Source organism: Pararge aegeria, chromosome 1 (assembly GCF_905163445.1).
Source record: "Pararge aegeria chromosome 1, ilParAegt1.1, whole genome shotgun sequence".
NCBI lineage: Eukaryota > Metazoa > Arthropoda > Insecta > Lepidoptera > Nymphalidae > Pararge > Pararge aegeria.
The window spans coordinates 11,186,827-11,312,674 of record NC_053180.1 but is presented as its reverse complement, the minus strand read 5'-3'; the positions used below and the strand labels follow the sequence as shown (position 1 = coordinate 11,312,674).

Sequence of the window (125,848 nt, the reverse complement as noted above, 5' to 3'; positions counted from 1 at the left end):
TTGAACGCGCTTAGGCACACGCGGCTAGGTTCATAACTCTTTCGGGTTATCGAAAATCAATCAGTAATTTAAAAAAAAACATTTAATAAGTTGCTTCTGCAAAGGAAGACACATGGTTCTATTTAAATGGAATGGGCCTCTCCTTAACAATAAACAGCAATTTACTCATAAGTAGAGTTACTATGTAAAAATCGGGTTTTATTATGTCTAATATGGAATTACAGTACCATGGGCCAGTGCAAAGAATTAAAAATTTAATATAAAATGGACTAGCTTAGTTTTATTTTCTATGTGTTATTATGGTCTACTGGTATTAGGTACTTTTTCCAAAAGGAAAATCCAATATAACTTTTTAAAATTTAATATTTTACTAAACTTTAAAAAAAACAACTTGCCTTTATTTATTATTAACAAATGTATACCGTAACTATACATATTTACAATTCTATGTGATGTTTACCACTAGTTGTATTTTAATTTAATGTGTTGACCGTGTATTTTATGTAATATTTGTATGATTATACTTAATTTAATATGGAGATCTATTAGACGTCGTATTGTATATAGGTTTTATGTAAATAATTTGTATAAACTTAAACATAATAACATTTACCTGCAAATTAATCATTAAGCATATTTTAGATAGTACTCGTATAAGTCTTATTGCTAATGCACAAAAACCAAAACTCTTGTGAAAATATTTCAATTAAATAGGAAATGTTACGTCCTATGTAAGCGAAGCGAAGAAGGGAGATTCATTGAATAATTTACATCGACTTATATTTACAGTCCATTTTATCTATTTTATGCAAAGTAACTCATAACAATAGAGAACAATAATTACCGAATGTAAATACCAAAAAAGAACTTAAATACGCGCTCGCGTCAAGGACAAGATAAGAGAGCGTCACGCTGTTTGTCGTGACGGCATAATGGCCGTTTTTACTAAAACGTAATCCAAGTACATGTTCCACACCGAAATTCAAACTATAATTAAATTTTGAAACAGCTTGATCTTATTATTACCCGAGCGATTTAAAATGATCCTGTAATAGGTATCATCCGCTAGAATGAATTGTATTCTTATTATTACCCGAGCGATTTAAAATGATCCTGTAATAGGTATCATCCGCTAGAATGAATTGTATTCTTATTATTACCCGAGCGATTTAAAATGATCCTGTAATAGGTATCATCCGCTAGAATGAATTGTATTCTTATTATTACCCGAGCGATTTAAAATGATCCTGTAATAGGTATCATCCGCTAGAATGAATTGTATAATTACTTTACCTAATGAAAAGATTTTATGTCGCGTCGCGGCGATTGTAGGTTATTTTTTAATAATCGAATTTATGTTTATTTTCTTTGGTATTTATAATTAAATTCTATAGATTTTGGGTGCATTAACTGGCTCCCTATTTTACGACGAAATGAAGTCACTGGTCATAAAGTGAAATAGGAAGATAAGTATTAGGTATTTGTAGTCTACATCTGTTGTAAGTTCTCGTAATATTTTCAATACAGCTAACATACTACGTAAACTTTTCCTATCTTACTTAATTGTTTCATAAAGAAAAAAGTTGTTCTACATTATTTACTCGCCTACAGGACGTAACAAATAGAATTAAAAGTTTTAAGATTTATACCTACTTAAACAGTACAATAGTTCTTGTGAGATTGTCAAAACGCCTTAATAATAAATGAAGAATGAAGGCAACCGAGTGTCTAAGTTTATGTGTCTTTGTTTCACTTATTGTGTAACTTAAGTACCTATTATATTTCGTTTCCACGTTAATTTATAAAATTACCAGAATATCGATAGATACAACAACCGTCGTGAATTTTTTTTTTTTGTTAAAATAAACAAATCATTTCGATAGAGATTACCAGATGTTTAATTTATTCAGTAGTTAAAACTATACACTACTTAGATTGTGAGAATAATATTATTAATAAAACATTGAGTACCTAATTGTGATTTTACTACCCATCTACCTAAGTACAATTAATTACCTAGTCCTTAAAATATTTATAGCTTGACTGTTAATAATAATTCTTAGCAATAATGACGATATAGGTTTTTAATAACGCCCAGCGAATTATTTTTATTAGCACACGTAAAAGTTCATGCTAATAATTTTAGTAAAAAAAGCTAATTCTAAAATAAAGACCCATTCCAAAGTTAGTCTAATCGATAAATAAAAATCCATCGAATAAAAAAAGCTTAAAATATTCTTTGGCCAAGCGCATTTGATTCCATATGGGACCAATAGTTTTAAACTACAACGAATGTAGGTACCACCCTCTGGCGTCCCGTTGGCCACGCGTCAAACACTTTATGGTACGTGAAAGAAAGCTCACATTTTAATGCTAAGATTTGAGTGGTGTTGAGTCAACAAAGTTTTGTAAGGATACGATGAAATTAATGAAGGATACGATGAAAATAATGAGTTGGTTATTGCTATTAATTTTTAAAAGGCTGTTGGAGAAAACTATCTTTTGCTTTTGTAATTGCTATCTAAATTATAGTAGGCGATGCTAAAGTTTAAAGTTTTCGGAGTGTACCTATATATTTTTCGTTTTTGTTAATGGCATTTAAATGATATTTTATAAAAACGAACAATTTATAAGCTAGATAACAAATTGCGTCCTTTGATATTAAACTATTTTTATAAGCTAAATGGGAGGGGTTGAAATCTTAACTGCATCATTTTTTGGGCGAAGGATCAGCCAAAACGTATCAAAAATTACACGATTTGTCCAGAAAAGCTGTAAGTTTATTACGTTATATGTATGAAAAATAAGTAAAACTGAAACTATTTATAATTCAATTTTGAAATTGGTTTTTTTTTTGTGACGTGCATTGTATCGATGTGGATTTTATTTAGCTTGCAACGATAAACAGTTGTACAGATTTGTCAAAGTTGATATCTACCGATGACAATCAATATCGATACGATAAGATATTTTATTTAGGAGATACTAATGAACAATTGTATTTTTCTTGGGACCCATCTAACACCAAATTATTGGTAAAATTTAAATCTTAATGCAAAAAAGTTATTATTACGAAACCAGATTGCAATTATTTTGAGTTGTTATCGGTTTCTACATATTGTTTCAGTAAAAATCGTATACGCCGCCACGCCGTACGGAGTAGTTATCAACATACATAGATCACAAACTTAAAATTTTATGACCATTTAATTTTCGTCTATCTGCTCACGTTTTGTTCTTAGTGCCTATCGGAGGAGATAATTTAATATTTCACATTCTTAATGCCCTTTGATTATAAGCTTTTATTGCTTATATTAAGAAATAATCATCATAATATTTCCCAACGTATATAATACTTTATATGGAATTTCCATGACATAAAAACACTGCAAATATTTATTAAGTCGTACCTCCGGCACTCTTCGGAAGAGTGTGACATGACTGGATTTGATTTCAGAACGGTGCATATTAAACTATTTTATACACTTTTAAGTTGTTCAAGTAAAATAAGTAAACGTATAATCAGTAAGCCGTACATATCTATATATTATTTCTATTTGAACCCAACGTGTCTGCCCTTTTTTTTTACATGCTTTTTTTATTAGCTTCACCTGAATGTCTGTTTGTGGGTCTGTAACTTTGGACTTTATTTTGATCATAACACAGACCGTGTTAGGATCAAAATAAAGTCCAAAGTTAACTTTGACTTCGTTCAAACTTTGTACCTATATATGTACATCGAGGCCCGCTGACAATACAGTAATTTAATAAGATTATTCCATTATTCAATTTGCAAAATAAGATTTTTGTTAATTTATATAATTTTAATTTATAGTCGATAGGTCAAGAATGATGTAAATTTTAATTTCAAACCATTATCTTCAGCCGATTTCTTTAATATTAACAAATTCGATGGTGAATGGTTTACCAATTAATTTTGCTCCAATAAAATAATAGTTTACGGAAAATCAAAAAACAGGATTTTATAAATAAACTAAACTAAAACATAGAAATTATTTGGCTTTTTATACCAAGCGTGTTTTTTTGAACTATTAATTTCTTTACGGGTTGAAATCTCAACATACCCGACTTCTTCGGGAAGAAAACAGATTATGTGGGATTCCTACTCACCATTATACCTCAGCACATAATATTAGGAGATTCGGAGATCTAATACGTCTGCCCTATCAATTTTCATGGTTCTGCGATGGACACGGCTTGCCTACTTCCACAACCTGCTAATCGTTTGGGCTATGCATAGGCTATTTTGGTACTATATGGATTTCAGAACACTGTTATATATCTTAATATAGAGCCATATGTATTGTGGTTGTGGTACCCCTACTGTCTGCAGATTTTTATGACCATTCAAACTGTCAGTTTAGATGCAGACAGTTTGGATGGTAATAAAAAATCTGCAGGTAGTAGGGGTACCATCAGTTTAGATGCAGACCCTTTGGAAAAAGAAAGGTGTGATGTTGATTTTTGAATGTTAATAATGTAAGGTCATCCCCGATAAGCATAACTATTATCACACCTACATAATTAACAATCGATAAACCCACAATAAAAATATTTTTGATATTTTTTCCATAAATCATTCAGTCTTTGTGTACCCAGTTGATAAGACTTTAATGCCCACAATTAAAAAATTAATAGATGACTGATCTGGTGTTGATTATAATAATTCTATAATAATATGCGATATAATTTTCTTATTATCACACGTCCATCATAAATCATAGACTTATACATACTAGCGCTATCACGCGACTCCAGTTTTGGTATGAGTACCTATCTACTACTAATTGACCTGAAATTCAAAGTGGATTTTACTGATTTCATTGTGTTCATTTCTTAAATCGGTGCAGTAAGTGTGTTGCCAAGTGTGGTGTAGGCTCTATTTTAAATTATTGAGTTAATTGGTAAGTTTTATTCGTCTTACTCTTCGTCTGATTTCGTTTTTGATCTACACAAAGTTTGGGCAAAATTAAAGACATCTTATAACCTCTATACTTAGTACAAAAATAATTAATATAAATCGGTTATAATTTGTCGGAGTTATGGTGTAAAATCGTCAAAAACTTTCATCCCCTCTCCCAAAGGAACCGAGCTTAATGTCGGGATAAAAGTATCCTATATTACTTCTAACACTTCCAAGAATATGTGTACAAAGTTTCATGAGGATCGGTTAAGTAGTTTTTGCGTGAAAGCGTAACAAACAAACTTACATTGACATTTATAATATTAATAGGGAAGAGGGATAGGGATAATAAATAATTATAATAACAACAATCTTTATTTACAGGCATAACATCCATTTATAAATAGATAATATAGAATTAAAAATTAAAATAATTTTAAATTAAATTACTTAAAAAATACCTATAAGCTTATGTCAGTATACTATTTAGCATACCTTCTATTAAACACATGCGTAACCTTCCAGTGAATAGGTTCAGAATAGGTACCGTTGGAGCTTCCGCACATTCTGCTCATCACTGATGCTTCTCTTTTTCTGATAATACCAAAGAAATCATTGGTTCTAGCTTCATTTAACATCACTACAGAAACGCGGCAACCCTATTAACACTTTTAATCTTATTATACTGAACGCTCAGGTTGTTGTAGGCCCTTCGCGTAAACGTCACTTCATGGATACCTATATTATGCTTAAGGTGCTTAAGGTTACAACTAAGGCTTTACGTTGACAGACATAAGGCTCAGTTACAAAACGAGAGTCTCTCGAATGCGAGCGGCAGCCTCTAACTCTCTCCTTATCGCCTAGTGTGAGCAAGTGGTGGGAGTCTGTTCTCATTTCTTGTGTGAACATTGCTTAAACAAACCAACAAATAAATGTTTTCTATGACCTACGAGTGCTTGCCTGAAGTGACATCACTTTGAGTGTCTCGCCTTCGACAGCATTGTTTGAATAGCCGCGGGTGAGGATTCTCTGGAGTGTTGTCGGATATTCTAGGAACTCTCCTTATGTGATATACATAATGAAATAAAAAAACTATAAATGAATATCCTTCTTCCTTCATTCGTAAGAAAACGTAAAATATTTTTTCCGATACAGCAGGACATGCAAATATATTTTTTTCTAGTATAAAATTAGTTATGCTGATAATTAACTAAATAATTATTATTTATATCGGTAGATAACTTTGTATCTCAAGCCTTATGACGTACATTGCATTAGGGTAGCTTTAGTTTTTAATTAGAGGTGCGAAGATCGCAAGCTCACTACCCTCGGCAGCCATCACGGTTGCTGTAGTCCAAGAACTGTAGTTTTGTGGTTAATTATGACAGAAGAAGATAGCACGCCAAAATCGGCTACGAGGACGAGAGTGCGTTATTCTCACATATGTTTAGTGATTTATAAAGTTGTTTTAAAGAACGTCTTCAATGAAACAGGATTTGTGGCAAAGCGTTGCAATCAATTTTTTTGTTTTCAATTTTTGGTTAAAATATTATAAAACATGAAAAACTGTTAAATATTGATTTATATTAATTTTATTTTTTAATATTGTAATGTCTAGTCTGACATATTTTAAGAAACAAAGTCTTTTTTAACTATTATAATACAAATATTTATGGTTTTTGGGCATTAATTCCCTTTCTTATTTTTCGGAAGGGTTCTGTGAATGTATCTGTGGAATGGCGGATCTTGCCCTTTATTTTATTAATTGCAAACAACACAGTATTTCAAAGACTACTATTTCCTACTAGTTTGGCAAAAGCAATACTATTATGTTGTTGCCATGGAATAAAAAATAGTTCAGCGTTATTTCCCTATTTTTATCTAGTTTATTTCGTAAATTTTCCATCCTTTTTAAAGGCTTCTTTAAATATTTTTAGCAAAACTACGTAAAGATATTAACAAATAAAGACGCCAATGTAGTAATGTTATAACGTTACACCCCTTTTCTTCTGCTATCAAATTGCTGATAACTATCGTGTCTGTTTATTATATTCGTTTGTCTTGATAATTTCATTGATATGTAATAAGGACAATTAATGAAATCAGCTGCCGCTTTTGAATGGTATTTTATCTGACTAGCTCGAAACTATGCTGAGATAATGTAGGTTTTTTTATAGCTTCTTCAAATTATTGTGCAAAATTTTATTTCTCCGAATTTTTTAAATATTTTTTTTATATTTCAGGTGCCTAGCCTTTTCTTAATACCTTTATTGGGATTTTTTTTACTTTTTGCTTATTTTACGATATTGATTGAAGATGAGCTACCAACTCCTATCAAAGAAAGGGATATTCCAAGCAGTGTAAGTTTTTTCCACTTTATATCGGTTTATATGAATTATTTGTTGTTAGATATCATAGCTGTTAAGAACACGTTTTTTTACCTGGCTATCTTTGTATCTGTATTCTTGTCATGCTTACGTAATTAATCTAAAGAGCAGCAATGAACTTAAAGATATTTTGTTTCCGTGTCTATTTCAGGATTCGAGAACTGTTAGCGAGGAATCTGCAAAAAAATACCTAGATGAAATACTCGGAGATGGGCCGAGGGTAGCCGGCGCAAAATACCACTACACCAAAACCAAGGATCTTAAAAAGCTTGTGGACAATATAGCAAGCACTTCCAATCTGCCTATACACACAGACTGGCAGTTAGTCGATGGTGAGTTTATGCTCTTTGAGAATAATTAATTTTTGGCAAAGTATGGTCCAACCATCCAAATCTATGATGCTTAAGTTATCATCTCCACATATCCTACCAAGATTGATACAATTTACTTTTAAATTGTTACTAGTTAGTATTTTTGTATTATTTAGGATAATTTCTCCACAAGATTTAAGTTTTTAATTATTGACAGTGGACAAACCATTTGAATGATTAACAATAAAATAATTATTAAAACATCAATCGTTTTAAAGAAGTGATTAAAATAGAAATGAAAGATGATTCAGATATTATTCTACGTTCCTTGATTCCAAAGGAATAAATTCTAGGATAAAACCAATATTTTGAATTGGACTTTGCTTTTTGTGGGCTGGAAATATACAATATTCTTTCCAGGAAACTTTTGGATCGCCTTCGGTACACCCATTGTGCAAGTTTACCAAAACTTGTCCAACATAGTGGCAGTTTTGGAGGGTGAGAGTGGCTTTAACGCTGACGGGACCGCTGGCACATCAATTCTTGTCAATGCTCATTATGATTCTGTGCCTTTTTCTATTGGTAAGTTTTGATTTGATGTTTTTATAGTTCGTTCGTAGAATAAACTGTTACAAAGCTTAGAAGAGAAAAATTACTTGCTATTAGCAAAAGCTAGTATGCAGGGTCGGCACAGCATTATTTTTCTTATTTGAAGACAGACGTATAGTTTTTATTTAGCATATTATCGGACTAGTGGGGCGCTAGTGGAGCAAGCCTATAGTTCTGGAAAATTTTCCAAAACTATTCTCTTTAAATTAAGTATAGGAATCGTGTTCAAAGAATCTATCAAAAGTCATTTGTCAGACTATTAAGCATAAACAAGTCATTGAAAAAAAACATCTTACAGGTGCCTCGGACGATGGTTTGTTTTGTGGTGCTATGGTCGAAACTTTGGAGAAGTTGTCACGTAGAAAAAGGAAGCTGAAACATAATATAATATTCCTCATAAATGGTGCAGAAGAAAATGCGTTACAGGTGACTAAAGATTATATTATACACACTATTTTAAAAAGCCTTAAGGGCCGTATTGACCAGTGGTGTAATTTTTTACTATACAATAGTATTATGGAATCCGTTACACATTAATAATGGCATGGATTGAGAATTGTTTTTTTTCTTTCATTTGGTATAAGCTTGATTTTATATTTACAGGCAAGTCACGGATTTTTAAGCCACCCCTGGGCAAAGAATGTTATTGGAGTTATCAACTTAGATGCAGCAGGTATGAACGGGAGACCTAGTGTTTTCCAGGTAAGCAAATATTAATGTACTAATTTGATTTGATTTATATTTTTAGGTTCATAAAACACGACAATATCAAATATATAATTATTTATGGCGTTGAACTCTTTAAAATATAAGTGAGAAAAGGGAACGTAAGATAAACATACAAAAAATATTGTTTTAGGTAACAGATCCCAGAGTGCTAGACGTTTACAAGAAAACAACTTTAAGACCCATAGCACAAGGTTTGGGAGAGTTCTTATTTACTTACGGCATTATACCATCCGATACTGACTTCAGGATATGGAGAGATTATGGGAAAATCAATGGTAAGATTATAAATTCGTACGATTTATATGAAATATTGAATCTACAAAAGTAATTGCTTACATATTATATGGATTTTCAATGAAAGTTAACCTTGCAAAAATCAGGCAAATCTGCACGGTGCGATTTAGAATTTCTTAAACCATTATACAGCACACTACATAGATATTAAAGAATTCCGGTCAGCGCCGTGAATTTTCCATGAAATTTTCTTTACACTTTGATTGCTATAATCAGCGAAAACCAGGCAAATCTGCACTGTGCCATTTGTAATTTCTTCAATCTTCAAAATTGAAGATATTGACTTTACAATCACTTCTGGAGATGCTCCGGTGTCGAAGCTAAACGTGTGTACAGGTATCCACCTGGAAATTTCATGGAAAATTCACAAAACATATACTTAAGCAATTACTTTTGTAAATTCAACGGTTCATTGAAATACCGGGAAGTAACGCCCATGTATATCCAATGGCAAAATTTTAAACAAAATTCCTATTATAGGTTTAGACATAGCATTTGTAAAGTGGGGTAATACTTACCATACCCGTAACGATAGACCAGACTTAATAAAAGAAGGTGTAATGCAGAATGCTGCGGATTTACTCATAGGTCTTACCAGAGCGTTGGGTGACGATGAGGATCTAGCAATCGAGGTATTTTGTACAAAACTATTTCCATTTCATAAGTATTTTGTTACATTACTCCTGCTTACATTCTATAAAAAAAAATATTGAGAGCGTTTTTATTATTTGTTTTCTTAATAGCCATAAAACTAGAATCTTTAACATTCTACTGACTCTTATTTCTTTTTTAGCAACCAGCATCAACCGTGGTATATTTCGACGTTTTGGGCTTATACATTATCTCGTACACCAGAGACGTTGCGGTAACTGTGGATATAGTAGTGGGATCAATGGGTTTATTGAGCGTAGTTTACTTCCTGTGGCTCTTTGGCTTCAGTAAGTTAAAAATTATTGTTGACTACAACATTTTTTAAATTTATGTGTTTATCAGCTAATGCTTTAAATTATTATTTGAATCTAAACCAAAATCCTTAATTAGTTTTAAGGTTAATTACACATTCGTGCAATCTTTTTGACTGTTACTATACTGTTTCATCTGAAGATTTCAAATTAGATAGAATATTGATTTCGGTCATGAGATGGTATGAGTATTTCAACTGAGAGTACTCTACAATAAAGTACAGTACTCTCAGGTAAGATATTCTCCTTCAATTCCTCAAAATTGTTTTTTAACATGTTATTTTTTCCACAGAACGAGAAACTGTTATTGAGTTGATATGGTCTGCAGTGAGTCATTTGCTATGCATAGTATCTGGACTCTTGGTTGTTGTCGCATTTACCCTTATCATGCTTAACTTCACGAAGCAAATGAGGTCAGTATCTTTTATAGACGGATCCTCATGAGCAACATAATAGAAAAAAATGATTACCTCCATACCTTAATTCATATTTTAAGTATATTTTTATATGTTTTTTCCATTCTAGATATATGTCTGCACACTGGCTCGTAGTTCCGTTTTACTGGCTGCCTTATTTAGTCACATCTGTTGGAGTTTCCCATGCTTTTGACTCTTGGAGATCTTCAAAGGTACTTATTGAATTTTATTCTTAGACTTTTTAAGACTAGATTAGATGACTTTTCAATAAATTGCAAAGTAAAGTGGTGACAGCCTAGTGGTTGTAGCTTTAGATTCGCTTTCGATGGAACCGAGTTATAGCGGCAAGCAACTCAGGACAGCTTTTCGAAGCTATGAGCGTTAATTTGATCAATTAAAATATTACCTTTATTAGCTTTAACTTGAATATATTACAGAATATTAACAGAAATATTCTTATATTTATTTTCAGATAGATTACGATCGCCCAATCAGGACAGCTCAAGCTATGACCACTACTCGACTTCTGATGGCAATCATACTGTTATGGACGTGTTGTGCCGCGGAGACCGCAAATATAAGATATTTACTCGCGATTCCTCTTTTGGGGATGTCGATTGGAAGTGTTATAACCACTTCGTTGGCGAGATGCCGATGCCTTAGCGGTTAGTATACCATTGCCCTTTGTTTTAGTAAGTACAGTCACTAAAGTTACATACCAAAATTAGCACACCAACGTAGTATAATTTCCAAGTACGTATCAGAAGCAGCCTCATAAGATCAAAGAGTCCGAAATGAAATCTATCTTAAGTAAGGCTCTCTTTTATTTATAGTAATAATTGGCAGACCAAGCAGATGGCCCACATGATAATATGTGAAAAACCATCGCCTATGAACAGAGCAACAATATGCAAGGCATGCAAGGAATACGTCGTATATCGTGGCGCCCTCAGTCCATCAACCCGAGGCTTAAGTGTAAAGCCTCGCTATTTTGGAACACATTGAAACAATGCTGCTTTTCGTCAGAAATAATCAAGCTTCTTCCTCGGACTAGCTGTCATAAAAAGCTCTGTGACTATCAAACAACACTCACCGTCAGTGGCGTGCACAGAGGGTATGCACAGGGTATGCAGATGATATAAAATGAAGAGAATCTCCAGTACGAGGTATAAAAAACTTAAGGGTAGGCATTGTAAAAGTTATAAAAAGCCTACCTTTAAGTATTTAAACTCGTACTGGAGGTTTTCATCATTTTATACCATCTGCATACCCCGTGCATACCCTCTAAAAATAAAAATATATTAATATTAGTAAAATATATTTGAAAAGCGCAGTTTTTATTATGCATACAAAAATGTTGGCCGTCCTTTTTATGCCAATAAAAAAATTATTGAGCCAATGAAGGTAAGGTATAAGCATTTTTTTCCTTCCACAGATTAATAAACAATGTGAGGTGTGTGATGTCAAGTTAATGTTAGCTTATCCGAGGAACCATCGTGGATTTGAAAAAATGTTTCAATTCTTGATAATTTTTCAGCATGGCAAGTACTCGTGCTAGAAGTGATCCTACATCTGCCTGCCACGATGTTCGCCTTCTCACTGGCTACCAGGCTTAACTGCCTGGCTATACCCATAATGGGACGTTCGGCTTCTGACTCTCCGGATCTCATAATCGCAGCTTTTAACGCCTTTCTGGTTATTTACGTTGCTTCAACAGTTGTAAGTTTTACTTTCAGTACAATAGTATTTGTGTTACTGTCATGTCATGTATAGGTACATACAAGGCGTATGTACCTTTCTACATTTTTACATGTTTTTATAGTCCGCTCTTTTTAAAACAGATAATATAATAAAAAATACCTTACACATATTTTTAGTAACATATAAAGCTCAGCTTTATAAGATATGCGTTTGTTATACTTATTCTCTTTATATATTGCTGAATCTTACCGCTTGACCCTAGCGGTAATATTCAGCAACTATTATTACATATTGGATAGAAGCAGGCGTTACTTTGGGGAAATCCATAATATATTATGAAAATTAAGCTTAATTTGCTATACTCCGCGAACAGCAGGAGAATCTGTATGGTGTAATTTATAATTACTTCGAGGAGCAATGACTTAATCGGAGATGTTGACTTTACAATGAATAATTGTTAAGAACTAAACAATTATTCATTGTAAAGTCAACATCTCCTGAGGATGCTCCGGTTTCGGAGCGAAACGTGCGTAAATGGTACATTGCCGAGGATTACACTGTTTGGTGTGTAGTATACGGATTGAAGTAATTATAAATTACACCATACAGATCATCTCATCTCCTGCTGTCCGCGGAGTATAGCAAATTAAGCTTAATTTTCATAATAAACTATTATTACTGTTTTATAAAATTTTACAATAACATACCTTTTTTTTCAGTCTGGAATTGAGCTTCTATTCTCACGCAAAGGTCTCACGGGGGTGTTGGCTGGTGTATTGATAGTGTCTGTCGGTATCATATTCTTCCCCTTCCATCCTTACCGCGGTGACGTCACGCAGAGGCATTACTTTACTGTAAGTATCATAGCATCATCATCATCAACCAATTACCGGGCACGGGTCTCCTCTCAGAATGAGAAGGATTTAGGCCGTAGTCTACCTCACTGGCCAAGTGCGGATTGGCAGACTTTAAACGCCGTTGGGAACAGTATGGAAAACTATCAGGCGTGCAGGTTTTCTCACAATGTTTTCCTTCACCGTCATAGCAAGTGATATTTATTTTTTTATTTATTTATACTCTTTATTTGCACACAAATAAAAATACAGAAGAAGAAATAAAAAAAAACACAGACAAAAGAAGTATACAAAAGGCGGCCTTATCGCTTTGTAGCGATCTTTTCCAGGCAACCTTAGGATAAGGAAAACAAAAGCATAACATACTGCAGGTTGTGCATATTAAAAAAAATACACACTAATAAGTACATACTAAAACTTGACCTAGATTACACAAATAAAATAATACATAATATAATAAATATAAAAATAAAAAAAAATAACTAACATATGCTTTAACATATCATAAATATCTACATTAATAACAGTTAATAGTATTACAAGTCGTCTTAAATGCAAACTATAGTGGTTTTTGACAGCTTTCTTAAAAATACAAAGTGACTAAGACTGCTTTATGTCGATTGGGAGCGCATTCCACAGCGCTATGGCTTGCACTGTAAACGAGTGCTCATAGAACTTAGTTCTATAAAAGGCATACTCAGGGTCAGCGCGCCACACGATCATTTAGTAATATAAGTACTTCATAATATTCTCAAAGGCGTTAGAAGTCTACCAATACACACTCTGCCAGCATGGAAGACTTTAGGCCTTTTTTTCATTTTTAGTGCCTTGTGTATAATAAACTATTTACTTTCCTTTCAGCACTCACAAGTAACAACTTACAACGCAAGTCGTGCGCCAATAGAAAGATTTACGGGAACCTTAATAGCTAAAACGGATGCTCTAAATGTAGATTCAGCTTTGACAGCAATCCGAAGCAGCCCCCTGTTCGTACATGACAGAAGTCATTCAAGAGAGATGAATAGTTTGAGCCACAAAGGACTGCAGATCAGATCGAGTGACATAAAGATAATAGATGAGGAATGCGATGATTACCTATACTGCAACTTACCTTTGTACCGACCAGGGTTTAGCAGATTGAAGTAAGTACAACTTAAGTGCGTTCCAAGATATCTGATATCCTTTATCGATATTTCAAACGCGCTTTTAGTGCTGCTGTTTGTTTTTGTTTTATTGGTAGTAAACGATCACGTAGTAAGTACTGATACAAATAATAACCTTAAAAAATAGATTAATATTTTGTAAGGTTATTATTTGTTTGCAATGCAAGCGCACAAAATATGTTTGTTTATTGGTTTATCTCTACCCTAATATTCATGTTTACTTTATAAAAACCTTATATATTTAATTATTAATTAATTATTTATGTATACTCTTTATTTGTACATCACTGAGAAAAACAAAAAAAATAACAAACTCTTTAAGAATGTAGCGGGATACAAAAGGCGGCCTTAGCGCTAAGTAGCGATCTCTGCCAGGCAACCTTAGGATAAGAAAACTAAAAAGAAAAACGAATAGGTGAGGTCCACTATTTATAACATACATACGAATAACTACATACTAATACATAAACCAGACTAACAAACACAAATACAACAACACTATTGATAAATATAAAAAAAATAGTAATAAATATTTAAGCATACCATAAATACTTAAATATGAGTTAGAGTAGATAAATAAATAATAATAGTCGTCTTTATTGAGCGAGATAATGAGCCTTAACAGCATTATTAAATATGCCCAGTGACTTCGACTGGCTTATATCCAATGGGAGTGCATTCCACAATTCAGAAGCTTTGACATTTCTCTAGAAACAGTTTATTTATTGCTGAACACTGCAATAAAATCAATTGCGTAGTTTAAAAAATCCAAACCTATAAACAGCGAATTAGTGTGAGTGTTTTATAATAAGTAAAGAAGTATCGATAGCAAACTAAAATGATATTCAAAAAGACTTCACTTTCAGTCGGAATGGAATGTACGTGAGGAATACAAACAATTGTTATTGTACACATGTGAAATAGTGCGTATAGGTCTACTGATACTTATGGCTAATATTTATTTTCTGTTCTGGTACGATGCCGCGTAGAAACCTAAGTTTCACCGTAATGCGCTTCGAGACAGACATACGTATAAAGCATTAAATTGAAATCTTTCCTGGACTAAACTTTGAAAATGTACGGATTCAAAGATGATTTGCGCTAGACCGTTGTGTACGAGAATTTATTTCAGGCGCTGGGTACGGCCGAGTCTCGTTTGAAGCCCGGACTCCCACGGTGTAGCATAAACTGCTTTATATAAAATGATCGGAATGTTTAGGATTCGTCTCTCATCCGTATCTCGTACGGGGCAGGGCTCGTTCCAGCTTCGGCCTAGCCTAAACCATCCTTTAATGCTTGTCCAGTTACAGTTTTATTATAAGTAAATCGGTATGGATTTTATTACCTTCATCTTTTCAGCTAATTATTTATAATATTATTTCTGCTTAATGTTACAGTCGGGGCGGTATCTTCATCAACATGAAACCGCCGGCGCAATTTCCTCACTCATTGTCACTCGACAGACGCTCCTGTGTTGGCAATTTATGCACTCTCCAATTCACAATGCGTGGTAAGTTTCATCATCATCATCATCCTCAGTATATATACGACCCACTGCAAGGCAACGGGCCTCGTCTCTTATAGGAGAGAAAGAGAGAGAGAGAGGTTCTAGAGAACCCTTCCCACTGTTCCCATGCTGGTTTATGGGCTAAGTAATAGCAGGGACCGACAGTTGAACCTGCTTGCCAATTTTCTACTCCGGGCTGGTACTGGAAATTCAAAATTAACTTTACTTAAAATAAATTAATTTAACGATCTCTTCTCGATTCCCTTGTATGTGTGCGAACGTATACCATAATTTCTGTAATTATTATGATAGTTCAAGTAAGTAGGAAAATATATAGTGATTTTACCAACGTAAATCTATCCTTTTTTATAGTAGTTCTTTTATTATTCGTAAATGTTAATATTAACTTGTGTTTATTTTTCACGGCTGACGGTAATCCCGTGAACATTACGGAATCTTTGCATAATTCCATAAATAAGTATGTCTTGAATATTTGCAGGTAACGCCCACAACCTGATTTCCATATGGCCAGTACAGGGTGTTGAGCTAACAGATTGGTCCTTTAGCGACCCAGTCAAGGATTCGGGAGTAGTACGAAACAGACCCGTGTATACCGTCGTCCACTCAGCGGCCACATACTCCGAAACCTTCGCGCCATTTGTATTCTCTGTGACCTTGAAAGTAAGTATCAAGACAGGAAAGCGTATAGCGTAAGCACATTTCCGGAATATATGAGATACTCATACTATCTGTAAAAGAGTCAATATGGCTCGTGAGTTCCGAATGGATAAAGGCAGTCAGGACTCTCGTTGACTTCAAATTTATACGATTATTAACTAAAAATAATATGGGTTTAGAATATAGTAACTATTTACTTATTTTACCACTGAGATGAGTTTTGCGTTATTTCCCGATGCCAGCTTACCTTCCGTGCTCAATATAGGCAATATCAATATCGCAGGATAAAGGATGGATCCGATTCCGAGCCGAGCGTCGCTTCTCTGGTTTAAACTCCTTAAATTAAGGTCGCACATAATTCAGAAAAGTTGAAGACTCAGAAGTTGCGTGCTTGGGGTCGAGCTCGGTAACCCCGGATGGGAGGCCGAAGCTCTAACCGATTTTACCCGTGCGAGAAACCGGGGTTTAGTGGGCCGGTGGATGATGATCCATTAGAAGCTAACAATATATCCGTTGGTCTAACAGTCTAGGTATCGTAGCATATTAATACTTTTAATAATTCTAAGTCTTTAATGAACATTTCGTTTCAGGTACCACCACCACTTCAGTCTGGTCTCCTAGTAGACGTATCTCACCATTCGCACAAGGCTTTCCATCCGGAAGACTTCACTGAGGAATACAAGCAACTTCTTGCTGTTATGCCCGATTATATGAATATTGCCACTTTCCTGAGTTTTAGAAATAATTACGTATTTTAGGCCTTTTTTTTTTGTAAGGTTTTGAATGAGGCTTAAAAGTTAACCATACAATTTATATACCTACTACTACGAATAGGTTTGAAATCAAATACACATACAGTTGATTTGAAGTAGGCTTCCTTTACATGCTGTTTTGCAAGTTTGTGAGAGTGTACGTGAATTTTAATATCACTGTAAAGCATATTTCACACAGAAGGAACGTACGAAGGAAATTCACGTTTGGAAATAGGAGACATAAAAAGTTTGTTAATATTATTATGTACTTAAATACCTATCTATCTATCTATTTACTTCTATTTTAATTTATATGTTTTATAATAATATCCGGATTTTAAACCTATGTATAAAAAATAAATTCACATTTGAAATTGAAAATAGTTTTTCTACATTTCAAACTATTCGTACGTTATGACCTGCGACTAAAAGGTAGCCCGCCAACCTGCATTGGAGAATCGTGGAGCGTTCGAGCTCTAAATACTTGGCTCCTATGAGACGTGGAGAATCTACGTAAACTCATTCTTTGGAACGTGAATTTTGATCGCATCCAGAATTATTCAAACGGTCTTTAGCATAAACGCAGATTTTTTATAACTTCGAACAGAATAACATATATTCTAAAATATACTAACATAAATTAAACCGATCTTTTCATGTTATTTAAATATTAACATGAAAAGATCGGTTTCTTGCCATATCTATGAACCCTTAATTAACGCATTATCAGAAATTGTGACAACGAATGCTCAACGTAAATATTATCTATAGTTATCTTAAATACATTCTTCAAGTCCTAATACTCGATCAGATTCCTTGATAATAAATAATTCAGTAGATACTTATATTGTTATCTTTGCCATCTGATTCTTTAAATATATACATTTGTTATAAGACAAAACAATAAGTGATTTCAATCTACTAATAGGTATCTACGCTGAAACATATCTTAATCTACACCGACACATACCTGCAAGCCGTCTGACGCTCGTTTACAATCGTTCGTATAGTAAATTGGCGACAAACTTTGCCAACTTGTTTAAAAGACGCGATACAGTCGCCAAACCCGCCGACATCAAGTCACTGAGCTGTGTCGGCGCGTCAAGAGCTGTAGTTCTGTGGACTCCTCTATGCTGAGGGACTTCTATTTGACTATAAGCATTTTTGACACCTTAATAGATAATTTCTATGTATCGATCTGAAAGGGTCGGTCGTTACTACAGCCACATGACTTGACACCTACGCCTATAGTAGGATGTGTTTCTTGGTCATATAGCTATGTGAGGCTCTATTTCCTCTTAATACTATGGAGTGTGACCCATCTGGTTGATCCGTAAATTATTCATCATCATCACCCATATCCACCAATGAACGTCCACTGCTGCACATAGATCTTTTGTAAGGAGTTCCGAATACCACGGTCTTGAGCCGCCAACTATTATCTATTAAACAATTTTGTTCTTTTATTAAATAATAATAGGATAATTAGTTTCACAGATTATAAATCTAATCTATAATCCATGCTATTAAGCGTGGATTATTTACTAATTAAATATTTTTATCAAATCCTTTAATTTTAATACCTAGATATATTAATTTGTTTCATTTTGTGCATGCTTGTAACTAAGCATTTGAAAATGTCTTTAATGTTTTCATATTAAAAGATTTCCACCAAAAGCAAATCTATAAAAAGGCTTGCACACTAAACGAACGTTTTACTACTTTGTCTTGTGGAAAGGCATACTCGGCGTCAGGGCAGGACAGGATTGCCCTCCAAGAAAAACTTCTCTTTCAAGTACGAAGGAGTTTTTAAAAGTAACATTCGTTAATTACACCAATATTGAAAAATTAAGAAGACAACTTTGTATAAGTAGCCTGCGAAGATATTATATTAATGTGTTCTTAGTTAAACAGGCGTAGTTAGTCGATATTTCGGTATATTAAATTTAATGATTTATACTTAATTTGCTTATTTCATAAATTGCAGATTAAAAATAATTTAATAATTAAAATACTCAGTAGGTTATGTCTACATTATATATCGCATGTTTCAGTTTATCCCAAAATTTTAATAAATAACTAAGCAAAACGCACTATCGTTAGAAGTATCTTTGTAATTTTTTTTTATCGAGAAAAGGGTACTGTATAGTTTATAGCCGTGAACCATTGCGTCAGAAATATGGCCAAGAGTAGGTATCACATCTATTTTTCGCTCTGGAGAACTTCATAGATATAGTTTAAATTTAAATAGTTTAAATTCTTTCAACCTCATTTAGCACACCTCATTATGTGATAAAAACTAAGACAACAAGAGGTTCGGGAGTGGACAAACGGGTTGGTACCAAACTTCCTAATCGGGAATAGAATCCAAGACTTCTTGGTGCGTATTCAAACATGCTAACCACTAGACTAACTTGGCTATTCTTTATTATTTTTTAATACTAGCGGACCCTCAGAGACTATGTCCGCGAAAGTCAACTTCAAAAAATTATCGTATGTTGTCGCGACTGTTTTTTAGAAGTTTAAAGAAACAATTCCGATATACATGTCCGTCGTTTGGCGTAACGTTTACCGTTCACGAATCACACGCATCGGAATCTCTCAAATAGGATATTTTTTTTAGTTTATCTAACATTTCTCATTAATGATAGTAGCCATTGGTCGTATCGTGATGATATATAGCCTGAATTGATACTTATAATCCAAAGAAAAAAGTCGAAATCGAAACAGCACTTTCTGAGATTAGCGTGTTCAACCAAACAAACTCAAAAGCTTTAAAATAAAACAAATTTGCCTATCCAAAAAACCAAGTCAATCTAAAACACCGTTGCGTGGATTTTGAAGGACTAATGCAGAAAAAATTGCAATGCTATCCTGTAGGAGCTGTTTGCTTTTCCGGGATAAAAAGAAGCCTCTGAGCTATTCCAGACTATATTATATGTATGTGTCACATTTCTGCCGTCGAGGTTCATTCGTTATGGCTTTAAAGCGTAACAAACATTCATCCATCCATACATACATACATCCATCCAAGCATACATCCATCCTCACAAACTTTCGCATTTATAATATTAGTAGGATAGTACGCATGCATTCGATCGTCGTACCATATGCCTTGCGACTTGCTGTTATCTGTGAAGAGTTATGTCCTTCATCTCCGACAATATTTATCAAATCTTCATGCAAATTAAACAATCCATGCTTGATATTATACACTTTCAAATAGAAAAGAATTATTAAAATCGGTTCAAATTTAACGGAGCTATGAAGAAAAATTGTAAAAAAAAATCCCGTAAGAAACTTATTATTTATCAAGATAATAAGTATCCTGTATGTTGACTCGAAATAGTAGCTACCATTCTATTAAATTTTATTTAAATCCGTTCAGTAGTTTTCACGTGATGCCCGGACCGACAGACAACAGACAAATATTTAATTAAAATCTGTGTTGTCAGTATCGATTACAAAGCATCACCCGGACAAAATAAAAAAAAAAAAAATTAGAACAAGCGATAAATAATAACAACGCTCTAATGCCGAAACCATCAGTTAGTTCATTTAGTAGGTACATAAATAACATAAACTTTAATTCACACGGACATATGGCAATGAACATAATAATATATGATAACATTTTGATAAGAAACAAACGGACAATAAGACGTTATAGTATTGATAATAAATATAAAATATACGGTCGCTCACTTGTTATCATTTCTTCAAATCACACAGTCGAAGAAAGTACTCAATTTTCCGTTGCCCGTGATGAAACAAAAAACTGAAGATGATCCGTCGAGGCGAAATGTGCGTTCTTTCTCTTTATGTATATTTATGTTTGAAGTGCATATTATTAGTTCAGTGTAATATTATCTGCTATAAAAATGAATCCTTATTTTCCTTGGTCACACCATAACTTGGAGAACAACGATAGATTGCATCTTTATTTATTCTGCTTCTCGTCTGTTAGTCACCTAACTCATCATAAACTGCTAGACTGATTTGGATAGTGTTTATTTTAATAGGTTCTTGGATGGTTAGAAAATGCAATTAGACCTGTTAGGTGGCGCTGATTTAACGGCAGGATATGGTCCTGTAAGCCATAATTAACATATTAGTTGTTTTTAAACCCCGACACAAAAAAGATTGGTTGTTATAGGTTTGACGTGACTGTGTGTTCGTGCGTGTGTGCGTGCGTGTGTATGTGTGTGTATATGTCTGTGGCATCGTAGCTCCAGAAGGGATGAACCAATTTTGTTTTTTTTTGAAAGATGAATCGGTCGGAAGTGTTCTTATTCTATATAGCTTTTAATTAACGGTGTTGATTTTGGATAAGAAATATTATTTGTGGTTAATGTGACAATACGTTGCCATTGCGCATTGCAAACGATAGAATCAGAAATTTCGACTACAAATTCGAATATACGTAGTCGGATAATTGATTTTTGCTCATTAATTCATCGTCAAAGAGTGCAGAACCTAACGTCATTATTTGTGTAATTTTTCGATGACATAAAGCTAACATTACGAGCTCACTACCTATAAAAATAATATTATCTTGAAACGTGGGATTATTACATTTATTTGGCATAATCATTGATAATATTTATAAATACTTACCGCCTTTGAATAGATTAAAATTAATCTTTTAAATGCTAGACAACGAAAAAATGTACTTAAAAATAAGTATCTACAAACTAAAATATAGCTTCCATAGTTTTGAAATGCGATAACATGAACCAAGGACGTTTTTGGCTCGCAAAAAAATCTAAGAGATTTCTATATACAACTACTGTTTCAAATAGATTAGGCCTAAAGTGATAAGGAAATCTTATTAAGGATATTTTACTATCTATAGAATTTTAATAACTAATATTTGTGCCCTCAATGCCACAAAAGATTTCCTTTACACTTTTTATGTTTTAATTTCATTTTACTACATTACCATATATTTGCAAATGTTATAACAAAATCACGCGCGTACACTTTACGTACGTAGGTAGGTACATAAAAGACTTCCGTATTTAAAATAAAAAGGTCTTGATATTAGGTCAGTGGCTCTGTGACAATACTGAGACTGTTAAAGTATAATAAGTTCAATAAATTAATAAAAGGATAAAACAATTTAAATAGTTCTTCAGTAGTTAAGTAACCTGAAGTGGCTTCCTATTAGGCATCGGCGTAAACTGCATGTCCACACCAAACCACCACTCTACCATAAACAACGCTTTAATTTCCTTGGCCCGTGTCTGTCTTAAGGATCTCAGCGATCTGCTAGGTAGAACATTCTCAGAATGATGAAATGTAAGTCTCAAAGTTACTTGGAATCCTTCACAATAAAAGCTGTAATGCTGTAGAATGCACTCCCTAACGATATTTGTCGCTTTAAAGCGCCCTAGCTATTTTCAAAAGCCGTGTAAGGCATCACTATTTGTCATTATAATTATGTTGTTCGTATATGTGCATTTATATATCTATAGTAAATATATGTAAATATTTATAATTGTATGTAGGTATATCTTATTTTATTTCTCTCTTTTAGTAATTTATAATATTAGTTGTTAGTAGTATTTACCCCAGTGTGTAAATTTATGTATTGTTATTGCGATTTCCCGTCTCTCATGAATATTCCTATCGTTAAGGTTACCCGATATGATAAGATCGCCTTTTGCTTCTAATTTTTTTTAAAGTATATTTTTAATTTGTCCTTTACTTCGCAATAAAGAGGTTTAAGTAAATAAATAAGTACCCAAAATAATTGGAAGTAAGAATAAATAATCAATATAAATAACGCATTAATTTAAAACGTTTTCTTCAGATACCAAGTCCATTCTTAGTACTTTTGCTGGGATTTTTCATGCTGGTAGCGTTTGTGACTACAGCTATCGAAGATGAACTGCCTAGACCTATCAAAGAACAAGAGATTGGAATCAATGTAAGTTTTTGCTATGTCTTTTCGCTTTTAAACATGATTGACTTTCCCTTCGAAAGTCAACATAGACACAATTTTCTAATTTTGTGTATCATCATCATTATTAAATCATAGCGGGCCGGTAATGATCACTATAGGCCACGGGACTCATCTCAGAAAAAGGGTTTAGGGCGCAACTACCACGGTGGCGAAGTGCGGATTTTTAGACTTCACATGCCTTTGAGAACGTTAAGAAAACTTTTAAGCATGCAGGCTTTCTTCGCCGATAAAGCGAGTGATAACTGAATTGATTAAACTAAAACGCACATAACTACGAAAAGTTATATGTCGAGTGCCGGGGATCAATCTCGGTCCACCCGAAAGGGAGTCCGATAGTAAGGACCTACCAGGCTATCAGCGCTGTATAACATTTTTGTTCATCTAAAAGCAACTGAGTTGCAATACTCAAGAAGTACGAGATATTGAGAGAACAATCTATGCGATTAAAACAATTTAATGTTCCCATTTTCAGGACTCAAACACATTCAGTGAAGAGTCTGCAAATAAATATCTACAGATAATACTAGGAGACCACCCAAGAGTGTTTGGTCTGGAATATCATTATATCAAGACACGGGACCTAAAAGAACTCTTCGATAGTATTGCTCAGAAATCAATCCTGCCTATTCACACAGATTGGCAATTTGTTGATGGTAAGTACGATACAAATGCGGATGGTTTATTATTTGTAGTTTGCGGCTGTAACATCACAAACTATCTAAAATATTAATCTATATGGTAATATTTATTAAATTTTGGTCTTCCTCTTTAACTCAAGAGCGAACTTAGCTCTTGTCGGTGTAACATCTTTCAACCTTCTCAATCAGTCTTTCGCCTCTCTAGAAGTCCCCGCCGTAACCTTTTGTTTTATTTATCCCACAAAATCCAGTCTCGGTCGTTCTCTTTCTCTCTACTTTCCTTCAATTATAATTGTTATAAATTTATCATGTCTTAGAAGGCCAATCATTTTCCCTCTTATGTTTTTTATAGTTCTAAACGATAATAATATCTCTCTATTCACTGAATATTGTTAGCAAAAAAGTATAAATTTGGTGCGTTGTTAAAAATATATTTTTGTATTCCAGGTTATTTCATGTTCGGCTCACCCAGCGTTTACAGAAATCTTTCCAATGTGGTAGCGGTATTGGAAGGTGAAAGCGGATTTTATTCCAACGGCACCATTGGAACTTCAATCCTAGTAAATTGTCACCACGACTCTGTTCCATTTGCAATAGGTAATACTACTTTACGAACCCAAAATTCATCTGTAATGGAACTCAAAGCTTGGGGTACCTACAGATAATCTACATTGCAGTAAGGCTATATTTTATTTTGAAGATACTTATAGTTTAGCTTTTGGTGATAGAGCTCGTCCGGGGAAGTACACCACCATGCTTATTTCTGTCGCCAAGCAGCATTGCTGTATTCCGGTGCCAAGGGCGTGGTTACTGGTGTAATTAAAGTCACGTGAAACTTAACACCTACGTCTCAGATTTATGGTCACAGGGCGGCATACACTGCTAAGTGTTGCTTTGTTTATAGGCGATGGGTTTCCAATTACCCTTATCCTCGGGGAAATGATATAAATGTATCTTCTCCCACAGCTTTATCAATTCTCAGAGCATTGGCTCACAAGTGGAAATAATATCCATATGATATATGTGTAATTATGAACGGGGATAAATTTCTCCTATTCCATATTCCCGTACTTTAGCAGGTGGACACGTTAATTAATTATATCCCTTTCTAAGCGATACAATCGGGTGATATTATTTTTGTCTCCTCCCCGTGCTAGCCCTGCAGGTGGGCCATCTGCTGCAAAAGAACAGAAACCCTTTTAAATAAACGCACAAAATTTCATCCAAATTGGTAATTTAGGAGTTAGGTGATAAACACACGTACAGTACGATTATATATATCAAGATTTTTCCTTTTCATGAATCAGGTGCATCAGATGATGGTTTGTTCTGTGCTGCCATGGTTGAAACATTAGAGAAGTTATCAAGAAGAACTACAAAACTAAAGCATAATATAATTTTCCTTAGTAATGGTGCTGAGGAAATGGGATTGCAGGTATGCGGGAAAACAGATAAAAGTCTGAAAATATCTTCACGTATTTACTTTAAAACTAATTCATTTTTGTAATTTTAAAAGGGAAGCCATGGATTTTTGAGCCACCCATGGTCGAAAGGCGCTATTGCAGTTGTTAATTTAGACGCAGCTGGGATGAACGGGCGGCCGAATCTGTTTCAGGCAAGTACTTCATACCTACTTCATGTATAAGTAAAAATATTACATTTAAAAGAATACTGCCCCGGTGGTCTTGTGGTGAGCTTGTTCGACTGCAGATTACAACTGGATTAGAGCCCCGGGTCGAGCCATTACAGTATTGGGTTTTTCTATAAAAAAATTCTTAGTACCAGTCTGGAGCTATATATCTGGAGCTATAAGTATGGGAATAGAGAGGTAGTGGTGATTCATCCCCGCTGATCTCTTTCCAGCCGTGTTGGATCTGCAGTATAATTGGGCTTTGAGAATCAGAAAATAGTGCGCCTGTGTTTGAGCACACACCTATGTACTATGTCTCCCGTGTAGTAAGAAAATTTCTCTGGAGAATGATCATCGTAGCCGAAATTGATCAGGGAAACTGTATTATATAAAAATGTATTCAGTATCATTTCATCATATTATTATTTATAATTTTGTCATAGGTAACAGACTCTAGAGTACTAGAAGCATTTAGAAGAACTACTTCAAGACCAATGGCACAAAGTCTAGGTGAATTCTTATTTTCTAACCGAATCATACCATCGGATACAGATTTTAGAATATGGAGAGACTTTGGTGATATCATGGGTAAGATTTATCTTACTACTATAAAAGTATATATTCTTCTAAACATGTGTAAAAATATTATTATATTTTCTTATAGGTGTAGATATTGCGTTTGTTCAATGGGGTCACATATACCATACAAGAAACGACAGACCAGAATTAATAAACGACGGTGTCATGCAGAATGCAGGAAACATGCTTCTTCCGCTCGTGAGAGACTTAGCTGATTACGAGGGTTTAGTAAACAGGGTAAGATTAAAGATAATAATAATAAAATTGAGTAACTAAGCTTAATTTTGTGGAAATACCTTCGATTATTTTATTTTCTCTATATTTATTTATTCTTTACTACAATCAGAACCGTGTTTGCCTCCAGGATGCGTGATAGCTTCATGCAATTCTTTGTCAAAATCAGTTCATAGGCTTAAACATATATAATTTTTTTGAATGATCTTTCGGGAGTTTTAAGCTTAAGAAAGTTTTCTATGCCAATCTCTGAAATATTCATTAATAATAAGTAAATTCTGTTAAAATGACACTAAGAAACTTTCAATGTTTTAGGTGCCACGTTCGACAGCAGTGTATTTCGATTATATGGGATGGTTTCTTATAACATTCACAAGATCTGCAGCGCTGGCAGTTGATATAATAGTAGTATTACTAGGTTTTACGACCGTCGCCTATCCCATATGGCTGTTTGGATTGAGTAAGTTAAAGATAATACACAGGTCGCCTAAAGGACAGAGGAAACTATTTCTCTAACGGTTTTATTACGAACAAAATGTCACTCGTAATAAGATTGCGAGACAGATTAAGTTTATTATATTAAAGTACTAGCTTTGCTGTTGTAACTCGAAGCTTTCAATAATTATATATTTAATTTTGTGATTAAATTTAGCTTAAAAAAAGATATCGTATGTAACATGTCTATTCAGAGTAAGTCGTCAGATTTCGCTGAGACGGCTTAACTTATTGGTTACGAGGCATAAAGCGCGGTGCTTAAAAAGCATCATATATTGAGTGACAGCGGCACGTTGCGATGGCGGTATCAATAAAATCAATTGCGTTCGTTTAACGCAGCAGAAACAGATTCAAATGGGTACTTAATTTAATCAGCTGCTTTGCAGTTTATATATGCAGAAATTAATGTTTTTATCATTTTTTTTTTTATTGCTTAGAGTTTCTGTACATTAAATTAAAGGAGCTGTCAATATTCAACGCTAAAAATCGTGTGTTTTGTTGTCATGTGTGTGCGTCTAGTAAAATAAAAATTTAATAAGGCTGTTACTTTTTTTTCAGCATATTCATATTTACGTGAATTAATGTGGTCTCTTGTGGGTCGTTTATTATGTATAGCGAGTGGAGCTGCTGTTATCGCCATTTTTTCTTCGATTATGATCGCTACCACCATACAAATGAGGTGAGGTTATGAGAAATAGATTTGAGCACGATTTTGTCCTATGTGATTTAATATTAATTTTAGCATCAGCAAGTAGATGGGTTGGTGATCGCAGGAGATGGTAGTAGTAGCATAGAGGATGCTGCAACTCGTTCTCCGTTACATATTACCTTAGTCGCCTCGTACGATGCCTGCGGGCAGGCGAATGGGTGACTGTATTCTGGACCTGCCACACACAATGTAAAGCACAGAATTCTTCTATGATGTAAAGATATAGACAGAACCATAATTTTAGAAACTGATCGCTTATTCGAAGATTATTGTCATTCTAAACAATTTGTTGTTTTTGATTTAAATTCAATGTTGTCTAAGGATTTGAAAAGTTTAGTTTCTGTTAAATTTAGTTGTACCTGGTAGGTTTGTGTGACAGAGCTCGTCCGGGGTTGAACTAGCAAGCTTATTTCTACTGTCAATTATGCATTGTGTCTGTTTGAATGGCCTGGGTTCCGGTGTAACTACAGGCACATACGCCTCAGGTTGTTGTATAAGGCGCAGTACTTTGTAGGTTTTCCTAGCATGCATTTCCAGTGCTCTGTTTAAGGGCGACGGTTTCCTACTTTACATCAGATCGGCCATCTGCTTGTTCCGTCAATTATTGCTATATAAAAAAATGGATAATGCTTTTATATAATACTTCTTGTTCATTTATAACCAAGTATATTTTTAGATATTTGTCTGCATATTGGCTTATAGCGCCATTGTATTGGTTGCCATATGTGATTGCATCCGTGACAGCTGCTCATTTGTTTGATTTTTGGAGGAGCAAAAAGGTAACTTAATAATATATACGCCATTACTTCATACAATTGGATTCGCAGGGCGTAAATTTAAAATAACTAAATCATGTTAAGACACGCAAAACGAGGGTTTTTGTTTTATTCCACTAGAAGTTAGCCCTTGGATGCAATCTGACCTGGGGGTACGTTATAATGCAATCGAAGATGCTATGGGACTCAGCTAGGGGTTTGGCAGTTTTATTAAACCCTAATCGCTTAGCGACACGTTTTTGTCGCTGGGGTGGTAACTAGCTACGTCTCAAGTCAACAGACTAGACCAGAGAAAATTTAGAAATTAAAAATTACCCTTGAACCCGGGAACACCCACTTGTACAACACTACAGCTCTCACCGCTGCGCCAGGAAGGTCGTCAAAAATAAGTTTTTCTAAAGTCAATGCTTATTTTTATATCTATACATTTAAAACATTTTGGTTCATTGTTTTATAGACTAATTCCATATACCTACCTACTAGAAGGTATTTTTAATTTTCAGACGGATCTAGACTCTTCAATGCGGACTATTCAAGCAATGGCAGCCACGCGTTTTATATTATCTGTATTGCTGTTTGTATTATGCTGCTTCCCAATTTTCTTCAACGTTAGATATTTAATAGGAACTCCCCTCTTCTTGATGTCAGTCGGAAGTATAGTATCTATGTCAGTGGTACGATACTCGAAAGTAAATGGTAAGTAGGCACCTAATAATACGTAAATTACTGTTATAAAAAGAACCGCACGGCAAGCAAGGGCAAAAGGGATTTTCCCCTCGGGGAAAGGACAAAATGCATATCCACTCTTTGATCATGGGCGGGAAATAATATCCCCATAATATGCGTGTTATGTCAAACGAGGCTCAAAATTTTATTTCCCAATTAACAAATTTCAAAATTGCATCTCTTCCCAGTGGATATAAATTTTTTGTAGCCATGCAGAAAGTATTTAAATAAAGGATTTTTTTTATACTATTTAATAAAGACCTTGAACATTTTTTTAAGTTTTTAGAACCTTAAGGGTTATTTATTAGTCAAAGAAAGATACAGAAGTTATAGACAAATAGTGGATGAAAGACTGGAAAGAGAAAATCAAAAGTGGGAGGTCAAATAGGTCAGGAAGTATAAAAAACGTAGGCGAATATTTCTCGCTTGAGACACCGCTTTATCCACTGATTTTATGCATATATTGTATTATAAAAAATAGTAAATACATATAGGCCAAAAGTAGGAAAGTTTAGAATTGGTATTATTATGAACTCATTATAGAGAACCCGTTTGTACTAAAAACCTCTAAATCTTTTAGCATGGCAACACCTCTTATTGGAAGTAATCGTGCACATACCTGCTACTCTTTTCACCTTGTCGCTGGGAACAAGACTTCTAGCCCTTATGATACCGATAACTGGCCGGTCCGCTTCCGACTCTCCCGATGTTCTTGTCACGATCGCTTCTGTTGCGGTTACAGTGTACGTTGTTTTCACTGTGGTAAGTTTGGTTTTACATCTTATTTAAGGCACCTCATAACATTCACAGCTTATTAAGTTATTAATTTACAACTGCTGGTTAGATGCTCTTCATAGAAAAAGCTTTCCATCATCAGCGTAGTGGGCTATTATTTGTAACCTGTTGGTCAGGAAAATTGGAAACAGCTAGGATCTTTTATTTTCATTGCTTAATAGAAGAAAGGCATATAACAGAAAATATACTACAGCATGGTCAATATACTTAAATTAAAGTATATTGAGAAGTTTTTAAAGAAATGAGTATACCTACCTACTATTCATTATAGTTACAATGTATTTATAATAATTTATTATTTGCAAGACAAAGGCATTAGTTTAGTTACTTTGCAAACAAATTAATATATACAATCGACATTTCTAGTAAAGAAATGGATATAGGTTAGTGATAACATGCATTAAAGTTAGTTGGGACCCACGGTGTATGCCCTCTATGCACGCCACTGCAGCAGCTTCCTGCAACTCACATGACAATCAAATACCTAAAGCCTATTTTTTTTTCAGTCTGGAATTGAATTGCTATTCTCACGCAAATGGATGTGGATAGTGTTAAGTGGCATATCAGTAGTGTGCATCATTATAATGTTCATCCCCATGAACCCGTATCGTGACGTAAACACCACTCAGAGGCATACTTGGTTTGTGAGTATCTCTTACTTTGTGTTTGTTGGGTTGAGTTTTGTGGGCATATGTTTGCTCTGCGGTTTTAGAAGTTGCTGAATCCGTGACGTCGACAAAGTTTTCCAGTTTGTGATGCGATGAGAAGTCACCGGGCTATGTAGGCAGTTTTGTGTAGAAAATTTTAATCGACCTTTGTGCCTCATAAGTGAGCGTTCAATCCCTGGCATTTTCACTGTTCTGTTCTGATGGGAGGCTATGGCCATAGTTAGTAAAAGTGAAAAATGAGAGAAATACAATACTATAACGCTACATACACAAAAAAATATTATAAAAAGAGACAAGGATTTTGCCTGACGTGTGTCACCAGGTAGGAAATTCCAGAGTCTGACACAATTAACTGTAAAAGAAAAACTTTTATATTTCGTGCGACTGTACGGAACCTGTTGTTTGCTGTCGGTGCAGGAATGTGATTACATGACAACCTGATTTATAATAGGGGCAGTTTATTATTGAGCTAAATATAAAGATAGGTAGTGGACAGCGGTAGGACGTGATTGCTCTAACCAATTCCTTTTTCAGCACTCTCAAGTTACTACCTACGATCAGAATTTCACGGTTCTAAACAGCTCTTCTGGAGTAATTTTAGCTAAAACAGATGCTAATAATATACATGATGCATTGAAAGCGATCCGTAACAGTGATATCTACATACGAGACGATGAATCTCACGAGTCCGACAACCCACTTAACAAATTGCAAATAAGGGAAACCGACTTAAGGATACTTCAGGAGGAGTGCCAGGATTATCTTTACTGTAACCTGCCGATATTTGGTCCGCGATCATAGTGAGTATCTTATCCTCATTGAACAGCGCGCTCTTTTTGTTTCACACATTTTTTATGAACAATATAAACTTAGTTAGAAATAACTGTACTAATTGTGAAGCGAAAGAAGCTATATGCGGGTAATGGACGTTGTATCTTGGGTTTATAAGGTGCTGGAGTGGCACCCTGCCCTTCGAAGCCCAGTTTTGGCAGATCCTACACTAAACGTACCTACAGGTGACGTGTGAATCTACTTTATTTAAGTACATAAAACTGAATATTTAGTTATTATACCTGCATACTCTAGTACAAGCCATATAATGAAGTACGTCAACTTTAAATCGCTACAGTTCTCTATAAAATCAAATATCCGTAGAACCGTAGAGCTCATGCTAGTAAAAATTGCCTGTTGCTGTATGATTGTAAAATTTTAAAAAGGCAATGATTTTCGTCTATATTTTTTCCATGTGGAGGAGCGTGTGAATAGCTCCTCCAGGGGGTTTGTTTGTGGAAGACAAATTTGAATATGGCGGAGTGGTGACGAACGCAATAAATGAAGTATTTGTCAATTATAAAATGTTAATTACACACGATAAGTAAAATTGACAGCCGCTTACGACTTATTTTATTTACTCGTTTTCTGTGGTGGTCCTGTTCAGGGCGAATCAGTCTTTTAACACTAACGCCTTCAGCAGAGGGCAGGAACATCATCTTGCTCAGAGCGGCGTTCAAAAGACAACTGAATTGAACCGCCTAAAAAGGCGATTCGAAGATGCATAGATCACGGGCATAGGGATGACCCGTAATTAGCGAAAATGAGTCTTATAAAGTAAGCCATAAGTACTTATCAAAATTACAAAGCGTTTACGTGTAATTCTATAAAAACAAAATACTATAAATTGCGTGTCTTTTTGAATTATTCAACTCAGTAAGTAATTTAAGTGATGAGGGGGAAATGTTGTATTTTCATATTATGATTAGTGCCTGTTTAACTTTTTTTTTTTAAATAAACAACTTACTATGCCGTATATAATATGAGAAGTCTAGACCGTAGCCCACTACGCTGGCCCAGTACGAATTTACACTATAAAGTTTAGCGTTTTTGTCTCCATGGTGTTTTAAAAAGCTTATACGTATGTTTTCAGTACGAACAGCCTTTTCGTATCAATGGGACCGCCGGCTCACTTCGACCATTCGATACAATTATTGAATCGTTCCTGCACTGCAGATGTTTGCAAACTTAGCTTTGAAATACATGGTAAGCTCTAAATTAATGCAAGCTATTTATACAGATTTACTAGTAAACAACATACTTGATAATTTTAGCAAGTTTTTGGATTTAGAAGTGTCTCAGTCTCCCAAGTTAGAGTTTCCGGCAATTTTGTTATCTATATTTCTATCGTGATCACTTTATTACGTAGTATTACCGACCATTTCATTAAATGTCTGTAGATTATATAGATATTTATTTTGTCTTGCTTTGACCGTGACCGCTAGATTCCACCCTACCGACAAAGACAAGCCACGATTTAACCTTCCGGTACAATGTAATGTAGAAACCGATAAGAGGCATGGCTTCAATATAACTGCCAAACTCCCTAACAGGTTAGCCCAATACTATCTTAGACTGCATCATCTCTTATCTTATTACTTCCTTTCATAACTTGTAGTGGAATAAATTCACGATTAGGTAATTTGCTGACGTAGATATTTCTCCATCTGACATCAGGTACTGCACATAACACGATTACGATATGGCCGCGAGAAAATATCACCCTAATTGATTGGCCCTTCAAGAACTCGATACGATCTACATTCAGAATGCAAGGAAGACCTGTGTATAATATAAGACAAAATACAAACACCTACAGCGCAGTCTTTCCCCCATATGAATTGACCTTGGACTTTAGGGTAAGTTTTCAACGTTATGTTTTTCATAAATTAAATAATACATCATCATCATCATCAACCCATTAAAGGCCCACTACAGGGCCCTAGTCTCAGTATGAGAAAGATTCAGGCCGTAGTCCACCACATAAGCCAAGTGAGGATAAGACTTTAGACGCCCTTGAGAATATGAACTCTCGGAAATGCAGTTTTCCTCACCGTGTGAGCAAGCTATATTTAAATGCTTAAATTAAAAACGTACATTAAAAAATCCGCGAAATTAGATAAATAGAACCCCACTAGGCTATCACCGCTATTTAGAAACTATCTATTAATTGTAACATTTCGTAACTCCAAAAGAATACGATTTATATTTTCATTGCCCATATGGAGCTTCTTCTGATAAATAATTAGGCTAACTATATTAATGTACGTAGTTATTTTGTACAAAAGGCTTGTGGATATTGGGGGGAATAAAACATTGGGAATATTTTATCCTTATTCATTAGCATCCTACGTAGCAAAAGAAGAAGACGAAGCATCCTAATACTATTCCAGGCCATTTCACTAAAGTTATTCCGGATACCATTTAGATCCAAGGCCGAATATTTAACATTATTTCGAAGCACGGGGCCATACGACGTCAATTTACTAACTTCAGGTTTATACTGAGAAATTCCTGATAAAAAAAAACCCTACCTGTTACTCTCTGGTTAGATAAATGAATCGAACCCTGGCTGTGTATTGATCAGGTGGTAGAGTCACTACAAACAGGCAGAATTAAAGCTTCAAAATGGTTATAATTAGAGTAAGCCTACGTGAATTTGAATTTGATAGCTACTCGTAGGTGCCGATACTTAACCTGCTTTTTTTTTCAGGTACCAGAGATGAAACAAGCTGATATTATTTTAGATATATCCCTTAACGCGCACAAGATCAACCACCCGGAAGATTTCACGGACCATTACAAACAACTGCTGGAAGTTATGCCCGAATATATGAATATCGCAACTTTCTTGAGCTTCAGGAGTAATTATGTATTTTAGACAGATAATTTAATTATAGTAGATATTTATTATAAATTGCGTCTTACTAAAAATATTTATTAAACTCCGTTTCTAAAATCATAAATGTAGATTGGCAAGTTTTTAGCTTTTGTAATTACAAAATTTTCGTTTTTTAGAATCTAGTCATAAAACTTTTACAAGGTAAGCACGTTCTCTTGTATTTTAAAATCAATCTAAATTTTATTTTTGTTAAGACGTATAGAAATAATAGGGTATTGTGTTAAAAAAAAATATTATTGTCGTCTAAAAAAGTATGCTAAACATTAAAACGATTCTTCAAAATATAAACTGAAGCATGAAATATAAAAATAATTAGGTAGTACGGGATATTGCTTAATATCATTAGATATAATATAATATGCAGATTTAACGAAGAGACAGGCACCGTTCAACGTCTTTGATCTCGTGGTAAATACCGACATCTTCTGGACAGCATCGCTAAAGGATATAGAGGTTATGTAGGTCCCTTTCTAGAAAACCATTCCCCATCTCTCTATATTATTTCTTTCGAATCAGTCTTTTCTTCCACTCTATTTGTGTCTTTGGCTAATAAAAATAAATCTAGCAATACTTGTTGCATTAGCAAAAATTCTGTTAGTGCAACCAAGTAGACGATAAAAACTGGCATGATTTTCTCGACCAATTTTGGCCACGGTGGTCAAGTTCAAGAGGATTTTCTACTACGCGAGAGATATTAAAGTGCGCAATTGGTAGGTACCTACCATTTCTTATAGAAAAACCCACTACTATACGTAATGACAAGGAGATCGACCCCAGGACCTCTCTATTTCGTGATCTGAATTGACCATGCTAACCACTAGACCAACAAGGCAGATATACTGAAGTGGGTTGGGTGTACGTGGCACGGCCAAGTTTGCTTTACACATTTTTAACATGGTAGCCTTTGAATATCTAACGACATAAGCTTGGTCTATGGAGGACACAATTTTGTCGGCATCGCGTGTTCATCACTCGTTTCTTATGTGTTATAGAATGGTTAAAATAAAATTATGGTAACTTCAACTACAGGTGTCATCAAGAGAACCTAAATATTTAGTTGAAAACAACCCTCCAAATGTAATACACTGAATTGTAAATTATGATTACATTGTATGAAAACTACTTAAATAAGTAACTAAATTAATTATTTTATATAATAAACATGTAAAGAATTAGTATTTGATTTTTAGTAAGTACTGCGTACTTATACGTATGAAATACATAATGAAAATTTTCGCCTTCAGTCTGCACCTTTTATATAGTGTTATTTTCATTCCCAAAAAATAAAGGCTTTAGCCAATTCAAAAGTCTAGAACCAGTGATTGAACCATTCTTCAGAGCCATTGAAGAGGATCATAGAATTGTTGAAGCGAATGCATAAATATGAATATTCTGAGGGAATATAATTGAAATACAATAACAGTCTCATCTTAAATCAATTGCGATTGTGAGCCTTCTTATGAGACCCATAGTCAGCGACCACGTTTTGGAACCACAAGTTTTCTCTGGCAACACTGTTCGCAGAGGCAGGCTAAAGTATTTTGGACGAAAATATGTCACGGAGTTTCAGAGTTTTCGGAGTCCAATTATTAAAGTTCGATTACATAAATAAAATTACATAAAGATAATATCTGGCCTTATTTAGTTTACGGAATATTATTATAAGTAACTAAGATAATTTTCTCATGTCGCAAATGAACAAAATATACCGCTCAAATAAAAAAGATTTATTTCTTCCTTAGAATATATAATTGCTCCTGTAGCTCAAAAATGTTGCTACATTAGCGTATTCAGGCATAACTCTTAGCAGCTGTCTGTACTCCTCTGTGAATTCTTCTGGGTGATGGATCTTGTGGGCGTGATGGGAAATGTCCACTAGCTCACCTGACTGGAGTGATTCTGGTACCTGTTAAAACATTAATTATTTTTAATCTTAAGTTTTAAGCAAACAATAGATATATTGGCGAGAAGCAAGTGATGATTTGCGGCGCTATAATTGGGAACAAAGAAATAAGTCTAATAAATAATTGAGAAGTATTTTTAAAAAGCGATACATTTAACTTTGGATTTGTTTCGTACTGTTTTCGCCACCTTCTATAGCATGAGGAAGTCGGTGTAAAAGATTTTTTAGTAATTCCCCATTCAATTTGGCAATTATGCATTGGAAGAATCTGCCTGCTGAAATCCGTGGAAGTATTTCCCTTCCAATATTTAAGAGTCGTCAGAAGGATACTACCTCTCTTTGAGTGATGGCATTTGAAGTAGATTCTTTATTATTGTTTTAATTTATGTATTAAACTCTACTTATATATATTATGTATGTTACATGTTTATATATATTATATATTTATATATTACGTATATTTATTTAAATTATCTATGTATTTGTATCTCTGTACATTTTGGTATTTATGTATATCCATTAACACTCTTGGCACTATCCCGTTCTCTTGCGGTAAGTCCTGTCTAGAAAGGTTGCCTGTAAGAGATTGCTTGCAGCAATAAGGCCGCCTTTGCATGTCTACATTGTGAATTGTATACTCCTTACTGTTTCTTTTCCTGTATGATAAACTTGTAATAAAGTGTTTCTTCTTCTTCTTCTTCTTCAATTTGTTTAGCGAATTAAAGTTTAAAGCATCTTTTCCAAGTTCTTCTGTGTTCCAAAAATTAAAACATTCAAGAAAAACGCTACGCGCTTAACGAATTGGTATCTACACTAAATAATAATGGGATGGGGAGAAAAAAAATTTAAATAGCTTATTTTAAGATCGGGAGCAATAAATACATACATTGCGCGATCGGGGGCAACCTAATAAATTCGATTCTTATTTAGATTTATTATATATATAAACAATTCATTTAATTTAATTTGAGGTGTCCCATCTTTATCGTTCTTTTGGTTTTATTAAATAGTTAGTTTTATACGTACTTATTTGTTTAAATCGATAACCTGATAATACAAGGTTATGTATACTCACAGTCAAGCTCAAAGTGAATTCGAGTGGTTTAAAGGTGTCGCTATATGTAGCTGTAGAATGTATAATAGTATAAACCGGTCTGTCTTCTACCAGCGTGGTTTTCCGGATTGGAGTACGAAGAGACCAGCTCATGAGAGTGATATTCTGCCGCAGCCAAATTGTGATGGTGTTGTGGGCTGGTCCTTTAATGCAAACAGCAATCTTTTGAAACCGAAAAGGTTTCTAAAAGCCTGTTTAGTCAAACAGTAGATAGCAGACACTAAGATATAGCAGAGAGAAATAGGGATGAAATGGCTCGCAGTTTTACTGCATTTCAGTGTAATTAGATTTAAGTGCCTTCACTTAAATCGAATTAACTTAATCCACATAGCGGCGTCTAACCCGCATCCTTAGCGGCGTATAAGTGTGCGTGTTCGTGCTGCGGTAAACCAATGACAACAGTCCTGCTCAAACGAGTACGTCTTTTAATTGGTCGCCCGTAGGTTACAAACTTGAACAGCGCTAAGGATGCAAGTTCAAATGCCTGGACAGTAGTAATTAATAGTAATAACTACTATTCACAAAATAAATTAAATAACAAAACTAAACATTTCATTTGTAGTATTGAACCTATTAAAATCCAAATATCTTACCATTCATTTCAAAACTGAGCGTGCACGAAACAGAAGCGCATGAGCGTCTTACTAAATGAAGCGAATGGTCAAAACGCGTTGGCGGTGACATCTTCACGAATAAACTGCCCTTTCTGAAAAAAATTGTTGGTTTTAAATTTGAGAGAGAATTTTAAATTTTTATCTTGATATGTGTGTTTTTTATCAAAACCAAGTGTTTGCGTACTGTGAGTAATTAATCAAAATACACCACTACCGGAGGCCGAATCTGGGATTCAAAGACTGAACCCTCGACTGAAGACTCTGACTCTGGTTGCAGAGTCAGGCAGGAGGCTTGTGAATGGTCACAAGAAGGATGAGATTTGACCACCATCCCGGGACTCTGCTTATAGCAATTAGTAGACCAAACTCAAATGTAATCTTATATTTTGGATTAGAATAGAAAATTGATATTGTTTTATATTGGAGATAAGTTGTCATATTTTGTTAGATGATATTTTAACTATCTGTTAAATTAAAAGTAATCGTGCTCTACCAAAACTTTAGCGAGAGTCTGTCCAGAATCCTTTTTATTGTATTATGATGACATTATGAAATATTTTTTTGATTTCATAAGAATAGAGCTAAATATATTCTTATCCAATTAAAACTATAGCGAGAGCTCTAAACGTGCTCTTACCAAAAGCACCTTTAAGTCAGCTGAGAATACTTTCACTATAACCACTCAACTTACATAAATCTATCAAATCCCGGTCTATACGACGGCATATTGCAATGAAGCAAGTTTTCACAGTCATCGTTTAAAATATTTAAATCACTCTCTCTTATCCGTAGCGTTACGTTGTGTTCACTAGCTGTTTCCTTAAGTTGACTGGCAGTTTCGTTATATTGGGTCGCTGATTCGTTAAGCTGGCTGGCTATTTCGATAGGGTCATCGTCTTGTACATAAAGCGGACTGTTTCTAATCGCTGACAGAGCTGTCTGTACGTTGTGAGCGTCCACTTTAACTATTTGTACTCCTGATATGCTTTGTATTGGCGCTAGATTTGCTTTGTACGATGTTATTTGTGTGTGCTAAAAAAATACACCAATGGAGATGAAAATTGCATAATGGCTTGATGGGGGTTCTGTATGTTCTTAATTCTTTGAGAATAACATTTATTACTCAGAATTCAGTTCATTTTCATGTAATTCAATGGAATTTTGTGTGATGGTACTGTAACATACGATCACCAATTAGTGTCAATACAAGGCCCTGACTGAAAATGTATATTTAGTCAAAGTTATTCCTTTCTAATATATTAAAACAAGCTTATTGACAAAAGGAAATTTTACAAATCAAAAATTAGTCCGTCTTTTAGTAAACTACATTAGAATCTATTGTGGTTAGAATGTTTAACTACAGACCACGAAGTCCTGGGTTCGAATCCCAAATCAGTCAAAAAATTGATAGGTATCGTAATTTTCCGTTAAAGGATATTATTCTGTAACAGAAATTGCCGATGTTAACGGCTTTGCGTCGGTCCTGGTTATTACTAACCTGCCTGTGGCAATAGTTGGTGGGTCTATGTTCTAAAACTTTTTCTATTATGAGAGCGGAGGCCTGTACCGTTAATTATTTGCGGATGGCGATTAAAAAATGCGGATAAAAGTTAACCTTAACCTGTCTGAGCTTATTTAAGAGGTAAGTACTTATTATTTTTCATAATAAAATAATTCACCGTTATAAAATATGAACAACAATGTTTATAAATGGTTAAAATTGGTTTTATGAATTGGTTCAAGAACGAAGTGAGCCTTATGAATAAAAAAAAATGGCGTACCGTTGGAATGGTTATTCAGCGCTTTGAAAAGTGCTGTCAGATGAAAATCTACAAAACCCTGTATAACTATGTCAACGTTATGACACATATACAAATAAGACTTACCCAGTATCCTTTATAAGCATTCAATAACATGAATTAGTAAGAATGAATTCGTGAGAAATTCATGTTAATTTTAAGTATTTGATAAATGCAGACGCAACTTTGTGGAATTCCATAATACACCAAAATTTAGCTTAATTTTCTATACTCCGCGAGAAGTTATATAATCTTGTAATTTATAACTTCTTTCATCTTTTATATCCTAAACCAAACTGATACCGGATACCGGAGCATCCTCAGGAAATGTCGACCTATTCCAATTAACACCCTTCTCAAATTCTGCGGAGAGACCTGTGTCCAGTAGTGGGCCGGTAATGGTTTGCTGATGGTGATGAATCAGAATATGTCTCAACAAATTATTGTGAAAAATACTTACAAACCAGTAATGCCTCTGAGTAACATTTACATCACTATACGGACTAAAGGGGATGAACATTAAAATAATGCACACCACTAGCACCCCGTTTAAAACTATCCACAGCCATCTTCGTGAGAACAGAAGTTCGATGCCAGACTGAAAGATAAAAATTCAATGACTCGATGGCTTGGTAAAAAGAACAAAATTCATGCCAAAAATGGAGTTGATTCTATTTCTTCACCTTTATTATTAATTTTATTTTAGGTTTTATTATGCACCGAACACCGTCTAATTCAAACTAGACACCATTGGTCGGAGTAAAATGTAACGTCATTGAACATATAACAACTGTGATCAAATCATGATTATTGATTCTAATGATTGCCAGTCCACAAAGGACGTCACGTTAGGAGAGCAAGCAAAAAAAAAATGTAAGTAACTTAAATACTTACATCTATATTTTATATGTAAGGATTATTTTAAGCATATTTTCTTTTAATACATAGGGATTCGTGCCTATTTGTTTGGTATATTTAATCAGATTAAATTAAAGCAGATTTAAAAAAACATTTATTTTTTAAACTTATTTCAGTATTATGAAAAAAAAAATTAATTCATGAACGCTTATGTATAACTTGATATATCTACCCAACAAAACTTCACTTTTGGGTATCTTTTCGGTACCATTTTCGGCTGTCTTATACTAGTTGTTCATTCTTATATTCAGACTAATATTTGTTACTCAATACTCACAATTGTAGACGCAAAGTAAACTGCAAGGGCGATATTAATACCCGCAACTGGAAGGTCCGGATAGTCGAGACCTGATCGGCCCATTATCGGAATAAGGAAACAGTTCAACCTAGCTGCTATTGAGAAGGCAAACATGACGGAGGGTAAGCTTATGAGAGTTTCTAAAAGAAGATGTTGCCATGCTGAAAAACAAAAGTTCATTGAGAATGATTTTTATAAACGTTTCAAATATACTAATCATTAAATATTTAAAATCGTTAATATAGTATAGTTAATATATACTTGAATAGTACCTAGATTTGTAACGATTTGATTACACGAAGCATCACTGTAAGCCAACCCAACTAAATACTTGAATATCTACTAATTCAAAGAAAAGGAAATAAAGGTTTCTTCAGTATCAACCTATTGCCAAGCAACGTTCTCAAAGGTGTGTGAACTCTACCGATCCCGCACTTGGCTAGCGAGGTGGACTATGGTCTAAACCCTCCATATTCTGAGTGGAGACCCATGCCGTGTCGTGGGCTGGCAATGGGTCGATCATGATGATGACCAGACCACGAAAGAGCACAGTTCTCCTCTCAGTCTGAGGAGGGTTTCACGCTGGCTATTCGTTCGGATTGGTTAACTTTACATGCTTTGAAAACTTTATGGAGAACTCTCAAACTTCAAATTTAAGAAATGTTATCTACTCCCATGCATTAAATCCTCTACAAAAGATTCGGAAACAGTAAGCTAATTGCCACACTAAAACCTATAAGTCCTAATAACTATAATATCATCCAAACGGATGATATAATGTTGTACTGAATTTCATTCCTTTTTTTTGTTCCCTTCTAAAGGGTTTACTCAGCAGACATGAACACAGCCACATTCAAGAATATCTGATGAATTTTAAAAAAAGAACATTGTCATACTCGCGCGTTTCTCTAGCAAAGCCTAAGCGATGGAAGTTTACATCTGTTGCTGAGGGCTACATTAATGACTCGATAACCAATAAAATCCACGTGTCGAATGTAACTTCAAATTCCACATAAAAAAAAAGAAGAATGGTAAATAAAAATATTGCGCCGAGTACATCGGGATCGGGACCTTCCAATTTTTTATATTTCATTCATTCTTAGTCCAATAATTGATAATATTAGGTCACTAGGACGGACTGTTTAATGTTAGCAGTAAGCAAACTATTTCAGAATCAATAGGGAATTTCAGAATCGAACTATTTCAGAATATTTTTATAGGTGTAGATAAAGTCTCGTATGCAACTGTTGATAATTAGGTGTTAAAACACTCATATGATAGGTACTATTTAACCCACATTCGTGTTTTAATACCCCTTATTATAGAAACAGTTGCATAAATAAATATAATATCACTTGGTATAACACCATGAAGATAAAAATAGTGAGGAATTTAAGGTTTAATACAACCGGTGGCAATGAATAATAGTTTAAAAATACAAGATAGATAGAAATATAGCCTAAATAATATGTATATGGCTTATTAATTGGTAATATGGCTCAATTAATAAAATCTTCAACCTTTTAAGCTCCACTGGCGTATAACAGACATTGTAACCACGCTTGAAGCCGACATCCAGAGAAGAGGGGTGGTGAATAAATAGCGCACGTTGGTCACAGACGGGATGCAACATAAAATTAGCAGCGTTGAAGACATTAGCAGTCGGGTCGCGGACATAGCTTGTGATGTGCGAATTGAGGGGTTCAGGCCATTCTAAAATAAAATATTAGTTATTAGTTAAGTTAAATCTTAACTGTTAAAGATTATTCCTTCCCAAAATCGATTTCAGCTTATTAATAACAATCATAGTGTTTGTAAAAAGCGTTTTACTTTTTTTAATATTAGTATATGACTGATCCAGCAGATGGTCCATCTATAAACAGAGCAACACTTCGCAGGGCATGCAAGGAATACGGCCCACAAAGTGCCGCCCTGTGTCCATCAAACTGAAGAATAGGTTCACTGACAAACTATAGTCGTATCTGGGGTGTGCACACCTAGACCAACAATACACAAAGTAAGAGTAGCTTGTATTATGGGTACTAGGATGACACAACAATGCTTCTTAGCAGCAGATATAAGCATGACTACTACTATTTCTAACTACATTATTTTTTTTATTTTTATAGACCAGCGCTTGACAACAATCATGCCCGTTAGAAAGCAATGATCAGGTCTAGGTTGGAGCACGCTTGCCTAGAAAAAGCCTATTCACTCTAGCCTTGAAGGTACTCAAATTATACGCGGCAGGAAACACAGTTGCCGGGAGGGCGTTCCACATCATAGCGGCACGTATCAGAAACGCGGATAACAAACGTTTCGTGCGTGTTGATGGAATATCAACCACATAAGGATGCCACCGCTCACGGTGTCTCGCTGTTCTGTGGTTGAACGGGGAAGGAGAAACAAGATTGTGAAGTTCCTGAGCACACTCACTCATATGACTAAGTATAGTCGAAATAGTGAGATTTTTGCAAGCTTTCGGATATCGTCGTCTCGGCTTGAAGCGATGGCTTTACAAGTACTAAGTACTTACCGTTTTAGTCCTCCAGAAATCGAACCCATGTGAGACTCCCACTGATATTACTAAATAAGGTATCCAATAAAATGGTGCCACAAGCCAATGTGACGATAAATATCTGAAAATATTAATACGCGATATTAATAATGGAACCGCGTTGCATTCTTCATGGTTAAATTGTTGTCACCTCGCCTCCTCCATAAACCAAGTTAGTACATATAGTAAACAAGCGTGTAGGCATTGCGGACAAGTATGTGTGTATGTAAAATACTTATACTCTATTTTACAGAACAGAAACTTATAATTATGATATAACAACATTAAACTTAAATATAGGTATGTACAAAAAGGCGGGCTTATTACTAGAGGGCAGACAACATTTAGGCTAGGGAGATATTGAAAGATGAGCAGTGGTGGGATGTGTATGCTATAAATATATAAAAAGGTACTGCCATGCTAGTTGACTACTTGAGAGATTTTTATTTTGTCCGCACCCAGTCTTGCCTACCATTGGGTACTGCCTTTACTTTATTATCAATCTTGTCATCATCATCATCATCATTTTAGCCTATGGAAGTCAACTGCAGAACATGGGCCATTACCAAAAAGCGCCACCACACCCGGTACTCAGCCTACCTCATTCACCAGCCCTACGTTACACTCTTTTTGTCGTCAGACCATCGTGCTGGATGGCGTACTACACTACGCTTGCTTGTTCGCGGTTTCCACTCTGGATTTTTCTGTTACAAATGCCTAGGCGTGAGCTAAGACAAACGTAGCCTGCCTATTGCCATTAAGTACAACTTCCTAATTGTTTGAACTTTGCCAACGACTAATTCTCGTGCTGATCTCTTCGTTCCTTATTTCATCTTTCATGGAAACTTCTAACCTAACCTTCTGCACAGCTTATTCGCCAACTTTACTGGATCAGTCCTTTTGTAAGTGTCCACGTTTCAGCGCCATAAATGGGACGGGAATGACATATGTGTTGAAAACTTTCGTTTTCGGGCATTGAGGGTGTGAAGATCTGACTACTTTTTATTCGTTGTATTCTATACGTTTTTCAAATTCCAATTCAAATTCATTTATTGCATATTACAGGTCAGGTTGGATAGAATTACACGTATGAAGTCCCAATGCATATTGCCTTTTTTGGCGTGCAACAATTACGAACTTTTATATTTTAAAGACTAAAGTTAATTATTTAAAACTAGCAGGTACATTAAATGTTATATTTCAACTAATTATAAAATTCATTAATATTATAAAATGTATTTTTAACTAAAAATTTAAAACACTTTTTTTTTAATTAATCAAATTATTTTCCCTTACGATCTTTGGTAACGTGTTGTATGTTTGTATAGCCATCACGCAGACATTTATGTTTAAAAACGCGATTTTGTGAGGGAGAAACCTAAATTTATCCCTACAGCGTTCTCGTTTATGACGCTCAAATAAATTCTCATTGTTTCTTAGAAATAGAACAAGTTCATATATGTTTATATTCGATAAACATGCAGGTTTATAGATAATGCTCACCTCATTTGTGGTGAGCCGACAAGCATGATGCCCATAAATATAGCAACACCCGCGATGCCACCCACCATACTTAACAAACGACCAAGCACTGACCATAGCAGTTCCCAAACAGTTGACCATCCTGTAAAATACGAAATGATTTGGTAAATTTTGACGCATTTTGGAAAATCTGCATGTTATTTTGTATAAAGATTAAAGAAATTATAAATAACACGGTACAGACTTTTCTGTTTGTCGCGGATTGTAGCAATCCCTACTAATATTATAAATGTCAATGTAAGTTTGTTTGTTACGCTTTCACGCAAAAACTACTTAACCGATCCTCATGAAACTTTGTACACATACTCTTGGAAGTGTTAGAAGACATATAGAACTTTTATCCCGACATTAAGCTCGGTTCCTTTGGGAAAGGGCATGAAAGTTTTTGAAATTATAACCGATTTCAATAATTATTTTTGTACTATAGAGGTTATAATATGTGTTTAATTTTGCCCAAACTTTATGTAGATCTGATTAATGTGGTTGGAGATATAGGACAGAACTCCTCAGCGGACAGCAGCAAACCCCTCATTTAAGGCTTAGCGATTCTGAATACGTAAAATTTTTTAGAACTACAACTAAATTGAATACCACATAAAAAAACAAAATCAAACGCAGACGAAGTTGCGGGCAACAGCTAGTGTTAAATAATGGACTTCAACAAAGTTATCCTCATGTAAATAATTTATCGAACAGGCTTAGTTCTGCTGCCTATGCGGTACAGAAGATACGCCATATGACCGACGCGACGTAGAAACTGCTTGGCTAGTCTATTTTAGTTCTGTACTTTCACAGCATAATGTCATTTGGAATTTTACTATGGGGTAATGCTGCTAATATTAGCACTATTTTCGTGCTGCAGAAGCGGGCTGTTTGTTCAATCTACAAAATGGGTCTGAGAGAGTCATTGGGAGATGATTCTACAAGATTTTAAAATAATGACAGTGTAGCAGTCAGTACATATTGGAAAATGTATATGTATGTGACTGCAACAGTTTAAACATTAGAAGTAAGAATAAACTTACAGTGCAATGTACTAGGTTACATAAAATTAATAATTCGTTTAAGGGAAATTGCATACAATTCTACAATAAACTACTCTTTGACATCTTGACTTTTCTATAAGCTTACGTTTAGTACAAACTTTGATCTTTTTAAAAGACATCTCCTCTTAAAAAGTTCAAAGTTTGTATTAAACGTAAGCTTATAGAAAAGTCATATTATACTATAAAGGAGTACGTAATCGATAAAAAAGCTTGGGTGTAAATTATTGCTCCAACCAACTCTTCTAATAATTTTAAATGACAATGTGAGATGGTGATAACAAAAAAAACACCCGGCTAAGTTTGATGTGGGCTTCTTCTTAGACGAGGACGCGTTTGGAACCCCCGTAGCTTTTGTTTTAAGTTTACGAATATGGTTATCGCCATCATCGCACTACCGTGTAATTCTCAAGTAATGGACGCATCAAAAGTGCCACATAGGAGCCTACTTGAAAAGAGATATTTTTGACTTTGACGTTATAAATTCTAATGCATCTTAAACTTAAAATTAAAGCTATTTTACGTTTACGAATATAGTTATCGCTATCATCTCACTACCATCAGCCATCTACACGCCTACTGCCACTGAGAACAGTAAGTAAGGTTAGGAAACAGGAAAACATGAATTTTGAATTTTATTATTAATAACGTCAAAATCCAACTTACTAAAACCAATGAGCCATACAAAATATATAATCGTTGATAAACCCAGCAGACCCACTATAAGATCGACTAATAAGGCAGCGAGATTATCGTACGTAACTAGAAAAAGTCCCAGATAGTCGAAGTATATTGCTGTTGATTGCGGTTGCTGAAATATAGAACAGAACTTTAAAGTTATTATATTCTTAAACATCCAACATATAATGAGAGCGGAGTGGCCTGCTTCCAAGCAGCCTTGTCGTTAAGGAATTCATCAATCGTGTAGTAACCACGATTTGTTACATGTGTTTTAATATATTGTTTAAACTTAGGTAAAGGTAGATCTAATATTACCTTCGGTATCATGTTATAAAAACATATACCCATCCCCACAAACGTTTTCTGTACTTTTCTCAGACGATATGCAGATATCACTAATTTATGTCCGTTTCTAGTTAGTCAACTTTTTGTTTATAATTACCTACTTATGTTTTGTTTAATTAAGATTATATTATTATAAATTGCGAGGCTGTAAGTATACATATTTCTTTAAATTTGGTACGAAGGGATTCGTGTGATCTATGTTTATATATCGATCGCACAGCTCTTTTCTGTACTATAAATATAGTTTCTATATCAGCAGCTATATCAGCAGGCCAATATCTGCCGTAGTTGTCATCATCCCTGCTCTTCCCCAGGAAGTCGTATGAGGCGACTAAGGGAACGACAGCGAACAACGGATTGCAGCGTCCCCATGTTACTATTACCATCTACTGCGATTACCAACCTGTCTGCCCAGCTAGTGACTAGGCCCAAACCGTCCCCTTGAGATAGGCCTTTAACCCTGCAGTGGGCTGTTATAGGCTGTTAATGATGACGATGATGAGGAAGATATTTTATCATCGCCCCGGAAAGTAAAACAACACTTTAATGATCGATTTCCGGGCAGTTTACACCACCTTGTACGTTGATACTTCCAACGATGTTTCAAATAAGAAAATGCGAAAAGTAAGAACCTAATTTTCATATATCAATCTGGTAAACTCGAAATACTACGTAAGTAATTCATAAGACCACATACCTTATCTGCTAACCTTATGTCGTCAGCGATATATCTGACAAAATTAAGAAGCATATTTCCAGCGTTTTGTATGACACCGAATTTAATGAGCTCCGGCCTATCGTTTCTGGTGTGATAGACGTTACCCTGTTTCATGAATGCTATGTCTATTCCTGGAATAAAATCGACTAATAAAAAATGTTCTGGCATATTACGAACTTTTTTTCATGCAATAACAACAGCAAATTTTGGTGCTATATAATCAAAAGATACGGTTAAGGAAAAGTATTACAATAAATATTTTCCTGGAGAAAAATATAGAGATATTACCATAAATGTGGCCAAAATCCCTCCATATTCGAAAATCTGTATCGGATGGTATAATACCACTAGAAAATAAGAATTCCGCAAGACCTTGTGCGATGGGTCGTGTATGTGTTTTTCTATATGCTTCTAGCACTCTTGGGTCTGTTACCTAGAATGAAGGGAAGTTTCTTATTAAAGGGCTGAAATATACTGAGGATAACGGTTATTTATAGAGGATTTTTTGGAAGAGAAGACATTTTTCTTTCCTTTTTTTCTACTAAAGGTTAGCCCTTGGCTGTAATCTCGCTAGATGATAAATGATCATGCAGTCTAGGATGGTAGCGGGCTAACCTGTTGTATGGGGTATGGTATTGTCTGACGGTAGTTAAACCAAATGCAGATATCATATTATCCCAACCACAGATGAACCTTTTAATATGTCGGTTGTCTGGAAGAGTTGTTGGAAAGCTCATTAATTAGCTAAGCATTAAAATTTCGACGCTCATTTAGTTCTCGTTATGTTATAATTTCATGTCCTAATATTTGATATTATATTCATGTTTACATGAATTTATACATGCAACCGCATTTAGAGTTTGATGATCTGATGGCCCAGTTTGGGTGTTTTTTTACAAACCTGAAAAACGCTTGGCCTTCCATTCATTCCAGCAGCTTCTAGATTTACAACAGCAATAACACCTCTCGACCACGGATGTTTCAGAAATCCATGGCTACCCTGAAAATACGGTACACTTAATAGATTATTATGAACTTTACTAGAACTCTAACGTAATACTTGCCAACCAATTATAACCTGTAAGGCGTTTTCCTCAGCGCCATTTGCGAGGAATATAACGTTATGTTTAAGTTTTGTGCTCCTACGTGATAATTTTTCCAGTGTTTCAGCCATCACACCACAAAACAAACCATCATCAGATGCACCTAAAAAATAAAGAGTTTTTTTTGAATCTATAACATTTTCTAGAATAAAACTTTGGCTTCTGACAAGCAATTCAATCCTTCATACCTATGGAAAAAGGCACTGAATCGTGATGACAATTTACTAGTATTGAAGTGCCAGTTGTCCCATCGCTGTTAAAACCGCTGTCTCCTTCTAATAACGCTATAACATTTGATAGATTCTGATAAACATTGACCATAGGCGAGCTGAAGTCAATCCAAAAAGCTCCTAAAAATATAATAAATATGGTTGCAATTTGTTCGAGCAAACAAGGTCATCTTTTTCTAAACTATCCAAATTTTATAGCTTTGAAATAAATTTGTTTTCCAATGCAGAAGGAAAATTATCTTTCCGTTCATGTTTTCTTCTAGTATTAGCGACAGTTTTTTGAAACTATTCTAGTTTTACCATTAACCAGCTGCCATTCTGTATGTACAGGCAACGTTGAATTACTAGCAATGCCATCGAATATAACTTTAAGATCCAATGTCTTGTTATAATGATATTGTGTTCCAGCCACCCTGGGCTGGTCTCCGAGAATTTCCGTTAAGTATCGCCTTGCAGACTCCTCACTGAATGATGAAGAATCCTGTAACAAAAAGCCTTTTATTTATTTTGTAGTATTTAATTTAAATTAAATTTAATCTTTCCATGGAACTACGGGGTACGGAGGTCATACAGGGGTATGACTAGTCCGTCTATACATACAAATTGTACTATAGGTACCAGTAAGGGTCCTCCCTAGCTCCGTTGCAATGTCGATGTTAAGAAGATGTCGGCATTTACAGCGAGATCAAAGGCGTCGAACAAATAGAATACATCAATACTGTGAGAGAAGTATCATCGTTTCATAACGAGTTTTGGTGGACCATGTTTTTTTTGGAGTTTAGTTTGGAGAAGAAGCAGATATGATAATAGCTACACATCCTTACGTTTCTTGATATGTCCTGATCACCAATTGCCCAAGGCAATTCATCTTCAATGACCGTGGTTAAAAATGCGATGAGCATATAGAATCCCAATAATCCCAGTAAGAATGGGCTTGGTACCTGAAAAATAGCAATAATATTTGATGTGAATATTACCGACGTTATATTATTACGAGACGCTTATGAATAGTTCCGACCTAAAAGAATTAAGAAATTGAAAATGGGAGCCGATTACTTATTTTAAGTACCCTGTAGTACTTTAAGTATGTACAGTTACAATTACAATTCAAATTTTTAGCACCGTTAAGGGGTTTCCCAAGGTTATCCTGTGAGTGTGATGTTGCATTATAGCTAAAAATTATTTATATTGCTCACTAGCATTGAGAATCAAGATGACCTGACGACCTATCATTGGAATCTAATTTATATACATCCGCAGCATATTAGCATCCCTTTGCCGTGCACAGGCCTCGTGTCTAATAGGAGAGATGTTTTTTGAGAATGGACCCACTACGGTACTCCAAATCCAATGAGGGTTGGTGAAAGTAGTTAAAGCCCACCAGGCTTTAACAACTTTCATCAAACAAGAGACAATACATTCCACACAATAAGTGTTAGTTTTATGCGTCAACTTTGGTCTTTATATTAATTATTTTTTGTAAGTTTAACTGTTTTTCCAGTCACTTCATACTAGTAGGTACACTAACATAAAAAAGATATGCTACATTACGAAAAAACACTACTACCATCATCTGATCACCACGACACTATTATATCAAATAACACAAATACTTAACACACTTTTCGATCCTTAAGTGGTGCATCTTCAGAATTTACTATTTGCATTATCAACAGCAAGAAAAAAATCACAACTCTCACAGACTTGTGATTTACGAAACGATAACATCTGATTCATGTTCTGATAAAAATATGATACTACTATTTCTACCGTATCTATCCGATGCGTACGCCCTTTTTTAAGGTTCCGGAACCAAAGAACCAATGTTATTTTTCATGTAGGTAGGTTTTCTCTTTCTGTAAGAGGTATAGTAGGTAACCACCAAACATCTAAGTAGATGTAGTATATGAATACAACTTTGATGAAGCGGAAAAATGGCTTGCCAATTTTAAGAGTTTCATGTTGTTACCAAATTAATAAGTTGTTAATTAATCATTTAACATTTCCTTCCAAGGTAACACTATTTGCGTAAGCAGGACTCGCAGTTGGCCCCTTTTTTTTTACGTAGGTAAAAAATAAGTATCTACATCGCACCTCGTGTACCTTCCTAAATATTAAAAAGGTAAGGCATTTGAATCATTACGAGGTTTCACAAGTTCTTCTCAATTTTTTTTTTTTTTTAATATGCTATGGAACCCATTGCAGTAAAACACACACTTAAATTATTTATCTAAAAATATATTCATTGTCGATAACATTTTGTGATAAGGTTGCATACCTTATCACAAAATGCCTATATTTTTTTGTCCGTAGGTTGACCTATTTCTTTAACAAACTAAGGAACTTAATACTCTCCAGAAATGTGAGACAGGTGTTACGTGTCTAGTATGTGTATGTATACAGTTGTCGTTTGTTGCCTTGAAAAACTGACTCTGTCTATCTTATACATAACAAGCTGTTAAGCCCGCGTCATTCGTTCCCGTTTATTACGGTTTTTTTAAAATCCCGTGGGAATGGTTTGGTTTGCCTATGTTACTCTCCGTCCTTTCAACTAACTCCACGCCAAAAATCAAGTTGATTGGTTTCTTATTTAGGACGTAAAGGAAGGACAAAAAATCAAACACACATTTTATTAATTTGTTCAGCCTGCCCGCATGGCAGGCAGGCGAGCATTCAGGCGGGTAGACAGGCGGGCAAGCAGGTGGGCAGTCAAGCGGGCAGTCAGGCGGGCAGGCAGGCGGATAGACTGGCGGGCAGACAGGTAGGCAGTCAGGCGTCCAGTCAGGCGGGCAGGCAGGCGGGCAGACAGGCGGGCAGGAAGCCGGGCAGGCAGGCGGTTAGACAGGCTGGTAGACAGGCGGGCAGGCAGGCTAGTAGATAGGCGGGCAGGCAGGCTGAAAAAAGAAAATGGCGCGGTGCGGGGAGCAAGCGTTTGGATTGGCGGGATTTTTTTTTTAAAGTTATTTGAGAAAGATGGGAATAAAAGAATGTAAGACTTTATTAGTAAAAGTGTTATTATTTTATAAGTTTAAAGTTAAGCTCCGTATATGATCGTTAATTTTTATTTATTTTTTATTTAAACAACTTTATTGCATAATAAATGAAACACACACAGGAACTACATTAACAAAAATTATATGCAAAAGGCGGCCTTATCACTAAAAGTGATAAGTAATTTATTTGACTAAAATTTAAGTGTGTGTGTGTGGTGTGGTGGTATTGTTACGTTGGTTTTTTTTGGACAGGAACAAATTTACAATTGTATATGAGTATGATAAACTTATAAACTAATATAGAGTAGAAGTTTGTTTTAAATTCCGGGAACAAAAAGGAGACGGCAAAAATCTAAGGAAAAGACAAAGTAGTGACAAGGGTATGGAGGGTAGAGGTAAGGAGAGTCATCTGTGTATATGAAAAAGTGTCTTCAAAATGTATTGAATTAGGATGGCGCCACATTTGCATCAGGGTAACTCTTAAAAGAAGCGCCAAATATAAATATTGTTAGAGTAGGCTTGAAAAATAAACAAGGAAGTATGGAGATACAAGGAAGTAAGGTTATATTTACCACAATATTTTGTACAACGTAAGTTGTTGAAATTCTCAATAATTAACTACTTTAGTCGATAATGACATTAAATTTTTTAACTCGGCATACTTCATTTCATCTACGATTGCTACATTCATACCATACCCTGTGCATCCACCAGCGCCATTGTGGAGGATTTTTGAACTGTTATTTAGCGCAACAACTGGACACTTTTTCAACTTTTCTCCCATATAAGATGACTCTCCTTACCTCTACCCTCCATAGACAAGGGTTTTAAATTATGGCGCCATTGCCAGAATGTGACCAAAGAGCTCAAATCAAAGACAAGATTTGCCACTTGACAGTCCGCCATTCATTTAGGCTATGCTAAATAGTGATGTTGAGGCGTAACCGTAAAGAGAAAGATGAATCGATTGAGAGTTTAATCTGAGTTTTATATTTCGATTCCTGTGTAAATAAAAGATCTCAAAAACATAAAAAAAACTTTCGAAATTTTAACAAAAATTGGATTAACGATTATAATACGATAACTCTTTCATCTGCACAACGAAGTTAATGGGTACATCACTACTCAAATTGTATTTTTGTCAACATGTCGGACAAGTTAGTGTTATTGTAATAATTTCTCTTAATTGCTAAATCTTAATAAAACATCCATAAAAATACAACTATTAACAGCATTGTAATAAAAAAACATTATACAAATGCATTTTTCACTATAACATTTGTTTTAAATCAAATACAGTATCGTGAAAGTGTACGCGCATGTTGAGAATTATTAAAATGTGTGATTTATTTCATAGCGAGGACTTGCTTGGCGAAGATTTAGGAGATCACAGTCTAGCGGATTACAATCTTGGCAACGACGAGGAAGATCAACTCCTGGCTGATGATTATGACTGTAGTACATCTCACAATGTGCCAACATCGCTTGGACGAGGCCCCGGGGGTTATAGTGATCCAGCTGACATCGTTCCCAATGAATACGCTCGACAGAATCTAGATTACAGACAGGTAAGTTTCCAACTTATCTCCAAGTTAAAATTTAACACAAAAAATCTATAGATATGACCTGAATTAGAGAAAATTGTTAAGATGTGCTTTATTCATCTCCCATTCCCTTTTAATCTAAAAAGACTACTATCTGACTTCTCCCCGGTCATCATAAAACAAAGACTCCTTTTAGACTACTCTGCAGCCATCATAAATCATAAATCATAATAATTTTGTTGCTTGCATAGTTTAACACCAATTTTCTGATGAATGTACAATGTAAACATATCATTTATGTACAGTGTATTATATTTTAATTCTTGGAGCCCAATTGGATTAATTGTGGCTACATTTACAGATTTCTTTCTACACATAGAACCTTTTTAACCAAACCGACTTGACATTTCAAAAGAAAATACTAACTAATATTTGAAGTACATCTTTCTCAATAGAATTACCTGTTTTACATTATACAAATCCAACACAGTTGCATCATATTGTGTTGGGATGAGGCCACATTATTTCCAGATAAAATTACATTTCACTGTTGAAAATAACTTTAGTTTGCTTTAAAGATGACTGTAAATAGTATTTACTGTTATTTATGTATTTATGATATGTTAAAATATATATTAGTTTATTATAATAGAATAGAATAGAAAAACTTTATTGCAACACAAAACAATAGGGGAAACGCAAGGAAACAGTAATAGTGCATAGTACTATATATACTATAATAGATATTTATGATATAATAAACTTACAAAATACTCAATTACATAGATAAGTGATACTTTTTTAAACAATGTTTAAACACGTGAAGAGATTTGGAAACACGTATTTCCCAGGGGAGCAAGGTTCAGTGTTACAGCTTTAACAGTGAATGACTTGTTATAGCTCTGAGAGTGAGATTTATTATTATTGTTTATATATTAATTATTTTATTTGTGTAAACTAGTTCAAGTATTAATATGAAATGTTCAATTATATGCATGTATTTTTTTTTTTAATTATGCATAATGGTGCATAGCAGTGTGGCTGCAATCCTCAACTTGGCAGAGATCACTACAAAATTATAAGGCTTCTATTTTTTTTTTTACTTGTAGTCTCCAAATAGAGTATAAATAAATAATGTTTTATAATAAGTTGTTTTAAATTGATTTGCTAAGTGTAATTGAGTTGGTACGTTAAGAAAACATTTCTTAACATACATACTCTCAGACTTAGACTTATGTTAGTTATCATAAATTGAACACTGTCAACCTATTTAGAATTTAAGTTTTAACCTTCTTTATATCCTTTCCTTTTTTGAAGAACTACTTGAATTATTATTTTTTCTGTGAACAGCCAGTGGTCTACATGCCGCCTGAAGCAGAATGTGTAGTTCCAAACATAACAGTGGAAGTGCCAAATACTCCACATCCAGAACATTCTACATATGCACCATATAATGAGCATGTCTATGAACAAGATCATGCTGTTGTACCACCACCCATAGTAAGTGTTAAAGATTACTGTGTAACTATAGCTGTCTTCAAACCACTATGTGTCTCTCAATTATTTATGTTTTGGGTTAAGAAGTTGTTTGAAAAAAAAATTATTTAGATCATTCATTATTTGCTCCTAGCTGTTGCCGGCATTCTTTGTCCGTGTTAATTACGTTAACAACTAACTCTATGCCAAAAGTCAAGTTGATTGGTTGCTAATTTAGAGCTTAAAGTAAGGACAAACAAACACACTTTCTTATTTATAATATTAAAAAGGGTCTTTTTCCCCAAGGTGTCACCCTTGATATCTATGAGACATCAAATAATTTTCAGCCACAAATATTATAGTTTTAGATTGCATTTTCTCCAAAACAATGTGATCAAATAACAATTGCCAAGATTTATCTAAAAATTATTGTCTGAAAAATAATTATTTTGTGTAAGGTTTATTATGGTAGCCTTATTAAAATGATTGAAAATCGCTTATTAATTTAATTTTTTTTGAGTTGAGTTAAATGAGTTGTATTTTAATTATTTATAAGAAATTAGATCTACCAGAGGCCAGTACTATAATGTAGATGGTATATATGTACCTTTTAGTCACCACACGAACGCACGCTTGCAATTAAAATTTATTTTGTTGCAGCCAGCAGCTCCAGTGGAGTCACCACAGATTGTACCATCAGAAATGTCTGTTGGAGGCAGTAAGTATTATTTATTAAGTAACAATTGAAGCAAAATAGTATTCCTAAGCTGGGTACATACATACATTTGTTTTTTACATTTGTAGAGTTTTGCAAAGTTATACTTTTGTTTTATAGATGTTGAAGCAGGGCGTGAGCGGTTACCTCAGCGCGTGTACACGCACCGTGCACCGTTGCCGCGCAACATACCCGATTCCCTGGGTAACTACATTTTTTTTAAATTGTTATTCAGTTAACTATTTTATTTATTTATTGAGGGGACGCCTGCCATTGCCAGACGGGTGATCAGTCCTCTGTAAGGACTATTCCACCCTATTCCCCATTCAGTTAACTATACTACCTAGTAAGATTTCGTCCTTGCAGAATTTTGTTTCTGCGTTCCCATTCATATAGTTAGCCTAGAATACTAAAATGGTTCTGTCAATATCAGTTTAGTATTTCACACAGTAATAAATAGATTGCAAAGTACCTGACAATGAATGTTCTGTTAGAAACAGTTTGCCTCAGGAATAGCTCAGATTACTTGACAAAAGTTTTAACTTCAGTGTTTTGATTATGGGCCACAACCAGTTTTTTTTAATAAAAAAACCCATACTGTAATGTATTTATATGTTTTAGTATGTTTAATTAATGTACCACATGACATGCATCTACAGGTTTTTCTTATGACTCTTTAGGTTGTCTGGCTATATACCAATAAGGATTTACATTTTTTCTGTGTTGTGTACAATTAAAGTATATTTCTTTCATACTCATTCATTCATTCTTTACCAATACAAAAAAGTTTTGTTTTTTCTATTCAATATCCATTATTGATACATACTTACTATAATATAATATATCTTGTATAGTAATATCTATAAGTTATTATACTTACATGATTTATTTAATAATTGGGCTCCATTCATTTCGATTTGTTGGGATCTCATTTGTTTAATAATAAAAAAAAGCGATTAATCGTACATATTATTAATAAGAGGCAGATATTTTAAAATGACAAACAAAAGATACTTTTTCAGTGGTTTTTATAAAATATAGATAAATATAAAATATAGATAATATCCCTTAAAAATATATAAAGTATAGATAATATACCTTACATATTATATATTTTTAACCCCTATCTCGTCAGTTTCGGATGGGTGTGGTAGTCTATCACACCTATCCGAAACTGGACAAACAAAATCATTACAAATTTTGGAATAAAATAAATATGATGATGATTGAATTAGGTCACAATAAAAAACAATTGGATTGTAATAAAAATAAGTACAGTATTCTATTTCTGAAGCTCTTTATCAGAACCTCATAAAACTTAAATTGGACCAACTAGATAGCAACTCTCTAAAATTAAATAAATAATATTAAAGTCTAATTACATTTGCCTAAGTAACATTTACCAAGCAAATTGAAAATTATTCAAACACATTTGAAAAATAATTCCAAATTATATTGTAATAAACAATGTCCCCACAGATAAAGTGTTCGTTCCACGCAACGCTTACGGCGGTGGTAGGGGACGCAACTCGTGGAGGAACCCGCAATACCGACAGAACCATCCTTATCGACGAAACAATGTATTTAGGGTAAGTTTTAATCATCTGCCATCTCGGATTCAGCACATTAAATACCCGATAATTTACTTTTTTATGGAGGAGTTTGTTGGTTTCTTCATGGATTATTAAAAAAAAAAATTATTTCAGGCAAACTTCACTCAGCGCCCATCTTTCCCACCGCCTCAAGTACGACTTCAAATTCCAAATACCACACAAACTCCAAACCCTCCACAAATACAAGAGGGGATAGCCCCAGAAATACGGCCTGAAATAGCTCCACCGCTCTTCCGTGAATTGTCTCCAGATAGACCCCTAATTTTACCCCCTGAACGGCAAGTAATACTTATGGAACAACCAATACAGCCTGGGCAAATTATTCCGACGGAAAGATCAATGATGGAGCCAGAGAGGCTAATTGTACTCCCAGTGAGACAAAATGTATCTCCTGACAGAAGAATGATGTCCCCAGAAAGACCTAGAATGTCCCCAGAAAGACCAGTTTTACACCCAGATAGACCGGCTTTTTACCTTGATCGCCCAGATTTACACTTAGACAGATCGGTTTTGCAACCAGATAGACCAGATTTACATCCAAATAGACACATTTTACACCCGGAAAGACCTATTTTGCATCCAGATAGTTCAAACTTACAACCAGATATACCTGGTTTACACCCGGTTAGACCAGTTCTACGCCAAGATAGACCGATTTTACATCCAGATAGGCCAATGTTAAATTCTGATATGCCTATCGAAAATCAAAATTTTCCAAGATTCCAATTCCGGAACGAAGAAAGATACGGGCCTAGTTACGGTCAAAATTTTAGGCCTAATTTTGGTCAAAATATTCGCCCTCATTTCGAAAGACCGATGTACTATCGCCCTTATAATCCTAGACAATTTGGACCACCGATGAGAGAAATAATTCCAAATAACAACCTTCCCCAAGTGACGATACGGCAATCATTGCCTATGTTGCCCGCTATGAGGGGTAGGGAGAGGGAGCCTGAAGTGCGAATGTTGCCAGTTCTTCCCCCAAATCTACCGAATTTACCACCTGGTGGGCTTGCCGGGAAGAAGGTTTTGATCAATCCACACTTCAAAGGAAACTTTCAACCTCCAGTTGATGGTAAGACTCTTGTCTATTTATAAAATTGTTTACATGTTTCATTCATACTTTGTTTAATAATGACAACATGCTATTTGCTCTTCTCAATCCCACTGTTTTTTGTAAAATAGTGATGGTTGAAAAAAATTACTGATGCAATATTTAATTGCCCATTACAAACAAGTAAATTGCTTTATTTTGTAATTTGGTTAAAAGAAGAGTTTTTATCAAGGTATGTTTGGTTTCAAGAAAAAATACAATTAGTTAATCGTCTATCCTGTCAAGACAGACTTGATAATGGTATGATTATTATTCTCGAACATAAAATAACGTAGTGGGATACATCCTTGTTTAATATTGTAGGGCTCCCTGCGTACATTCCAACAAGAATACAAAAGACTCCGCCTCTCAGTCCTACGCTGGAGAGCAAATTCGGTAACTTGAGTTATAGATTATAGATTATTGTTGTTACCGGCAATGTGTTAAATCTTTCATTTTATGCCTAGAATATTTACATGTTTTCAAGTTTTTGTTCTGTATCCCATTTTGTATGGAATAACATGCAGTGGTACTAAACATATGACGCGTTATCATAATAAGAATGCTTCAGTTATTACCCGTTTTTGTCATCGATATGTAGGCTAGGCAAAAAAAGTTTTATTTTGAGCTTGGTCTGGTTTGAGAGGCTTTGACAATGGCTAGTTACCAGTCTGTAATAGAAATCATCGCTTACATTCAGTCAAGCTAAAACTTGTGGAATAAAAAAAACGCATAAACAATGTCTGATTCGACAAAATTTTCGTATATTTATAGAAAACTTAACATAACATAAAATGTGTAAGTTTATACACATTGTTGGTAAACACATACAGTATTATTATGCACGCTTTTATCTCATATGCTTTTAGTATACACTAGTTAATGTCATAATTATATTGCTTTAAATAATAGTTAGTTTTTTATATTATAAAATTAGATTTTAGGTTTGATGTGTGTTTGTGTGTTTGCATTTATTTTAAGAAGAAAATTGGTTGTGATCAGATTATTTTATAGATATAGAATAGTCATTATATTAGACAGTTTATTTTAGATTTAAATTGGTCGCATATTACATCGTTCGCAGTCAACTTATAGAAATTGAAAGGATGTGCGATTAGCTATACATGAATTTTCATAATATTATTCTAAATGCTCTAGAAAAATCTACGTCTGCAGCATTTAATTTCGAAAATACCTCTTGGTTTGCATTCTGCTCACGTAAAGTTATTTCTTTCTGTAAAGCATATGTATCATCAACTAATTCTTGATTGTATTGAAACAGGTCCAATTAAAGACATAGATGACGCCGCCGAGAGATTCATCGCAGAACAAAGAAACGCATTAGCTAGAGCGGCCGGAAGAAAGTTTGCAAGACGGTCGCCGCAGAGGTATCTAATTTGGTTTATATTTGGGAAGGGATCGGGTGGAATTTGGATTCCAATAGGCTGGTGTGGCGTGTCCTCATTGCAAAGCGAATTTTGGTAGTTTGGTCTGCGACTTTCTGATGTGGGGGGCCACATCAGAAAGTCGCAGACAGCCGCGCTAAACACATGGGAGTAGTGGAGGGTGCTGGAGTGGAATACCTTAAAAAAGAGCCCTATTTCCAGAAGTGGGCGTCTATTGGGTTAAATGATGATGGTCATTATTATGAATCTTGTTTGTATTGCAATAGAAATCAGCGTATGTTATGATTGTAACGGCTTGTCTTTTAAACTTTGTATAGTTATGAAAGTATTGATCTCGGGAAAAGTTTGTGGAACAAAACTTTATCATCATTAGAATACTGCAATACATCAGCCTAGTACTCTAGACTCACCTTTTTAACTTAGTGATCTTTTTTTTTGCTACAATTCAATGTTTTAATAAGGGTCATAACCATCAGGTACATAGAGAACACAACGATCGAAATTGAAAATGATCTCGCTCGAGGCCCTCCGCCTCCCAGACGTCGCAGTGAAGATGAGGACTTACTTAGAAGGCAGGAGGAATTCATTAACGCTAACAGAGCGGGTCTTAGAAGACGGTAAGCATTTTGAACTTCTCACTCTCGTATTCGAAAAATTGTGAGGACCCTACATTTTATTTACCAATTTCGTGCAATAAACAATTAAAATAATTCACTTAAGTATGTAAGATGGCCAAAGTCATTAGTTGAATGTTCAGTTTGTATTGTCGTCCGTCACTTTATTTCATACTAGTTATAATAAACTGTGACTAATGTTTATTGCAGTATGCGTTCGCCTACACCACCACGCCGCAGTCCTGAAAGACGCCCACGCCCACCTAATGATGAGGTAAATATTAAAAACTTAGCCACCAGAATAGTTAGAGGAAAAAGATGACAGCAAGTTGTTTTTTTTAAGTTAACAAAAAGTCAACTTGCTGTCTACGTTATTCTTTTTTAAGTAAAATTTGCATACACATAGTCTGATAATTAATTCAATTAATTAAACTGACGTTCACGTGTTATCAGATTTTAATGAAAAGAAAATAGTGTTGTTACTTAAAGATTCATATAACTTACAAGAGTAAGCGATTCATACGATGCGTGACTCAAAACACCTTTTTTAATAAATCAATTTGCAATTAGTAATATAGAAATACCTATTGACAACTTACTATAATTCATATTTGGAATTATTATTATTAATATGAGGTTTGTTCCCATTAGCTTTTTGAAAGTGAGTTAAATTGATACTGAGCTGGAACATCACTATTAAAATAAATGTGACAACTTTATTTAACAGTCACATTAGCAACTGAAAGTTTTTAATAAACATATCTAGCCGCCCATGAAATACACAATAATATATTTAAATACAGTGTTATTTATATTTTCTGAATAATATGTTTGTTCGTTACAGGACAATGAATACAGACGTAAAGTGCGTGAACAAGAGGCCTTACGCGAGCATGTGTTGCGAGCTAAAGAAGTGCGGCGAAGAAAGAACGCCGTTGCTCTCCAGAAACACTTACAAGAGAGGTAACTGAAATTTATGACAGTATAATTACCAAAAGTACTAGTGTAACTTCTCAGATCTAACTAAAGCTTTTGATTATGTACGTTATAATAATATAATTTTAGATACAGTTTCGGTGGATCACATTTTTAGTGGATTAGCACAAGCAAATTACGTATTAAATGTCAGAACAAAAGAATAAATATACAAGCATAACGATAAAAGAGGAGTACCACAAGGCATACATTGGGCCCTTTTCTTATCTTCTTTTCATATTTATACTAATACCCATAGATAGAACTCTTACAAACGAATTGGAACAATTTTCTATTGTAGAGAAAAAGAAAAGGAATTACCTAAACCAGAGCAAGCCATACCGGTAGTTAGAGAAGATATACCTACAACTGTAGTAACAACAGAGGCACAACAAGAAAAACCAGACACAACGAGAAAAACGCCGGAGAGAGAGAAAATAGAGACAAAAAGGGATCGTTCTCCGATTAAAGTGGAGAGTGCAGAGGCTAATTCAACTTGTGGCGGTGAGCCTATTTCGATTTTAACATGTTATCACTTTAACAACTTTTATGTCTATACAAATCTTATATCGCATGTTTAGATTTTTTGATATAAATTCACCTTTCAAAATAATCTTAAAATTAACTTAACATTAGTGACAGTAAATGATATATTGAATTATTCTATAAAATTAATAGTAGAAAATAAATTGCATGTGTATAAAATTGTACATCTCTTCCAAGAACCCTGGACCTTTTATAATACTAAAATAAAAAAAAATCTCAATAATTTTTTTTTTATTAAAATAAGAATAAAATATTTAAATTGAATGAATAGCAAAACATACTTATATATATACATACTACGGAATTTACAATCAAATCTAAACTTTCTAGGTAAACTGAATGTCAAGTCTATTATTCCAGAAAATCTTACGCCACCCCGAGAAACAGTTTCTCAGCGGTCACCCGAAAGGGCCCTTACACCGCCATTACCCACTTTAGAGGACAAGCGCTCCCTCAGTGATGATGAACTGGATCTCATTCTAGACGACATTGATGACATACTGTCTGATGAGGATGATAGCGGGAGGTTTAAGGAGAAAGCTAAAGAGTAAGTGAACTTAGTACTAGTTGAGCTTTTTGTGCACGAGCAAGGAAGGACCACTGCCCGGCACGAACCTCCCAGAGGAGAGTGCAGTGGTAATTGGAGAATTTATAATTTCTAAATTTTCTCTGGTTTTGCGTGGTGGGAGGCATCGGCCGTGGCTTGTTAGGATACAACCATACCGACGAAGACATGCCGCTAAGCGATTTAGCGATAATTTAATAGGTTTAATAAAACTGCCATACTCCCTAATAGGTTAGCCCGCTACCATCTTAGACTGCATCATCACTTACCACCAGATGAAATTGCAGTAAATGACTAACTTGTAGAAGAATAAAAAAAAGCAGCATTGCTGTGTTCCGGTCTGATAGGCGTGGTTGCCGGTGTAAGTACAGGCACATACATTGCTTTTGGTTGATGGACACAGGGCGGTTTATATGACGTGTTCCTTGCATGTCCTACGTAATGTTGCTGTTTTTATAGGCGCTAGTTTTCCACTTTTCTAACTTCATAGCTTAATATAAATTTCTATCTATCTTGTAACGAGGCCCGCTTCAGCGGATGCACTTCGACCCTCCAGGATCTTTTGTGCTCTTAAAGGGAGGTCTTAGCTACACGGAAAGCCGTGTTGGTGAAGAATCGGTCTAAGTCAGCACCTATCTATATGTCCGACAATAGCTTGGAAAATGCTAATGTAAAATGTATAGGTATTTTCAATAAAACGTGTCTATAAAACAATGATTCTTAGTATAAATTTACTGTGAGATGGTGATAACAAAAAAAAATTACCCGGGTAAGTTTGTTGTGGGCTCTTCTTAGACCAGGGCGCGTTTGGAACCCTCGTAGCTTCAGATTCAAGTTGGCGAACGAAGTTATCAACATCCCCTTACAATTTTGTAAACATATATGTATGAACGCTTCCAAGAAATCCAAGGGTGCTTTAGAGGTCTCACGTGAGCAGCTTCACGTGTGAATAATAGTTTACACAAACACACACAACGTAGTTTACATAAGCGTCCTTAAATACTGCACTGTTCTGTATTCATGTTCAGTGTATTATTCATCCTGGCAAAGATTTTCCAGTTACTACGCGAATGAAGCTGCGAGTAAAAACTAGTATTGAATAACAGAACTTGTAATTATATAAACCAACCACCAAATTGATGATGATTCTAATCGGCTCATCTGTTGTCTCCAGAGTGGAACCACAACCACCGCCATCAGCACCGAAAATGCAATTGGACTTGCGCTCTAAACTACCGCCAAAACTTCCAGAAACTAAGAAGCCGAGACAGAAGATTGTCTTCAATGACAACACGGAAGATAAGAAAAAGAAAGGTAAAACATTACCACGTAAATAACCCTCCCGTGACATAAACGCAAACGCACGACTGCATCGATTTAAGCGTATGGTTGCATGCTACATGCGTCTTACGTAGCGGTCGTAGCCGAGATTTTTAGCATTAGGATGTTTAGGTTTCCAAATTGAGGTTTAAACAACATGTGGGGCATCCATAGAGGAGTGACGTGATTGGTTATCCTAGATCTGTAACGTGATTGGTTATCCTAGAGGAGTATCGTGATTGGTGATTAAACAGGACAAGCGACACGTTGATACCTATAGCATAATTTATACTGAACCGACCGAATTGTAAAACCAATAAATGTGCAAATTGATTAGCGGAACATTAATCGTAGGACCTATAGGACCTTGGTGGACCACTTGCGTATTTTAATAAGTAAAGTATGCGATTATTAAATCTATTAAGTTGGCGAAACTATCCACTGTACACCGTAAAGTGAAATTTTCAGCAACGAAAGTATACAGTAGGGTTTTCTTAACTGTTTATTACAATTTTAGGATACACTAAAATATACTTTTAATGTGTGTGAAATACTGATTGTAATAGCTATGTTTAATTTTACAAAAAAAAAACAAGTTTAAATGGCAAAGTGTCCGGAACCGCCGTGTAGCATTTTAGGTCGTGTTTTAGTTCGCATCGATATGGAATTGCATCAGTTCACGTCACGTTTCCTTCGAGCGTCTTAACTTATCACTTTAATAGGATGGACTTGCGCAACTTCTAACAACTTCAAGTGATTATTTTAGTTCATCATCATCATCATCATCTCAACCAATTGACGTCTACTGCTGGACAAAGGTCTTTTGTAGAGAGTTCCACAATACATGGTCCTGGGCCGCTTGCCTCCAGCGGCTCCCAGCTACTCGCATGATGTCATCTGTCCACCTCGTTGTGAGCCGACCTACGCTGCGTTTACCGGTGCGGGGTTGCCATTCCGCACCTTAAGACCCCAACGTCCATCGGTTCTCCGAGCTATGTGCCCCGCCCATTGACACTTCAGCTTCGCGACTCGCTGAGCTATGTCGGTAACTCTATTTCTTCTACGGATCTCCTCATTTCTGATTTGATCACGTAGAGATACTCCTAACATAGCTCTCTCCATCGCCCGCTGAATGACTCTGAGCCTTCTTATGAGGCCCAAAGAGCCCATTATTTTAGTTATAACATAATAACTAACTAAATAAAGTAGTACCTTCATCAATAGTGTCTTCTAATGGGAGGATTTTCCCATAAACACCGCGCTGGGCTGTCGGTTTGGTGATTGGTAGTGTAAAGGTAGTAGTAGCACAAACTGCTGCCGGTTCTCAGTTATATTCTCTTAGTCGCCTCGTACGACACCCGTGGGAATTGAACGGGTGATAACAACTGTATTCGGATCTGCCGTCATCATACGGCCTTATCAAGTAGTACCTAACTATACACTCACTTTATAACTTAGCAACTTAACGCTATAAAAAATGTAAGCAGGACTCCAAATGTTGTTATTGAAGGTGTATTTTATTTTTTTAGAAAATTCTCCGATAAGCCGCACAGCACTAAGCGGATCTAACAAAAATACGAACACCCAAAAAGTTGAGACAAAGTTTGAAAGGGTATGTAATTAAAATAATTTATTTTATCATCCAATTAACAGATTTTACACAATATATTAACAGATTTCCTACGATATTATACGAGCTGCCTCTTTTTAACAATTTGCATTTTAAGCGAATATCTCACGTTCACTTGTGATAAATGATTAAACATTACTCCATTGTCAACTTTTCAATTCTACCCTAAATATACTGATATTATAAATGCGATAGTTTGGATGGATGCTTGTTACTCAAGAACAGCTGCACGGATCTGCATGAAATTCGGCACCGAATCAGATTATAATCTGGAATAGCTCAAGGCAATTGCACATTTTTCAGCGGCTGTCTTTAAAATAAAATGGAGCAGTTTTTCCAATTGATTTTTATAATCTCTCTCTCTCTCTCTCTATCTCTATAAAATAAGTTTCCTCAGTTATTTGTAACTTACACATGCAATTTCTAATGGAAAACATAACAAGCAAAAGTTCTCCTTTTCATAGCAGCCAGAGAAAGATGACGACAAACCTAAATTCCCGAATCGTCGCGTGATACTCCAACGCAAAATACAAACAAAGGAGAAATCTGTATTTTCGCGCATAGACCAAAATGACCCAACAAAACCCAATCCGGGTATATTCAGCCGCGCGGTCCGCACCGCTATCGGGTCCGAAAAGACCCGGATCGTTATACAAAATGAACCGACCATTGAGTATGAGAGCGGTTCGGATATCGATGAGGACAAATTACTGGAAGAATACGGGAATTTGGCCATAGTTACCAACTTGCCTCACGGAATGACTGACACCCGATTAAACACGTTGGCAGGAAACGATGTTCAGGTAACTGTATTTTAGGTTTAGGCCATTTTTGGAGATGCTTTAAATGTTTTGTTATGTTGATCTCTCTGATTCCGTTGACCTAAGTATGTATGGAAAAATCTCCATCAAATGCACATTAGGGGATCGGTAGGGTGTCACGATAATATTCTGTCTTTCCTATATTTTAAAATATTAACGTTATCTTTAAATCTGTATAATACATAAAACGATTTGGTATAGTGTAGAATTTAAAATAGCGTGTACTGTTCTATAGTTCACAGGGTTTTGCAGTAGTTAAAAGTTTCCTTCGCAGTCCGAGGCTCACCTTCTATTTTAACACGGCACTTAGCTTTTGAACGCTCATGAAATGCTGTAAATATTAACTTCTTTTTAACAACGACAGTTTGTCATACTACATTATTGTCAAATTGTTTTGGAATAAAATTATGCGTGTGTTTTAATTGGAGTAAAAATATTTTTCGTCTCATCGGATCTTGTAGGTAAAAACAAAATTTCAAAATATGCGCGGAACTGATCATACGATACTAATACATTGGATATTCAGTTTTTATCCATCTTCTTCTTAGTCGTTACAGTTTTGACAGACTCGTCGCAATCTGGGTGTTGTGACTCGCTTTAGAATCCGTCGCCACTCTTCCCTAATGGTTGCTTTTCTTGCGCATTCATGTAGAGGATTTTCGGACGTTCGATTTCGGCCTTCACATGGTCCGTTGGTTGGTTTTTATCCTTTGTTATATTAGAAATACGAGAGTATGCTTGTTGGTTTGTTTGTAGGACAAATCCGTTCTAACTATGCAACTAATAAACTAGATTTTTGGCAGAGTTAGTTGAAGACTCGGGGAGTAAATTTGTATCCCAGGAATAACAAACGGCTTGCACGGGTTCCTACAAAGCCCTAACAAGTGCGTAAGAAGAAAGCGAGCAACAGCTACTTTTTTAATAAAAGTATTTGCCTTATTAGATATCTTAAGATTCTTTTCGCTTATTATGCAAACTTGCATATATTTTTTAAATTAAGAGTAAAATAAAATAAAAGGGAGCTAGCTAGTATACACGCGAAAAAGGTCTTTCTAACTCGTATAAAATATATTCATATTATATTTAAACTTAATGTTTTAACGTTATAATAGGTTGTATCGGATCCAGTATAGTAGTTTGAGTCCGATCCATTATTTGAACTTCTAATAAGAAAAGGTAGCTTTGAAGTTTTAGTTAGTAATAATAATTGGAAAACTATAGTTTTCTAGAGCTGACTAAATATTTTTCTCTGTAGTCAACTTTAGTTTTAGGCCGCTTCCTAACCGCTTAGTCTATGCTTTGTTTATCAAAATCCTTTCGTAGATTCTCTATATTGAAGAACCAAAACTACGATGAGATATTGTAGTAACCATTATTTCTGTAATTTATTTAATTAGAAGAAAATAGAGATAGAAAATATTTAAAGTATCTCCCACACCTTAATTGATCTGTGATATTACATTTTTTGTGACATAAACTGTGATATTTATTTATTATATTGTATACTTATATGATAAGCACTAGACATAAGAACTATATGATACAAGTATTAACCAAGTGTTAGATAAAAAATCTGTTTTAGGGTTTCGTGGTCATACAAGTTACCTTTATTGAATTACCTTGATGACGACCTGACCTTACCTGTAACTTATAATTTTCTCAAAGACGATACAAGTAGTATAGCTTGTTACTGCTTTATAACATCGTCATCCTCAGACTATTAATAAAAGTGATATCTGCTGGTATCATATAAGCGGGGGATTTGGCTTATCGATCTTTGATCCTCTACGCTGCTCCGAATCTTCAACAATTATTATAACATTTAGATAATAATCAGATTATGAAATCATCTTGAACATAAAAACACCATGGTAAGCATTCTAAGATTTCATTAACAGATTAAAAATACTGATGCTTATGTATTGCGCACCTAAGAGACTCTAAAATGAACGCAATCCGATCAATTCTAGACAGTTGCCACATAACCAAATTTTTATTTATTTATTAGAGTCGAATATTTCTGAATCTACAACCAACTAACTTGACCACAGACATTATATTGGTAGATTCAGACGTGTTACTGACGTGACGTAACGTGTGTATATAGTGTAGTTAGACAGACAAATAAACTGCAAAAACAATTGCTTCTAACATTGCTTTACTTTGTTTGGTGGTCTATGGTAAGAAGGTTTCTTTATTTCCATGACAACGAAACCCTAATTTAAGCGTGATCTGACACTCAATTGATAAGTGCCCATAAATTCCTCCCCCCTAGAGCAGGGGGAAAGATAGGAATAATCCCTAGCTATTAAGTTAACAAACTTAAAAACGGAGTAACGTTGTTCCGTCAAAAGAGATGTTTCATAAATATACGGGAGTCGAGCCAGGTCTTTGTATAGTATACTCAATTATAAACAAATAATTATATGAAATCTACTTAATATACTTTTTGAATGGTACAATACAAGAATTAATGCTTATATTGCAATGCATTTCAGAAAATCATAAAATATTTCCTACTTCTACTTATTGTTTTGTTAAAAGTATCGAATATATAATTAATTTTAGAAATCAAAAAATTACGATTTGATTCATCCGTTTCTCCTGCACGTATGAAGTTAGTCAAATCGTGATTTTGGGTCCGAAATGTATTGATTGATTGACGGAGCTTCGATGTGACGTTTGTTAACTTAAAGACTTAGGGCTCAGTGTAAAACTTGCTAAGTGATGCCATATTCTGAAGTTATTTAGCTATTAGTTCTTAAGCAATCTTCTGTAAGCAAAGCCGTAATCAGCGATGGTTGGGTAAGTTATCATATTATTTATGTGTAAATGAGATTTTTTTTAGGTTATTCAAGAATAAATAAAAAACAACATTTTCGTAAAACGTCAATAATTCTATTTAGGTTTTAATATCTTGTCTTTCTCTTAAAGTTACTTAAAATATTCCCTACAAACTAAAGAGGCGATATTTAAGGCGATTTCTATAGAATGAAAGTTAGTTTCTCAGTGATTTATCTGTAATTTTACTGTAATATGAAATTGATGCCCTAAATGTTAAAAACGTGGGTTGGCTAAAACGGTTGCTTCATTTCGATTTCGTTCTAGCAAATTGGTTTGGGAACACTATATCAAACCGCTCTTTAGTATATATTTGCGCGTGAACGAATAAGGTCGTAGCGCGTGCACCGCCTATCCTGAATTGCTCGGTGCACAGGCGAACACCTCTCAAACCGATCATTTATCGATGCAATAAAATTGGATGAAATGTAATAAAGAAAAATAAATCCCTTTAAAATATCGGTAGTTTTCGATTGCCGTGAAAAAATTTGCCCGATTTTGCTCCTTTTATAATTTTTTTTTAATTTTAAATAAAAACCTTACCCAACCAAGGCTTTTAAGGCTTACTTCTTTAGTTTATTTGTAGTTTCTTTTTATTTTATTACCGCTCTAATTCCTATAACATTATGCTTTAAGTGTACTTAAAAACAGTTTCTGTTGAATCCCAAATTGTCACTGTTTCGTGACTAATATTAGTAGTGTCACTCAATAAATCAGTAAATAAATCTCACGCCTGTGCCATTTGGTTATGCAAATAACCGCATCAAAATTGGTTCAGTAGCTTTTTTAGTAAAATGTTAACAGGTTAACTACGTTTCTACTTTCTCCTTTAATTCGACGGTTATAAGTAATTAAATAGATAAGAAATGAGCCAAGGAAACAAAAAAATCCTTTTTTTGTATAGCTTTGCTAGCTTTTCACTCAATGTGAAATCAGTTTTAGTCAGCCTTACAACCACCCCAGGTGAATTAAATATTGCCTCCAAAATTAAATAATAATTGTTTTTGTGTACTAGAGAATATTATTGAGATTTCATACTATTTTCATGTTTGATATAAGTTTTTCTGAAGCCCGTATTTACCGGACTAAAAACATATTCTATTATAATAAATAAATTTTCCAAACTATGCTTTAGGTCGAACTTGAGAACCCGTCACGTCACGAACATCGTTTTATTATGACGGGCCTTAGAAGATTCTTAAACAGAGATTTAGAATAAAAGACAAATCAAATAAAAGGTCGGAAATAGTTTTATCCTCACAATTTTTTTCTGTGGACAAGTATAATACTACTTTTAGGGCCTGTTTCACCATCTGATAAGTGTGGGATAGCTTATTCACAATTTATATCTTTGTGTCTTGTCATAAAGTAAGAAAGAGACAAAACCTATGTTTAGGCTATTCAAGACATGTCAGAAGGTGGAAAAACGGACCTTAGACGTATTAATTTGTTTTAATTGACAGATGGGTTCCGCAGAACCGGCATCATTATGTATTAATCTATTAAATACTACCGCATTAAAGAATAATTTAACGATATATTCGATTTTTTTAAGTTTTACGATGCCATTCTTTTATAAAGCCAATACTATTATATTTCTATATTCCAACTAAATTATTATAGACTAAGAATTAGACAAGTAACTTGGAATGGACCTTTAAAGCGTCCATTCTAAGTTACTTGTAATCAAATTACAAATAATAATCCAATTTCAAAAGAGTTAAATAACATATAGTAAAATAACAAATTGTTTTACAGAATTTTGCAATGTTAATTAATCTCTATAAATAAATCAATATTTTCTTCACTTTTCGCGGAGGGGGCGTGATACAACCCCGGTTTTTCTAAGTTATGTGGCTAAAACATCGCGATAAAACCTGCATGCCTGAGAGTTCTTCATAACGTTCTTAAAGGCGTGAGAAGTCCACAAATCTTGGCCAGCGTACTACGGCCTATACCCTTTTCATTGTGTGTTGATGATGATTAATTAATCTATAAATATTTTCTACCAAATGAAAAGAAACACATTTATATAGATTTCTATGTTGCGGGATAACTAAATGCATCAAATGATACTTTATAAGACCAAATGTATCCTCTTAAAGCAAATTTATATAGTCTATATAAAATAGGTTGAAGGTGATATTTTATAATGAATTCAAATAATTGAAATAATGTTGTTTCACTATTATTTCAATTTTATTAGTAAATTATTTTAAGATAAGGTATATTTTACAAAGGTTTTTGCGTGAGATATATTTTACATTATATGATTATCTGTTGTTATAATATTTAGCCTATTACGTGCATTCTTTGTGGACATGTACTTAGTTTTATTGTAATGTAAGGCATGTATCGAATATAGTCTAAGAGCTAGTCACATGAAAACAAGGGATTGATGTTCCAGAATTTAAGTTTGGATAAGGAGGAACGCAGCGCTAAAATAACATTCAAGACATCAGTAGCGGCGGAGAATTTCAAGAAGAAATTTAACAACAAGATGGTAGCCGCCAGTCGACTCACTGTTTCCTTAAAATAAGAGCGATTCGTCTTCAATAGATCTTTTAAAAATGTTTATTATTATTAAAATTAACATATACTAAGCTGCACTCGATTGATTAGCATTTTATACATTGCTTGTGTTGTTCTAAAGCAGTAGACAAGTTTGAAATATGTTTGCGATATTAAACTTCTGTTAAAAAATAAATTATATGTATATGATAAATAATTCGCTGAATTTGTACTTTATCATATATCCGAATCAGATTATACATTTATAGTTAGTTAAAGAAATATTGGATGAAAGCAGTATGTAATGAATAATGTTTTCTATTAGTGCCAGGGGCATAAATTATATTCAAAGAATACATTACTTCCGGCGCTATAATTGTTTTCATTTGGCGTTTTTTTTAATATATAATTGGACAAAATTGCAAAGTGCATTTTACTTAATATGAAAAAAAAACTTAGTTTTAATAATAATAGAAAAATAATAGGAAATAGGGAGTGTGAAAACACCTATGTTTCTTTACATATATATAATATAAGAGAGGTTTTTTTATTTTGTTTGATAAAAGCTATACATTGCATTGTTATAAATACAGTGTCTACTGAGTAAATAACAAATTTCCGTGTGTTCTGCTTGTTATTGACAGTTAGTTTATTACTAAAATTGTATGTTATTTTAAATGATTTAAGCCATTAAGTATTTCTCGTTTAAGTGAATCATCATAGAAAAGTTTCATGCTGATATTTTTGTAATCTTTGCAGTAAAAAAAAAATGTATTTTGCAATCTTTACAACAAAAAATAATAATAAAACAACAATGGTACCAATTTTGTTGTACATGAATCTCTAAAAGCTAAATTGACATACCTAAAAATACTGTCAAAGTAGAGCAGTGCTTTTAGACATGTTAATTAAGCGAGGTTTAGGTATTTATGTGCAACACAATCTGCACAAATGTGTAATTAAAAATGGCTTAAGATGCACAGTTCACTAATCTGATACTAATCTGAACTGAAGTTAATGCTTAGATAAGATTCTTTTTCCTGTACTTCAAATATATATTTTGGTCAAAATTACAACAATACATTCTTATGTAAATCAAAACGATACCCTCAAAATGTTTTTGTTTTCTACTTTCATTTATATCAAAGTCATTTTATAAAATGGCTGAACTAAACTAGTAATTAGCTGTTTAAAAAAGTGTAATAAAAATAAAAAATAAATAACTTTCACCGCTTTACTTGTTATATAATTTACGAAAGTTTGATCATGTTTTGTAACAGAGCTAGGCGAGATATGTTTATCGAGTGGAATAAAGCAATTCTTGTCGAAGTTATTATTTAATTAACATAAGTTAAATTTAATAAGTATTACTGATAAATTTATATTTTAGGGCTTTCTACCTACCACGTTACGCCAATTTCGTTTAAATTTCTTCATTCTTATATTTTTAATATAAGGGTTTTGTTTAAGTTTCAAGGTAAAAATGTAGTAAAAGTTTATATCGGCGTAGAAAGTTCAGTTCATCTGTTGTGTTTTTCCTTGATTTGTAAATTTGTGTAATTTGGTCGCCCAGAAAGCATGAATTACTAAAAACTGCTTCTCCCTCATAATATATATGTGCTGCTATGAGTTGTATGCTAGTAATGAAACCGAACATCATAAACAATGCTTTGAATATACCTACCTGTGCAGATGAACGTACGTACGACTACGTACTAAATAAAAATAAATTCTTTACGCTATGTTTGTAAGGATAGATAATGTCGAGACTCCTGTACTATATATATTTTATTGTAACTTATTATGATCTCTTATGAGGTCTTACGGGCCGCGTAAGACCTTATAATATGTTGAAATTAGATCTGCAAGTGATCAAATGGATAGCCAAAATACTGGCATGATTTGCGAACATCACACTTATTCAGCACACAGGTACAATGTGTGGGTTGCACACAACAAATATTTTTGCGAAACTGGGTAGCCGCTGAACGGAGTGTGGATCACACCGCCATTACATGAAACCATCAATTGTTATGTAGGTAGTTGTCAAACTATGACGTTTTTTCCTTGTTATAAAATGACTGGTGACGCGCTCACGTGAGTTTGACGTTAAATAACATGAAATATCAAAGGGTACTATAGTCGGAAAAATGTAATAGGCCCGTTTTGACATTTGTGCAAGACCATAGAATGTAACTTGGAACAAAAATGAAAGAAACAAAAAAATTTAAATCAATTACATACAGTGTTTTAAAAAATACGTAAATTTTTTTGGGACGTTAAATAATATGAAAGAATATATCGCGAGTATTCTTTTTGCGCTTACTTCATAGTATCATGCAATTTATAATTGTTGCGAAACGTTCCAAAAACAGTTACGTTCTCAGTCTTTTTTTTTTTTATAATAGAGCTGTAACCATTTTTTTTACTGAATATCGAAATTATTCAAATTAAAATATTGCGTAGTAATCTTTACTGCAAAGAATGAACTTGTTTCTCAAAGCCGCAAATATAATTTTGAATTGACGATACTAGGTTCTAAATAATGAGTCTGAGTTGATGTATCTCACCAAGCGGCACATGACTGAAGAAACCCCGCGCGCACTGCGCAGTTTTTCGTTCCCCATCTTGTAAAGTTGTATTGATAGTTGTAGTGATATATATTGTTTACTATTACGTTAACTTTGGCTCTTCTACTTTGGACATTGATTTAAACATAGTGATTTGACTCGCTTTTTGTGTTTGTTGTTATATAGTACGAACTCTGTTTAAACATGTGGACGTACAATCAACAGCCAGTCACGCGAAGTGGTTGTGAAGTTAAAGGAATACTTTGAACGAACGAACACTTTACCATACATAATCATATCAATTAAGTACTGATGATACAAACTTGAATTGATTTATCGTGAGTATCGAGTACCGAGTTTTATGGTTCCATAACTAGTTACGTCGCGATGACAAATGTCAAATCGGGCCTATTACTTTTTTACGACAATAGTAGAAACAATTATTTTATTTTCTAAAATTTACATTAACGTCTAACAACTCTATATTGCAGATAAGAGTTGGGAAATTGTGCTTTTAGATATTATAATTTAAAAGCTATTCTCAAAAGTGCTTTATACCAAATGTCAAGTTAATTCATAAAAGTATGCAAGATAAAAACTAGAAGAAAGGTAGAATAGAATCCGGCACGCTTATAAACATACTGGACGGTAGGCCTATCGGAACGAAGAATGAAAATCGAAGTATTCTCTACTAGCCATTGCCCTCGTAATTTTTCTTTCCCTGGGATATATACGGCTTATATCGTGTCTATCTCTCAAGTATATGCCAAAAAAAGCTATCTGTCACTCTGTTTCTGAGCGAAAGAACTTTCACATTTATAAAATATAACAACCACAAACCTGATGGTAGTCAATAGAAATGTATGGTCTAATTAGACTTATCAAACAATTTGTACGTTTTTTAAGCCTTACTTTTGGTTTATGTCACTTTCGCATTACTATCAACTGTATTCAGAAACTACTATGAGGCAGTGCAACCAACAGTGTGGGTTGAAGGTTCCAGGATATGATAAGCATACCGTTTATTTGATCAGGGAGCCTAGCGTAAGATTTCATACGTTTACTCAATCGATCGCGTGAAAGTTAACTACAATTTATATGAAATCGAGAGACTGCAATCATAATCGTAGTTAGAAAATCTGATACTAGGCACCTGGTTTACATTACATTATAAATTTTACGTACCTATTCTTAATCCCATTTTATTGACAATATACAGTCCTCGTATAGGTGCTAAATTTGTCTAAAAATTCATTTAGTTACACTGCGCTGAGATAACACGTATAAAGTACATATAAATTTTATTATTAAAATGTTTAGGTAAAAAGCTATGGTGTAGATTATTTTAATCCAAATAATTACTTTGTTACCTCGCTTAGGATGTTTGGTATTAAATAAAATAGTGATATGTGAAAATCTTGTGTTTTTTATTTTATGTGTAAGATTGTTTTAATTCTCGATAAAAATCAACATATTTCGTTATAGATATGGAATAAACTTTATCGAGAAGCATAATTTGATTTTTGTAATTACACATAGTTCATAGTTTTGTATCATAAAATACTTGACACTTTTTCTTGAATTCGTTTGTTTACAATATTATATGCAATATGATATTCTAAACGCAAAAAGTATAAAAAGACTGATCGTTTGTTTTATTAAATAAAAAAATCATGAACAATTCAATAGTTTTATTTCTCAATTGATCCTTACACCATAATATATTCTTCTTTAATTTATTCTTTAATATAACTGCTTAAATGCATTTAAGAAAAAATAGAAAATATTCATATAAATAATAACAGAAAATATTCGAATTACAGATATTTCGGGATAAAATTATAAATTACAAAATTCACAAGTGGAGTTCTTCTATCACATTAATATTCTTATCACAAACAAATTAGTTCAGAAAAGCAGAATGTTCTAGATGCCAATTCTGTTGTACTTACAAATCTTAAGAAGATAAGAAAAAATAAGGATGCGGATGCATCGTTTTGTAATTCTGTCGGTATAATGGAATGCAAACCGATATTTATAAAATAAATTATTGACGATACCGATACCAATGAAAATAGTGCAGGCGAACTCAGGCGTACAAATATTAAAAAATATACAAATAGACTTATGTTGCGGATACCTTTATTGCAGAAAAACATTGTAGAGTATGCTAAAATATAGGACGACGATCCTATATCGATATCAATATCTATTTCGCGTCCCTATAAAATATTTTAAAACAATGCAATTATCTAGGTGGGTATTATTTAGTGATCGATGGTATTATACTATTGTTGCAAATATTTGGTCGAAAACATGTTTTTTATATGAACTTGTTAGTTATACGTGTGATGGTCAATTCTCTCGATGGCATGGGAATTATTAAGAAAAACACTCATGTATAATGATTAGATAACTCACAAAACAACGAATTTTAAGTAGGTATACTGTCTAATATATAATAAAACGTAATTGCGTTAACGTTTAACTAATATTTAATAAAACGTACTTGCGGTAACGTATAACACACTTGTTGCGTAAAGGCCGCTCTAACAGTATATTTAAACAACACAGCGTTTGTGTTTGCCGCACTCGCAGAACGCCGAAAAAACACGCCCAGCGTGTTCGGCCGCATCCTTGTAGGTACATTTATTTTAACACGCCTAGCGTGTTCGAGCCGCACACGCGTTACGTAGTTATCAAACACAAACGTTGTGTTTTCAGCAGCCAACGTGTTAATGTTAGGCAGCAGTCAACGTGTTAACTAAAAAAAGTTAGGGAACATTTTAAAAATTCTAGCTCTTTTAGACCTATTTAAGATCGGTCATCTGCAAATAGTACAATGCGTACAATGTCAAGTGTTTCTGTCATGGTGCTTTAGATCTCCTATACATACATGTGTAGACTGTCTTTTATGCATGCAACACAAACGTTGTGTTTTCAGCAGCCAACGTGTTAATGTTAGGCAGCAGTCAACGTGTTAACTAAAAAAAGTTAGGGAACATTTTAAAAATTCTAGCTCTTTTAGACCTATTTAAGATCGGTCATCTGCAAATAGTACAATGCGTACAATGTCAAGTGTTTCTGTCATGGTGCTTTAGATCTCCTATACATACATGTGTAGACTGTCTTTTATGCATACTCATAGTGTTATATGAGGCAATTAAATGAAGTGCACCTTTTTTATGACAGTGAATAAGTTTAAAGTAATAAGGTTTTATGTTAAACGCAATCTAATGCTTTGGTGTGACCTAAAATCACACAAAAACACCAATCGCATTCTACGCAGGCATCATAAAATAGTTTAGAAGATGTTTTGTGCAACATAATTGGTAACATATTTAAAAAATAATCGCAATTTTAAACCAAACCAGAAAATAAATAATATAAACCCATATCAAAGCAGACTCGCAGTTTCACTCCTTACTTTACACATACGAAACCATACCTTGGGCAGAACGCGATATCGCGGATGGAGCATTATAATTATTCAAACTATAAATCTTTGTAAACGCGTTCTATCCCATTATTCCTTTCTCAGTTCAAAATAAGACATTAGAAATGTCCTTTAGAACTTTAAGTACAAAAAACACTTGTCGCCGAACAACGCCTTCCAGTAGACTGTATTACTAAAAGTTTGGTGTGGAAATACTACCCGCTGTAACTGGTACATAACGACGTTCACGGCGACAAATTGTAACTGGTACATAAAAAAATTTTTTTAAGGACCCTTTATACTTTTTACTGAAGTCAAAACATTTTTTTTTAATTTATGTCTGTCTGTCTGTATCTTTGCCGCTATTCATTTTTTAAAGAGAGTTCATACATTTTCTGCAAGATTCCCAGACAGTTGCCTGCCTGCCCCCAGTGCAAAGCTGTAGTTTTTTTATGAAACGCACTTATGTCTGACTAATCGGTAAGTCAGTTTGTGAAAATAAAAAAAAAATAATTTCATGCGGAAACTGCTAGTCAGATTATATACAATACAAAATAATTTTGCACGTGTGCAAATGCTTTTCAGCCACATCGAATTTACAGACAGTCTTAAAAAACATAATTACTTCTGAAGGTCAAGAATGTGGCAATATTGAAATATTCGGGCATTACTTCAAGCAACTGGATGTACTCTTCTGTAAAGTGATCTGGATTGTAGATTTTATGTGCGTGATGGGAAATGTCTAAAACTTCACCAGACTGAAGCGATAGTGGTACCTGCAACAAAACAATAAAGATTTAATGATTATAATTAAGAAATCACAATTACCTATTAATAACAGTGTTCCATTTAGCTAAGTAATTTTACTGACAAAACACCCTAATTTCTCCTCCCCATATAAGTGACCGTTTTAGAACTGTTTTTCTGTATTCTTTTGAACTTGCTGCGAACCCCGGTTATTTTTTGCCAAATTGACCGGGAAAGGATGGGTTTTTCATGGGAAAAAAGCTGTGTTAATCCGGGATCAAATTCGTTTACATACAAACTTACGTGTTTATAACATTAGTGTGATATCTTTGCCAAAAGATAACAAATTCTAAGGATCTAGAGGAACACAAATATTGAATGCATAGAGCTGTATTTTAAGAGAGTATAGGACCCATAGCGACTTAACACTTGCAAAAATGAAAATGCATTAACTATCTCAATAGCTTACTTAAATTATACTTACATTTAAGTTCAAACTAAACTCTAAAGGCTTAAAGAACTCAGTGTATGTCGCTGTAGAATGTATAATAGTATACACCGGTCTTTCTTGCAATGTAAGAGTTTCTTTTAAAGGAGAACTGAATGACCAGCTTGTGATATTGACGTTCTGTCGAGGCCATATTGTTATTCCATTGTGGGCGGGGCCTGAAAAAAAATATTAAAATCGTATTAAAACATTGATATACATCTTGTTAAATAGACTAGCGGGTAAACATTCGGCTTTCCTATCGGGGGACCAAGTTTGATCCCCGACACGCGCCTCTAAATTTTCAGAGTTATGTCCCTTCTTAATGTAAGCATTTGAATATCACTTGCTCTCCCGCATTCCATTTTTTGGGGGAAAATTTGTGAATTTATACTTAATGAATTTTCTCTAGTCTGGTCTGGCGGAAAGCTTTGGGGAGGCTAGTAACCATCCTACCGACATAGACGTGAAGACAAACAATTTAGGATTCCGCTTACGATGTCGCTTAGGTAGGACATAGGTACGATGCCGCGTATAAACCGATCATGGATTTAAAACGCCACACTGCTATGGCCGCTTAAAATTTGCACGCTGTTTCTGGTGAAAGGTTTCGGCCGTGGATACCACCTACCGACCAAGCGCCAGTACGATGTACACCGATAACTGTCTAAACGCTTACCGGTTACATCTCAGACTGCCTCATCATTTTAGTTATAGCCCTTGACTGTAATGTCCTTTGTAGTGGAATCAAAAATAAACTTGCCATTCTTAACGAAGTCAACAGAAACATGTAACGTCTTCCACGCATGAGCGATTTACTAAGTGCGGCGAATGTTTGAACTGTGTCGGCGGTCCCATCTACACGAAAAGCTGCTATACCAGCTACCATTTAGACTGCATCATTTCGGTAATGATGGTGCGATGGTGGTGGTCAGCCACCAGGTGAGTTTGCAGTCAAGGGCAAACTTGTTATGGAATTTAAAAAAACTTACCATTCATAACAAAGCTAAGGGAGCATACTTCTTCCACGCAGGAGCGATTGGCTAACTGCAGCGAATGTGTGAACTGAGCCGGCGGTCCCATCTTCACGAAAAGGCTTTCTTTACTATAATATACATTTAAATCATCAGCATCATCGTCATTCCCCGTCTATAATCCCACTGCTGGGCAGAAATATTTTAAGATCCAAAAATCTTTATTCTGTTTTGTGCCAAGCAGTGTGATATGAAGGCTGGGGGTGATTAATTTTAATGCCGAAAAATAAATTTTAAACGAAATAAAATATTGAAATTATTCTGCCTTTTTGCCCGCGTTCTACGTCCGCTTTTATTACGGTTTCTTACAAAAATCCCGTAAGAACCGTTTGTTTCCTGGGATAAATAAGTTGTCTATGGTGCTCTCAGTGGCGTGTACTTCATACATGCACTAAACATGTATAGCTCACAAAGGCAAAGAACTTTTCCATTTTAAGCCTTCTTCCTTATTTATGCATACCCTATTCAATGACCCTGGGTACGTCACAGGTTGCTATCCGTATTGAAGCAAGAACTCGGAAATGGCTAGATGGCTTTTAAACCTTTAAAATTAAAATAGATTTTCCACGTCAAAATGTTTATAACTCATCCTTACTAATATTATAAATGCAAAAGTTGGTTTGTTTGTTTGTCGTTACTTTATGCCCTAACAGTCAACTTGATAGTTGATTGTTAGGGCGTAAAATCAAGAATCAAGTTGATAGTTTTTTTTATAACCATTTTTGAGGTCTAGCCTTTTTGAGTTCTAGCGAGACACACATTTTACATATTAAATTCAGTTTTATATATTTATAGATAGGCATATGATAAGGGGTATATAAACTGGAATGTTATTAAATTATGTGAACTTTTGAGTGAATAAAGTTAAAATTGGGAAATTGCATTATAGACACAGCCAAAAGTTTCAGGTATAAATAAACCTTTTTCACTATTTATCTGTAGCCGTAGCACAAGATTCGCACGTTTGCAATCGAGGTGTTGTTTTCGAGTATGGAAATACTTGAATATCGCAGTAAAATGCATCTTATCTTTTGGTTAAAGCTTAAATTTGCTTAGAATTCTTTGGCTCGGACTTCTGAAAACATTTTTGTAAAACAAAAATCAGTAGTACAGGATTTGACGATACAGAGTTTAATATTCGTAAACGACTCCTCGATTGCGAGCGAGTACAACTTGTGATAACGCTAGAGCTTTACATTTACAATTTCATTAGTATGTTAGTGGTATATTTACATCATTTTTTCAAACCGAGGTCTGTACATAGGCATGTTGCAATATAGAAACTGATTGCACTCCTCATTTATCATCTTCAAGTCACTATCCTTGATAAGTAGTTTTGGATTGTGCTGACCATCTTTTTGCATAACTTGGCTATCGTTTCTGCTAAGATCGCTTTGATTTTTTAAGTACAAATCGCTGTCCTTGATCGCTGTCAAAGCTGACTGCACATTGTAAACGTCCAACTTTGCTATCAAAACGCCAGAAATGCTTTCTATCGGTTGCGAGTTCACATCGTAGGATGTTATTTGTGTATGCTGAAAAGATACGAATTGTTTAAAAATTTTAGTATGGTTTTTAAAGCGAGCCGATGATGCTGATTCTTTTGTACAAAAAATTTGGCAACATTGACAATAAAATGGCTATGAACTTACAACCTATTTTTCATTTTTCATTTTCCCCTGGCGCAGTGGTAAAGGCTGAGATCTTACGAGGGGAGAGCTCTGGGTTCGATCCCCTGCAGGGCAATTTGGGAATTGATAATTTCAGAATTTTGTCTGGTCTCGTTTAATAGGAGACTTTGCCCGTGGCTAGTTCCTACCAAAAGAGACGCTATGTGATTTAGCGTTCCGGTAAGATGCCGCATAGGAACCGATGAGAGGTATGGGTTATAATATAACTGCCATAACCCTTACAGGTTGGCCTGCTACCAACTTAGCCTTGCTTGCTGTCAAGGGCTAACTTTTAGTGGAATAAAAAAAACTACAGATGTACAGCTGTTGCATATAAGCCAGGAAGTGTGTCTTATAATATGTAAAACTTTCTTTTTATAGCATATAATATATTAAAACTTTGTTTTTTAAGTTATAATTGACGGACCAAACAGACCCTCCTGATAGTAACCGAAAAATCATCGCAGAGCAACATGGCGCAGGGCATGCGAGAAACATCTGGTGTTAATACTATAGAAATAAAAAAAAACACGTCCCACAAAGTGCTGCCCGGTGTCCATCTATCAGAGGCGTAGGCGTTAATAATAATAATATTTCATTCAGGCCAAATACCCATATGACAAAAATGACAAAAATAAAAATAGAAATACAGAAACATACTGTGAAGATAAGCAAATATGTACAGACTACGATCTTAAATCAATACTAACTTAAAAATTGCAAATAATACAAAAAATTAAAACAATATTTAAATTTAAAATTTAAATAAATATCAAACTACAGAAGAGAGAGAGAAGACAAGAAGAAGCCAAACTACAAAAGTTAAGTGGTTTAATAAGATAATAGATACTCACAAACCAATAATGCCTCTGAATGGTATTCTCACCGCGGTATGGACTAAATGGTATAAGCATTATAACAAAAGATGCTATCGAAATAGCACCTAATACCGTCCATAGGCGCTTGCGCGAGAACAGTAGTTCGATACCCGACTGAAAAGGGAAAAAAATATGGATTAAATCAATATCTGCTATGACGGTAAATTGACGCAGTGGGGGTAAGTTGACGCTTTTTGATTTCAAGGCAGATTCGAATCCCACAACATGTTTGTGTGATGAACATGAATGCTTTTCAGTGTCAGGAAATAAAGTATTAACGTATATTAGTACGCATAAAAATATTCATCAGTTATCGTAGTACCACAAAATACGCTTATTTTGGGGCTAGATGGCGATGTGTTTTTTGTCAAAGTATATTTATTATTATTCATTGAAGCAGACAGGAAGCAGTATTGTCACTAGATGGCGCTCTGTGGATCCAATACAAATCTTTGTTAACTTGCTCGCGATCGAATTTGTTGAAACACTTAGAAAATCTCACACTATGCACCTAGACATCTTGCCCTGTATGATGAGTTGTTCTAGGTCGTATTTTCGCTTTTCATTATATGGCCCAGAGCTAAGCTTTCATTTCTGTCTAAGTATACAACTTATGGGTTTTTTATGCGTCTTAGCACGGTTACGTTTATCACATCTAACTTTTGTGTTATGTGCGTTTTAATTTAGGCAATTAAACATGACTTTATTTAACGCTTTGGGCATCATAAGAAGGCTCAGATCCACTCAGAGAGCGATGGAAAGAGCTATGTTAGGAGTATCTCTACGTGATCAAATCAGAAATGAGGAGATCCGTAGAAGAACTAAAGTTACCGTCATAGCTCAACGAGTCGCGAGGCTGAACTGGCAATGTGCAGGTCACATAGCTCGGAGAACCGATGGACATTGGGGTTCCAAGGTGTTGGAGTGGCAACCCCGAAACGCAGCGTTGGTCGACCCCCAACCAGGTGGACAGACGACATCAAGCGAGTCGCGGGAGCTGCTGGATACAAGCGGCCCAGAATGGTGTAGTTTGGAACGCCCTACAAAAGACCTATGTCCAGCAGTGCACCAGTTGATTCCGGCCTAAGCCCTTCTCTTTCTGAGAGGAGAATCGTGTCCTGTACTGGGTCGGAAATAGTTTGACGATAATAAAGTCATGATGAAAAAAATGTTGAACTCACCACAGTGCTGGCGGCTAGAACCGCGACTAGGGTGTTAGCAGCTGCGATAACATTGTCCGGGTAATCGGCAGCTGAACGACCCATTATTGGTATGAGAAGAGAATTAAATCGGGTGGCCAGTGAAAACGTTAACATTGTGGCGGGAATGTTTAACAGGATTTCCAGAAAGAGATGTTGCAACGCTGGAAATAATACTTTGGTTACTATGAATTGATTAATAAATACGCTTTTATTGTACACCAAACACAAGAAAAATAGGATTAGAGCAAGAGGCTACAATTTGGTGGCCTTATCGGTACATAACGATCTACATTACGGTGTTGGTCTACAGAACTTTGTATCTTTCTTATCCGTTCTAATACTATATATGCCAAACTGCTTTTTTTCGACCTTTGTTTGTCCATCACGCCCTAAATAAGAACTCAATCTACTTGATTTTTGGCATAGAGTTAGTTTATAAAACGGTCCTGGAAAAACATCATGTACTTAAGGAACACATTCGTATTATCTACTAATAGTCCTTCCTTCACGTCCTAACAAAGTTACTGAACTACTTCTTCACAGCAGGTAGCACCGCGGGCGCAGCTACTATTCGAGCTGGTGAGATATTATGCGCAACTTCGAAGTTATCCTAGGAGTAGCGTTCAGGTATTCAGCAGTCGACAGACTGACTAATTATTAGTATAAAGAAAAATAATTTGGGGGCCCTTGAAAACATTAACATTGTTAACAGCATCCTGTAACGCTGGAAATAATAATATTGTTGATAACACAAATAGAGAGAACAAAAAAGTAGGTTATTTATGCTTCTTTTTTAAATTAGATTAAATGAATCTTGATGTTTGATATTTTATATCTAAAGTAGGTCTAGGTATCAGAAAATTCACTATTGATTCGGATTTAGCATTCGGATGTAGCATTGAGTTTTAAGAGTTTTTAGAAACTATATAAGACTTTTTTTAAATAATATTTTTCGATCCATGCAGATGACCAAAGTGGAAAACAATCGTCCATAAAAATAGCAACACAGTGTAGGGCATTCAAGGAATTCGTCCAGTAACCATCAACTTGAGGAACTGGAGGTTTAAAACATATACCTCAGGTAAAACCTCAAGTTCCTATGATTACACCTGCAACCAAGCCCTTTAGAACGGAATTCTACTTGGCGGCAGAAACGAGCATGGCGTTAATACTTACTCGAACGAGCTGTCACAAAAAGCTCTACTAAACGTGAACAATATAATTCTATTCATCATGAATTGTTCAGTTAATACGTTTTTAATGTTGGACAACGAAGTTGGTGTTTAAATATACCAGAATCGAAAAATTCTACTTACCATTTAACCTTCCGTATCGTACTCCAGTCATAGTTATTATACTCGCGATCGACAACACGAGAAGTGGTGCCGTAATTAAATACCTTACATTGGCTAAACTTGGCGCAGAACATAGCACCAGCAATGCTAACGCGATTAGCAATCGGGTCGCGGCCATAGCTTGTGATGTGCGAATGGAACGGTTGAGACTAGTCTGTAGAAGAAAAAAAATTTTGTTTTTCATTCAGTTCAGTTGGGCAGGAGCTCAACTTCCCTTTCGGGGGGCCAAGATCGAATCCCAGCAAGCACCTTTAATTTTTCTAAGTTATGTGCATTTTAAGTAGCTAAAATATCACTTGCTTCAGCGGTGAAGGAAAACATCGTGGGGAAACCTGCATGCCTGAGAGTTCTACATAATGTTCTCAAATGTGTGTGGAGTCCACCAATCGGCACTAGGCCAGCGTGGTGGACTACGGACTTAACCCCTTCTCATTGTGGGAGGAGACCCGTGCTCTGTAGTAGGCCGGTAATGGGTTAATGTTATTGTTGTGGGTATTTTGATAATAAAGTAGTTGTCATCCAACACGAGTTTCATTAACATAACTTGGTGGCAGCGGTGGGAAATTAATTAAGTTAATGTTGATATAGTGCCGTGTTTGCTTTGATTTACTATAATAAAAGTAGTAAACGGTGGATTGCATATTTATTCGCAATGGAGCATGCAAGACCCCCGCCGGAACTCAGTGTGGATGGCAGCCCAGTCAGCCGGGCTGACGCGTGGAAGAAATGGAAGACACAATTTCAGTTATTCATAAAAGCTGCAGGTGTGCATAAGGAAGACCCAGCAGTACAAGCTAGCTTATTGATCAATTTAATAGGATCGGACGGATTTGATGTTTATCAAACGTTTACTTTCGAAAAGGAAACCGATCGCGATGACGTTGCAGTTCTATTGAAAAAGTTTGACAGCTACTTTGGTGTGAAGCCGAATATTACATTAGCCAGATACAACTTTTTCACAAGAAACCAAGTTGAAGGGGAATCGATAAATCAATACGTCACGGCATTGAAGCTTTTAACTAAAACTTGTGTGTTTTCATTGCTGGAAGAGGAGTTGATCAGAGATAGAATCGTGTGTGGCATAAGAAATACGGTCGTTCGAGATCGCTTACTGCGTACGGACGAGCTAACTTTGGAAAAGGCGATAAAAATATGCCAAGCCGACGAAGTTTCAATGGATGGCACGCGCCAGCTAGAAACTCGTGCAGGTAGCTCGAGCGGAGCGTCCATCGATGCGGTGGAAGCGCGCGGCAGAGATCGCGCCTCTGGCAGCCGGCGATGGAACGCGTACAGCAGTGGAAGTCGTGCGGCGCGCGGCGCGCCCGCGCATCGGCGCGGAGGTCATGCCGCCGGTCGGGTGGAAACCCGAGCAGCAGCGGCGTGTAAGCATTGTGGGCAGTTTTGCGAATCGCGATTTCAGTGTTTTGCGGCGGGCGTAAAGTGCTATTTATGCGGTGGGCAAAATCATTTTGCCAGGATGTGTAGTGATCGTGCTAAAAAAGTTTACGACATCGATGTTTATGCGGAGAATGACGGGGTAAATTCCGATAGTGATAGTGGCGAGTCGTTTTTTATATCAATGATAGCGAACACCTCGCAACGTAGATATGCGGAGGATTGGTTTGAAACATTGACTGGTGAGTATGGCGTCGAAAGATTTAAGCTGGATACGGGAGCAGACATAAATGTTATTTCTTTCGAAAGATTTCTATTGTTAGGATATAATATCAGTGTAATAAATAGAAAGACTAATGTCAAACTTCAGTCATACAGTGGTAATATTATTCCTATAAAAGGAATATGTGATTTGAATTGGTGGTATAAACACAAATTATATAAATTGAAGTTTGCTGTAGCGAGCATTAGCTGTCAAAGTGTTCTTGGAAGGCAAGCTTGCACGGAGTTAGGTTTGGTAAAGCGTGTACACGATATAAATCTTTCATATTATGATAACTTATTCCGTGGCATAGGCTGCCTTCCCGGTACATATAGTATAGTTATAGATAAGTCTGTGAGTCCTGTAGTTAGCGCTCCGCGTAAAATACCTTTAAGCCTACGAGATAAATTGCAGGTGGAACTAAAGAGAATGGTTGATTGCGGCGTGATTAGAAAAGTTACTCATCCCACTCAGTGGGTTAATTCATTGGTAATTGCAGCTAAGAAAAATGGTGGTATAAGGCTGTGTCTTGACCCTCGGCCGCTGAATTGTGCGATTCAACGAGCGCACTTTCAGTTGCCGACGATTAATGAGATAGCCACCAAGCTTACTGGTGCGCAATATTTTTCTGTTTTGGACGCCAACTCTGGTTTTTGGGCAATTAAACTAGATAGCAAAAGTGCGGATTTATGTACATTCAGCACGCCATTTGGGCGATATCAGTTTCTAAGATTGCCTTTTGGTTTAAATTGTGCATCTGAGGTTTTTCACTCAACACTTAAACAATTATTAGAAGATTTGGTTGGAGTAGATTTGTTCATTGATGATATTATTTGTTGGGGAAGGAATAAAAATGAGCATGATCAGCGGCTTACTGCTTTATTAAATAGGGCACAAGAAATTAATTTAAAATTTAACAAAGATAAATGTAAAATTTGTGTCACTGAAGTGGTCTATTTAGGACATGTTTTTAACAAAAACGGAATGAAACCGGATGCAGATAAGGTAAAGGCTATTAAAAATATGCCTATTCCAAACGATAAAAAATCCTTAGAGAGATTTTTGGGTGCTACTAATTACTTGTCAAAATTTATTCCCAACTATTCGAATTATACCGTACAACTTACTCAACTGTTAAAAAAAGAATCTACATGGTATTGGGATAATATTCACGATAGGGCGATTTCGAAGTTAAAGGAATTAGTTAGCAGTGCTCCGGTACTAGCTCTGTATGACGTCACGCGGCCCGTGGTGTTATCGGTGGACGCCAGCAGCGTCGCGCTCGGTGCAGTGCTGATGCAAGACGGTCGTCCGGTCGAGTACGCGTCGCGAACGCTGACGGATACACAGACTAGGTACGCCCAGATCGAGAAAGAGCTTCTCGCCATAGTGTACGCTTGTGAAAAATACCATCAATATATATTTGGAAAAAAATCTGTAATTGTAGAAACGGATCATAAACCGTTAGAGAGTATTTTTAAGAAAGCTTTAGTCTCTAACCCAGTGCGTTTGCAGCGAATGTTACTTCGGCTGCAGGGTTATGACTTAATTATTAAATATGTACCCGGTAAATATATGTACATAGCGGACACTTTGTCGCGTGCGCCGCTTGCAGAATCTTTTGAAAGTGAATTGGATGAGAAACTAATGTATGAAGTAAATCTCTTGTTCGATCATGTTCAAATGTCTGCAAGTAAGTTAAGTTTAGTGCGAACGGAAACTTCAAAAGATAACGATCTTATTCAGCTTTGTGAGTATATTGTATCTGGATGGCCAAAACGTAAAGTTGATATGCCCGATAATTTAAAGGCTTATTGGTCTTTAAGAGATGAACTGATTGTTGTAGACGGAATTATTTTTAAAAATAAATTAATATTAATTCCTTATTCCCTAAGAAGCCAAATGTTAAACATTGTTCATGACGGCCATCTTGGAATAGATCGTTGCAAGAGGCGTGCGCGCGAAGTTTTATTTTGGCCTGGTATTTCAAACGACATTGAGTTATATGTTAAGCGATGCGAAGTCTGTCAGGAGAACTCAAATACGCAAAGTAAAGAACCTTTAATTCCAGTGCAGATTCCTCGACTACCATGGAATAAAATTGGTGCTGATATTTTTGAGTATAGGAAGCAGTATTATTTAATTCTAGTCGATTATTATTCAGGTTTTGTTGAAGTCAGTGATTTGAAAAATATTTGTTCAAGATCTGTAATAACTACTATGCGAGAAAACTTTGCCAGGCACGGAATCCCAGAAATCGTAATAAGTGATAACGCGACTCAATTTTCTAGCCGTGATTTCAAAAAGTTTTCGAATGAATGGGGATTTAATCACGTGACTTCATCGCCTAATTATCCTCAATCAAATGGGAAAAGTGAACGTGCAGTTCAAACAGTAAAAAAGTTACTAGTGAAATCAGTAAATAGTAACAGTGATTTCTATCTTAACCTACTTAGCTATAGAAATACACCACGTGATACCAACTTGAGTTCTCCTGCACAACTTTTGATGGGTCGAAGACTAAATTGTAGATTACCTGTTCATCCCTGTTTATTAAAGCCAAAAGTTGTTAGTAGAAATGAATATAATTATATGGTTAATAAACAGATGAAGAACAAAATGTATTATGATAGTCATGCTAGAGCGTTACCCGAATTGGAAACGGGGGATCAAGTAATCATTTATAATCAGGATAAGAAAACCAGGGGCGAAGTTATAAGGAAGGCGTCTACTCCGCGTTCATATCTTGTTCAAAATAGGATCGGTAAAACTTATCGCCGAAATCGCCGTCATTTAAAAAAATGTGAACCCGAACATAATGTTGATTGCTCCGAGCCCCCTTCTCAGCCGGGTCCTAGCACAAGCGGTACTATTAATGCTTATAGTAGTCCCATTGTTTATGGTTCTGATGTTAAGGGTGAAAAAGATCCTTCTCCTATTATGCCAAGGAGAAAAGCTAGGAAGTTGTACTCAGACGTCCAGAAATATCTTTAATTTACGGAATTTTATATTTTTTCATACTTATTGTTTTTTTTTTGTTTTTTTTTGTTTGAGGGAAGATGATGTACATGTGAAATTACTCTTTAATAACTAAATATTAATGGGGGAGGTGTTGTGGGTATTTTGATAATAAAGTAGTTGTCATCCAACACGAGTTTCATTAACATAACATGATTGATTCATTAACATAACAAGGTGGATGATGCAAAACTAGTTATTTGACGTTATGATGATGATGATGATGCAAAACTAGTTATTGCCCCGCAATTATTATGTAAACATATATGTATGAACGCTTCATAAGTGCCTGTGACAGGCCTACATGAATAAAGAAATTTTGAATTTGAATTTGAAATTTGCAACTAGTTATTGGAAATTATGATTCCTAAATTGTACAATGTACATTTACATCTTCGGAAAAAAATGTAGTTTTTGCTACTTTAAACCATACTGATCGATCAGATACGGACAGACATTCTGGCTTGATTGCGTATCAAACATCCATCCAAATTTTTGCATTTATGACATTATTGATATTTGTCTAAAGCTGATATTTGGTGGTACCTCCACCACTTATAAACGGAACTTGCAGATCTTATAATTGAGAAAATACGTAAGCGTGCAGAACTTGACGGTTCTATCAAAATTAGAGACGGAATGAAGTCGAATAGTCCTTAAAAAAATGTACTTTTACCTTCCCACTTCGCCAAGTGTCAAATGCGTGTGCAGTAACCACGGATGCGACCAAATACGGCACCCAATAAAATGGCACTACGATCCAATGTTCCGACAAATATCTGAAATGAAGTTGACTTTAAAATGCAAAAAAAAATATATACATACATCGCCATCTAACCCCAAAGTTAAGCATATTTTTATAAATAATATACTTGTAATACACAGATAACACCCAGACATTGAAAAACATGATTATATTCTCTTTGTTATGAAAACTTTGAATCCTTTCAGATAATTTTTTTTAAGAGCAACCAGTTTACTAAATATTTTTCTTTCAATGTAAAACTCGTCATTTTCTTAAATCGGTAAATTGTGAAACAGGACTCAATTTTTAACTGTTACACAACCGCAGCTTGAATCACGGAAAATACTTAAGTACTTCCGTTTTCAAGTATATTATAATACAATTCATTTGGAATAAGTTTTTACCCATCCCGAACTACTTCCACGTTTTTTTTATTATCTAGCACATTTTGGCTGCTGTTGTAAAAAAGTTGGTCTCTAGCCGAATAACCTAAATAGACTAACCTCATTTGCTTGGTAGCGACAATCATAAAGGTAGTAAACACCGCGACAGACACTAAACCTGCCAAGGCGCACAATACACGACCTGCCCCCGACCACAACAGCTCGCGAACTGACGACCATCCTACAAACAATTATAGCATGGCCTGAGGTACAAGGCGCGTAAAAACACGTGATACGCCCATAACGCCTTCTAAAGTGGAATTTTGAATATTGAGTCCAATTTCCCAATCAATTTGTAAGGTTAGGTTCTTATTACAGTAATTATTAAATAAATAAATATACTACGACAGTACACACATCGCTATCTAGTCCCAAAGTAAGCGTAGCATGTGTTATGGGTACTAAGATAACTGATGAATAATTTTTATGAATCATATACATAAATACTTATAATATATAGATAAACGCCCAGACACTGAAATACATTCATGTTCATCACACAGATATTGTTCAATTGTGGGAATCGAGCCTTGGAGTCAGAAAGCAGGGTTGCTGCCCACTGCGCCAATCGGCCGTCAAATTTACGGGCCACTATGAACAGAGCAACACTTGGCAGGGAATGCAAAGAACGTGTCCTACAACGACGTCCTATGTCCGTTAACCTTAGGCATAGGTGTTAAGCCTCATGTGCCTAAAACTACACGAGCAACCGCCCCGATCATACCGTAACACAGCGGCGCTGCTTGGCGTCATTAATACTCTGTAATACAAACAAGACTAACGCGTTTAACTGAGAGAGTTTGCTCAACTAAGCTAAGCAGAAAATTTGCGCCCTAGGTCATGCTCCTACTACATTTTATATACATAGAGATTATTTTCTCATTAGAGATCACTGGATCAGATGAAATCCTTTTTTTGTTCATCATCATCATCATCACATCAACCCATTACCGGCTCACTACAGAGCACGGGTCTCCTACAATGAGAAGGGGTTAAGGCGGTAGTCCACCACGCTGGCCCAGTGCGGATTGGTGGACTCCACATAGCTTTGAGAACATTATGTAGAACTCAGGCATGCAGGTTGCCCCACGATGTTTTTTTTCACCGTTGAAGCAAACGATATTCTAATTGCTTTAAACGCACATAACTTAGAAAAGTTAGAGGTGCGTGCTGGGATTCGAACTCGGCCCCCCGAAAGTGAAGTCGAACTCCTACCCAATGCGCTATCACAGCTTCAGCTTTTATAGTTGTTTTTCTTTAATCCACCAAAGTTATAAAAACGAAGCATTCCCGATTAGTGACGAGGACATGCTTTGCTGGCAAGGCTGATAAAACACCTTCATAAATTTATTACAAAGCACCTATGTAACTTATCTGACAATGACATGTAGCAAAAGCAAATGCACTACCTAGACCGGCCGACTCGCCGGCATACCCGGTTTAGTTAAACCGGCAGGGTGATTACGTATCTCGCGACAGGCGTGCTACAGGCGTAAATCTTGCAATCACTGCTGTCAAACGTCACTTTTGTTTATTTATGGTATGAAAAAGTGACGTTTGACAGCAGTGATTGCAAGATTTACGCCTGTCGCAAGCCTGTCGCGAGACACGGAATCACCCTGCCGGTTTGTATAGCGAAAATTAAAAATCAATATTTGTCTTTTAAGTTAAACTTTTCCATTATTTTTAATGTAAGACTTGCGTCTTAGTTATAGCGTCGTGCGAAACCCGTTACACCCGTAAAACTGGACAGTTTCATACACATTATTTCTACTCACTAAATCCAAAAAGCCACAAGAAATAGCCGACACTCAATAAGCCCAGTAAGCCAACTATCACATCCACCTGTAACGCCACACTCTTTGTGTAAGTCACTAAAAATAGTCCCAGATAGTCGTAATAAACTACTGTTGAAGCTGGTTCCTGAAACAATAATATAAGAAAAATATGTTGATAATTTTAGATCTTAAAATTACAATATTTATTAGTAACTCAGGTGAACTGAATATTTAGTTCGTTCATTTCAACTCGACACGTGAACTGTATGGCAGTACTGGAGCATTCAGTGTTGCAATTTTTGAATATTAATTGCGAATCCCCAAAAAAACGGATTAAATATTTGTTTTCAATTATTATTTTATTTAAGAATTTAATAAAATGTTCCGGTTATATATAGGATACAAATATGAATACTGGCAACATTTTAAAAGGTAAAAAAACCCACGTTTTCAATTTATCGATGTAGGTACCTTAATCTAAGTACCAAATAACTTTGTTTGACTATCTAATAGCTAAAGAAATGATAATCTTATAAACAGATCACTCTATAAAAATTCTGATTATGGCGACAATTTAGCCACGAACTAATGTAAAAGGATAAAACCTTTTCTATTTTACAAAATGTATAATCTTGAAGAATAGTTTGTCTTTTAACCTATTCTACCACTTTCAGCAATGTATCACTTGGATTAAAATATTATTATACAGATACAGCAATCGACAAAACTAAAAACAGGATGGAGATTTGAAGAAGAGGATGCAACAATGCTAACAATCACTCACGCGTCAAGTTACGTTAAGCGGACATTAACTAAATGACAATTTAATAAAAATACGAAGAGACAGATACCTTAACGACCAATTCACGGCAATCGGCCACTTCCCTTACGAGGTTTAGGAGCATATTTCCCGTATTCTGTATAACGCCGTCCTGTATCAACTCTGGCTTATCGTTTCGTGTGTGGTATACATTACCCCATTTTATAAACGCTATGTCAATACCTAAAATCAGTTACACTATCAGACTTTTTAGCCTCCTTACCACAATGGTGAGCACTGCGTCCTTATAAGTGGAAGGTCCGGAAAGTTAATTATGGGAATAATGGGAATAAATTATGGGAATTTATAATTTCTGAATGCTCTCTGGTCTGGTGGCCGTTATCGGTCAGGACGTGTGGCCGACGTACACACACAGGCGAACGCAAAGCGATTTGGCGTTCCGGTACGATGCCGCGGATAAACCGATTAACGGGTTTTTAATGTAACTGCCATGGGCCTCACAGGTTAGCCCGCTACCATCTTAGACTGCATAACTACTTAACGCGAGGTGAGATTGCAGTCCATGGTTTAATTATTCAATCCTAGTTCCTAGTAGGAATATTATAAATGCAAAAATTTGTATGGATGGATGGATGTTCGTTACTCTTTCACGCTAAAACTACTGAACCAATTGGACTGAATATTGGAATGGAGATAGATTTTAACCTGGATTTACACAGACTGATTTTTATCCCGGGAAAATATACGGTTTCCGCAGGATTCATGAAAAGTACGAAGCCGCGGACAACAGCTGGTAGAAGAATAAAAAAGAAAAAAGCCTATTGGAATAGCCTAAAGGTGTTTTAAAGATGGATTGATGATAGAGAATATAATAACTGTTTTTAGAAATCAGTGAAGGTTTCCACCATTGAATAAAAAGGTTTTTAACTAAAATTAATATGAAATTTGTTTATCGCAGAACGAATCTCCTTTTTATAGAATACAAAATTTAGACCTTTCAATTTTATGGAAAACTATTTACCCGTGATATTGCCAAAGTCCCTCCATATCCGGAAGTCAGTATCTGAGGGTATGATTCCTGTGCTGAACAAGAATTCCCCCATGCCCTGTGCCGTTGGCCGCAGATTAGTTTTCTTATATATTTCTAGCACTCGCGGATCAGTCACCTGATGGAAGCAAAATAAGGTTTATTATTACGAGTAGTTTTTTTTAATTGCTCCGCCGAAACACGCAGTTGAATCTTTACTATTACTATAAATACTTAGTTTGTTTGTTTGTCATTCCTTTACGCCCTAACTAAGCTACCGATCAACTTGATTTTTCGCATAGAGTTAGTTGAAAGAATAGAGAATAACATAGGCTACTTTAACCAGAAAAAAAATTTTTATTTCACTAAATTTGTAAAAAAAACCGTAGTAAACGCGGACGGAGCAGGTCACACAACATAAACTTTGGAATGAGGAAGCAATGTTTGAAAATACGTAACTAAAATGACATTATTGGACGTGAAATAATTCATCCAACTAACTAAATTCCTTAGGTAATTTCTCAGAACTGTATATTTAATTACGGATACTGCCCAACTCTGCTAACTTAATTACAAATGGAGCAGTTTTTATTTTATAGAGCTTGATAGTTTACCTGAAATACATTCGGTTTTCCATTCATTCCAGCGGAATCCAGATTTATAACACTGATAACACCTTTAGACCATGGATGACTGAGGAATCCATGGCTTCCCTGAAAAAGAACTTTTTTAATAGTAATATATAATTGCTCGGGCTCGGCCATTGGGCAGAAGACAATTATCTCCCTGGGGAAAGGATAAAAATTTATCTTTTTTTTCTATTCTTCCACAGCTTTATCACCTCTCTGAGCACTGGCGCAGGAGTGGAAATAATATCCAAATAATATATGTGTAATAATAAACGGGGGTAAACTTCTCCTATTTCATAATTTTTGTCACCTGCCTATGCTAGCCCTTTAGATAGCCCCCCTGGTGGTGAGTGGAAACTCAGGGAGGGCAAGAAAACCGGTACCGCAAAGTACCGCCCCTGTTATAAAATCGACTTATGTGGAAGCATGGGCTCATTTAACTTACCAGTAAAACACTCTCTTCCGCACCATTGAAGAGAAATATGATATTATGTTTCAACTTGTACTTCCTACGGGACAATTTTGACAATGTTTCCGCCATCACAGCACAAAACACGCCATTATCTGAAGCGCCTAGAATCATAGACAATCTTTCTTTTTGTAATCAATCGCTGGCAGAATTGGATGCCTATTCTGTAACTGTTCAATTTATATTTTGCATTTCGTAACCATAAGTGCCTAACGCAGGGCTTCCCAACCTGGGTGCTCTACAAAGTACAGACGAGTGCACAGCGAGTGCCTTCTGTACTTCAAAAATAACAAGAAAAATAATTTTATGTAAACTTCTTTAGATAATCAGCAGTATAAAATCAAAGGGAGACTATAATCATTATTACTTTAGACAAAATAATGATTGAAAAAAAACAAGCTTTTATTCTTCTCAGCAAACCCTTTCATCATGTCACTCTCAATGAATCTCAATCGATAGGCGAAAGATGGTGGAATTGAATGCGCTACGAATATACTGCGTACATAGATAAAGTCGCGGGGAATCGCTAGTCGATATAATGGCAAGTTTAATTAAAAGCTTGTAAAAATCAAACTATTGAAATGAAATTTTTTGGCTTACCAATAGCGAAAGGCACAGAATCATAATGACAATTGACGAGTATAGATGTCCCAGTTGTACCATCGGGATTGAATCCACTTTCTCCTTCTAAAACTGCAATGATGTTCGACAGGTTTTGATAGGCGTTCACGTGGGGTGAACTGAAGGCTAGCCAATAATCTCCTGCCAAAAATTAAAATACTTTAGTTTTTTTTTTCTGGCCATTAAGAAAACATTGTAGATAAGCAATATAAAACTGCAATGCTTTTTTACTGATAAATAATTGTGATTTAAAACTCGATGAAACTAACGTAACATTACAGAAACAAACACATAAATTTATAGGATTAAGTTGGCGGGAGAATGAGATACAATAAATTACAGAATTAAATAAAGAGATTGCTTTTGCAATAGAACGTATTTGCACACAACTGTATTTAACTTTTTTTTTTTTTCTTGTGTGTGTTTTGTATTGTTTCTAAGTTTGTGCAATAAATTATCCCTATCCCTATCCCTACTAATATTATAAATGTCAATGTAAGTTTGTTTGTTACGCTTTCCCACAAAACCTACTTAGCCGATCCTCATGAAACTTTGTACACAAACTTTTGGAAGTGTTATAGGATACTTTTCATCCCGACATTAAGCTTGGTTTCTTTGGGAGAGGGGATGAAAGTATTTGAAGATTTTACACCATAACTCCGACAAATTATAACCGATTTAAGTAATTATTTTTGTACTATAGAGGTGTATAATTTTTGTATTAAATTTAAGGGTTTACTTTTTCCCAAACTTTGTGTAGATCTGATGAATGTGGTTGGAGATAGAGGACAGAACTCCTCAGCGGACAGCAGCAAACCCCTCATTTAAGGCTTAGCGATACTGAATACTTTATTTTTTTTTAGAACTACAACTAAATTGAATGCCACATCAAAAAACAAAATCAAACGCAGATGAAGTCGCGGGCAATAGCGAGTTCTAAATAAAATAAAATCATATTTAGCCGAATAACATTTAAATGTAATATATGTATAATATAATTTTTTTAAGCTTGGTAAAATATAATAAACCTTACATTTAGTCTAATACTCTTTCCATTTAATCTCTTTAAGGCTACTTATGAGTAGTTTCACTTCTGTCGTCGAGTGTGAATTGAACAGAATTTATGTTAAATAATTTTATGCTTCATTTGATAAGTTTATTAAAAACTCTGTAGTCAAAATCATTAAAGAACAGAGAAGACCTTCATACAAATCACACAGAAGTAACTTTAACAAATTAAATACAATGACAAATCACAGAGGCTTTTGTTTAAATATTTTAACTTCTTTCACACATCGACTCACCGTCAACATACTGCCAATCTGTATGCACCGGCTGATTTGCAAACCTAGCTATACGGTCAACCAGCTCTAAAAGGTCCTGAGTCTTTAGAAGATGATAATGAGTGCCGGATACTCTTGGCTCATTGCCAAGAATTTCCTTCAGATATTTTCTTGCTGAAACCTCACTAAAGGTGTTTGCATCCTAAAATAGTAAATTTAAAAATTTGCATATAATTTAAGTATGTCTGTTTTAAAAAAAACAGCCTAATATTTGGGTTCCGCTTTATTACTTACACAATACTTACAGTTTTGTGAATATGCCATTCTTTAATAGGATCAGGCAAAACATTTTCAATAACTGTTGTCACATACACAAGTAGTAAGAAGAAGGAGAATAAAACTACTAAATATTTACTGGATATCTGAAAAACAAAAATTTTATAATTTTTATAATGAAGAAGAGCATCTTCCGAATTTGTTTTTATTGTTTATTTTTTGTGTTGTGTTATAAGTAGTACGCATGTGTTAGGCTGCCATCTTAGGCTTTTTTTTTCCATTTTTAGGCATTTTTTTTTCCATTACAAGACCAAACTTGTAATGGACAAAGAAACTGCGCTACAAGTGATAGACCGAGAGAGAAAGAGTTTTGTACTGGTTGGTAAAAGAGACAAAATTATGTCTAGCAGTGGATGCAAATGGCCGGCTGATAATGAAGATTACAGTACGTACATTTAGAGACCATCGCATAACGGTTGCAACTAGAGATTTACAGAGTAAGTACATGTGTCGCTGAGTAACCTACGTAGTGTCGTTTATGCAAGTTCAGCACGTCTCGTATAAAGGTCGCAAGTGTCTTTTATGCAAGTTCAGTAAGTCTCGTATGCAGGTCGCAAATGTGTTTTATGCAAGTTTATTATGTCTTGTATACAGGTCGCAAGTGTCTTATTATATACATTTAATACGTCGGAAGTGTCGTTTATGCAACTTTTAGTACGTCTCATATAGATGTAGCAAGTGTTTTTATGTAAGTTTAGTACGTCTCGTATACAGGTCGCAAGTATCTCTTATGCAAGTTTACTACGTATCGAGATAGGAAGCAGGTGTCGTTTATGCAAGTTTAGTACGTCATGTGTCCAGGTCGCCAGTTTCTTTTATGCAAGTTCAGTACGTCTCGTATTCAGGACCCAAGCGTCTTTTATGCTAGTTAAATAAGTCTCGTAGATCGGTCGCAAGTGTCTTTTATGCACTTTTAGTACGTCTCGTATACATGTCGGAAGTGCCTTTAAGCAAGTTTAATACTTCTCGTATACAGGCAGCAAGTGTTGTTTATGCAAGTTTAGTAAGTCAAATTTATTACGTCTCAGTAACAGGGAACAGCGTGCAGTGTTCTATCCAAAGTATGCATAAATAGCTTAGAATGAATTTCGAATAATTAAATAATGACAAATACACTCGTTCCTATTGAGTACCTACCTTAATTAAATAGGAAAACTAATAGTTTAGTACCATCCAGCAACACTCTGACTCATGCTTAGTTGAACAATTCTATATTTAAACCAAATTATTTGGCGGAGTACAAGTTAACTGCAAACAACTACTCAGTCCAGTCAGTTTTGGAATAATATAACATTTTTGTTATATTATTCCAATTATTGCAACAGTGATGAAATGTCAAAAAGATACATAAAAAAAATTTAGGCCTGCTTTACCACCTTCTGGATTATTCAAATATTTTGTCTTTGAGGATCGACTAATGTCAAGCCTCAAAGACAAAAGTAAGAAAGTGACAAAACTTATGTTTAGGCTATCTAATACTTTACAGAATGTGGTGAAACTGACTATTAATGGATTTCCTTCATAGGTGCAAAATTCCAGGTAATTTAATAATTCAGTATGTATCCCAAACTAATTAAGTAGGTGCAGAATATAAAATCTAAGCAGTTGGTACTATTGCTGATCGCACAAATGGACATTATTAGTGTTAGAATTTATAACACATGTTTGTGAAAAACATATTAGTATATAAGTTAATATAAAGATTGTTAACCCATTGTGATGTCTTTTCTTCATGGTCACTAATTCCACTAAAAGGGAGGCCAGCATATGATTGTTTGTTACTCTGAAATTTGTTAAAACAACAAAATATAGAAAAAAATGAGAAATAGTTGGTTATGTCATACAACATGAAATTATAAAATGTTTGGCATGCTATTAGTTTATTAATATAATGCTAAAAACTGTAAGAAATTTCCAGAAAGGTAACCTAAAGAAATAATGTTTTACATATTCTTATATAATTCCTAGTTTATCTTCGGGCCTAACAATGCATTAGCTTAAAGAATATGTTAAAACACATTTATTACAGCAAGATTACTATACAATTGATAAATTTCTTAATAATAAGGTTGCTTGGAAGCATGTGGCTCCACTTTCATCTCTCACAAGATAGAAAAATGTATGTTAAAATGTAAATTTTTGATGTTAGAAGAAAGCAACTGTTTCTTGTTAGCCTCTTCTCTGTAGAATCTGCCTTCCAAACCAGTAGTGGGGTAAGACTGAGTTAACGTTGCAGAAGTGCTTATATTAGGCCTACTTGAAATAAATGAATTTAGATTTTTTTATTTATTCTTAGTTATCAAATCACTTCTAAAAATTCACACATTGAAAATCAGTCCACTTTTTTTAATTGTATACTTTGTGGGTAGGCAGCATATTGTTAGGCCGGCGGTTCTAGTTTATTTTGGAGTCCTGTATGTCAGCAGACAAGTGCACAATACATTAATACATACTGTACAATGTGCATATTTACACACAATTAGGAATGGATTGTGTCTAATAGAATTAGCTAACCTAGCTTCACCTAAAAAGCAATTCTGATTTTGATGAAATTTGGTTTTAATTAATATTCAAAAAAACAGAGGTCTTTCCCATTTTAGTTTGATAAAAAAAAAATTAAATGAAAATAACTTACCGATGATATAGCCATTATTTAGGCTAAACGTGGACGTAAATAATAAATTTGAATTTAAACCACTATGTCGTTGTCGTAAATATTAGGCAACAAGTGTTTTTAATAAATAATAATAACTGAAGAGGAGCATTTTGGAAATGATGTACTGTGATAATGAATTTGAATCTTGAGTCTCAAACTCAAGGTTTCATGTTGTTGTAAAACAAAAGTCAAAAACACCGGGAGAAGTTGCCACGTCCTCACGCTCGATGAACGCAGGCGATCGGTGGGGAGTACGAGCGTGAAGAAGACCGCTCGCCGTAACGCAAGCACACTCTCCAGCGATGCCGGAATGTTACTTTTATAACATTTTACGTTACTTTTGAGCCTTTCATGCTATCTTCATGTTACACGACTCAGAATGTTACTTTTATGTTGTTTAAAAAGAGAAACCGCGCCGTGTTGGCGCACTTGATTTTTTACAAACTGCCTACTCGCAATCGAAGAGTCGTTTTCAATGCAAATACTTGAAAATCGGACTGAAATGGATTTTATCTGGATTGTTTTAAAACACAAATTTTCTATTCCAAAAATCTATTCACACATCCAATCCTGATTTCCCGTTTCCATTGCTGCCTCCGCCCTCCGCAGCCTCTGCGAACACTGAAGACTCACCTGCGGCATCTGAAGAGGCTGAAGACCCGATGGACTCCTGCACTACCTCTTCTTCCGGTCCACATTCCTTTCGACTTCCTCTCCCCATTTAAATAAAATTAGAAATACAACGCTATTCCAAATAGAGGACTTTAACAAAAACTTCATGAGATTCAAAAAAAAGCGGCTTCGCGCTTTCAATACGAACGCCTCGTCCGAGCGTGAAGTGCGTGTTGAAGGAGCTAAGCTAACATTAGAGACCACAGACCACCGACCTCGACTATAGCCACAGACCGACCAGTAAATAAATATCATTATCTGTAACATCAAGTAAATGCAGACAGTGTTAGTTTAAGATGTTTCTCGCGGCCTAGTAAATAAATAAGTTTCTTTTCTCCAATTTCAAAACAGCTACCTACATAGGTACAAACTATGTTTAGTCAAGAAGAGTTTGAAGGTGAAATAGAATTCTTAGATGAAGATGCAGACATAGTCCAACAATGTGTACTGAATGTCGACAACGATGCTAAGATTAAAGGAGCTGAACGTCCCCGGGCTGTATATGAACCGCGCAGCTTGCGTGCTGAAGAGAAACAAGGGAGACCGAAAACTAAACGAAAAAGACCTACACCGAAGTCAGATGATTCTGATTACGATCCGTCTAAGGAGGCGAAGTACGCTCCTATCAGGAGTAGAAAGCGGCGGTCGAATGTAACGCCAACTGAAATGCGCGTGCAACGTGTAGAATTCGTGGCCATGCCTGAGTATAAAAAGAAGGATAGCTTTAACTCCAAAATGGATTTAACAGAACGCAGAAAACTCCAATTAAGAGTACCAGATTATGATGACCCCCTATGCTTGCCAGTTCGTTCGCTGAAAAAAGATAATCAAGAGCAAAGGAAACTTAGAAACTGGAATAATTTGTGTTTGGAACATTTTAAGAGTTATGACACACTGTTACGGGTTGACAAACAACCAACTGTTGCCTCCAAGAGAATTGTGGTTCTAAATAATATACAGAACAGAATTAATGGTATTTTTTTTATTTGTTGGATTGTTTTATTGCTTTTAATTTATTTCCAAATGTGGCATATTTGTGAGGGTGGAAATCTGATAATTGATTTAATTCATCTTTAACATCCTAATAATCTGTCTGATCACACAATATGCAACTTGATGTACGTGATGCCATCTAGACTTGCATTAGTGGAACCTGGAATGGTGACAACTATGGAGTCTTTCTTGTCTATTTATCTAACTCAGTAAGATCTTTCCAATCATCCATCACAGGGATGATTGGAAATAATTTTTCTTGGATAACAGAAATTAGGGTTCCATATCAAGGGAAAGTGGAATAAAATAAGCTGTTGCCTGCGACTTTGTCACTGTTTGTTTTTGTTTTTAAAGGATCCGAGTTTTGTCCGAGGAGAACAGTTTATTTGGAAGATGTTGGGCATTCAATTTAGGTGTAGTTCTACAGATATTTTTAAGTTGCATATTCTTGTAAAAAGCTGTGTAGGTTTAAAGATAACTGTTTTGTTGCCCTAAATTATTTAACAAAACAAATTACATGTGTAGAGAGCATAAAGTTTAAAGAAGTTTTAAATTAAACCATACAGACTCTCCTGCTTTTCACAGAGTAGATCAAATTAGGCTCAATTTTCAGTGTTTCTAAAGAAACTATATTTCTCAATTTTACAGGTAGAATAGAAACAACAATGTCTGCAAAACTTAGCGTTGAAAATAAAAATGGTGGAAAAAGGACAGAAGTTATTCAATCTGTTCTCCCTAAATACAGAGAGAAAAAGCTCCTTAATATAAGGTATTTAAACAAAATATTAAATTATTTAGAGGATTTTCTTGAAAAATATGTTCACAGACATCATATATATTTTTGCAAAGATGAATAAGAATAACATTATTAATTACTTAATTACAGGTTAAAAGAGCAAAAGAAGCGCAAACCGTTTTACATAAAAGATGAGGTCATATTAACAAAAGAGGTCCACAAAGAGGAAGAATCGCTTGTTGTATACAAACCAATGGAATCTTTGTCTTTGGTCTACAAAATGTTTAAAAACAAAGAGTAAGTCTGTCTTTTTTTTCTGCATTCAGCTATATCACTATAGGACTGCACACCAAATTATGTTTGACTTCCATCATAACTCCTCAATGATATTAATAAGATACCATACAGAACTTCTTACACTGTAAGACTTAGCAAGCACCCAGTGATAAGTGTGAATAGCTCACATCATATTTGTTTTACACCTTGAGCCTGGAATAAATCTTATAGTAAGGGCTGCAAAATTGTACCTTCTCTCCTACCTATCAATCATAAAATACAGATGCAAGAGATCATATAATGAATAAAAATTATTAAAATTCCTTCATTCATTCATAAATTCCTTCATTAAGACGTTTTTTTTATTTCTCTACCTGTAAAGTCCACTCGCTTAGAAACGAAAGCCTTTGTGCCGTGCTGTCTTGGCTTGTACCACATTTTTTCAAAGATGCTGCTATGCTATCAAAAGTCCCCGCTTGTGGCGGTTATCAGCAGGAGAATCTGGCATTTTATATCTAAGTGCCATAGTCTTTCCTTCCTTGGGAGCAGTGTGAAAGGCCTCAAGATGTAATTTTGGGTTTTTTGGGTTCTAACAGATTTATGTAAAACATGTAAAGAAATTATAGTCAATGCCCATGGGATGTTCAAATCAATATAGAATAGAATAAACTTTACACTAAAATGTGACGAAAATATTGTTTTCATTTTAAGATAGGTAAGAAATAATAGACTGTACATAATATTATAATTTCAAAATAACGTTTTAGTGACGATTGGCAATCGGAAAACGAAGACGACCCGGACAGGAGGCATCTAAAGGAAGTAGCCAGCTGTAAGATGTGTGCACCATGCTATCAGACGTCATGGCGAGGTTACAAAAACACTAATAATAGTAAGTCTGCCATAGCCATTTATTATAACGTGAACTCTCTGGCGTGCAGATTTTAGTTCACCGTTAAAGCATAAATTAAAAAAGCACATACCTAAATCCGCAAAGTAAAAAGTTCTGTGCCGGGAATCAAACTCGGTGCCCTCGAAAGGGAAAAATACGAATTGCCCACTAGTCATTATCGCTAGTTATTTTTTTTTCATGATACTGCAATTTACAATGAAGGATCTTATATAAAACTGATAACTATATATAAATAAATGAATAAAATAAATATACTACGACAATATATATATAGTCCACAGACTATATATATATTGTATAACACACATGTTTATCCGCTTATTGCTTCCTAAACCGCGAGATCGATTTTGATGCGGCTTTCACCATCGGTTAGACAATTTTTTTTGCAGGCTGTTTATACTATATAATACCGGCCCACTACAGTTCACGAGCCACGACTACTAGTGAGAAAAATTTAAGGCTGTAGTCCACCACCCTGGCCCAGTGCGGATTATTAACCTACTTTGAGAGCATTACAAGTGTCATATACAATGTGTAAACCGAAAACCGAATACTTCACAGGCCTTAGAGAGGTACATCGTCTACTGTTTGTAAGACTTATCTGTGAAACTGAAAAGCTAATGGTTTTTGAGTAAACTACTAACCATAAGTTTTTACTGAGAGAAATCAGATGCATCCCTAACACTAACATCACATGCAAAATTAAAATCATGCGACTCCCGTCATTTTATTAGGTACGCGTCGCGTAGCGTAGTTACTATGCGTGTGTAGGTCTTTTATCTTCAATAGGGTTGTCATAAGTAAACAGAATATTTTAAATTAGTTTGTATGGAAAAATAAATAGGCTTCTTTTGATTTGATGTTTTTACAGGGTGTTTTTTGTGAAATATACTTTTGCATCCTTCGATATTATTTCGTAATTCTGTTACACGTTGTTTAATGTCGGTTATTTGTAATGTATTTAATTTAATTTTAGAAAAAATCCCATGTATGATCTGCGAGCGCCCCTGCATCTCTATGTACAACATGCTGGCTCACATGAAGAGCCACCCCAACGCGGCCGTCCGAGCTTGCAAGGAACAGATTTCCAAGTGTTTGGCCACTGTAAGTATTTATAACAAAGGCAACGTTGGACACAGTCGTGAACTGAAGGGCAATTGTGTATCTCAGTTGCAAAAGTCATTGTGGAAGTTGCGATCAAAATAAACATTATTATACATTAAATAATTGTATATACCAACCTACGAAACAGACGAAATTAACGAAATTAAGTTTCAACAGTGGTTAGCTAAATTTGATGTCACGACAAGTTGGTTCACACACTCTGGCATTTGTATTATAAACGCTGAAATTTCATTTTTGACAAAAAAAAATTTAGATAGTTAATCGAAATTTTTTTTATGGCACCTTTTTATTGTCTTCTCTTCTGACACAGACAAAATTAATTTCATAAAAAAATAACCCTTTAAAATAACAATTACTTAACTATTTGTTGTGTAAAACCATCTTCTATAAACAGAGCATGTGAGGAGCACATCTCGCAATGATCCATCAACCTGACGCTCAAATTTTATGTCTCATGTGCCTGCGATTATATGGCATAATTCCTTTCAGACCGGAATACGGCATTGCAACGTCAGAAATAGAGGTCTGTCTCAAAAATAAACTACTACTACTAGAAAAGAATCTTACTTTTAATGAATACTAGCTGACCCGGCGAACTTTGTTCCGCCTTAATGTCAATAAATAAGCAGATTTTTTTTTTATTGGAAAAAATACAAAAAAAATTAAATTTCTACATCAATCATTCATAATTATTTCTGTATTTTAGTACATAGGTTGCTCTTCATTTAAGTACCTTGTGATACACGACATTTTTTGTTTTATTATCAGGCGCAAAAACAAACAACGCAGATGGTCTTCCGACCCGTGAACATGCCACGTATAATTGACCATGGGAAAAACATGAATGTTCTAGATTTAAACCACAAACTTTTAAGGATTGGCCTTGTGATTTGTTGATGGTCATGGCAAATGCAAGACGTATCGGAAATTGAAGTCTTTTAAATTCAAACGGCATATCGGTTGGGATCATCGGTATCCTCGGAATGAGAACTTGCTCACCTTTGAATTTTCCTATCATTATCGTAGCGTAAATTACATTGTTCATCAATTTTCTAACCACCAAACGCGTACCGTTGCACAGTTTTGGTTGGTTTATGTTTCGAAGCATGATTACTACGGAGCCAACCTTTAGGCGTAAATTGTGCGGTGGTAAGCCAGGCACGTCCAAAGAGTTTAAAAATTCAATTGGATAGTTGGTGGCTTCATCTTCATTTGTGACGCAGTCAATAGATTTGAATGAATGCATTGTTCCAATGATCTTATTTTGAATTATGTTGTTTAGGTCATCTACATCTTTATTCTTAGCCGCTAAAATTGCTCGCTCACTCATCCATTCATAATTTTTGTAGTTAGAAATAATTTCTGGAAATACATTGTTGATAAGTTCGTCTTTTGATGAGACAAAATTACAGAAATTATTTGGAAATGATATTAATCCGCTCGATTCATCGACAGGTACTTGACCATTACCGATAGTCAGCAATTGCTCCGAGAAATCTTCAGCAGATGTATCATTAAGCAATGCAACTCTCATGTTTGTTGTCAGTTGCAGTTTCTTCACATGGCGCCATAGATTTGACGATTTGAGGCAAGCGTTTATTTCGTCGGCAGCCGTAGATCTTGGAATTACTGGCAGTATTTGGCGGAAATCACCAGAAAGTAAAATCATTGCTCCTCCAAAACATCTCGAGTCATTGCGTAAATCTTTTAATGTTCGGTTAAGTGCTTCTAATGCACGTTTATGCGCCATTGTGCATTCGTCCCAGATGATGATTTTCGATACCGCTAAAACTTTGGCCATTGCTGAGTGTTTTGCAATATTACACGTTGGTTCTTCAATAGTTTGAAGATTTAACGGTAATTTGAATGCTGAATGAGCCGTACGGCATCCTTCTAACAATGTGGCTGCTATTCCAGAAGAAGCAACTGCAACCGCTATGTTAGATCTCGCCCGAACAGTTGCTAAAACTAATGACATGAGGAATGTCTTGCCAGTTCCACCAGGGGCATCTAGGAAATATAAACCACCATTTTCATCATCGATTGCCTTCATTAAAGTATCATAAACTTTCTTTTGTTGGTAATTCAACAGGGGTACATTCGTTTGAACTACTAAATCTAATTCCTGGTGATCATATTCACGTTCCCGTTCCAATTCTCGATTAAATGCGTCATTCATTTCACGATATGGTGCTGGCATTCCTAACCTGATTAATAAATTACCGCACATGAGGTAACACATATCTTCGATCAAGAGTAAAGCACGATTATGTATCTCCTCATTCATCTCAATATCGTGATTTCTGGAACTGACACGAATTTGATGTAAAATATCTTCTGACATATTATCCTTGTATTTGTGCCACAGGTTACATGGGTTTGATGGAAAACATGTCGAAATTATGATAGCGAATAATGTGCGTATCTGACTTGGAGATGCACAGATAATGGCTTCAGCGATTGTCGTATCCCAATGACTATCGTTTTCTAATAACTTCAATTCTTCACATGCAGCACGATATGTTGGGAATATTACACCATTAACAGTTCGTAGTGACTCAAATGACGTTGGCCCACGCACATTTACCAGCAACAACCGCAAATAGAAACATTCATTATTCTTTGGATGAACTGTATACATACGACCAAGAGCATCAGTAGAACGCACATCTGGATACCCAGGAACCGCATCGCCTTGCTTCCGTCTTTGAAAATTCTTCGATGAAGCATTCCAAGTATAATAACGTGGCATCTCCGAGTAAAGCAAAGTTCGTGCAAACTGATCGCTTTGGCAGATTGCAAAAAAACTGGTCAATGTAGTTGCTGGAGGTGTTTCAGCACGTTGCGTAGCATTCGAAGCCGTGAAATATACTCGTTGACCATTCTCCAGATGCACCGCCAAATGCGTAACAGTAGGATGACGTTCGTGAATGGGAAATGCGAATATACGCCAAATCGCTTCATTACAGTTCACATAACGACCAACTTGATAGCGTGAAATTTCATCGTTGGTATTCGAGGATTGCAATCCAAAAACCGCCATATCACTGCCTTTCGTGACATATTTGCAAATATATTTTATGGACTTAACTGAATTGCAGTATTCAACGTTGCAATGTGTCTTGAACGATTTAGAAATAAGTGGCGAATATGGAACAATCCAACTGTTGTCGACAACGAAATCCATTCTTTTCACTTTCGTTGTGACAGTTCGACCGTTGTCATCTGGTGATCGACGCCGATACAGCGGATAACCATCATTGCCAGTGACAGTCTCCGCCGTTAATTTCCGTGGATATCGTTTAGAGCACTTTCCATCGACCATGCAAGGTGATTGGGGATTGATGGCACCACACGGTCCATGAATCATATTAGTAGTAACAACATCATGTAGGTCTGGATCGACTTCATAATCAGGAATCTCAGCACATATGATATCATCTATTTGGTCAGGCTGAATTCTTTCCACTAACCAAATAAGAATGTGTGCGTGCGGCAGGCCTCGCTTTTGCCATTCGATTGAATACATCCAGCATCGAGTATCTCCAAAGACGCGTTGTTTAACAATAAAGTTCATCAGGGACCGAATTTTTTGCCTGAATATACGTGCTGTGATGTCGTGTCTATCACTTGATGTTTGTCCGGGAAGCAGCAATTGAGTAATTTCTATCCATTTTGGATTACAGGTAAAAGTAATAAAGAGATCGGGCCGACCGTAATGACGAACATATGTCATTGCATCTTGTGCATATTCATGCATATGACGTGGACTACCAATGTATGTCGCCGGCAGAATAGTTAATCGACCAATATTAGCTGCATTTCCTTCAGTATTAACTGCATCACGTAAATGGATGTACTCCTCAGAACGCAGTTTGGCTTGGTTCAACCTAATGAATGTTAAACGTTCCGTTTCTATTTTTACATACATGTCAACGCAATACTGCTGAAACAATCGACGAAACCGCAGCAAATAGTTGTCAGCATTTTGACGAATCATCAAACGATATGCGTAATAATTCATTGAGCTAACTTTCTTTGTAGTTTCTTCACCTGAAATTAAAAATTTGATAATTAACCATTTCAAAGGCAAATTTTAAAGGCAAACAATACAGACATTAACCATTTTTTTAATAAGCATTATTTTAAATCAGTGTCTTTCACAAATAAATGAAATAAATTATGATACTGATACTCACCATTCAATGGATTTTTCATTTTAATATTAAAATAATATCCATCTTCTCCTTGCCAAAACATCAGCGGGTATTGCAATGTGTCATATGATCGATGAGTTTCAGATATTTGTTGCAGTTGCCCAGTATCGCGACGTGTAAGCACAATATCGCGTTTTTCCAATTGTTCACCAACAATCAGGATGGCAACTTCGTCTACTGTTGGAGCATTAAATGTCCTTTCGTGTGTTCCAGATGGTCGTTTATCTGCTTTGATAACAACTTTATAGTCATCACTTGGCATGCGCTCTAAAGCACTCTTAAACAACCTGACCAACGCATGATGTTCATGAAGCAGACACTGCAAGTCTTGAAGAATTGCTCGCTTCATTCCTGCATTGATCTCTAGGCGTCGATCAAGTTGTTCTTCCATGTTGCCCATGAAATATATTTGTAAAAATTTATTCTGTGTATCTTCGAAAGGTAGTAATGATCCAATTCGATGATGAATCTGTCCTTGTATCTACAAAATAAAAACCAGACAGTATTAACTGGGTTATAAACACTTTTTTCGGTGGGAGAGTAGAGTTCAGAATTAGCAAATATACTACATAGGTACCAATAGATAAAGTAAGTTATTCTTTAACTACATTCTATATAAGTACAAAAATAAATACCTTAAATGTCGGATTAAATCCCCGTTCTTCGATAATATCTGCCCCAAATGACGTCATCTGGAAACAACCATTGTATTTTTGAGTATTTGCAAGAAAGTGGCGTGATTCTTGTGTTTCGCCACAAAGCAATGAATACAATGGCTCAGGTGGCGGAGTCAACAATGGCAATTTCACTTTACCATTAAGGCAGCATAATCCAGGCGTTTCTCCGGAAAACTTTAATGCACCACAATACTCGCAAACTACGTCCATTTGCCCAATGCAAACGCTAGGATGCAAGCTGTAATCATTGCTGCAATCGTATTGAAACGCTGCTCGATTCAAATCAGCACTTGATAAATATCTTGTTCTGCGTCGCAAATTATCTATTTGTTGACCTCTGTTGTTCGCTCGACGATTCTGCATTGCCAACCGAGCTGTTTCACGGGCTGCTTCACTTTGCTCTCGTGATTGAGAAGCACGAAGTCGAGCCATACTATCGCGGCGCTGTTCACGTGCAATTTCTTGTTCTTCTTCAGTCCTTTCATTTGCAGTATTTCGTATTCTTCTTGCATCACGGCTTTGTCGGGAAAGATTCGATCGTCTTGGTCGCGGCATTATTAATTAAACTTCACTTCACCTAAAAACTTAAATTTTTAACCATACCGAGTTTTATAGTTCACTTCACTGTTTATACGAATGGGCAATTGGGCAATAATGTTAATTATTTATTTAATAGAAATAGTTATATTATTGATTTCTTACAAATATCAAATAGTCATCCATACGTCATTACATAGCTGTCATTATACGTCAATTTTGTTATTCCAAGTCTGATTCTTTTTTGTTATACCACGTTTTATAGTGACTGACGTTACATGTCAAGTCACACGGGAATGATGTCGAACGGGATAAAAAGTATCCTATGTCCTTCTCCTGGCTCTAAACTACCTCCCTGCCAATTTTCAGCTAAATCGGTTCAGCCGTTCTTGAGTTATAAGTGAAGTAACTAACACGACTTTCTTTTATATATATAGATATATACACAGGAAGGCTTCTAGGCCAGCCAATTCTTCAGTTTTCTCGTGGATGACATGTTTTAAGCTTTATATTTGAAGCTAGATGACATATTTTAAAATGCAATATTTTAAGCTTATTAATTTATTAATATTCGACGATTCGACGGTCGATTGGCGCAGTGGGCAGCGACCTTGCTTTCTGAGTGGAAGGCCGTGGGTTCGATTCCCACAACCAGAAAATGTTTTTGTGATGAACACGAATGTTTTTCAGTGTCTGGGTGTTTATCTGTATTTTCTAAGTATTTATGTATATTATTCATCAAATTATCCATCAGTCATCTTAGTACCCATAACACAAGCTACGCTTACTTTGGAACTAGATGGCGATGTGTGTATTGTAGTAGTATATTTATTTATTTATCATTTACTAGCTGACCCGGCGAACTTTGTTCCGCCTTAATGTCAATAAATAAGCAGATTTTTTTTTTATTGGAAAAAATACAAAAAAAATTAAATTTCTACATCAATCATTCATAATTATTTCTGTATTTTAGTACATAGGTTGCTCTTCATTTAAGTACCTTGTGATACACGACATTTTTTGTTTTATTATCAGGCGCAAAAACAAACAACGCAGATGGTCTTCCGACCCGTGAACATGCCACGTATAATTGACCATGGGAAAAACATGAATGTTCTAGATTTAAACCACAAACTTTTAAGGATTGGCCTTGTGATTTGTTGATGGTCATGGCAAATGCAAGACGTATCGGAAATTGAAGTCTTTTAAATTCAAACGGCATATCGGTTGGGATCATCGGTATCCTCGGAATGAGAACTTGCTCACCTTTGAATTTTCCTATCATTATCGTAGCGTAAATTACATTGTTCATCAATTTTCTAACCACCAAACGCGTACCGTTGCACAGTTTTGGTTGGTTTATGTTTCGAAGCATGATTACTACGGAGCCAACCTTTAGGCGTAAATTGTGCGGTGGTAAGCCAGGCACGTCCAAAGAGTTTAAAAATTCAATTGGATAGTTGGTGGCTTCATCTTCATTTGTGACGCAGTCAATAGATTTGAATGAATGCATTGTTCCAATGATCTTATTTTGAATTATGTTGTTTAGGTCATCTACATCTTTATTCTTAGCCGCTAAAATTGCTCGCTCACTCATCCATTCATAATTTTTGTAGTTAGAAATAATTTCTGGAAATACATTGTTGATAAGTTCGTCTTTTGATGAGACAAAATTACAGAAATTATTTGGAAATGATATTAATCCGCTCGATTCATCGACAGGTACTTGACCATTACCGATAGTCAGCAATTGCTCCGAGAAATCTTCAGCAGATGTATCATTAAGCAATGCAACTCTCATGTTTGTTGTCAGTTGCAGTTTCTTCACATGGCGCCATAGATTTGACGATTTGAGGCAAGCGTTTATTTCGTCGGCAGCCGTAGATCTTGGAATTACTGGCAGTATTTGGCGGAAATCACCAGAAAGTAAAATCATTGCTCCTCCAAAACATCTCGAGTCATTGCGTAAATCTTTTAATGTTCGGTTAAGTGCTTCTAATGCACGTTTATGCGCCATTGTGCATTCGTCCCAGATGATGATTTTCGATACCGCTAAAACTTTGGCCATTGCTGAGTGTTTTGCAATATTACACGTTGGTTCTTCAATAGTTTGAAGATTTAACGGTAATTTGAATGCTGAATGAGCCGTACGGCATCCTTCTAACAATGTGGCTGCTATTCCAGAAGAAGCAACTGCAACCGCTATGTTAGATCTCGCCCGAACAGTTGCTAAAACTAATGACATGAGGAATGTCTTGCCAGTTCCACCAGGGGCATCTAGGAAATATAAACCACCATTTTCATCATCGATTGCCTTCATTAAAGTATCATAAACTTTCTTTTGTTGGTAATTCAACAGGGGTACATTCGTTTGAACTACTAAATCTAATTCCTGGTGATCATATTCACGTTCCCGTTCCAATTCTCGATTAAATGCGTCATTCATTTCACGATATGGTGCTGGCATTCCTAACCTGATTAATAAATTACCGCACATGAGGTAACACATATCTTCGATCAAGAGTAAAGCACGATTATGTATCTCCTCATTCATCTCAATATCGTGATTTCTGGAACTGACACGAATTTGATGTAAAATATCTTCTGACATATTATCCTTGTATTTGTGCCACAGGTTACATGGGTTTGATGGAAAACATGTCGAAATTATGATAGCGAATAATGTGCGTATCTGACTTGGAGATGCACAGATAATGGCTTCAGCGATTGTCGTATCCCAATGACTATCGTTTTCTAATAACTTCAATTCTTCACATGCAGCACGATATGTTGGGAATATTACACCATTAACAGTTCGTAGTGACTCAAATGACGTTGGCCCACGCACATTTACCAGCAACAACCGCAAATAGAAACATTCATTATTCTTTGGATGAACTGTATACATACGACCAAGAGCATCAGTAGAACGCACATCTGGATACCCAGGAACCGCATCGCCTTGCTTCCGTCTTTGAAAATTCTTCGATGAAGCATTCCAAGTATAATAACGTGGCATCTCCGAGTAAAGCAAAGTTCGTGCAAACTGATCGCTTTGGCAGATTGCAAAAAAACTGGTCAATGTAGTTGCTGGAGGTGTTTCAGCACGTTGCGTAGCATTCGAAGCCGTGAAATATACTCGTTGACCATTCTCCAGATGCACCGCCAAATGCGTAACAGTAGGATGACGTTCGTGAATGGGAAATGCGAATATACGCCAAATCGCTTCATTACAGTTCACATAACGACCAACTTGATAGCGTGAAATTTCATCGTTGGTATTCGAGGATTGCAATCCAAAAACCGCCATATCACTGCCTTTCGTGACATATTTGCAAATATATTTTATGGACTTAACTGAATTGCAGTATTCAACGTTGCAATGTGTCTTGAACGATTTAGAAATAAGTGGCGAATATGGAACAATCCAACTGTTGTCGACAACGAAATCCATTCTTTTCACTTTCGTTGTGACAGTTCGACCGTTGTCATCTGGTGATCGACGCCGATACAGCGGATAACCATCATTGCCAGTGACAGTCTCCGCCGTTAATTTCCGTGGATATCGTTTAGAGCACTTTCCATCGACCATGCAAGGTGATTGGGGATTGATGGCACCACACGGTCCATGAATCATATTAGTAGTAACAACATCATGTAGGTCTGGATCGACTTCATAATCAGGAATCTCAGCACATATGATATCATCTATTTGGTCAGGCTGAATTCTTTCCACTAACCAAATAAGAATGTGTGCGTGCGGCAGGCCTCGCTTTTGCCATTCGATTGAATACATCCAGCATCGAGTATCTCCAAAGACGCGTTGTTTAACAATAAAGTTCATCAGGGACCGAATTTTTTGCCTGAATATACGTGCTGTGATGTCGTGTCTATCACTTGATGTTTGTCCGGGAAGCAGCAATTGAGTAATTTCTATCCATTTTGGATTACAGGTAAAAGTAATAAAGAGATCGGGCCGACCGTAATGACGAACATATGTCATTGCATCTTGTGCATATTCATGCATATGACGTGGACTACCAATGTATGTCGCCGGCAGAATAGTTAATCGACCAATATTAGCTGCATTTCCTTCAGTATTAACTGCATCACGTAAATGGATGTACTCCTCAGAACGCAGTTTGGCTTGGTTCAACCTAATGAATGTTAAACGTTCCGTTTCTATTTTTACATACATGTCAACGCAATACTGCTGAAACAATCGACGAAACCGCAGCAAATAGTTGTCAGCATTTTGACGAATCATCAAACGATATGCGTAATAATTCATTGAGCTAACTTTCTTTGTAGTTTCTTCACCTGAAATTAAAAATTTGATAATTAACCATTTCAAAGGCAAATTTTAAAGGCAAACAATACAGACATTAACCATTTTTTTAATAAGCATTATTTTAAATCAGTGTCTTTCACAAATAAATGAAATAAATTATGATACTGATACTCACCATTCAATGGATTTTTCATTTTAATATTAAAATAATATCCATCTTCTCCTTGCCAAAACATCAGCGGGTATTGCAATGTGTCATATGATCGATGAGTTTCAGATATTTGTTGCAGTTGCCCAGTATCGCGACGTGTAAGCACAATATCGCGTTTTTCCAATTGTTCACCAACAATCAGGATGGCAACTTCGTCTACTGTTGGAGCATTAAATGTCCTTTCGTGTGTTCCAGATGGTCGTTTATCTGCTTTGATAACAACTTTATAGTCATCACTTGGCATGCGCTCTAAAGCACTCTTAAACAACCTGACCAACGCATGATGTTCATGAAGCAGACACTGCAAGTCTTGAAGAATTGCTCGCTTCATTCCTGCATTGATCTCTAGGCGTCGATCAAGTTGTTCTTCCATGTTGCCCATGAAATATATTTGTAAAAATTTATTCTGTGTATCTTCGAAAGGTAGTAATGATCCAATTCGATGATGAATCTGTCCTTGTATCTACAAAATAAAAACCAGACAGTATTAACTGGGTTATAAACACTTTTTTCGGTGGGAGAGTAGAGTTCAGAATTAGCAAATATACTACATAGGTACCAATAGATAAAGTAAGTTATTCTTTAACTACATTCTATATAAGTACAAAAATAAATACCTTAAATGTCGGATTAAATCCCCGTTCTTCGATAATATCTGCCCCAAATGACGTCATCTGGAAACAACCATTGTATTTTTGAGTATTTGCAAGAAAGTGGCGTGATTCTTGTGTTTCGCCACAAAGCAATGAATACAATGGCTCAGGTGGCGGAGTCAACAATGGCAATTTCACTTTACCATTAAGGCAGCATAATCCAGGCGTTTCTCCGGAAAACTTTAATGCACCACAATACTCGCAAACTACGTCCATTTGCCCAATGCAAACGCTAGGATGCAAGCTGTAATCATTGCTGCAATCGTATTGAAACGCTGCTCGATTCAAATCAGCACTTGATAAATATCTTGTTCTGCGTCGCAAATTATCTATTTGTTGACCTCTGTTGTTCGCTCGACGATTCTGCATTGCCAACCGAGCTGTTTCACGGGCTGCTTCACTTTGCTCTCGTGATTGAGAAGCACGAAGTCGAGCCATACTATCGCGGCGCTGTTCACGTGCAATTTCTTGTTCTTCTTCAGTCCTTTCATTTGCAGTATTTCGTATTCTTCTTGCATCACGGCTTTGTCGGGAAAGATTCGATCGTCTTGGTCGCGGCATTATTAATTAAACTTCACTTCACCTAAAAACTTAAATTTTTAACCATACCGAGTTTTATAGTTCACTTCACTGTTTATACGAATGGGCAATTGGGCAATAATGTTAATTATTTATTTAATAGAAATAGTTATATTATTGATTTCTTACAAATATCAAATAGTCATCCATACGTCATTACATAGCTGTCATTATACGTCAATTTTGTTATTCCAAGTCTGATTCTTTTTTGTTATACCACGTTTTATAGTGACTGACGTTACATGTCAAGTCACACGGGAATGATGTCGAACGGGATAAAAAGTATCCTATGTCCTTCTCCTGGCTCTAAACTACCTCCCTGCCAATTTTCAGCTAAATCGGTTCAGCCGTTCTTGAGTTATAAGTGAAGTAACTAACACGACTTTCTTTTATATATATAGATTATATTGAATTATGTTTCTTAAGTGCCGTGTGGTGACGGCAGATCATAATAAAGTCGTCACCACCTCGTCTCTGCCCCAGAGTGTCGTGAGAGGCGACTAAAGGAATATAACAGAGAACGGGCAGCAGCATCCTCTGTGCTACTACTATCTTCTACTGCGATCACCTAAACCCTCCCTTTTGTTCCAGTGCAATGTTATAAGTTATTGATAATAATAATATTTCTTTCAGGCGTTGGAATACCATTATAAGTGCAGAATATGCGATGAAAAGTTTCGCAGCATTAAGACGTTGCGATCCCACGTTAAAAATCATAAAAGTGAGTATTTATCCAAGAGGAGATGAGGAAAAATATATAAAGAGTTGCAAATTTTTTATCAACATCATATCAACCCATTACTCGCCCACTACACGGCACGGGTCTGCTCCCACAATGAGAAGGGATTAAGGTCGCAGACCACCACGCTGGCCTAGTGCGGATTGGTGGACTCGGAAAAACATTCATGTTCATCACACAAACGTTTTCCAGTTGTGGGAATCGAACCCACGGCCTTGGACTCAAAAAGCAGGGTCGCTGCCCACTGCGCCATTCGGCCGTCAACTCTCAGGCACGCAGGTTTCCTCACGATCATTCATCCCCCGTATTAATTCTACCTGCATAAGAAAGTACCTATCTATTGTCAGTGGCGTGCACAGGGTATTCGGCCAGGGTATGCATAAAGCAGATACATAGCATGAAATTGAAGAAAATCCCCTGCAATACTAGCTATATATAATAATTTGGGTATGCAGTGCTTATGTGCATGTATGAAGTGCACGACACTGTCTTTTGTTAAAATCAGTTCAGCTGACAGCGGATTGGTGGACCCCACACGCCTTTGAGAACATTATGATGAACTATCAGGCATGCAGGTTTATTCACTACGTTTTCCTTTACCGTTGAAGCAAGTGTTATTTTTAATGTTTAAAACGCACATAACTCAGAAAAGTTAAGAGGTGCGTGCTAGGAATTGAACCCGGCCCCCTAGAAGTGAAACCGAAGTCCTACATGTAATTACTCCGGCAACTCTACTACGAGTAGTACCTTTTTTTTTTTCTTGGCGAGGTGGAAAAGATTTATTGCTACCTCCGACCCTTGGACAGGACGGAGGTCTCTAAAGGGGTATACCCAAACTAAAAACCACCACGGCATCCACCCTCTTGTTGGCTTTGTTAGACCTCCCGAACGAATACGAGTACTAGCTAAAATTATTTCTAATAGTACGTTTTATATTTTTCAGGTGGCGAAAAGTTTAAGTGCGAAGTATGCAACCAAAATATTATGTCATTATAGTAAGTGGATTAAATAAAAAAGTTGTATTTCAAAAAAATTATATTTGTTTTACCTACCTAGCCAAAAATATTTTTCGACATATTTTTTATTTCACTCCACGTTAGTCCTTGACTGCAAATATCATCTGGTGGTAAGTGACGATGCAGTCTGAGATGGTTGCATGCTAACCTGTTTAAGAAATATGGCAGGTATATGAATCGCAGTAATTTTAGAAAAATATAAATATATATCCGATACTTCTAGTATAGGATTTATAGCTATATTTATCTTAAATTATAATAGGGGTAGGTATAAGAGTTTTATTAAACCATAATCGGTTACGAAGCGAAATCGTACCGGAACGCTAAATCACTTGGCGGCACGTCTTTGTTAGTAAGGTGGTTAATAGCCACAGTTGAAAACTTTTACTAGACTTTCCGAGAAAATTTCCAATTAAAAATTCTCAAATTCTCAAATGGTTGGGAATCGAACCAGGAGCTTCCCACTGTACCTACCACAAGTATGACAAACAAGGCTCTGACCCTCCAAAAAATAGCGGTGTCAATTTTTTATATTTTTTTATATTCATGCCCGTTAGAAAGCAATGTTAAGGTCTAGGTTGGAGCACGCTTGCCAAGAAAAAGCCTATTCACTCTGGCCTTGAAGCAGTGGCGTGCACTGGGTTTCTTACCAAGGTATGCACACAGCAGGAAAATTGCATAAAATGGCAAAAATCCTCCTATATATCAATTTTAGGGTATGCAGTGCTTTTGTGCATGTATGAAGTTAACGCCACTGCCTTGAACTCAAGTTACGCGATATTGGCTAGACTGGTAACTATTCGGTATTGGCTAGACTGAATAAATTGCGCAGACTGGTGTCGGGTGGAAGCGACATTCGAAACCGGTCGGGCCATTGCCAGGTAGGGGAAGCGATCGCAGGTAATATGAACTAACGCACACAGTAATAAAGTGCTATTTAGCTTATCTGAGTTTTGAAATCATTATCGGTCCGCTACAGGCACGGACCTCTAAAAAAGAGAAGGGTTGAGGCCGTAGCCCACCACGCTAGCCACAAATTGGACATGGACATGTTTGTTCTTTCACGATGGTTTCCTTCATCGTTAAAAGAAGTGTTTTTTAACTGCTTCAAATGCACGTAACTTGGAAAAAGTAAGATGCGTGTCGGGAGTCAAACTCGGTCCCCCTGACGTGAGGCCGATGCCCTAACCACTAGGCTATCATCGCTTTTCGTAACATTAAACTCAAACAATATATTAGAACATAATAAAACACATTTAACCAATCGTGGTAACTATAAGATTGATGAATTCCTTAACTACTAGGCTGCTTGGAAGCAGGCCACTCCGCGCTCATCTCTCACAAAACAGAAAATTATAAAGATTGTTAAACTATAAAATGATGTTAAAAAAGAGCAATCTGCTAAGTTTTTTGCCGGCTCTTCTCAGTGGAATCTGCCTTCCGAACCGGTGGTAGAGTCACTACAACCAGATTGACTTGACGTTTCAAAAGTGCTTATAAAATAGGCCTACTAGAAATAAATGAATTTTGAATTTGAACTTTGAATTTTAAATGATTATTTGAACGTTATACATATAAAGCATATGTTACGGCCTTCGCACAACATATCGACTGGTGGTTTTTCTTTCATTAACTCTCGCAAAGGCCTTTTCTTTCCCTTCACCATCATCACATCAAATAATTACCGGCCCACTACATAGCACGGGTCTCCTCCTACAATGAGAAGGGGTTAAGGCCGTAGTCCACCACGCTGGCCCAGTGCGGATGGGTGGACTCCACACACCTTTGAGAACAATATGTAAAACTCTCAGGCATGCAGGTTTCCTCACGATCATTTATCTCCTAGGGCTGTTTAATGTATACATTAATTCAATCTGCATAAGAATATACCTATATATTGTTAAAATCAGTTCAGCTGAAAAATGGTGTCATACAGCATACCTAAATAAAAAATAGACTTCCACATGGAGGTAAAGGAATAATTAATTTTATATCATCTGCATACCCTGTGCATACCCTCTATGCACGCCACTGGCCGTAGTCCACCACGCTGGTCAAGTGGTAGACTATACACGCCTTCGATAACATTATTCTTCATAACTCAGGCATGCGGGTTTCTTCACTATATTTTCTTTCGTTAATACATACTTTCTATTGTTATTTTAAAAACGTACATACTCCGTAAATTAAGAGGTGCGTGCCGGTAACGAACTCTGTGCCCCCGAAAGGAAAGCCGAAAACTTATCCACTGCGCTATTACTTCTAACCGCACCGAGGAATATATTATAGGGAGTTTTAAAAGTGCAAAATTCTAGGAAAGCACTTTTTCTATAGAGACAAGTTAAGTCGATATGGCGTGCGTCGCCATATTCAACTAATGAGTTGAGTTTAATATTTAGAAAACTCAGAAAAGCGAACTCAGAAAATAAGTAACGACTAATATAAGGAAATTCCTAGGCATTCCGACATCAACAGTTCACCAATAGTTGGTGAAACGATTTTAACTATAGACATCGCTTAAATCACTGGCCATTAGAGACAAATTATTATAAGGTTTTTTTCTTTTAGATGTAAGTTTACTTTACAATGAATAACTGTTGTCTTAACAATAATTGCTGTCTAACGAGATTACCGCCATGTGGAATGTTGAGTCGACCGTTATTGTTCCCATCATCGTTTCAGTCAATGGTCTTTTCGTGAAAAGCTTCGACCAACATTTTAAGAAGCTTTCGCTTGGTTGTTGGATCAAGGGTCGGATACAGAAGGCCTTGAAACGGCGTGTATTGTGAGGAGGTTCCTCACTCTGGAGCCCTGACCGCCGGTTGCTTGGGCATTCAAAAGCCCCGCAAGCGGAGGGTGTATGTTTTTTCTTATAAATTTTTAATAGTTTTTTATAGCAATAGTTTTTTTAAGCATTGTTAAGAATAAAAAAAAAATGAAAAGCTATAAATGATAGAAAACAAAAAATTGCTGTCTTAACAATTGTTCATTGTAAAGTCAACATCTCCTGAGGATGCTCCGATTTCGGAGCGAAACGTGCGTAGTACATTGCCGAAGATCTGTTTGGTGTGGAGTATAAGGATTGAAGAAATTATAAAATCCACCATCCAGATTCTCCTGCTGTTCGCGGAGTATAGCAAATTAAGCTTAATTTTCATAATATATTATGGATTTCCGAAAAGTAACGCCTGCTTCTATCCAATATTATCAAAAACTGCAGCCTAGGTACACAAAAATTTTAGGTCCTATTTAATTAAGAACATTTTTTTATGCAGTGCATTGTGCCCAAAACACCGAAAGCGCCCTGCGCACGTCTGTCTCATTTTACACCCGCAGAATGTTGCCAGTGTTGGAGAACATCTTGGAATAATATTAGTTTTCACCTACACATTTGACATATAATTGTTTATTGTTTATTGTTATTAGGTACACAAAACAGGTAATAACTAAAAGTAGATCTAAATATAAGTAATAACAAGTTTTGTTCTAAGCTACAACCCAAAGTATGTGTACACAACTTGGAATTAAATTAAACAGAAAGTAAAGATAAAATTAAAGTTGAAACAAAAAAGAAACACTTAAATAATAATATATATATTATTTCCCTAAAGATTATGTGGAATAGTGCTTAATAATTTGATTTTTAAAAATATTTATCCTTTTGTTAAAAATGTCAATATTATGATTACTTGATACTAAATCATTATAAAGGCGGCACATGCGAACGATGGGATTGTAAAAGGAAGTATTGTTCTTGTAGACACTTAGGGAAAATGGTTTAAAATATTTTAATCTGGGATTAACGCGAGTATTTATAGTAATGAGCGAGAGCAAGACGGAAGAATCAATTTGGGAGTTAATGAGCTTAAATAAGAAGATCAAATGAAAGTATTTTCGACGAAATTGCAAGCTTTGCATCCCAAAGTGTACAAGCCTGTCATGGTAAGTTGTACGTTTATGGCCGAAGTGATGTCGATATGACAATATTCGTAAAAAATTTTTTTCGAATCGAGCAGAGTTTCCCCCTACAATTACTTGATACAGAGTTAATGTTTGAGAAGGTAATGCTTCTACTTTTATGCGGCTCAGGTACCGTTTACAATGTTGACAACAAAACGAACCAATAATATTATTTCTAAGTAGTACTAATATAGCAATTTTATATTAATGAATCTTGTAGTGACGTCTCAACATGTTTATGGCGTAGCGTAGGTATCAGCCAGGTGGGCAACCGCTATCACTGGGAAACAAATTTTTCCCATTTTCTCATTTTATGGTGAACGCTTAGAACATTAGACGTAAAATAATTACTGTCAACTGCTAAATGGTATTAAGTGACTAACCGTTTGTTCGAGAAGCCAATCTAAACTGGAGTAGTTTTACATGCTTCAATATTAGTCGTGTACACGGTTTCCGTATGTTCTTAATTCTATGGTAGGTGCACACTGACCCTAGTAAAGTAGTAGCAAGCAGGGGTTGCTGTAGTAACGCATTCAATTATACAATCGCAAATAGGGGTAGAGTTTAATTACGGAAATTACTTGGGGTTGCAACTTCATTACTATACTGCATGTATGCAAATCGTGTTATATTAGTCAAAATAGGGATACCTATATTACACGGAGATATTAAGAGGGAGATATTTACACGGAGAATTCTTCCTATACTGCGTATTTACGTTAACATGTTCAACCAATGATCACATTTTACAAGATTCCAGGGTTCGATTCCCGGGTCGGACCAAAAATTGCGGAACCCCATTTCTGAGGAGAGCTTAGGTAGGTCAGATAATTAGTTCCGAATGTATTCTGTCTATTTAACTTCAAATCCAAGTTTATTTTAAACTTTGATTAGTTTTTAGAAAACTATTTAGATAACTTTACTTGATTTGCGAAATAATTAAAATATTTTAAGAAACCTTTTTCTGTTGATAAATCTCAATAAGTAGGTACCATCACGGATTTATTATAGGTACGGTGTTCGTGTCCCGAAGATAACGTCTAGGTGTTGACCCGAGTTACTATTATTAACATGTAATAATAATTGTTAGAGCCAACCACACTCATTGGAGTAGCGTGGTATCCTTTACATTTCTCCGATGAAAGAGGAGGCCGGGACCCAGCGGGAATCTCTCAAAAGTAGGCAGGTATTGTTCCCGGCAGCGTGATGCGTCCATATATAAGGTTCTTAGCAATAATTGTATAACACTTGGTTACGTTACTAACTTTTTTTTTTGTCATGAGGTGCTAGTGATACAACCGTGCCCTTCATGCTGTAACCCAATACTATCTCAGCCGGGTTAAACTTAACATGTGCCGGAGGGTCTATCCATGCCCGTGACACGGGTTAGTGTGAACGTGTTCATACAAATTTTGCAAACAATTCTTTCTCTCTCTATCCAGGAGGGTAGGTAGTGATAAGCCTGGATGAATCAATTTTTTTCAATAGACCAAAATGTACCAACAATGACTTGTAATCCTATGCCCCTCAAACAATGTTTATTATCTGTATATCTCATTTCCGGAGGTCATCGCCTCGAAGGTTGTTGACCTTAGCCGGGGGTGATTTTCGATTATTATCTTTTTTTGGGGTGAAATCTTGGGGTGAACGGGAGATATTAGAAGGTAATAATAAACGTACGGCACGAGACAGCTTTATCCATATCCATACGCATTTGACAATTGGCGCAGTGGGCAGCGACCCTGCTTTCTGGAAAATGTTTATGTGATGAAAATAAATGTTTTTCTGTGTCGGTGTTTGTCTGCACATTATAAGTATATAAAAAATGTACATAAATAATGTATATTTTTCATAAAGATATTCATCAGTCATCTTATTACCCATACCACAAGCTACGTTTACTTTGGTGCTAGAGGCGGTTTGTGTATTGTCATCAGTGGCGTGCTTAGAGGGTATGCACAGGGTATGCAGATGATATAAAATGAAGAAAAACTGCAGTACCAGTTATAAAAAATTAAGGATAGCCTTTGTGAGAGTTATAAAAAGCCTACTCTTAAGTATTTATTACTAGTACTTGAGGTTTTCTTAATTTTATAACATCTGCATACCCTGTGCATACTGCATACCCTCTATGCACGCCACTGATTGTCATAGTATACTTATTTTATATTTGTACCATGTTTATTAAAAATAAACACTTCATCGATCTTGATGAAATTGAATTGATGAAACATAAAATCATATTTAATTTTTATCATAGACAGAAACATCGGGGTTGAGTTTCCGCGGGATTCAAAACATAACAGCGTTACCTCTTTCCTCGCGTCCTATATACTTACTGTGTAACCACTTACGTCGCTGATCTGTAGACACCGCCTCGTGAAAAGTCTGTGGGGTCGGGGCCTACAAATAACCCAATTGAAAGTGGGGTTAGTTAAAAGCGTCACATCTCGATACAAGTTCGATAACTTTGTCCAAAACAGCAAGTTGCGGAACAAGTTGGCTTTGGTTGGCATACCTTATTTCGTCCCCTTCACACCCCTTAGTTCTAGCCCCATGATTTCCTCAACTTGACTCGATCTCACTGAGGTGATTTAGTAGGTACTCACAGTTGTAATTTATGTCCTTAATTCAAACACGTTCTTCATTTGACGTGAGATGGAGTTAAAGATCCAACTGTCAAATGTAAAGTTAATCGGTACTCAGTATCGTCTTTTACAGTCCAGAGTTAGAGTTGTTTTATTTACATCAATACTAATATTATAATAATATATGTTTCTTTATAATAATAACATTATATATGAGAAATGTGTTTGTTTATTGTTCTTTACTTTAGGCCCTATTTAAACACCAAATCAGCTTGATTTTTGGCATAGAGTTAGTTAGAACGACGGATAATAACATATACTTATTAGGAAGACAAAGCCCATTCGGTTTTTAATAAACACACACAGACACACGTTACTTATATTTTTTTAGTAGCTTCTTGGCAGGGGATAATTATCTCTACTGGGATAGGATTAACTTCTCCCACAGCTTTATCAACTCTCAGAGCATTGGCGGACAATTGGAAATAATATCAAAATAATATATTATGTGTAAAAATAAACGGGCGTAAACTTCCGATTCCGTGTTTCCGTGCTTTAGCAGGTGGACACCTTAATTATATCCCTTGTCAGGGGATTTAATCGGGGGATATAATTATTGTCTCTTGCCTGTGCTAGCCCTGCCCTGCATCGATACCTACTGGCTACTGGGCGACACTTTGTAAAGAATGTTCCTTGCATGCCCTGCGGAGTTTATCTATTATTTAGTGATGGTTCTCAAAAAAATTTAAAATTCAAAATAGCCTACCAGACAGCACAAACCAAAGTCATTTCATAACAAAAGCTCCCAAACAAAGGCTTATAGACACGGGCGGCGCTGTTAGGGTTGTCTCTGATACTATAAAACACTATTTATATGGGGCTCTGTAGGATGTAGGAACTTAGGGCAGTAATGAGGAGAAAATGGCCTTATTTAGAAATTATCTCAATTTACCACCAAATACCTGTGGGACAGCTAATATACTTTTTATTTGTAATTTATGTTACGATGTTCTACAAATGTACCTAATATTTTAACAATCAGGTAGAAGTAATGGTTTTCCTATCCTATTACTTCAC

At 35.5% G+C, this 125,848-nt stretch overlaps 6 protein-coding genes across 13 annotated transcripts; 4 read left to right on the top strand and 2 right to left on the bottom strand.

Annotated features, from left to right (window-relative positions):
- Positions 1-6,305: 6,305 nt before the first annotated feature.
- On the top strand, positions 6,306-17,293 carry LOC120629696 (putative endoplasmic reticulum metallopeptidase 1-B). The gene is made up of 18 exons (XM_039898719.1): positions 6,306-6,350; positions 7,168-7,284; positions 7,463-7,643; positions 8,043-8,204; positions 8,530-8,657; positions 8,835-8,933; positions 9,091-9,235; positions 9,735-9,886; positions 10,048-10,192; positions 10,509-10,629; positions 10,742-10,844; positions 11,105-11,297; positions 12,170-12,351; positions 13,053-13,187; positions 14,049-14,329; positions 15,748-15,860; positions 16,357-16,538; positions 17,126-17,293. The coding sequence occupies exons 1-18, from the start codon at positions 6,306-6,308 to the stop codon at positions 17,291-17,293; spliced, it is 2,652 nt and encodes an 883-aa protein (XP_039754653.1).
- Positions 17,294-21,052: 3,759 nt separating this feature from the next.
- Positions 21,053-34,225, top strand: LOC120625436 (endoplasmic reticulum metallopeptidase 1-like). Its single transcript, XM_039892506.1, has 18 exons — positions 21,053-21,091; positions 23,103-23,219; positions 23,728-23,908; positions 24,341-24,490; positions 25,201-25,328; positions 25,410-25,508; positions 25,967-26,111; positions 26,188-26,339; positions 26,652-26,796; positions 27,390-27,510; positions 28,217-28,319; positions 28,820-29,012; positions 29,623-29,804; positions 30,344-30,481; positions 31,040-31,305; positions 32,430-32,542; positions 33,014-33,195; positions 34,050-34,225. The coding sequence occupies exons 1-18, from the start codon at positions 21,053-21,055 to the stop codon at positions 34,215-34,217; spliced, it is 2,622 nt and encodes an 873-aa protein (XP_039748440.1). The 3' UTR covers positions 34,218-34,225.
- Positions 34,226-35,976: 1,751 nt separating this feature from the next.
- On the bottom strand, positions 35,977-50,770 carry LOC120629599 (endoplasmic reticulum metallopeptidase 1-like). Its single transcript, XM_039898615.1, has 18 exons — positions 50,726-50,770; positions 49,928-50,044; positions 49,404-49,584; positions 49,062-49,223; positions 48,849-48,976; positions 48,672-48,770; positions 48,059-48,203; positions 47,750-47,901; positions 46,693-46,837; positions 44,945-45,065; positions 43,421-43,523; positions 42,405-42,597; positions 40,864-41,045; positions 40,129-40,266; positions 38,561-38,901; positions 37,849-37,961; positions 37,217-37,398; positions 35,977-36,144 (listed from the first exon to the last, which is right to left on the bottom strand). Exons 1-18 carry the CDS (start codon positions 50,768-50,770, stop codon positions 35,977-35,979), a joined length of 2,715 nt encoding a protein of 904 aa, XP_039754549.1.
- A 2,412-nt stretch (positions 50,771-53,182) lies between these two features.
- On the top strand, positions 53,183-73,961 carry LOC120637644 (titin-like). 4 transcript variants are annotated; one of them, XM_039909576.1, is made up of 18 exons: positions 53,183-53,253; positions 53,454-53,664; positions 54,991-55,140; positions 55,777-55,834; positions 55,952-56,035; positions 57,311-57,420; positions 57,538-58,519; positions 58,862-58,933; positions 59,820-59,925; positions 60,420-60,560; positions 60,768-60,831; positions 61,402-61,520; positions 61,834-62,036; positions 62,439-62,625; positions 63,818-63,957; positions 65,493-65,575; positions 66,058-66,396; positions 71,663-73,961. In XM_039909576.1, exons 1-18 carry the CDS (start codon positions 53,243-53,245, stop codon positions 71,792-71,794), a joined length of 3,192 nt encoding a protein of 1,063 aa, XP_039765510.1. In that variant the 5' UTR covers positions 53,183-53,242; the 3' UTR covers positions 71,795-73,961. The 4 variants fall into 4 exon arrangements, with proteins under 4 accessions (XP_039765510.1, XP_039765501.1, XP_039765495.1 ...); XM_039909567.1 differs by having other exon boundaries at positions 62,409-62,625; positions 66,061-66,396; XM_039909561.1 differs by having other exon boundaries at positions 62,409-62,625.
- Positions 73,962-77,039: 3,078 nt separating this feature from the next.
- LOC120631131 (endoplasmic reticulum metallopeptidase 1-like) lies at positions 77,040-101,393 on the bottom strand. 5 transcript variants are annotated; one of them, XM_039900696.1, is made up of 19 exons: positions 101,222-101,393; positions 99,644-99,715; positions 97,902-98,018; positions 97,618-97,798; positions 96,293-96,454; positions 95,669-95,796; positions 95,209-95,307; positions 94,589-94,733; positions 93,638-93,789; positions 92,787-92,931; positions 91,069-91,189; positions 90,497-90,599; positions 85,107-85,299; positions 83,770-83,951; positions 82,565-82,702; positions 81,274-81,575; positions 79,999-80,111; positions 79,004-79,185; positions 77,040-78,548 (listed from the first exon to the last, which is right to left on the bottom strand). In XM_039900696.1, the coding sequence occupies exons 1-19, from the start codon at positions 101,228-101,230 to the stop codon at positions 78,381-78,383; spliced, it is 2,712 nt and encodes a 903-aa protein (XP_039756630.1). In that variant the 5' UTR covers positions 101,231-101,393; the 3' UTR covers positions 77,040-78,380. The 5 variants fall into 5 exon arrangements, with proteins under 5 accessions (XP_039756630.1, XP_039756552.1, XP_039756756.1 ...); XM_039900618.1 differs by lacking the exon at positions 101,222-101,393 and adding an exon at positions 100,568-100,838; XM_039900822.1 differs by lacking the exon at positions 99,644-99,715 and having other exon boundaries at positions 101,222-101,392.
- A 140-nt stretch (positions 101,394-101,533) lies between these two features.
- On the top strand, positions 101,534-118,231 carry LOC120626806 (myoneurin-like). The gene is made up of 7 exons (XM_039894559.1): positions 101,534-102,233; positions 102,902-103,022; positions 103,140-103,286; positions 104,033-104,157; positions 105,155-105,282; positions 117,102-117,189; positions 118,151-118,231. Exons 1-7 carry the CDS (start codon positions 101,633-101,635, stop codon positions 118,201-118,203), a joined length of 1,263 nt encoding a protein of 420 aa, XP_039750493.1. The 5' UTR covers positions 101,534-101,632; the 3' UTR covers positions 118,204-118,231.
- The last annotated feature ends 7,617 nt before the right edge of the window (positions 118,232-125,848 follow it).

Bases quoted from the DNA above. Each gene is read 5' to 3' on its own strand.
- LOC120625436 (XM_039892506.1), top strand. From the start codon at position 21,053: ATGAAACAAAAAACTGAAGATGATCCGTCGAGGCGAAAT. The intron at 30,482-31,039 runs GTGAGTATCTCT...TTCCTTTTTCAG, and splicing joins CTCAGAGGCATACTTGGTTT to CACTCTCAAGTTACTACCTA. The intron at 32,543-33,013 runs GTAAGCTCTAAA...ATCTGACATCAG, and splicing joins ACTTAGCTTTGAAATACATG to GTACTGCACATAACACGATT.
- LOC120629696 (XM_039898719.1), top strand. From the start codon at position 6,306: ATGACAGAAGAAGATAGCACGCCAAAATCGGCTACGAGGACGAGA. The intron at 7,644-8,042 runs GTGAGTTTATGC...TATTCTTTCCAG, and splicing joins AGACTGGCAGTTAGTCGATG to GAAACTTTTGGATCGCCTTC. The intron at 8,658-8,834 runs GTGACTAAAGAT...TTATATTTACAG, and splicing joins CAGAAGAAAATGCGTTACAG to GCAAGTCACGGATTTTTAAG.
- LOC120637644 (XM_039909561.1), top strand. The intron at 60,561-60,767 runs GTAAGCATTTTG...TGTTTATTGCAG, and splicing joins AGAGCGGGTCTTAGAAGACG to TATGCGTTCGCCTACACCAC. The intron at 63,958-65,492 runs GTAAAACATTAC...TTATTTTTTTAG, and splicing joins GGAAGATAAGAAAAAGAAAG to AAAATTCTCCGATAAGCCGC.
- LOC120629599 (XM_039898615.1), bottom strand. From the start codon at position 50,770: ATGCAAATAGTAAATTCTGAAGATGCACCACTTAAGGATCGAAAA. The intron at 45,066-46,692 runs GTAAGTTGGATT...CGTATTTTACAG, and splicing joins TGTATGGCTCATTGGTTTTA to GATGGTCAACTGTTTGGGAA. The intron at 37,399-37,848 runs GTAAGATATTTG...TTTGCATTAAAG, and splicing joins GCTCAGTTTTGAAATGAATG to GACCAGCCCACAACACCATC.
- LOC120631131 (XM_039900618.1), bottom strand. The intron at 97,799-97,901 runs GTAAGTATTGTG...TTACTATTTTAG, and splicing joins AATGGCATATTCACAAAACT to GATGCAAACACCTTTAGTGA. The intron at 96,455-97,617 runs GTGAGTCGATGT...AATTTTTGGCAG, and splicing joins AGATTGGCAGTATGTTGACG to GAGATTATTGGCTAGCCTTC.
- LOC120626806 (XM_039894559.1), top strand. From the start codon at position 101,633: ATGTTTAGTCAAGAAGAGTTTGAAGGTGAAATAGAATTCTTAGATGAA. The intron at 104,158-105,154 runs GTAAGTCTGCCA...ATTTAATTTTAG, and splicing joins TTACAAAAACACTAATAATA to AAAAAATCCCATGTATGATC. The intron at 117,190-118,150 runs GTGAGTATTTAT...TATATTTTTCAG, and splicing joins CCACGTTAAAAATCATAAAA to GTGGCGAAAAGTTTAAGTGC.